General features: G+C 44.2%; 2 protein-coding genes across 3 annotated transcripts; one reads left to right on the top strand and one right to left on the bottom strand.

The window, feature by feature from the left end:
* Positions 1 to 19,790: 19,790 nt before the first annotated feature.
* YIPF6 (Yip1 domain family member 6) lies at positions 19,791 to 89,268 on the bottom strand. Its single transcript, XM_073558334.1, has 7 exons — positions 89,035 to 89,268; positions 72,994 to 73,122; positions 72,786 to 72,864; positions 63,473 to 63,515; positions 53,253 to 53,378; positions 22,979 to 23,136; positions 19,791 to 22,136 (listed from the first exon to the last, which is right to left on the bottom strand). The coding sequence occupies exons 1-7, from the start codon at positions 89,077 to 89,079 to the stop codon at positions 22,012 to 22,014; spliced, it is 705 nt and encodes a 234-aa protein (XP_073414435.1). The 5' UTR covers positions 89,080 to 89,268; the 3' UTR covers positions 19,791 to 22,011.
* Positions 89,269 to 127,621: 38,353 nt separating this feature from the next.
* On the top strand, positions 127,622 to 135,214 carry LOC141067470 (uncharacterized). Of its 2 annotated transcripts, XM_073558060.1 has the most exons (4): positions 127,622 to 127,867; positions 133,566 to 133,837; positions 134,131 to 134,359; positions 134,834 to 135,214. In XM_073558060.1, the coding sequence occupies exons 2-4, from the start codon at positions 133,617 to 133,619 to the stop codon at positions 135,053 to 135,055; spliced, it is 672 nt and encodes a 223-aa protein (XP_073414161.1). In that variant the 5' UTR covers positions 127,622 to 127,867; positions 133,566 to 133,616; the 3' UTR covers positions 135,056 to 135,214. The 2 variants fall into 2 exon arrangements, with proteins under 2 accessions (XP_073414161.1, XP_073414160.1); XM_073558059.1 differs by lacking the exon at positions 127,622 to 127,867 and having other exon boundaries at positions 133,241 to 133,837.
* The last annotated feature ends 8,965 nt before the right edge of the window (positions 135,215 to 144,179 follow it).

Consider the following 144,179-nt stretch of genomic DNA (forward strand, 5'->3'; position numbering starts at 1 on the left):
CATTTTTTTTATTTTCCCAAGGGTAACAGGAGAAATTGGACCCCAAAAGTTGTTGTCCAATTTGTCCTGAGTACGCTGACACCCCATATGTGGGAGAAAACTACTGTATGGGCACACGTCGGGGCTCGGAAGGGAAGTATTGACGTTTTGGAGTGCAGACTTTGATGGAATGGTCTGCGGGTGTCATGTTGCCTTTGGAGAGCCCCTAATGTACCTAAACAGAGGAAACCCCCCACAAATGACCCCATTTTGAAAACTAGACCCCCTAAGGAACTTATCTAGATGTGTGGTGAGAACTTTGAACCCCCAAGGGCTTCACAGAAGTATATAATGCCCAGGCATGAAAATAAAAAAATCGTATTTTTTCCACAAACATGATCAATTAGTCTCCAATTTTTTTATTTTCCCAAGGGTAACAGGAGAAATTGGACCCCAAAAGTTGTTGTCCAATTTGTCCTGAGTACGCTGATACCTCATATGTGGGAGAAAACTACTGTATGGGCACACGTCGGGGCTCGGAAGGGAAGTAGTGACGTTTTGGAATGCAGACTTTGATGGATTGGTATGCGGGTGTCATGTGCGTTTGGAGAGCCCCTGATGTACCTAAACTATTGAAACTCCCCACAAGTGACCCCATTTTGGAAACTAGACCCCCCACGGAACTTATCTAGATGTGTGGTGAGCACTTTGAACCCCCAAGTGATTCACAGAAGTTTATAATGCCTGGGCGTGAAAATATAAAAATCATTTTTTTCCACAAAAATGATATTTTTGCCCCCAATTTTTTATTTTCCTAAGGGTAACAGGAGAAATTGTACCCCAAAAGTTGTTTTGCAATTTGTCCTGAGTATGCTGATACCCTATATGTGGGGGTAAAACACTGTTTGGGCGCATGGCAGAGCTTGGAATGGAAGGGGCACCATTTGACTTTTTCAACGCAGAATTGGCTGGAATTGAGATCAGATACCATGTTGCATTTGGAGATGTTGATGTGCCCAAACAGTGGAAACCCCCAATTATAACTCCAACCCTAACCCCAACACACCCCTAACCCTAATCTGAGCGCTAACCCTAGCCCTAACCCTAATGGGAAAATGGAAATAAATACTTTTTTTTAATTTTATTATTTTTCCCTAACTAAGGGGGTGATAACGGGGGGTTTGATTTACTATTTATGGCGGTTTTTATGTTTGGCGGCTGTCGCACGCTAAAAGACGCTTTTTATTGTAAAAATAGTTTTTGCATCACCACATATTGAGAGCTATAATTTTTCCGTATTTTGATCCACCGAGTCATGTGAGGTCTTATTCTTTGCGGGACGAGTTGACGTTTTTATCGGTACCATTTTTGGGCACGTGAGATTTTTTGATCGCTTTTTATTCCGATTTTTGGGACGCAGAATGAACAAAAAACAGCGCTTCATGAATTTCTTTTGGGGGGGTACGTTTACACCGTTCCGCGTGCGGTAAAATTGATAAAGCGGTTTTATTCTTCGCGTCAGTACGGTTACAGCGATACCTCATTTAGGTTTTTTTTTTATGTTTTGTCGTTTTTTTGCAATGAAAACAATTTTATATAAAAAATAATTATTTTTGCATCGCTTTATTCTGCGAGCTATAACTTTTTTATTTTTTTGCGGATGATGCTGTATGGCAGCTCGTTTTTTGCGGGACAAGATGACATTTTTAGCGGTACCATGGATATTTATATGCGTCTTTTTGATCGCGTGTTATTGCACTTTTTGTTTGGTGGTATGATAATAAATCATTATTTTTTGCTTCGTTTTTTATTTTTATTTTTTAAGGGGTTCGCTAAAGGGGTTAACTAATGGGACAGTTTTATAGGGTGGGTCGCTACGGACATGGCGATACCAAATATGTGTACTTTTATTGTTTTGGTTTTTTTTATTTTCAAAAAATGAATTTATTGGGGAATATTTTTTTTTTTTTTTACTAATTTATTTAGCGATTTTTTTAAAATTATTTTTACACTTTTTTTTTTTTTTATTTTACTTTATTACATAGTCCCAGGTGGGACATCACTGTCCTGTGACAGATCGCTGATCTGTCACATCACAGATCACTGTGACAGATCAGCAATCTGTCACAGGCAGTTCTGCAGACTTCCTCATGCCTGCGCTTTGCAGGCAGTGAGGAAGTCAGCTCCCTACAGGCCCCCGTCGCCATCTTGGATCCGGGGGCCTGTAGGGAAAGAACCCCCGGCAGCAGCGCTGCACATTGCGCTGCCGTGGGGGGCTCGGGGAAGCACGGAGGGAGCCCCCTCCCTGCCGATGCTTCCCTTTAACTCCCGATACACCGCGATCGTGTTTGATCGCAGTGTACAAGGGGTTAACGTGTCGGGGGTGGTCCGTGACCGCCCCTGACACATTGTGCCGGGTGTCAGCTGTGATAATCAGCTGACACCCGGCCGCGATCAGCGGCGCTCACCACGTGGGCGCCGCTGATCGCATTAGACGTACTATCCCGTCCTTGGGCATTAAGTCCCAGGGCACATGGACGGGATAGTCTAATGGCAGAAAGGGGTTAAATAAAACACAACACACTTTTCATATTTTTATTGCACGCCCCCAGATTCAAGCGACGCCCTCGTCTCCCGTAATAATGTAAAAAAATAAACAAACCGTATACTCACTGTCCGACGCAGTGCAATTAATAACGAGGGTCTCACGACTATCTCCTCGATAGAACAGTGACATCAGGTGATGTCACTGCTCTATGTGCCTCCCAGTGATGAAGTGACAAGAGACAATGCCTCCTGCAGTCCATCACAGAGGTTAGACCTGAGTTCAGAGTCTCACTTTACAGTAATGCTGCGTGAGAATTAGGGTTAGGGTTACAGGACCTCTTTCACAGCAGCGGAGGGTTACACAGCTAATCCTCCTGTTATTTCATTGCTGAAGCCCCTGGAGAGCGGTCACATCAGCTGATGTGGCAGCTCTCCACGGGAGATCGTGGGACACTCGTTATTAATTGGACTACGGCAGAAAGGTGAGTATAGGTTGGTTTATTTTATATTTTTTTTTACAGGAGATCAATGGCTTCGGGGAATTAGGTGTGTGCAGTGAGTATGTACTCTATGTTATGTGTTTTATGTTATATGTTCTGTATGTTAAATGTTCTGTGTGTTATATGTTCTGTATGTGTTTTTTTTTTACATGTAACACATTAGCTTGATGATAGGACTACTTCTGTCCCATCATTGGCTAATGTGTCACTCACTGACAGGGTAGCAGACTTGTAGTCCCATCGGACGATGCCTGCTTACACACCCACAGCCCCGCACAAACCAGCAGACAGCCCACACAGCCAGCAGAGCCCCCCTCGCAGACAGCCCGCACACAGCCCCCTCGCCCGCACACACACAGCCCCCTGACACACAGCCCCCCGCCCGCAGACAGCCCCGTCACTCTGGATAGGAGTCAAACGCTGCAGAGTGACGGTGCTGCCTGTGACGTGCGGTGCAGCACCGCCCACAGCCCAGTCACTCAGGTTGAGTGAGAGCAATGTGCAGAGACTGAGGCACACCTGCTGATGATGTCACATCAATTTCCAGCGTCAGGAAATTGACGTGACATCAGCGGATATGAGCGGCAGCTGCAGCCTGGGGGTCACGTGACCCGGACTCAGCTGCCTGCATAGCGCCACTCACAGGAAGAATTGGCAGTGCAAGGTAATGACAAAAATCATTAGGGGCCACGGGGGGATATAATGGGGGGTTAATAAAAAGTAGTGGACAACCCCTTTAACCCCTCCCCTCCCTCCATATGCAGTAACCCAACAAACCATAACAGTTCTCCCGTTGAATTTTTCCCTCTCTTACCTGAGACTGGGTACTTCAACGTCTAGCTACCCTAAAAATGTTACCTCTGAACCACTATCTATCTACAACTCCTCCACACCTCCTCCGCATATGCATATAGACATTATTATTACAATCAGTCCCTCCATAGTTCAAATCAATTATTATTTCTGCGTCCCAAAAATAGGAATAAAAAGCGATCAAAAAATGTCACGTGCCCGAAAATGGTACCAATAAAAACGTCAACTCGTCCCGCAAAAAATAAGACCTCACATGACTCAGTGGGTCAAAATACGGAAAAATTATAGCTCTCAAAATGTGGTGATGCAAAAACTATTTTACAATAAAAAGCGTCTTTTAGCGTGTGACAGCTGCCAAAAATAAAAACCGCCATAAATAGTAAATCAAACCCCCCGTTATCACCCCCTTAGTTAGGGAAAAATAATAAAACTAAAAAAAAAGTATTTATCTCCATTTTCCCGTTAGGGTAAGGCTGTGTGCACACGCTGCGGATTAGGTGCGGATTCATCCGCGCGGATTTTGTAAAATCCGCAGGTGAAACCGCAGGTCAAAAGACCTGCGGTTTTACCTGCAGATTGCTCTGCGGTTTTGTCCTGCGGTTTTTCATCTCCTCAATAGAGGAGATGGCAAACCGCAGGAGAATCCGCAGAAAGAATTGACATGTCAATTCTTTCTGCGGATTGAAAACCGCAGATAATCCGCGCGGAAAATTCCGCACCGTCTGCACTGCGGTTTTTGATTCCCATAGGGAATCATGGTACTGGGGTCCGCAGCAGCCAAAACCGCTGCGGAACCGCAGCAAAATCCGCAGCGTGTGCACACAGCCTTAGGGTTAGGGCTAGGGTTAGGGCTAGGGTTAGGGCTAGGGTTAGGGTTAGGGCTAGGGCTCAGATTAGGGTTAGGGGTGTGTTGGGGTTAGGGTTGGAGTTATAATTGGGGGTTTCCACTGTTTGGGCACATCAGGGGCTCTCCAAATGCAACATGGCATCTGATCTCAATTCCAGCCAATTCTGAGTTGAAAAAGTCAAATGGTGCTCCTTCCCTTCCAAGCTCTGCCATGCGCCCAAACAGTGTTTTACCCCCACATGTAGGGTATCAGCCTACTCAGGACAAATTGCAAAACAATTTTTGGGGTCCAATTTCTCCTGTTACCCTTAGGAAAATAAAAAATTGGGGGCAAAAATATCATTTTTGTGGAAAAAAATGATTTTTTTATTTTCACGTCCGAGTGTTATAAACTTCTGTGAAGCACTTGGGGGTTCAAAGTGCTCATCACACATCTAGATAAGTTCCGTGGGGGGTCTAGTGTCCAAAATGGGGTCACTTGTGGGGAGTTTCAATAGTTTAGGTACATCAGGGGCTCTCCAAACGCACATGACACCCGCAGACCATTCCATCAAAGTCTGCATTCCAAAACGTCACTGCTTCCCTTCCGAGCCCCGACGTGTGTCCATACAGTAGGTTTCTCCCACATATGGGGTGTCAGCGTACTCAGGCCAAATTGGACAACAACTTTTGGGGTCCAATTTCTCCTGTTACCCTTGGGAAAATGAAAAAATTGGGGACTAATTGATCATGTTTCTGGAAAAAATACGATTTTTTTATTTTCATGCCCTGGCATTATAAACCTCTGTGAAGCCCTTGGGGGTTCAAAGTGCTCACCTCACATCTAGATAAGTTCCTTAGTGGGTCTAGTTTTCAAAATGGGGTCATTTGTGGGGGGTTTCCACTGTTTAGGTACATTAGGGGCTCTCCAAAGGCAACATGACACCCGCAGACCATTCCATCAAAGTCTGCATTCCAAAACGTCACTACTTCCCTTCCGAGCCCCGACGTGTGCCCATACAGTAGTTTTCACCCACATATGGGGTATCAGCATACTCAGGACAAATTGGACAACAACTTTTGGGGTCCAATTTCTCCTGTTACCCTTGGGAAAATAAAAAAATGGTGACTAAAAGATCATGTTTGTGGAAAAAATACGAATTTTTTTATTTTCACGCCCGGGCATTATAAACTTCTGTGAAGCACTGGGGGGGTCAAAGTGCTCACCACACATCTAGATAAGTTCCTTAGGGGGTCTAGTTTCCAAAATGGTGTCATTTGTGGGGGGTTTCCACTGTTTTGGTACATCAGGAGTTTTCCAAACGCGACATGGTGTCCGATCTCAATTCCAGCCAAAAACGTCAAGTGGCGCTGCTTCCCTTCCGAGCTCTGTCATGCGCCCAAATAGTGGTTTACCCCCACATGTGGGGTATCAGCGTACTCAGAACAAATTGCACAATAACTTTTACGGTCCTGTTACCCTTGGAAAAATAAGAATTGAGGGTGAAAAGATCATTTTTGTGGAAAAAATATGATTTTTTAATTGTATGGCTTTATGTTATAAACTTCTGTGAAGCCCATGGGGGTTCAAAGTTCTCATCACACATCTAGATAAGTTCCTTAGGGGGTCTAGTTTCCAAAATGGTGTCATTTGTGGGGGATTTCCACTGTTTTGGTACATCAGGGGTTTTCCAAACGCGACATGGTGTCCGATCTCAATTCCAGCCAAAAACGTCAAATGGCATTGCTTCCCTTCCGAGCTCTGCCATGCGCCCAAATAGTGGTTTACCCCCACATGTGGGGTATCAGCATACTCAGGACAAATTGCACAATAACTTTTAGGGTCCTGTTACCCTTGGGAAAATAAAAATTGGGGTGAAAAGATCATTTTTGTGGAAAAAATATGACTTTTTAATTGTACCGCTGTACGTTATAAACTTCTGTAAAGCCCTTGTGGGTTCAAAGTTCTCACCACATATCTAGATAAGTTCCTTGGGGGGTCTAGTTTCCAAAATGGGGTCACTTGTAGGGGGTTTCCACTGTTTAGGTACATCAGGGACTCTCCAAACGTGACATGGCGTCCGATCTGAATTCCAGCCAATTTTGCATTGAAAAAGTCAAACGGCGCTCCTTCCCTTCTGAGCTCTGCCATGCGCCGAAACAGTCGTTCCCCCCCACAAATCAGGTATCAGCGTACTCAGGACAAATTGCACAATAACTTTTGCAGTCCAATTTCTCCTGTTACCCTTGGTAAAATAAAAAAAATTGAACCTGAAGTATTTTTTTTGTGAAAAAAAGTTAGATGTTCATTTCTTTTTAAATATTCAAAAAAATTCCTGTGACGCACCTAATGGGTTAATAAACTTCTTGAATGTGGTTTTGAGCACCTTAAGGGGTTCAGTTTTTAGAATGGTGTCACTTTTGGGTATTTTCTATCATATAGACCCCTCAAAGTGGCTTCAAATGTGATGTGGTCCTAAAAATAAAATGGTGTTGTAAAAATGAGAAATCGCTGGTCAACTTTTAACCCTTATAACTTCCTAACAAAAAAAAATTTTGGTTCCAAAATTGTGCTGATGTAAAGTAAACATGTGGGAAATGTTACTTATCAAGTTTTTTGTGTGCCGTATCTCTGTGATTTAAGGGCATAAAAATTCAAAGTTGGAAAATTGCGAAATTTTCAAAATTTTTGCCAAATTTCCATTTTTTTCACAAATAAACGCAAGTTATTTGAATGAAATTTTACCACTAACATGAAGTACAATATGTCACGAGAAAACAATGTCAGAATCACCGGGATCAATGGAAGCGTTCCAGAGTTATGACCTCATAAAGGTACAGTGGTCAGAATTGTAAAAATTGGCCCGGTCATGAACGTGCAAACCACCCTTGGGGGTGAAGGGGTTAATATGCAGGAACCAGAAACCTCCATATAACAGCACCATCTTTTAGTTTCTTCTTGTCAAAAAACAACATGACACAGTGTGGCATTTCACTCCGCTCACTTCCCTCTGTCATTATCTGCCTGGAGCCGCTTGTTTAAGTCAATCCATTTCATGGTCTCCTCCGGTGTTTGGAAAAAATGCACTGTTCGCAGGGCCACAACCCTGAGCTTTGCTGGCTATAAGGCAGAGTAAGCCAAAGCCAAGTCTCTCAGTCTTTTCTTCACTGCAGAATATTGCATCCTCTGCTTTTGCACCTCGGCTGAGTAATCAGGATAAATGGAAATCTTTTGGCCATTAAAGCACAGATTGTTGGCCATTCTTGCTTTCCTTAATATAATATCTCTGCCTCTATAATTAAGAATCCTAGCAAGGATAGTACAGGGGGATCCCAGTGGGAGGGGTCCCATGGGAAAGCGGTGCGCTCTCTCCACCGCAAATAGTTTGGTCAGGTTATTGGTGCCAATTTTAGTGCAGAGCCAGTCCTCAATAAATGCTGTAGGATCGGTCCCTTCCACCTTCTCGGGGATGCCCACTAATCTCACATTATTCCGCCTTGAGCAGTTTTCCAAGTCATTTTTATCAGCCAGGGCAGCACTTCTCTGCAAACATTGAGTGTGAGACATCTGCATTTTAGAAAGTTGGTCTTCTAGCACACTCACTCTCTCCACCACTGCCCCCACCCTGGCATCAGCTTTATTTACGGCTGCCTTCATGCTAGACATTTCTTCTTTAACTCCATCAAATCTCTTTGTAAGGGTTGTTAGTGCAGTCTTACAAAATGTAACCAAGTCATATACTGTACATCCTTCAATGTGGGCTCTCCTATAACAGTGTCCTCTATGTCTTCCAGCTCCACACTCTCCTTTTCCTGCCGTTCATCATCACCCATTAACCCCTCCTGTATCGAATCAATCTCTGAGTCTTCTTTCACCTTCTCCTCGGTCTCCCCATCTCCCCCTTCAGACATCACTTTTTCTGTTCCTTCCACCCTCGCAAACTTCTCCAATTTGGCTATCTCGAGTTTCCATGCAAAGGAGGCATTTTCTGCATCTGCCTTCTCAGCTGTCTCCACGCTCTCGGCGCCATATTCAGCCCGGCTCCCAGCTCCTGTCTTCGCATCCTACTGCTGTCTCCTTCCCATGACCTCTGGTCACCACAGCACTGCGTGTTGGGGGTCTGCCTCCACTCCCCACCACCACAGATCGTTATCAGCATTCCAGAGGGACTTTGAACAGGATAAATGAAGGTATGCAGATGAGAGGTCACAGGAGCCTTTCGCGCACATCGAGTGCTAGACCACGCCCCCCTTCTCCAGACCTTAATGGAAAAAGTTCTGCAAGATTATGAACTCAAAAAAGAACAGGTTCTTGCTATTGTAACTGATAATGCTTCAAACAGAAGTACAATTAAACTAATGAATGAGAATAATGAAGGTGAACAGCAGCTAGAACATTTCACAAACAGTATGTTGGAGATGGAAGGCCACAGTCCTGTTCCCATAATGGAGGAACAGTTATTACTAAATGGTATTGTTCAGAGTTTAGACAGTAGTCCACCAAAGTGTCTTGGAACAACTCTGCATTAAGATGTCAGTTCAGGAGAGGACTGTCAGATCATCTTAAGGACACTCTGGCTCTCCATCCGCCACCCAGCTCCTTGGAGGAGGCCATGACAACTTTGTTGTGGGGATGGTTACACACCCACTTCAGCTTTTGAGGACAGTGGGTCATCCATGAACTTCATTGACTCGAGCCTGGAGTCAGAGTAAGATAGGTACAGTAAGGCCCCTGCTGTTCTCTATTTACACCTTTGGCCTGGGACAGCTCATAGAATCTCATGGCTTTCAGTATCATCTTTACGCTGATGACACACAGATCTACATCTCTGGACCAGATATCACCTCCCTACTAAACAGAATCCCTCAATGTCTGTCCACTATTTCATCCTTCTTCTCCGCTAGATTTCTGAAACTCAACATGGACAAAACAGAATTCATCATCTTTCCCCCATCTCACGTGACCCCCCCTACGAACCTATCAATTACAGTAAATGACTGCCCACTCTCCCCAGTCCCACAAGCTCGCTGCCTCGGAGTAATCCTTGATGCTGATCTCTCCTTCAAACCACATATCCAAGCCCTTTCCACTTCCTGCCGACTTCAACTCAAAAATATTTCACGAATCCGTTCATTCCTCACCCAAGAATCTGCAAAAACCCTAGTCCATGCCCTCATCATCTCTCGCCTTGACTACTGCAACCTCATGCTCTGTGGCCTCCCCTCAAACACTCTCGCACCCCTCCAATCTATTCTAAACTCTGCTGCCCGACTAATCCACCTGTCCCCCTGCTATTCCCCAGCTTCTCCCCTCTGTCAATCCCTTCACTGGCTCCCAATTGCCCAGACTCCATTACAAAACCCTAACCATGACATACAAAGCCTTCCACAACCTGTCTCCTCCATACATCTGTGACCTCGTCTCCCGGTACTTTCCCGCACGCAACCTCCGATCCTCACAAGATCTCCTTCTCTACTCCCCTCTTATCTCCTCTTCCCACAATCGCATACAAGATTTCTCTCGCGCATCACCTCTACCACAACATATCAGACTCTCACCTACCATCGAAACCTTCAAAAAGAGCCTGAAGACCCACCTCTTCCGACAAGCCTACAACCTGCAGTAACCACCGATCGACCAAACCGCTGCACGACCAGCTCTACCCTCGCCTACTGTATTATCACCCATCCCTTGAAGATTGTGAGCCCTCGCGGGCAGGGTCCTCTCTCCTCCTGTACCAGTTATGACTTGTATTGTTTAAGATTATTGTACTTGTTTTTATGTATACTCCTCCTTACATGTAAAGCGCCATGGAATAAATGGCGCTATAACAATAAATAATAATAATAATAATAATAATAAGGCTTGAAACCCCAATCCATATCATTGCCATTAATAAGACAACGCTGGCTAAAAATATTGTTAAGCTGGTCTCCGAGGTGTTTCTCCTCAAGGTGGGTTCCTTGCATAAGGAACGAATTTCATGTTATGTTCTGGATAATCTTCCAGCAGGACTGGTGTTTGGATTGTGTGTCTATGTGAACTGCATATAATCCTACCCTGGTACAATCTCTGCTACAATCCCCGCTTGCTGCCATCTAGTACAACCTTTCCTTTGATGGTATATAACAGTGCCTCTGAATGTTTGCTAAATTCATTTGTTGCATTGAACTCAATACTTACTGCTGTATATCCATGTTGGGGCCAGTAGATGTTATCAGGTGTAACTAGCATATGGATGTTGCCAGGCCCTGTGCCTTTGATTGTATAACCACCCCTGATGTGCTAGGCAATGTATCCAAAATCAGTTCCCACAATCCCTCTCACCTGAGCCTCTACTCAGTCCTATATATTTAAGTCAGGCACGTGTCTCCCAGCAGCATAAGTATCACTGCAGAAAAAGTATCGTGACAATGCAGTTATTACTACGGCAGTTAGTCATGGCAGGCGTCAGGACCCTACACTATACACCTGTCTCTTTTGGGTATGTCTGCTGAGTAAGCACTTTTTATTACTTGGATCAAGCTTTTCTATTAACCCTCCTACTCCTTCACCATTATTATTATTTATATAGCACCATTGATTCCATGGTGCTGTACATGAGAAGGGGTTACATACAAATTACAGATATCACTTACAGTAAACAATCTAACAATGACAGACTGATACAGAGGCGAGAGAGGACCCTGCCCTTTCGGGCTTACATGCTACTGAATGGTGGGGAAGGAGACAGTAGGTTGGTGGGTTGCAGCAGTTTCGGTGTTGGTTGAGGTGAGATCACCTGTAGTAGTGAGAGAGAAGGAGGTAGCAGGGTCATTGCAGGCTGTAGGCTTTCTTGAAGAGGTGGGTTTTCAGGTTCCGTCTGAAGGATCCAAATGTGGTTGATAGTTGGACTTGTTGGGGCAAAGAATTCCAGAGAATAGGAGCTTTTCGGGATAAGTCTTGGAGGCGGTTGGGTGAGGAGAGAATAAGTGTGGAGGAGAGGAGGTCTTGGGAGGACCGGAGATTACGTGAGGGAAGGTATCGGGAGATTAGTTCAGAGACATATGGGGGAGATAGGTTATAGATGGCCTTGTAGGAGGAGTAGCGAGGAGAGAGATGAATTAGTCGGGCGGCAGAGTTAAGGATGGAATGGAGAGGTGCGAGGGTGTTAGCAGGGAGACCACAGAAAAGGATGTTGCAGTAGTCGAGGTGGGAAATGATGGCATGCACAAGCATTTTAGTAGACTGAGTGTTGAGGAAAGGACGGATTCTGGAAATATTTTTGAGCTGGAGGCGACAGGAGGTAGAAAGAGCTTGGATGTGCGGTTTGAAGGACAGGGCAGAGTCAAAGGTTACTCCGAGGCAGCGGACTTCCAGTACTGAGGAAAGTGTGATGTCATTAATTTTTATAGCTAGGTCGGGTAAGGAAGATCTGAGAGATGGAGGAAAGATGATTAGGTCAGATTTGTCCACATTGAGCTTGAGGAAGCAAGAGAAGGAGGATATGGCTGATAGACACTCTGGGATTCTGGACAGCAGAGAGGTGACGTCTGGGCCAGAGAGGTAGATCTGGGTGTCATCAGCATAAAGGTGGTAGTGGAATCCGTGGGACTTTATGAGTTGCCCCAGACCAAGTGTATAGATTGAGAAGAGTAGGGGTCCTAAAACAGAGCCTTGGGGGACTCCAACAGAGAGAGGATGGGATGAGGAGGTGGTGTGGGAGTGGGAGACGCTGAATGTGCGATTGGAAAGGTATGAGGAGATCCAAGATAGGGAAAGGCCTTTGATGCCAAAGGAGGAGAGGATCTGTAGTAGGAAGCAGTGGTTAACTGTGTCGAACGCAGAGGACAGGTCTAGAAGGAGTATAGAGTATTGTCCATTTGATTTGGCTGTAAGTAGGTCGTTAGTAATTTTGGTCAGGGTTGTCTCAGTGGAGTGATGGGGGCAGAAACCAGATTACATATGCCCTCAGTGTTTGCTCCTTTAATCCTCACTCTCCTTCGCTATCCCCAAACCCCAGCACCCTCTAACCAAATAATCATCTCGCCTTCCCTCTTTCCTCCCCACCTGACCACTTCTGCTGACCTGCTCCTCAACCTCAAATCTGTCCTAATTAAACATAAAACAAGCTGCCCACTCTCCTCCTCCCACCTGCTCTCCCTATCTCTGCTTCTCCTCACTGCTGGCAACATATCTCCCAATCCTGGACCCCCACAGCTCATACCCATTACTACCCCTTCCTACCACTCCGTCTAATAAGAACTACCGCAGTCTTTCCAGCTTAAAACCCGTGCCATTGACACCCAACCCCCTGCTCCCTCTCTCTGGAGCACTTTGGAATGCCTGCTCCATCTGCCATAAGCTTCATGTGATTCATGACCTCTTTCTCGCAATCTTGCCTTTCTGGGCCTCACAGAAACCTGGCTGACACCCTCTGAGACCACCTCCCCTGCTGCGCTGTTACGGCGGCCTCCACTTCACCCACTCTTCACCCTGGCAACAGACACGGTGGAGGAGTGGGTCTTCTTTCTTCCAACTGCACCTTTAACCCAATCCCACCTCTTCACTCCTTAATCCTCCCCTCTTTTTAAGTCTACTCTGTCCGCATCTACTCTCCCTCCAACCTCCAAGTGGCTGTCAAATACCGACCTCCAGGCCCAACCACTGCCTTCATTGACCAATTCTCTACCTGGCTTCTTCACTTTCTTTCAACTGACATCCCCACTATCATCATGGGCGACTTCAACATCCCCACTGATACCCTTCAGTTAGCAGTTTCCAAACTCCTGTCCCTTACTTCATCCTTTGGACTTACTCAGTGGTCCTCCTCAGCCACCCACAGACGGACACACATTAGACCTGGTCTTTACCCGCCTCTGCTCTCTTTCTAACTTTACCACCTCCCCTCTCTCTGACCACCATCTACTCACTTTCTTATCCCTGTCCTCTCCTGGCACCCATGTCCAGCAACATGCGCACCCCCGCAGAAACCTTGCACACCTAGACACCCACGCGCTCTCTGACTCTGTTCTACCACTGGCATCCATATCCTCACTCCAAAACACAGACAGTGCCACTGCTTTCTACAATGCCACTCTCACATCAGCTATTGACATAGTCACCCCTCTCATCCATGGCAGAATGCGACGTACCAACAGACAACCCTGGCTCAATAGCACCACTAAAAAGCTGCGGCAAGTGTCCAGGTCTGCAGAGCGGCGTTGGAAGAAAACAAATTCGCAAGATGACTTCACTACATTCAAACAGGCAACACTCGCTTTCAAATCTGCCCTCACCTCTGCTAAACAGGCCTACTTCACAACCCTCATATGTTCTCTATCCTACAATCCCAGTTATTCAAAACTTAACTCCCTCCTATGCCCCCTCCAACCTCCCTCATCCCTGCTGAGGACTTTGCCATACACTTCAAAAATAAGATCGACCAAACAAGGCAAGTCTTCAATGTTCAACCACCACAACCCCTTTGTACAACAGACCAATGCCCAACCCCATAACCTCCCTCTCCAACATCACTGAAGAGGAGCTTAATCGCCTCTTCTCTAAATCGCATCTCACAACCTGTGCACTTGACCCCATCCCACCTCCTTCCCAACCTCACCACCACACTTATCCAAACCCTAACCCACCTCTTCAACCTATCGCTAACGTCCGGTACCTTCCCTTCTGCTTTTAAACATGCCAATCACGCCTATCCTTAAAAAGCCAACGGCTATGTCCAGCTATCGCCCAATATCACTGCTCCCATTCGCTTCCAAACTCCTGGAGCTGCACATCCACGCTGAAATTTCCTCCCACCTCTCATCTAACTTGGTCTTTGACAATCTACAATCTGGCTTCCGCCCCATCACTCCACTGAGACAGCCCTGACTAAAATTACTCACGACCTACTTACAGCCAAAGCAAACGGACAATATACTCTTCCTTCTAGAGCTGTCCTCTGCATTCGACACAGTTGACCACTGCTTCCTACTACAGATCCTCTCCTCCTTTGGCATCAAAGACCTCGCCCTATCCTGGATCTCCTCATTTTCAAACCGCGCATTCAGCGTCTCCCACTCTACCTCCTCATCCCACCCTCTCTGTTGGGAGTCCCCCAAGGCTCTGTTCTAGGACCCCTACTCTTCTCAATTTATACCCTTAGCCTGGGTCAACTCAAAGTCCCATGGATTCCAGTACCACCTTTATGCTGGTGACACTCAGATCTACCTCTCTGGCCCAGACGTCACCTCTCTGCTGTCCAGAATCCCGGAGTGTCTATCAGCCATATCCTCCTTCTCCTCTCGCTTCCTCAAGCTTTGTGGACAAATCTGAACTCCTCATCTTTCCTCCATCTCACAGATAGGTCAGGTAAGGAAGATCTATCACAATTAATGACATCACGCTTTCCCCAGTACCGGAAGTCCACTGCCTCGGAGTAACCCTTGATTCTGCCCTGTCCTTCAAACCGCACATCCAAGCTCTTTCTACCTCCTGTCGCCTCCAGCTCAAAAATATTTCCAGAATCAGTCCTTTCCTCAACCCTCAATCTACTAAAATGCTTGTGCACGCCCTCATCTTCCACCTCGATTACTGCAACATCATTTTCTGTGGTCTCCCAGCTAACACCCTCGCACCTCTCCAGTCCATCCAGTTATCTCTCTCCTCGCTACTCCTCCGCTTCTCCCCTCTGCAAATCTCTTCACTGGCTTCCATTCCCTCAGCGTATCCAGTTCAAATTACTAATACTGACCTACAAGGCCATCTATAACCTGTCTCCTCCATATGTCTCTGAACTAATCTCCCGATACCTTCCCTCACATAATATTCGGTCATCCCAAGACCTCCTCTCCTCCACACTTAATCGTTCCTCACCCAACCGCCTCCAAAACTTCTCCTGAATAGCCCCCATCCTCTGGAATTCTTTGCCCCAACATTTCCGACTATCAACATTCGGATCCTTCAGACGGAACCTGAAAACCCACCTCTTCAAGAAAACCTACAGCCTGCAATGACCCCACTACCTCCTCACCACTACTGGAGATATCACCTCAACCAACAACGGAACCGCTGCAACCCACCAACCTACTGTCTCCTTCCCCATCATCATGTAGCATTGAAGCCTGAAAGGGCAGGGTCCTCTCTCTTTATCAGTCTGTCATTGTAAATTTGTTTACTCCAAGTGATATCTGTAATTTGTATGTAACCCCTTCTCATGTGCAGCACCATGGAATCAATGGTGCTATATAAATAATAATAATGGTGAAGGAGGATTAATAGAAAAGCTGGATCCATGTAATAAAAAATGCTTACTCAGCAGACATACCCAAAAGAGACAGGTGTATAGTGTGGGGTCCTGACTCCTGCCATGACTAACTGCCGTAGTAATAACTGCATCTTCACAATACTTTTTCTGCAGTGATACTTATGCTGCAGGGAGACACGTGCCTGACTTAAATATATAGGACTGAGAAGAGGCTCAGGTGAGAGGGATTGTGGGAACTGATTTTGGATACATTGCCTAGCACATCAGGGGTGGTTATACAATCAAAGGCACAGGGCCTGGCAACATCCATATGCTAGTTACACCTGATAACATCTACTGGCCCCAACATGGATATACAGCAGTAAGTATTGAGTTCAATGCAACAAATGAATTTAGCAAACATTCAGAGGCAGTTACATACCATTAAAGGAAAGGTTGCAAATAATAATTCCCCTGGTTACAGTTGCACAATCCTGTTATTGACTGGGAATCTTGGGATATTGTGAAATGGGGTCCTAATTTTTCAAATGGTTGTCTTTCTGCTGTACTGGTGTCGTCCGTTAATCTGGATGGTATTCCGGAGTACCTGAAAGATTTTGAGGACGTGTTTTCCAAAAAGGAGGCTGAGGTCTTGCCACATCGCCCTATGATTGTACTATTAATCTTATTCCAGGTGCTAAATTGCCCAAGGCCCATTTGCACAATCTTTCCGGCCCGGAACGCACCGCTATGAAAAATTATATCACAGAAAGTATACACAAAGATCACATCAGTCCCTCTGTCTCTCCTGTGGCTGCTGGATTCTTTTTTGTCAAAAAGAAAGATGGTGGTTTACACCCTTGCCTCAATTTTCGGGAACTAAATAACATTACATGAGAAATACCTTCTCCCGCTTATTCCAGATCTTTACAACCAATTATTTGGGGGTACGCAGTTTTCCAAGTTGAATCTCAGGGGAGCGTATAATCTTATCAGTATACGGGAGGGGGATGAGTGGAAAACTGCATTTCTCACCTCTGAGGGCTTTTTTGAAAATTTAGTCATGCCTTTGGTCTTACAAACGCACCTGCAGTCTTTCAAAAATTGATTCGTTTTTTCTGACTTCATTGGGCGCTTTATGGTGGTATATCTAGATGACATTCTTGTATTTTCATCTGACAAAAAAATCTCACATGGGTCATTTACATGCAGTTCTCCATAGGTTATGGGAGAACTGTTCGCTAACCCTGAGAAGTGTTCATTTTGTGTCCAAGAACTGTCCTCTCTGAGGTTCATCCTGTCTGCCAATGGGTTTCACATGGATTCTGGAAAGGAACAGGCCATTGTTGATTGGGTGCAACCCAGAGACCTCAAGGGTATCGGAAATTTATTGGTTTTCTCAGGTGGTGAAGCCTCTCTGATCTCCCTCGTAAGGAGGCTGATCTTAAAAACTGTTGAAGCCCTTTCTACATTGAAAAAAGCTTCATGTCTGCTCCTGTACTGGTCCAGCCCGATCTGTCTGAACCATTAATTGTAGAGGTGGACGCATTGGAGGTGGGAGTGGGGGTGGTGCTGTCTAAGGGACCCGTCACTTTGACTAACTTAAGACCTTATGCCTTTTTCTCCAAGAAATATTCTCCTGCGGAGAGAAATTACCATGTCGGTAATCGAGTTATTGGTCATAAAGTTGGCTTTTGAAGAATGGAGGCAATTTGTGGAGGGGGCTGTTCATCGGATCACGGTGATTACGGACCACAAGAACCTGTCTTACATTGAGTCTGCTAAACATTTGACTCCTAGACAGGGGAGGTTGTTGCTTTTTTCACGTTTCCATTTTTCTATCACTTTTCAGCCTGGTTCCAAGCATGTCAAGGCCGATGCCTTATCTCACAGCTTGGATCCGATATCACCTCCTGAACCTCCTTCCTCCATTCTTCAGCACAGGGTGGTTGTGGCTGGGGTGCCCTCCGAAATGGAACTTGAAATTCATAAGGTTCAGTCTCTTGCTCCTCCATCATTGCCGGATAACCAGCTCTTCGTCCCAGTTCAATATCGGTTGAGGGTGCTCCAGGAGTTCCACGAATCTGCTCTCAAGAGTCTTGGCCACCCAGAGAGCTATTGCTAGACTGTTTTGGTCGTCCTCCATTGCCGTGTTTGTGGCTGCTTGTGATACGTGTGCTCATGCTAAAGTCTTCCATTACCGTCCAGCCGGGAATTCGTGCCATTGCCAATTCCTGATAGACCTTGGACTCATTTGTCCATGGATTTTATCACTGATTTTCCATTGAAAGGAGAGCAGTGGTCTGGGTGGTGGTTGACAGATTGAGCAAACAGGCGTATTTTGTTTGGCAGGACTACCTAACGCAGTAACATTATCTAAATTGTTTGAGCACGTTGTGCGGTTGCTTGGTGTGCCTCTAAATTTGGTGTTTAGTTGCAAATCGTGCCTTCATTTTGGAGGGCGTTTTACAAGATTGGTTATTTGCTTGACCTCCTCTGCCTACCATCTCGAGAACAGCGGTCAGACGGAGAGGACCAGTCACTAGAACAGATTTTGCGGTGTCTTGCCACGTCCCAGCAGGATGATTGGTGTTCCTTACTGCCCGTGGCCGAGTTCACATTTAATAATCGGGTTAATCAGCTCACTGACACCTGTTTTTCGCCCCCATTTTGGTGAATTTTCCAGGTTGGGTTCGAGTGCCATGGGGCTGATATGTCGAACAGTTGGGGGAGGTTTGGAGGGAGAACCAGAAGAACATTGGGGTAGCTCAGGGCAAACATTTTCCTGATAAGCGACGATCTGTAGGATCTAAGTTTCTGGTGGGAGATAAAGTGTGGTTGTCTACCAAGAACATAAGTCTGAAACTTCCCTACTTCCCTCCGTTAAGCTGGGTCCCAAGTTTATTGGTCCTTACGAGATCATTGAGGATGTCAACCCAGTAGCCTTTCGTTTAAGCTTATCTAAGTCGCTTCGTATCCCCAATGTGTTCCATAAGTCTCTTCTCAAACTGTTTACACCGTCTCCGCTTCCTGTTTCTGTGGAAGGACAAACTAAGTATGAGGTTGAACGTATTGACTCTCGGATGGTTCGCAGTACGCTTCAGTACTTGGTACATTGGAGGGGGTTATGGTCCCGAGGATCGATCTTGGGTCCTGGCGCGATCAGTCCATGCTGATCGGTTGGGTCTTTTCATGCACATTATTCTGGGAAACCTGGGGGTCCGGTGCTCCCCCCCTTGAGAGGGTACTGTCATGATCCAGTCCGGGTTTTGATCTTCTCTCCTTTCCCAGTCTGGTCATGTCAGGGGTTAACCTTCTCTGCTTCGTTCCTGTGTCAGGGTCTGCTATATCTCTGTGCTGCATCCTGCAGGCAGTGCCAGTTAAATTTGCTGCCTACGGCGTGTGTGGCTGGGCTCTGGTGAACCACTGAATTGTCCTGCTCCATTTAGCTAACCCTACTTGTGTCTGTGCACCCTCTCCTTCCCGTCCCGACTCTGTGTGTCCCTCTGTGTTTTGATTCCCCTGTACTCGACTCGTCTTTGGCTCTGACCTGATTCTGTCTCTTCCTTCTGATACCTCTGCTACTGACCGGCACTGACCTTTTGGCGCTCCTCTGACTCTGTGTTTGGAATTCCCCTTTGTACTACGTAACTCTCTGGTATCGACCCGGTTTTCTGACAACTCTGCTGCCACCTGGTGGTAGCCTCGCTGGAGTGCTGCTGGTCTGCTCTGAGCAGGATTTCAGCTCACTCTCCACTCTGCTGCCATCTAGTGGAATTTGCATTACTCTGCATCTACCTGCAGTGCACAGCTATTATGTGACACACCTATTTAGGAGGACATTATCTCTTACCTTCATTCTCTATTATCTTTTCTTTGTAATTTCAAAACAAACACACATTATTGTATTAAAAAAGTTTAATAAATTATAAATATAGATTGCATTATACCATTTAATTTAAAACAAATCATATTTAAAGAAATTCACAGCCGACCACTCTCCAAATGCGCTAACACCCTAAGAAAGAAATATGCCCAGTAGTAACTGAATATACTCAATAGGCCCTGTATGGGAGGAGCAAGCAATAGTGATGAGCGACTGATAACGTGTTATCCCGGCATGCTTGGGTGCTAACAAGAGTGTCTTCAGCATACTCGTATAATAATAAACACCAATCTCTGCATGTGTTGTGGCTGTCAAACAGCTGCTAGACTCAAACATATTATTCGAGCATGCCGAAATCACTCAGCACCCGAGCATGCTGTCATAACACCTTATTCCAGTACGTTTGCTCATCAGAAAGCAATGCAGACCTTTTAAAAGCACAGATTCTTCTATGAATTGTTATTCATCTTTGCCTTCATTCTGCCTGTGCTCCATATGTACAAGACCCCTATATAAAGTGTAGATACAGCCAGATATAAAGCTAGACAGACATGAAACCAGCTCTTGTGCAGCCCTCTACTGGTTTGTTCAGATTATTACATGGCCTTCCTGTATCTAAACACTTCAGTCTCATTGGGAGTTTCAGTAGTTGTGAACTTTGCTCTGAAGCCTCATCTGGTGATCCCAGCATAGTGTCTAAAGCAATAAAGACAGTTTTCATTTATAGGATATACTCAATTGTCCTTTTTTGTGCAAAAATTTAACTGTCTTTTCACAATCCTATGATTTTTGCTCTGCACAGGAAATGTGTAAGGCGACAATGCACACGTTTATGATTTTACACCTGTTAAAATTGGACCGTGTGTCATATGTTTTGTTAAATATGGATGAGAAAAAAAATTCATTTAACAAACTGAAGCAGGTAGGCTGATTTTTTATTTTTATTTTATCCATTGAAACTTAAAGGAGTCTTCCTACGAACAAAGTACATTTTAATCAACAGATATAGGAATAATAAGTTCCACAATTGGATGTCTTAAAAAGAAGTACTTCCCGTGTGGAGATAATCTTGTAATTGTACAATGTACAGTGTAATAGCTGTGTCTCACCATGCACAGCTGCTCCAGTTCATGGTCAGCACATACCACAGCTTCTGCCTAGGTGATGAAAGCATGTCACCTATAATTAAGTATACAAAAAAAACAGCAGGGGGGGGCTTGGTGCACCTACTTTTTTTTTTTTCAGGTAACACATTTCCCTGCCCAGTTTTTCACAGAAGTGACCACTGTGACTCCGACTTAATTTATGATGTGTGCACAAGACTGATGACAGAGCAGAAACATTTACTCCAGTGACAGAACAGACAGGGAAATGCATTCCCTCAAACAGCTGTGAGCCTCTGCTGTTTTGTCTGCATTCTCACTTACCATAAGAAGCTATGCTTTCACCTAGGCTAGGATCAGTGGGATGTGCCAATCAAGAACTGGAGCAGCCATTACACAGCAGGGGCATATTTATAAGATTAACTCAGCACATGAACATTTTTTAATCACATCCAATTCTGGAACTAATTTTTATTCCAAGATCTATCAATTAAAATGTGCTTTGTTTGTGGAACAACTCTTGTAATGGATCAGTTAAAAACATGAAATACAGATGGCACTCTTAAGTACAAAGTACATCTTCTATTTTATAGGGATCCTTGTAGACTTTAATTGCAAGTCCTGTTCTGATCAGTTTTGTGGATCAGAACTGGCAGAGTGTCATGAATTAGAGACACCGATATATTTAAAAATATATATTAAAAAAAGCAAAAAAATACAAATGTATACAATGAATGTGTGAAGACATCAGATAATAACAAAGGTCTAGAACTGGACCGCATATGGTGAAGTGTAATGAATTTTTATATTACAGGTATCTTAGTAAAAGCTTCCAGTACAGCAGAAAAAAAATGCAAATTGCTACAGATCTGGGCTTCTGAATCCTTATATAATGAAGTACATCCTACTAGAATGCAGATGGGCAGTACTGAAAATAATAGATTTCTATAGATCTAGTACAGGGCTAGATACAAAATAAACCAATCCAAAAGGTCCTTGGACTTCAGCACAAACCAGTGGGTTTTTTCACCTTTCTTTTCAGTTTTGGTGGCAATTTAGAGACCTTCATTTTACCAACACAGTCCCATTTTTCAAGCCTATTAAGTCTTTCTAAAGAACTAACTCATCGGAACTAATGGGGAGGAGGGTTGAAGGTTAAGATCATCCAGCTGATGACAAAATAGAACAGAAATATGGGATAGACGGCCAAGGCTCTCCGGTTGGGTGGCTGACTGTCTGCTAGAAAGGCAGTTGAGGCTGCAAAAAAAAAAAATAATCTCAAGTTGGAGGGTTTACATTTTATTTAGTTGAGCATGCATTAAACACAGAGGGTTAGAAATTCAGAAAGCAGCATTAAAAGACAGCACATGAATCATAGGATCACATTTCATGTTTTCTACAACTTGCTTGTCAGCTTTGCCGTGTAGACTAGAACATTGGTAAACAGAAGGCTAACAGCTCTGTTCATCTGGATGCCTATAAAAAGGTAGGATATCCATAACATACACCGTTTGGTACCTCGGGAAGGCGCTGTACTCTCTCACTAACTGGATACTGCAATAGTCAGTGAGATTTCACTGACTAGGAGTTCTCAATAATTGCTGGCACCATGAAGCACCCATCCTGCTGCCCTGTCTATATATACATAGGGGGCTTCCTGCATGAGTCATCAGGAAAAGTGTAAAAAAAAATAAAACTTCTACAACAATATTCATTAACAAATGGTGTGTGGTCCTGTAAATATGTGACATGAGATTAAAACTCTTCTACCTGTAAAAGATGTTTATAATAAATTCTGTTTTTGCAGCCTTTTATAGCCCCCATTATGTAGTGAGAGTAAACAGCCGCAGAAACGCTGCCTATGTAAACCCTGCAATAACCTCATTACAGAGTACTCCCCTGCATGGCAAAGTTGTAGGGTCTAAGGCACGGACACGGACTTATATCACAATAGGACATTAAAAAAAAATATGGCAAATCATCCGCCACATTAACCCTAACTTTTACCCCAGCTGACCTGTTGATTGAAAAGTGACAAGACAGTGCAGCTCATTTTATAATTTAAAATAATGTGATGGGGAAAAGATACAAAAACTTACCAAAAGTAGACCAGGCAAACATGGCAGCCACTATGACTAGCCGCATGATGAAAGCAGTCACGCTCATACTGGCCAAGAGCAGCAGCCTACATACCAACATGGCCACTGTAAGGGGCAGGATGCAATATCCCAACACACACAGACTCTGGAAGAAAGAACTAAACGAGACAGGAGACAATACTGTAACAATGCGTAATACCAATAAGCCCACCTGTCTAACATTGCACAGGTCTCCCTTGTGCAGCACACCCTACTTGCTATCTGGAGGCCACGTCTGCATCTCGAACTCCGTTATGTCCCCCAAACCAATCATGAGCCATTTTTAGAGTGTGACAGGCCGTATCCTACCATTTTGGAGATCACCTAACCGACCCAGTCATTATCTCTTCACAAATCATTTACAGAGGTTAGCCACTCTTGGACCATTTTTATTTTCATACATACATTTTGGGCTAAAAATTATTTTTGGAATTGGGATTTATTACAAATCTCTGCTTCCCACAACACACAGCTTTAATGTGATCTGCAGCCATAAATCAGCTGAGAGGAGCTCAGACAAAGTCAAATATGGGTATGTGCACACAGTTTTTAGGTGCTGCAGATTTCTCCCCGCGGATTTTGTAAAATCCACAGGTAAATTCCAGGTCAAAAGACCTGCGGTTTTGCCCTACGGTTTATCACCTCTACAATGGAGGAGATGGTAAACCGCAGCGGAATCCGCAGAAAGGTGACATGTCATTTCTTTCTGCGGATTTGAAACTGCAGCAAAACCGCGCGGAAAATTCAGCAGCATGTGCACAGCGGTTTCCATTTTACATAGAGTAAAATGGTACTGTACAACACAGCAGATTCTGCTGCGCACCCGCAGGGCCAGAAACGCTGCGGATCCGCAGCAAAATCCGCACCGTGTGCACATACCCTAAAAGAGCTCCATACTTTCCAGACCTGCCCAACAGCATCATCGAATAGAAAAGCAGCTCTCCTGCGTCAGGTACACACGTGGTCAAAATCGTTGGTACCCTTCGTTTATTGAGAAAAAAAACACAATGGTCACAGAAATAACTTGAATCTAACAAAAGTAATAAATCAAAAATCTATGAAAGAACACATGAAAGTCAGACATTGCTTTTCAACCATGCTCCCTGGACAGAAATGATGGTACCCATGAAAATGTAATAATAAACTTTATTTCTATAGCGCTGACATATTCCGCAGCACTTTACATTTCAGAGGGGACTTGTACAGACAATAGACATTACAGCATAACAATAATCACATAGATCATAACAGATACCAAGAGGAATGAGGGCCCTGCTCGCAAGCTTACAATCTATGAGGAAAAAAGGGAGACACGAAAGGTGTGTGGTAACAGTTGCCCTGATTGTATGGACCAGCCATAATGTTAAGTGTGTAACAGTACAGATGCAGAGGGCTAATGGATGCATAAAGCATGTGGTAACATGATGCGGGGAACCTGGTTATGGTAAAAACTTTTGGCTGTGCCACATAGGGATAGATTAGGTTAATGTGTTGAGGCAGTAGGCCAGTCTGAATAAATGCGTTTTCAGGGCACGCTTAAAATTGTGGGGATTGGGGACTAATCGTATTGACCTGGGAAGTGCATTCCAAAGAATTGGTGCAGCACGTGTATAGTCTTGGAGACGGGAGTGGGAGGTTCTGATTATTGAGGATGCTAACATCAGGTCATCAGCAGAATGGAGGTCGCGGGTAGGATGGTATACTGAAACAAGGGAGGAGATGTAGGGTGGTGCTGAGCCATGAAGAGCTTTGTGGGTGAGGGTAATAAGTTTGTACTGGATTCTGGAGTGGATGGGTAGCCAGTGTAATGACTGGCACAAGGCAGAGGCATCAGTGTAACGATTGGCGAGGAATATGATCCTGGCAGCAGCATTCAAGATTGGAGGGGGGAGAGTTTGGTAAGAGGGAGACCGATTAGAAGAGAGTTACAATAGTCGAGACGAGAATGAATAAGAGAAACAGTAAGAGTGTTTGTGGAGTCAAAAGTAAGAAAAGGTCGAATTCTAGAAATGTTTTTGAGGTGCAGATAACAAGAGGGAGCCAGTGATCGTATGTGGGGGACAAAGGAAAACTCGGAGTCAAGTATGACCCCAAGACAGCGGGCATGTTGCTGGGGAGTAATAGTGGAACCACACACGGAAATGGCAATGTCGGGTATAGGTACATTAGTAGCGGGAGAAAACACAAGGAGTTCAGTCTTTGACAGGTTCAGTTTCAGATATAGTGAGGACATGATGTACAGCGTTTAGACAATCGCCGGTGTTTTCTAGAAAGGCTGGCGTGATGTGACAAAAGGGATATGTTAAATCAAAGTGTGCCCACTATTTAGCATCACAGGTGTCTACAATCTTGGAATCAGTGAGTTGGCCTGTATAGAGGGCTACAGATACTTACTGTGCTGCCTGCTGACATGGTGTGTATCACACTCAACAAAGACCAGAGGAAGCAAAGACTTGTCTCAGGAGATTAGAAAGAAAGTTATAGATAAACATGTTAAAAATCAAAGTTATAAGGCCATCTCCAAGCAGCTTTATGTTCCTGTGATAACTGTTGCACATATTATTCAGAAATTTAAGATCCATGGGACTGTAGCTAACCTCCCTGGACGTGGCTGCAGGAGGAAAATTGATGACAAATCAAAAAGACGGATAATACGAATGGTAACAAAAGAGCCCAGAAAAACTTCTAAACAGATTAAAGGTGAACTTCAAGCTCAAGGAACGTCAGTGTCAGATGTCACCATCCGTCGATGTATGAGTTAAAATGAACTTCATGGAAGACGACCAAGGAGGACACCATTACTGAAAAAAAAATCATAAAAAAGCCAGACCGCAATTTGCTAAACTACATGTTGACAAGCCACAAAGCTTCTGGAAGTATTTCCTATGGACAGATGAGACAAAAATGTAACATTTTGGTAAGGCATATCAGCTCTATGTTCACAGACAGAAAAATGAAGCATATCAAGAAAAGCACACTATCCCTCCTGTGAAACATGGAGGAGGCTCTTATGTTCTGGGGCTGCTTTGCTGCATCTGGCACAGGGGGTCTAGAATCTGTGCAGTGTACAATGAAATCTCAAGACGATCAAGGAATTCTAGAGAGAAATGTGCTGCCCAGTGTCAGAAAGCTTGGCCTCAGTTGCAGGTCATGGGTCCTGCAACAGGATAATGACCCAAAACACACAGCTAAAAACACCCTATAATGGCTAAGAGGAAAACACTGGACTATTCTGAAGTGGCCTTCTATGAGCCCTGACCTAAATCCTATTGAGCATCTTCGGAAAGAGCTGAAACATGCTGTGTGGAAAAGGCAACCTTCAAACACAAGACAACCGGAACAGTTTGCTCTTGAGGAGTGGGCCAATATACCTGTTGAGAAATCTCATTGACAGTTACAGAAACCATTTGATTGCAGCGAATGCCTCAAAAGGTTGTGCAACAAAATATTAAGTTAAGGGTACCATCATTTCTGTCCTGGCCTATTTCATGATTTTTTTTTTTTTTTAAATTCTGTGGAAGCATAGTTGAAAAGCAGTGCCTGAGTTTCATTCGCATAGATTTTTGATTATTACTTTTGTCAGATTCGAGTTATTTCTGTCACCATTGTGGGTTTTTCTGTCATTAAACGAGGGACACGAAAAATTTTGACCACGTGTGTATGTTACTATTGGGGGAGTTGGTGGAGGTCTGGTCACTGCTCCTTCACAAGTGGCCATTGTATGGACAGGAGAGATGGTCCGTGTGTGAGGGAAGTGGCCATCTTCGGACTGAGAATCTATCAGTGAGCTTGCTCTGATAAGTTTAAGGAAAGTATGGAGCCCTCTTATCTGCAAAAAATTTTTTTAGCCCAAAATTCATGCATTTCAGTAAAAAACATAAATAGAACCCAAAAGGTGGCCAACGCCTTTTACCCCTTTATGAAGAAGCCAATTTTGACATTGATGACCAGGCTAAATTTCACAACTCTGACCTCTGTCACTTTATGAGGTTATAGCTCTGGAATGCTTCAACGAATGCCACTGATTCTGAGACTGTTTCTTCCTGACATTGTACTTCAGTACTGATAGTGGTAATATTTATTCACTATTACTTGAGTTTATGTGTGAAAACAAATGACAATTTTGCAAAAAATGTTGAAGATTTTGCAGTTTTTAAACTTTTAATTTTTGTGCCCTTAAATCATAGATATGCCACACAGAATTCATAGTTCATAGATGACATTTCTCACAAGTCTATTTTACATCAGCACAGTTTTGGAAAGATTTTTTTTTTTTTTTTGGAAGGAAAAACAGAGAACCAAGAGTCCACGCTACTTGAAGGTAACCTGTCAGGAGAATTGTGCACAGTAATTGTGTCAGATCGGCGCCGTTATACGATTACAATGATACCTAGTGATGAAATCCATCCATTAGTGGTTGTTTAACCCCTTAGCGTAAAAGCCAATTTGCAGCTTAATGACCAGGCCAATTTTTACAATTCTGACCACTGCCAGTTTATGAGGTTATAACTCTGGAATGCATTAATGTATCCCACTGATTCTGAGAATGTTTTTTCGTGACATATTGTACTTCATGTTAGTGGTAAAATTTCTTCGCTATGACTTGCATTTATTTATGGAAAAAAATATGGAGAAAATGTTTCAAATTTTGCAATTATCAAACTTTTAATTTTTATGCCCTTAAATTAGCAAGATATATCACACAAAATACTTAATAAAAAACATTTCCCACATGTCTACTTTACATGAGCACAATTTTGTAAACAAAGTTTTTTTTGTTAGGAAGTTATAAGGGTTAAAAGTTGACCAGAGATTTCTCATTTTTACAACAAAATTTACAAAACCATTTATTTTTTAAGGGATCACATCTAAAGTGACTCTGTGGCGTGTACACGACAGAAAATACCCAAAAGCGACACCATTCTAAAAACTGCACCCTTCAAGGTGCTCAAAACCACATTCAAGAAGTTTATTAACCCTTTACGTGCTTCACAGGACCTGAAACGATGTGGAAGGATAAAACTTACATTTAACTTTTGTTTTACAAACATTTTACTTCAGAACCAATCTTTTTTATTTTCACAAGTGTAAAAAGAGAAAATGAACCACAATGTGCAATTTTTCTTGAATACGCCGATACCCCATATGTGGGGGTAAACCACTCTTTGGGCGCACGGCAGAGCTTGGAAGGGATGGAGCGCCGTTTGACTTTTTCAATGCAGAATTGGCTGGAATTGAGATCGGACGCCATGTCGCGTTTGGAGAGCCCCTGATGTGCCTAAACAGTGGAAAGTAACACCCCACAAGTGATACTATTTTGGAAACTAGACCTCTTGAGGAACTTATTTAGATGTGTGGTGAGCAGTTTGAACCCCCAGGTTTTCCACAAAAATGATTTTTTAGCCCACAATCTTTTATTTTCACAAGAGTAACAGGAGAAATTGGACCATAAAAGTTGTTGTACAGTTTGTCCTGAGTAGGCCGATACCCCATATGTGGGGTGAACCACTGTTCGGGTGCATGGCAGAGCTCGGAAGGGAAGGAGCGCTGTTTTTGAATGCAGACTTTGTTTGATGGAATGGTCTGCAGGCGTCATGCTGCATTTGCAGAGCCCCTGATGTGCCCAAACAGAGGAAACCCCCACAAGTGGCCCCATTTTCTAAACTAAACCCCCCCCCCCAAGGAACTTATCTAGATGTGTGGTGAGCATTTTGAAACACAAAGTGCTTCACAGAAGTTTATAACAGAGCTGTGAAAATCATTTTTTTAGCCAGCAATTTTTTATTTTCACAAGGATAACAGTAGAAATTGGACCTCAAAAGTTGTTGTCCAATTAGTCCTGAGTACCCTGGTACCCCATATGTGGGAGGGACCACTGTTTGGGTGCATGGGAGAGCTCAGAAGGGAAGTAGTGACGTTTTGAAATGCAGACTTTGATGGAATGGTCAGTTGGTGTCATGTTACGTTTGCAGAGACCCTGATGTGCCTAAACAGTAGAAACCCCCCCACAAGTGACACCATTTTGGAAACTAGTCCCCACCCCCCCCCCCAAGGAACTTATCTAGATGTGCAGTGAGCATTTTTCAACCCCCAAGTGCTTCACCGAAGTTTATAATGCCCGGGCGTGATTTTTCCTCAAAAATGATTTTTTTTAGCCCGCAATTTTTTTTATTTTCCCCAAGGGTAACAGAGGAAATTAGACCACCAAAGTTTTTGTGCAATTTGTCCTGAGTACACTGATACCCCATATGTGGGGGGAACCACTGTTAGAGCTCAGAAGCATTTTTGAACACAAAATTGGCTGGAATCAACGGTGGCGCAATGTCGTGCTTGGAGACCCCCTGATGTACCTAAACAGTGTAAACCCCCCAATTCTAACTCCAACCCTAACACAGCCCTATCCCTGACCCTAACACCCCAACCCGTCCGTAACCATAATCCCAACCCTAACCCTGATGGGGTGATCGCCGGGGCAGGGAAGGGGAGATCGCTGGGGCAGGGAGGGGGTGAACACCGGGGCGGGGCAGGATAGCACAGAGACGAGCACATATCGGTGAGCAGCGGCGGCAGATCGCGGTCGGGGGGTGGTGATGGCGGCGGGGTCATCAGCAGCGGCAGCAGGTACCAGTGGGAGGGCATCTATAGTTGACACCGCCCCTCCACATCTGATTGGAGGGATAGCGTCACATGGACGCTAGCTCCAATCAGATCTGTGGGCGGTGACACAGAGGTCACCTAGCTCCAGCCATCGGCTGGATTGTAATATTTCACCAAGTTTCATTGGTGAAATATTACAATTGCTCTGATTGGCTGTTGAAAGTGAAACAGCCAATCAGAGCGATCGTAGTCATGGGAGGCAAAGCCACCCCCACTTGGGGTCAAGTATAGGTCCCCCTGTACCTGCGGGTCAGGTGACATTTCAGTTACTCCGGTCACCCGACCGCAGGAATGTGATCCTGCCATGACGCCACATAAGCGGCGCAGCTCGGAGTGACACCGACTTTAATGACGCTTATGTGGCGTCACGTCAGGAAGGGGTTAAAAGGAGTATCGGCGGTCGTTAAGGGGTTAATCTCTATTTTCCGTTTTTAGTTAATGATATGCTCGTGTGCGGGGCGGCCTGTAGTGGGTCTTCATGTAGTACTCCGCTTACATATGCACCTGTATGGCTTACGACTGGTCACTGATCCCTCACTGACCTGCCCCCTATTTTACATACTGCATATCTAATTGTTTGGGGAAAAAAAAATACATTCATCATGCAGGTGCCTGCGCTGCATTTTGATCTATCATATTAATATTTTCATTTGATTTTGTCATAAATTTCTTGAGGGAAAAAAAAAAAATGGTACCGGCGGCTGCACATGCACAGCAGCATCATTCAGAACCCGGTAAATGCTACTGCACAGACCCCGCCATTTTTCTACAGGAAATAAAATTTGCCTCCATGTAGATGGTGCTGACTGTCTCCTGTGCAGTAGCATCTATCGCATTCCGAATGATTTTACTGTGCAAGCGCCATTTTGAAATTCTGTTTTTTTTTCCAAGAAATTTATATGACAAATGAAAAACATGATTTTGGGTACTCACCGTAAAATCTGTTTCTCGGAGCCTTCACTGGGGGACACAGGAAACCATGGGTGTTTATTGCTGCTGCCACTATGCAAAAAAAAGTTAGCAACTCCCCAGCAGTATATACCCACCAACCGGCAGAAAGCTAATCAGTTAGTGAGAAAGCAGTAGGAGAAGCAGAAAACATAACAGAACAAACTTAACAGAAAAGAAGTCTGATACAACAATAAACAATAAACAAGGGCGAATGCTGTGTCCTTCAATGAAGGCTCAGAGAAACAGATTTTACGCTGAGAACCCAAAATCTTGTTTTCTCTCTCGCTTCATCGGGGGATACAGGAAACCATGGGACGTCCAAAGCAGTCCCAAGGGTGGGAAGAACTATAGTACCCTCAGGTCAGAGCTCAGGTCACTGCAGCTTGCAGGACCTTTTCCAAGGTTTGCATCTGATGAAGCATGGGTGTGAACCTTGCAGAACTTGGTGAAAGTATGAATTTAGGCCCATGTAGCATCTTTGCAGAGCTGCGAGGCCAACGCCTGATGCACTGCCCAAGAGGCCCCCCACCGAGCGCGTAGGGTGTGCCGTAATCCTCAGTGGACGTACCCTACCTCGTAGAGGGTAAGCTTCCAGAACGGTGGAGCTGATCCATCGAGCAATGGTAGAACAGGTTGCACGAAGGTCCCTTTGTGAACCCTCTGGGATAATGAACAGAAAATCTGAGTGCTGGAAAGGTTCAGTCCTGAACAGATAAACACGTAGAGGTCTTACCAGATCCAGATTGTGCAAAGACCGCTCTCGGGGGTGAGACGGAGACGGACAAAAAGATGGAAGCACAATGTCCTCATTCAGATGAAAACCGGAAACCACCTTGGGAAGAAAGGATTGAACCAAACGTAGGACCACCTTGTCCTGGTGAAAAATCATGTAACGTGAACGACAAGAGACCCGTCTAATTGAAGTGATAGCGACCAAGACAGCAACTTTCCAGGAAAGGAATGTGAAAGAGATCTCACGCAGTGGTTCAAACGGAGACTACTGTAATACGTCGAGTACCAAATTAAGATCCCAGGGATCCACTGGAGGCTGGTAGGGGGGAACGGAGTGAGCCACTTCCTGGATGAAAGTTTTGAACTGTCAGCGAACGGCCAATTTCCTTTGGAATAGTACTGACAGAGCCAAAACCTGTCCCTTAATAGTACTAAGGGACAGTCCAGACTCCATACCAGACTGTAGAAAGCAGGGCTGTGGAGTTGAAGTCGTTGAGTCGGTATAAAATGGACCCTCACAAAACAATGTGTCTGAATGTCATATTTTGAAACCCATTGACTTTGCTGGGATGCCCAGAGTCACTGCATATTACTGCAAAAAACGGATCTGCAAAAACGCTGTGTGTGAATCATGGCCGTAGCCCCCCCCCCACTAGAAGCAGGGGCACGCACCTATCAAAACTCACTTGTTTGCTGCAGTGCTCCCGTCCTGCACCGGCTCCAGACTGCAGGGGGCAATCTCCCCTCCTCTGTCCTGTCTTCTGCCGGCTTCACCAGAGAGAGGAGGGGTGCCTGCCCTGCACAGGATCCGATTCCTGGGCCCCAAGCTGGAGAAAGTGAAAGTACTACTGGCTCATCTCTGGCACAGGAAGGTAACTAATGCTAATATTGTAGGTGATTATTATGTGCTCTCTGTAAAAAGATCTTAAAAAGACTCTCAAAAGACGCTTCATGTTTCTTAAAATGGATGCCTGCACACGTCACAGAGTGACCTATTTTGCCATCAATAAGGAGCATCTAATACCATATGCAAACAGTATTTTATTGAATATATTCATAAGTTATAAAAAGATATTTATTCATTATTATTTATATAAAAAAAATTTTTAATTAAAAATGTGAAGGACACAAGACATAAGGTCCGACACAGTTACTATAATTACAGATCAGGGAGACAACCTTATAATATCTTCACATATACCAATGGTACCAGACATATAGAGTCATTTATGCCACTTTAGATATACATATATATATATCTACAGTCATGGCCAAAAGTTTTGAGAATGACACAAATATTATATTTTCACATGATCTGCTGCCCTCTGGTTTTTATGTGTTTGTCAGATGTTTTTATCACATACAGAAATATAATTGCAACAATATTATGAGTAACAAAAGGTTATATTGACAGTTAGAATGAGTTAATGCAGCAAGTCAATATTTGCAGTGTTGACCCTTCTTCTTCAGGACCTCTGCAATTCTCCCTGGCATGCTCTCAATCAACTTCTGGATCAAATCCTGACTGATAGCAGTCCATTCTTGCAAAATCAATGCTTTTATTTTGTCTGAATTTGAAGGTTTTTGTTTGTCCACCCGTCTCTTGATGATTGACCACAAGTTGTGGGATTAAGATCTGGGGAGTTTCCAGGCCATGGTCCCAAAATCTCTATGTTTTGTTCCCTGAGCCATTTAGTTATCACCTTTGCTTTATGGCAAGGTGCTCCATCATGTTGAAAAAGGCATTGTTGATCGCCAAACTGCTCTTGGGACGGTTGGGAGAAGTTGCTCTCGGAAGACATTCTGGTACCATTCTTTATTCATGGCTGTGTTTTTAGGCAAGACTGAGAGAGAGCCCATTCCCTTGGCTGAGAAGCAACCCCACACATGAATGGTTTCAGGATGCTTGACAGTTGGCATGAGACAAGACTGGTGGTAGCGCTCACCTCGTCTTCTCCGAATAAGCCGTTTTCCAGATGTCCCAAACAATCGAAAAGGGGATTCATAAGAGAAAATGACTTTACCCCAGTCCTCAGCAGTCCACTCCCTGTACCTCTTGCAGAATATCAGTCTGTCCATGATGTTTTTTCTGGAGAGAAGTGGCTTCTTTGCTGCCCTCCTTGAGACCAGGCCTTGCTCCAAGAGTCTCCGCCTCACAGTGCGTGCAGATGCACTCACACCTGCCTGCTGCCATTCCTGAGCAAGCTCTGCACTGCTGGTAGCCCGATCCCGCAGCTGAAACACTTAAGAGATGGTCCTGGCGCTTGCTGGTCTTTCTTGGGCGCCCTGGAGCCTTTTTGGCAACAAGGGAACCTCTCTCCTTGAAGTTCTTGATGATGCGATAGATTGTTGACTGAGGTGCAATCTTTCTAGCTGCGATACTCTTCCCTGTTAGGCCATTTTTGTGCAGTGCAATGATGACTGCACGTGTTTCTTTAGAGATAACATGGTTAACAGAAGAGAAACAATGATGCCAAGCACCAGCCTCCTTTTAAAGTGTCCAGTGGTGTCATTCTTACTTAATCATGACAGATTGATCTCCAGCCCTGTCCTCATCAACACCCACACCTGTGTTAATGGAGAATTCACTGAAACGATGTTAGCTGGTCCTTTTAAGGCAGGGCTGCAATGATGTTGAAATGTGTTTTGGGGGATAAAGTTAATTTTCTAGGCAAATATTGACTTTGCAAGTAATTGCTGTTAAGCTGATCACTCTTTATAACATTCTGGAGTATATGCAAATTGCCATTAGAAAAAATGAAGCAGTAGACTTTGTAAAAATTAATATTTGTGTCATTCTCTAAACTTTTGGCCATGACTGTATATTTGAGCGACTTTGGTCGGATCGGGTTTCATGAAACAAAATTTGTTTCAGTTGAAACTGGTCCGACTAGGGCAAAAAAAGTCGGAGTTTCGTCCGAAACCCGACCCCAGTGCAAGTCAATGGGGAATAAAAGTCGGCATTGAGTGGATGAATGCTTAGCCCTATTCCTCCCATTCTGTATATGCTTTTTTCATTTTTATTGCCCAGATGTAGTACTTTGCATTTTTCCCTGTTAAAAACCATTCTGTTAGTTGCTGCCCACTGCTCCAGTTTATTTATATCTTTTTGAATCTTCTCTCTCTCTTCTCTAGTATTAGCTATCCCTCCTAGCTTTGTGTCATCAGCAAATTTAATCAGTTTACCCTCAATTCCTTCATCTAAATCATTGATAAAGATGTTGAACAATACAGGGCCCAGGACAGAGCCCTGTGGTACCCCACTTGAGACATTCTTCCAACTGGATGTGCAGCCATTTACGACCACTCTTTGGGTCCGATCACTAAGCCAGTTATGAATCCACCTAACAGTTGCCTTGTCCATTCCATACTTAGTCATTTTTTCAATAAGGATTGTGTGAGATACTTTGTCAAATGCTTTGCTGAAGTCAAGATATACTATATCTACAGCATTTCCCTGGCCCACGTAATCAGTGATTATCATGGAAGAAAATTAAGTTAGTCTGACATGACTTATTAGTTACAAACCCATGCTGACTCTGTTTAATCACTTCATTCTTATCCAGGTACTGACATACATGTTGTTTAATAATTTGTTCAAAGATCTTTCCTGGTATAGAAGTCAGACTCACCAGCCTATAGTCGCCTGGGTCCACCTTCTTTTTTGAAGATAGGAATAACATTTGCTCTTCTCCAGTCTTCTGGGACTTCTCCTGTTCTCCACAAATTTTCAAAGATTCTTCTGCTATCTCCTTTAGTACTCTGGGGTGTAATTCATCTGGACCTGGAGACTTGAATTCATTTAGGTTAGCTAAGTGTTTCCTCACTATATTTCTGTTTATAGTTATCCTGGATTCTTCTATTCCCTTAATAGGACAGTGAAGAATAGTTGATGTAACATTTCCTCATTTACTCTTCCCTGTTAGGCCATTTTTGTGCAGTGCAATGATGACTGCACGTGTTTCTTTAGAGATAACCATGGTTAACAGAAGAGAAACAATCATGCCAAGCACCAGCCTCCTTTTAAAGTGTCCAGTGGTGTCATTCTTACTTAATCATGACAGATTGATCTCCAGCCCTGTCCTCATCAACACCCACACCTGTGTTAATGGAGAATTCACTGAAACGATGTTAGCTGGTCCTTTTAAGGCAGGGCTGAAATGATGTTGAAATGTGTTTTGGGGGATAAAGTTCATTTTCTAGGCAAATATTGACTTTGCAAGTAATTGCTGTTAAGCTGATCACTCTTTATAACATTCTGGAGTATATGCAAATTGCCATTAGAAAAAATGAAGCAGTAGACTTTGTAAAAATATGTGTCATTCTCAAAACTTTTGGCCATGACTGTACATATAGCATATGCCAAACTAGCATCCACACACAATCTATTTGAACAATCTGAATAGTATAAAAGGTCTCACCCGAAAATATCTGTGTAACCGGTCACACCAAGCAGCCCCAACGCGTGTTTCGCCTGGGCTTCCTCAGTATAGTATAGTAACTGTGTCGGACCTTATGTCCTTCACATTTTTAATTAATTTTTTTTTATATAAATAATGAATAAAAATCTTTTTATAACTTATGAATATATTCAATAAAATACTATTTGCATATGGTATTAGATGCTCATTCTTTCTTTTTTGCTTACAAGTTTTATTGGAGTATACCTTTAATTATTTTTATCACCTAGTTTTAACTCCTTTTTCTGGGATATTTTTTTTAATTATTTTGCCATCAATGTTCGATAAGTTTGTGACAACAAAGAAATTGTTGCCAAGACACTGGCAGTAAAAGATACTAAAGCTCATCACAGCAGCCAGTTTCTCCAGGCCTTAGTGGAAAAAGTTCTGCAAGATTACGAACTCAAAAAAGAACAGGTTCTTGCTATTGTAACGAACAATGCTTCAAACATGATAAGTACAATTAAACTGATGAATGAGAGTAATGAACAACAGCTAGAAGAATATTTAGGATTCAGTATGTTTGAGATGGAAGGCCACAGTGCTGTTCATGTAACTGAGGAACAAACAGATATTGCAACAGAAGAACAGCAAAATTATACTTTAGAAATAGATCTTTCAAAACACTTTCCTATTCATCACATGCGCTGTGTTGTGCACACGCTGCAGCTGGAAATAAGAGATAGTCTGCAAGAGGGACATGCTGGAAATCTTATTGGAAAAGTGAGGAAATTGGTTATAGCCCCCAGAACCCCTAAAATTGATTCCATCTTGAAGAAACATGCTGGGAAAGGGGCAACTGTCGATCAAGCCACTCGTTGGGGCAGCACTTAATGTTTGAACGATTGCTTGAACTAAAACCGTTTCTTATAGATATGGCGAACCCTCAGGTAACCCCAAAAGAAGGTCAATGGACACAGGTGGCTGAATTGAAGGAATTGCTTAATCACCCATTTACCGTGACTAAAAAATTACAAGCTGAGGATTTAACTCCTGGCATTTTCATAAGGGAGAGGAAGAACTTGCTATTTTGCCTGTCGCAAAGAGGAGGTTTAATCTCAGATGGCATTTCTGCTTCAATGAAATGAAGCGAGACACAGCTATTGGAAAATAAAATTTTTCTGGCAGCTGTTTATGTGGACCCAAGTCATCGTATACTGCTTGATGATCAACAGCTTACTAAAGGAAAAGAAGCTCTGACTGAGGCAGCAGTTAGGATGAGTGGCCTACAGGAGAATTGCCAGGTGCAAGGACTTGGGTCCTGACAGTGCTACTGCTGCCTTATCTTCATCCTCAGCAGATGAGGAGTTTGACTTTGACAAGTATTTGGATGACATGGAGCAGGCAAAGCGTTGCCGCGAGGAAAAAGATTTCACTCCATCTCCTATAGCAAGCAGATTGACCATATTTCAGCAAAATGTTTCACTTGCTCTCAAAGAAATAGAAAAATTCAACCGTTCATCAAAACTGACTGTGCATGAGGCAATTCCTTTATACCCGGAAATTGCTAGATGCTGCTGCACATGTGGTTACAGCTTTGCCTCCAACCCAAGTTAGTGTAGAGAGGTTGTTCTCTAGCCTTAAAATTATTAGGTCAGATTTGAGGTCGTCTATGAAGGAGGATCTGATGGAGGCAATTCTATTTCTTAGAACAAATTCATAGACTGCACAAATGTTAGTATGATTTGTTGAAAACTGTTTTTTGCCACTCACATAGTTTATTACATAGTATATAAATAAATATACAGTATATATATATATATATATATACACACACACACACACACACACACACACACACACAGTGGCATGTAAGAGCTTGGGCACCCCTGGTCAAAATTACTGTTATTGTGACCAGTTATGCAAGTTGAAGATGGAATGATCTCTAAAAGGGCTAAAGTTAAAGATGACACATTTTCTCTGTATTTTAGGCCAAAAAATTATATATTGTCATTTAAAAAATTACAATAAGGAAAATAGGCCAATGCAAAAGTTTGGGCACCCTGTATAGTTAGTACCTAGTAGCACTCCCTTTTAAAAATATCACAGCTTGTAAACGCTTTTAGTAGCCAGCCAAGAGTCTTTCAATTCTTGTTTGATGGATTTTCATCTATTCCTCCTTGGCAAATTCTTCCATTTCTGTGAGATTCCTGGGTCGTCTTGCATGCACTGCTATTTTGAGGGCTAGCCACAGATTTTCAATGATGATCGAATCGGGGGACTGTGAGGGCCATTAAAAAACCTTTAGCTATCGCCTTTTGAGGTAGTCTATTGTGGATTTTGATGTGTGTGATCATTATCCATTTGTAGAAGCCATCCTGTTTTCAAATTCAGCTTTTTTTACACATGGTGCTATGTTTGCATCAAGAATTTGTTGAAATTTCATTGAATCCATTCTTCCCTCTACCTGTGAAATGTTCCCTGTGCCATTGTCTGCAACACAACTCCAAAGCATGATTGATCCATCCCCATGCTTAATGGTTGGAGAGATGTTCTTTTCCTGAAATTCTATGCAATTTTTTCTCTGCACATACCTTTGATCATCGCGACCAAAGAGTTTTATTTTAACTTCAACGATTCACAGGACTTGTTTCTAAAATGCATTGGGCTAACGATTCACAGGACTTGTTTCTAAAATGCATTGGGCTTGTTTAGATGTTCTTTTGCATACCTCTGATACTGAATTTTATGGTGAGGGTGCAGGAGAGGTTTTCTTCTGATGACTCTTCCATGAAGGCCATATTTGATAAGGTGTCTCTGAACAGTAGAACAATTACCACAACTCCAGAATCTGCTAAATCTTTCTGAAGGTCTTTTGCAGTCAAGTGGGGGTTCTGATATGCCTTTCTTGCAATCCTACAAGCATCTCTCTCTGAAATTTTGCTTGGCCTTCCAGACCTTATCTTGACCTCCACTGTTCCTGTAAACTGCTATTTCTGAATTACATATTGAACTGAGGAAAGGACAACTTGAAAACGCTTTGCTATCTTCTTATAGCCTTCTCCTGCTTTGTGGGCCTCCACCATTTTCAGAGTGCTAGGCAGCTGCTTAAAAGAACCCATGGTGGCTGTTTTCTCGCACATAGTTAGAGGAGGCTATGTGTTTCTAAACCTGTGGAATCTGCATCAGCTGGCCTTTCCTAACATTGAGGGTGAACAAGCCATAACCCTTACAGGCTAATTAAGGTCTGAAACCTTGGTCAAAGTTATCTGAGCACACAAATCTCCAAAGGTGCCCAAACTTTAGCATCGGACCATTTCTCTTTTTGTAATTGTTAAAATGTTAAAAAATTACAATGTGTATTACTTTTTAGCCTAAAATACAAAACAAATGTGTCATCTTTAACTTTAGGCCTTTTAGAGATCATTTTATCTTCAACTTGCTTAACTGTTCACAATAACAGTAATTTTGACCAGGGGTGTCTAAACTTTTGCATGCCTGTGTGTGTGTGTGTGTGTGTGTGTGTGTGTGTGTGTGTGTGTGTGTGTGTGTGTGTGTGTGTGTGTTATATATATATATATATATCAAAAAAAGGGCAGCACTACCAAAATTAAATAGTTGGTGCAAAACCTATTCAGCAGTGTCCAAACAGCCAAATTAACAAAAGTAAAAAAAATAGGCAGCACTCAAATTAAATGTGAAAAAAAAGTGGATACTTTACTGATCCTCAAGTGACAACGTTTCAACGGTGACCCGTCTTGATAAAGACGGGTCACCGTTGAAACGTTGCCACTTGAGGATCAGTAAAGTATCCACTTTTTTTTCACATTTAATTTGAGTGCTGCCTATTTTTTTACTTTTGTGTGTATATATATATATATATATATATATATATATATATATATATATATATATATATATATATATATATATATATACACACACACACACATATATATATATATATATATATATACACACACACATATACACACATACACACACACACGTAATTGATATTACACAGTGTATTACATATTTACAATTTTTTCTATTCTAAAGTTGTATTCCAATAAATATATATTATTTGTTCTAAATATCTTGATTATTGTATCATAAAAATGATTAAGTGTCGATGTTCACATTGTACTACAATAAATTTTTCACTTAAATATAAGCAATGTATGTGGGAGTCGGAGTTGTAGAGTCAGAGTAAGGGAAATTGAGGAGTCGGAGTCGCAGGTTTGGCTTACCGACCCCACAGCCCTGGTAGAAAGGACAAGATGGATGGGAGATGAAATCCCATTGGGGTGGTTTGATGAGCTTCACACCAGCGGAAGTATGCTTTTCCATGTTCGGTGGTAAATCCGGGAAGACGAAGGCTTCCTTGCTTTGATCATAGTTTAGATGACCTGATCAGAGAAACCAGCTGATTTCAAAACTGCAGATTCAACAGCCATGCCGTTAAATTGAGCAACTGAGAACTCTGGTGGAACAGGGGCCCCTGCGACAAAAGGTTCGGGCGATCCGGATGTCTCCATGGCGTGTCCACTAGAAGGTTGACCAACTTGGCGTACCAGGATCTTCTTCTAGAATGTTGATGGGGAGGGAAGAGTCCTGAGCTGACCACCGACCCTCGTCAAGTCTTGGAATACTGCTCCCCAGCAGAGAAGGCTGGCATCCGTTGTTACTATCTCCAGCGAAAAGGAAGGAAGGACCTCCCGAGATGAATCGACTGAGAACGCGCCCACCATATCAGGGACTTATCTGCGGTGGGATCGAGACCACCCAATCCAGGGAGCGGATTGAAGGGAGTGGGGAGAGAAGCCTCTGAGAGACCATACTCCACGCATGAGTGCTAGGGATTTTTCCTTGGGTAGGAAGACCTTTGCTTGGGCGGTGTCGAAGAGCATTCCCAAAAACACAAGACGCTGGACCGGGATCAGAGAGGACTTCGCGGTGCTGACAATCCAACCCAGCCGAGCGAGAGCGTCCAGGGTGATCTGCAGACTTTCCTGACATTCTGCGGTGGTTGCGGCCTTGATGAGGATGTCGTCTAAATCGGGAATGACTAGGATGCCCCTGCTGCGTAGAATGGCCATCACTGTCGCCGTCACTTTGGTAAAAACTCTGGGGGCGGTGGCTAATCTGAGCGGCAGTGCCGTGAACTGGAAGTGAAGCCCCTGAATGGAGAAACGAAAGAATCACTGGTGCGGGTGAAAGATGGGAATGTGCAGGTAGGCATCTTGAATGTCCCGCGTGACCAATCTGGTCCGCCAGATCTTCTAGGTCGTCGGCCGGGGCCCCGGAGACGATACATTGGCGGAGATGCTTCGCCCAGGCGGAGACCGCATTGGCCACCCAAGTAGCGGCGAAGGACGGAAAGAGGTAAGAACCAGCAGCCTCAAAGGCGGATTTAGCCAGATACTCAATGTGTCTGTCAGAGGGTTCCTTTATATAGGAACTGTCAGACAGAGGAAGGAATGTCTTTGTGGCCAGCGGGGAGATCGGAGGGTCCACCGAAGGAGACGCTGCCCACTTGTTAAGCAGGTCAGGCTGAAAAAGATACAGGATGCTCATGCGTTTTCTTTCTGGAAACGCTTGTCTGGATGCTGCCATTCCACCAAGAGGGGCCTGTTGAACTCGTCGTGGTTGGCAAAGACACGGGAGAGGCGCTTTGTTTTCCTAAAAGACACAGTCTGTTCAGAAGGAGAGAACTCAGAGTCTTTGATGTTAAGAGTCTTATTAATAGAGACAATCAAACAATCCACCATGTCACGCAGTTTTGAGACCTGTGCAGAGTCCAGATCAGAATCTGACTCAGAACGAGGGTCTGACTAGCGGCTTTGGAGCGTCTGATGGAGGGGATAGAGAGGAAGCTGGTGCCCTGGAAGGCAGTGATGGAGATGATTAGCTGGACGGTGAGGCAATGAGTCCACGATTTTTTGAAGATCTGGACTTCATACGAGGGGAATCCCTTTGGGTATGCGAGGGGTTAATATCCGACGCATCAGAGGGGGGTAGCTGAGACCCGCTAGCAGGAGCAGAATTAGGAAGCCATTCCAAAACCGAGACCAAAGTGTGAGATACTTTGGTTAAGTCAGCTACCGACTGAGATAGAGATGACACCCACTCAGGAGAGGGCGCACTGTCGTGGCGAGAAGTGGAAGGCTCCTAGGAAGACATATTAGATGGTCTGCAATTAAGGCAGAGGGATGAGGACTGACCAGAGGGTAACTTCTTGTTACAGGAGGAACATGCAAAGTATACTACAATGGGAGGAGGATGGGATTGAGGCTCCCTAAGGATAGACATAGAGGGAGAGAAAAGCTATGGGAGATCTGCCAGGGATGAGAGCCGACCCCCGAGTGACAGATCTTACAGACCTGGATCCTGGCCGGGAGCAATTCGTTATGAAGAGCAGCAGAGTGCCAGACAGGGAGCTGCTGCTGTGAGGCTGCAGAACGGTGAGAGGAGACGCCGACCGGGAGATGTTGCTGTGAGGCTGCAGAATGGTGAGGAGATGGCGCTGCTTCGTGGGCGGGCCTGTTGAGCGCGCAGAATTCCGATTCAGAATTTGAGCTCGATTGAGGGAGGGAGGGGGGATCTGGAGGAAGCGCGCAGAGATGCCAGGCTGAAAAAAAAAAAAAAAAAAAAAAGGCGTGCAGCTCTGCAGGGCCAATGAAGAGAAAGCTGTGCTGATAGGCTGGGAAGGGTGGGGGGGCCAGGCGGAGTGTCAGCGTCAGAGATTGGCCGGCTGGCGGAAGGCATGGCCTCTCTCTTTAGTAGGCCCAAATTAAAGCGGGGGCTAAAGTAGAGATGGGAGGCCGCAGGGGGAAGCGCTGCAAATTGCCGGAGGAGCCAAAGATGGGACCGGAAGGTGGCGATATAAAAAGGATATCCCATGTGGATGTTCTCCCCCCTCTGGTCATGACCTCCAGAATGTATAAAAATATAATATATAGAGAGATTTTTTTTTTTTTTTTAAATTAAAGGAGCCCCCCTGCTGCCGCATTCATACCTGTCCAGAAGATCCCGTATCTCTCTTCGAAGAAGTGGCGCTGGAAGACAAATCTGTATGTAGACTTCGGGGACACTGGGCGTCTCTGGTAGCCGTCTGGTAAGGATTCCATCTTTCTCCCCTGAGCGACTGGCTGTGCAGGGCGGGCAGTGTAGGGGGATAGCGGCAAGGACCAGTCCGCATCTTCTTTCTTCCTCCCCTGAGCGACCGGCTATGGAGGGCAGGCATCGTATGGGGGTAGTGGCCAGTAACTGTCTGCCTCTTCGGTCTTGCGGATGCCCCAAACACACTTGGAAGTGTTAGGAGGAATGGGGTCCTGCGAAACGGTACAGTAGTGACGCATTCCCACATTGTGCTCCCAGTCTCTAGGGGGGAGAGTGGAGTGACCCATTACATTCCGTCGCCCAAATCACAAGCTGTATCTGAAAAATAGACATCACTAATAAAAAAACAACAAAGTCTAAAGGTAGATACGGGTCTGAGAGCAGCCCGTGTCCACCTCCTACTGACCCTAAACTAAAACTGATGAGCTTTTTGCCAGTTGGTGGGTATATACTGCTGGAGAGGAGCTAACTTTTTTTGCATATTGTCAACCTCCTAGTGGCAGCAGCATACACCCATGGTTTCCTGTGTCCCCAAATATGGATAGATTTCATATCATGCTACAGAGGAGGCAGGCGCCTGCAAGATGAATGTAATTTTTTTTCCAAACAATAAAATACAGTATGTAAAATAGGGGGCAGGTCACTGAGGGATCGATGACCTGTCAGCAGGCTGCACTATGAATAGCTAAGCAGAGCAACCACATGAAGACGCCCCCACAGGCCGTCCCGGGACACGGGCATATCATTAATTCAAAACTGCAAATAAAGATTACACAACAACCACAAGACGGATTTCATCACCAGGTATCATTGTAATCAGTATAATGGTATCAACCTAACACTGTGGGTTATTGTGCACAATTCCTGCTGACAGGTTCCCTTTAAAGATAGAAAGTATATATTTTATTGAAAAGCATTTAATTAAAAAAAAAAGAATGGGCAGAATACAAAACAGAAACCCAGGTGAACAGGGATGGGAACACTGTCAGTATAGAAAATAACCAACGGATTTTTTTTTTTTACATAACACACCTTATTCATTGAACACAAAACCACATTTGCATAAAAAGAATATATATATATATATATATATATATATATATATATATATATATATGGCTTGGAAAAAATCTGAAAGGGACATCCCTATATAGTGTGACTGTCTATTGCCTCATGTCCCAACACCGGTCAGTAAAGTAACTGATCAGTGTGTGTGGGGGTCATATGGGAAGTGGCCAGGGTCAGTTTGTATATTGCCGAGTGGCCAAGTCAAGCAATTTCCCATATATCATACCATGGATTTAATACAGGTTAAGTGTGTTGTGCACAGCATTATAGGTAAATACATGTAGTCTCCTATGTGCTATAAGGTGCCATCACAGATTAGGTAGTGGTTGAGGTCGCGGCAGTACACCAGCCCAGTCACCAGTTCAGATCTACAATCTGTTGGAATATTGTCTGGTTTAGCACTAGTGTTGATAAGGTGTTATCCAAGCATGCTCTGGTGCTAACCGAGTATCTTTGGCACGCTCAAATACAATGTTTGAGTTGACGTGTCTGCATGTCTCGCAGCTGTCACCTGTTTCTTAGGCAGCCCCAAAACATGCAACCACGGCGATTTGAACATAGTATTAGAGCAAGTCGAAGATATCCAAGCATGCTTGTGTAACACCTTATCCCAGCACATTCGCTCAACACTATTTAGCACTCGTTCTCCTGGTTTTAGCTGGTTTTGGCTTAAGAAATCTTCTCTTTTGTTTTCCATCCTCTTTATATGCAACGCTGTTCGTATCAAAAGATGTTCTGCAATCTGAAAAATCTCTTTTGCTACCACCAGAGAGTGGGATCTTGTGCCCCCTTGATGCAGGCTACTGCAGTCCAATTGTCTGACAGAATGCGAACATGATGCCCTGCAGGGATGATAGGAATTTTGCTAGAGCATATTTTACTGCCAGCAGCTTTATGTTCGATGAATATCTATTTGTTTCTTGATCAGATGCCCTAGACCACAGAATCCCTCAAATGCGCTCTCCATCTATCCTCCGAGCTCGCATCTGTCATTATTATACTTTGATCTGATAAAATCACGGGACCCCTAACGACAGATTCCTTACTTCCAGCACCACAATAGGGAATTGATAGTCACAGGAGAAAGCGTCATCTTTTACTCTAGAGCCTCAGTCCTTTTCGCCACCCAGAATGTCTTGCTGTAATTGTCTGGACTGCTAAAATACAAGAGGTCATAGTCCGTAGTAGTGACATCACTCTTCTGAGAGTCATGGTAGGCTTGGTTACTGCTACCTTGACCATTTTTTCTTCCAGATGTAGACAAGTCTGATTTACAGAGTCCAAAATAAGACCGAACTCTCAGTAGCTCCAGTTTTTTTTAGGTTTAGAAGTCAATCCAGCCTGGCCAGGATGGTCTTGAATCCTATCAGCTGACAAGAGCATTGTTCTGTTCCTGGAGATGTGCTGTTACTTCCCATATGTATTTCATAAATACCCTTGGAGCCATGAACAGGCCAAAGGGTAAAGTCCCCGTCTCACATAGCGAGATCGCTGTTGCGTCACCGATTTTGCATCACCGATCTCGCCTGCGATCTCGCTACGTGTGACACAAAGCGGCAATCGGGCCCCTGCTGCGATGTCGCTGATCGTGCTCGAATGTCCTGGGTCATTTTTTGATCGCTGGTGTCCTGCTGGCCAGCATGCATCGCTGTGTTTGATAGGGACAACGACGAACGACCTCATTACTACAGGTCTGAGAGAAAGGGTCCCACGACCGTTGTATCGTTCCGTATCGTTGCTGCGTCGCTGGTGAGATCTGACTGTTTGACATCTCACCAGCGACCACATAGCGACGCACCAGCGATCCCTACCAGGTCATATCATTGTCGAGATCGCTGGTGCGTCGCCAAGTGTGACAGTACCCTAAGGCTCTGAACTGGAAATACCCAACTTCCTACTTTATAGTCAAGGCCACCCTCAGAATCTTCTGATCTTCCACATGGATTGGGACATGGTAATAAGTGTCCTTTAGGTTCAGCACACAAGTAACAACCTAGGAACAGCATCTTTACGGCCAATTATATGGACACCAGGAATCAGTTTAACCCCTTCACGACCCAGCCTATATTGACCTTAATGACCTGGCCATTTTTTGCAATTCTCACCAGTGTCCCTTTATGAGGTAATATAAAGAATGGAATTTGCTTCAGTCAACACCCCTGATCAAGGTGACGCCGTGCGCAGGAGGATTATGGATCGCAACCGAGACTGGTGAGCTGACCTCCCTTCATTTTCCCTATCCTTCTATAATTATATTTATGAGGTAATAACTCAGGAGAGCTTATAATAATAATAATCTTTATTTTTATATAGCTAACATATTCCGCAGCGCTTTTAAGTCTGCACACACAATCATTACTGTCCCCGATGGGGCTCACAATCTAAATTCCCTATCAGTATGTCTTTGGAACGTGGGAGGAAACCAGAGTACCCGGAGGAAACCCACGCAAACACGGGGAGAACATACAAACTCCTTGCAGATGTTGTCCTTGGTGGGATTCGAACCCAGGACTCCAGCGCTGCAAGGCTGCAGTGCTAATCACTGAGCCACCGTGCTGCCAAAGGCTTCAACGGATCCTAGCGATTCCGAGAATGTTTTTCGTGACATATTGGGCTTCATGTTAGTGGTAAATTTAGGTTGATAATTTTTGCGTTTGTGAAAAAAAAAAAAAAATCGGATTTACAAATTTTGAATTTTTATTCTGTTAAACCAGGGAGTTATGTGTCACAAAATAGTTAATAAATAACATTTCCCACATGTCTACTTTACATCAGCACAATTTTGGGGAAAAAAAAAAAAAAATTTGGTTAGGAAGTTATAAGGGTTCAAAGTTTTAGCAATTTCTCATTTTTCCAGCAAAGTTTACAAAACCATTTTTTTAGTGACCACATCACATTTGAAGTCCCTTTGAGGGGTCTACATGACAGAAAAGACCCAAAAGTGAAACCATTCCAAAAACTGCACCCCTCAAGCTACTCTAAACTACATTCAAGAAGATTATTAACCCTTCAGGTGCTTCACAGGAACTAAAGCAACGTGGAAGGAAAAAAAATGGACATTTTAATTTTTCCAACAAAAATTCTTTTAGCCTCAATTTTTTCACTTTCACATGGGCAACAGGATAAAATGGATCCTAAAATTTGTTGGGCAATTTATCCTGAGTACACCGATAACTCATAAACCATTGTTTGGACGCACGGCAGGGTTCGGATGGAGGAAAGTAGCGCCATTTGACTTTTTGAATGAAAAACTAGCTCCAATCGTTAGCGGACACCATGTCGCGTATGGAGAGCCGTGTGCCTAAACATTGGAGCTCCCCCACAAGTGACCCCATTTTGGAAACTAGACCCCTCCCCCCCAAGGAACTTATCTAGACATGTGGTGAGCACTTTGAACCCCCAAGTGCTTCACAGAAGTTTATAACGCAGAGCCGTGAAAATAAATCATTTTTTTTCCCTCAAAAATGATCTTTTAGCCCGCAATTTTTTATTTTCCCAAGGGTAACAGGAGAAATTAGACCCCCAAATTTGTTGTGCAATTTGTCCTTATGCTGACGCCCCATATGTGGGGGGGACCACTATTTGGTAGCACAGCAGAGCTCCAAAGCACCACTTGACTTTTTGAACACAAAATTGGCTGGAATCAATGGTGGCGCCATGTCACGTTTGGAGACCCCCTGATGCACCTAAACAGTGGAAACCCCCCAATTCTAACTCCAACCCTAACACAGCCCTATCCCCGACCCTAACCCCAACACACCCCTAACCCTAATCCCTAAGGAGGGGGCTGTCAGGTGCAGGGGGGGCAGGAGGGGGCTGTCAGGCACAAGGGGTGAAGGAGAGGGCTGTCAGGCACGGGGGGCAGGAGGGGGCAGAGGAGATGCAGGAGCCTGCAGCAGCAGGGGGGGGGTGATCACCGGGGCATGGAGAGGGTGAACACTGGGGCAGGGCGGTGGAATCGGATGGCGGGGGGGGAGCAGAGGGGAACATGCCAAAGGGGAGCATACCGGATGGCAGCGGGGTGATCAGCAGCAGCGGCGTCATTGGCGGCAACATCAGCGGCACGGACCTCGCTCTTCAGCTTCCACGGACGGGATGAGGCTGGAGAGCGAGGGTAGCCATTGTTCACTCCGTCTCTCCACATCTGATTGGAGGGATAGCGTCACATGGACGCTAGCTCCAATCAGATCTGGGGGAGGTGACACAGAGGTCACCCCTAGCACCAGCCAAAGGCCAATGATACTGTAGCATCGGCCATGGCTGGATTGTAATATTTCACCAAGTTTCATTGGTGAAATATTACGATTGACTTTCACTTTCAACAGTCTTCATAGCGATCGTAGCCACGGGGGGGGGCAAAGCCACCTCCCTGGGGTCAACTACAGGTCCTCCTGTATCCAGTCACCCGACCCGCAGGAACGAGATCCTGCCATGAGGCATATGTTGCGTCACAGGTCGGGAAGGCACGGGTTTTCATGACGCATATGCTGCGTCACAGAAAGAAAGGGGGGGGGGGGGGGGGGGGGAGAATAAAATCCTCTCCGTTTCTCCACTGGTACCTCCCATCAGGACCTGTTTCTGTCTGCACTAGGCTTAAAATTTCTGAATCCAGGGCTAACTACTCCCAGCAAGAACCCCTGGGAGATGTTACCCTGAAGGTCTGCCTGGGAACAGCCCTGAATTCCAGTCTAAAGCCTGCCTCCACTATCCCAAGGAACCAGGCACTGTACACTGCTCAAAAAAATAAAGGGAACACTCAAATAACACACATCCTAGATCTGAATGAATGCATGAATGAAATAGTCTCATTGAATACTTTATTCTGTACAAAGCTGAATGTGCTGACAACAAAATCACACAAAAATCATCAATGGAAATCAAATTTATTAACCAATGGAGGCATGGATTTGGAGTCACACACAAAATTAAAGTGGAATGTAATGTCCTTAAAACAAGTCAAAATGAGGCTCAGTATTGTGTGTGGCCTCCACATGCCTGTATGACCTCCCTACAATGCTTGGGCATGCTCCTGAAGAGGCGGCGGATGGTCTCATGAGGGATCTCCTCCCAGACCTGGACTAAAGCATCCGCCAACTCCTGGACAACTGTGGTGCAACGCGACGTTGGTGGATGGAGCGAGACATGATGTCCCAGATGTGCTCAATCGGATTCTGGTCTGGGGAACGGGCGGGCCAGTCCATAACTTCAATGCCTTCATCTTGCAGGAACTGCTGACACACTCCAGCCACATGAGGTCTGGCATTGTCCTGCATTAGGAGGAACCCAGGGCCAACGGCACCAGCATATGGTCTCACAAGGGGTCTGAGGATCTCATCTCGGTACCTAATGGCAGTCAGGATACCTCTGGAGAGCACCTGGAGGGCTGGACGGCCCTCCAAAGAAATGCCACCCGACATCATTACTGACCCACTGCCAAACCGGTGATGCTGAAGGATGTTGCAGGAAGCAGATCGCTCTCCACAGCGTCTCTAGACTGTCACGTGCTCAGTGTGAACCTGCTTTCATCTGTGAAGAACACAGGGCGCCAGTGGCGAATTTGCCAATCCTGGTGTTCTGTGGCAAATGCCAAGCGTACTACACGGTGTTGGGCTGTGAGCTCAACCCCCATCTATGGACATCGGGTCCTCAGACCATCCTCATGGAGTCTGTTTCTAACCGTTTGTGCAGACACATGCACATTTCTGGCCTGCTGGAGGTCATTTTGCAGGGCTCTGGAAGTGCTCCTCCTGTTCCTCCTTGCACAAAGGCGGATGTAGCGGTCCTGCTGCTGGCTTGTTGCCCTCCTACGGCCCCCTCCACGTCTCCTGGCCTATCCCCTGGTAGCGCCTCCAGCCTCTGGACACTACACTGACAGACACTGCAAACCTTGCTACAGCTCGCATTGATGTGCCATCCTGGATGAGCTGCACTACCTGAGCCACTTGTGTGGGTTGTAGAGTCCGTCTCATGCTACCACGAGTGTGAAAGCACAACCAACATTCAAAAGTGACCAAAACATCAGCCAGAAAGCATTGGTACTGAGATGTGGTCTGTGGTCCCCACCTGCAGAGCCACTCCTTTATTGAGGGTGTCTTGATAATTGCCAATAATTTCCATCTGTTGTCTATTCCATTTGCACAACAGCATGTGAAATTGATTGTCAGTGTTGCTTCCTAAGTGGGACAGTTTGATTTCACAAAAGTTTCACTTACTTGGGGTTAAATTCTGTTAAGTGTTCCTTTTATTTTTTCCCCAGGAAGGAAGCAGGAAAGCCTGCCCCTACCTGTGGAAACCTGTCACTGGGAAGGTTTTCTTGGCTCTGAGGAAGGGCCTCCAAAATATGAAACCTTTAATTTTCAATTTGACTACCCTTCCATTTCCCCTGGTCTCCAGGATGTCTACCCCAGTTGTATCTCCTCTTCTGAAAGGACCTCCAATATACTGGAATCAACACGCTAAGAAATCCTCTCTTTTCAGCTCCTGCCTTGTTTAAAATATCGTCCAGAGCTTGTCCACATAGATAATCTCCATTACATGGAATTGAGCAGTTTAGTCTTGGGTAGAACATCTCCTGGCCAGCTTTTAAACCATAGGTGCGCTATGGGTGGCATTAGTGAGAGGCATGCTCACAGAGCCTGGCTGCACCTTGCATTAACAGAAAGATTGGCCAGAATCTTCTCTCTGGGGACATTATCTGGGAGTCTTTAAGAGTGCTCAAATCCTCAAAGGGCAAAGTAGACTTCCTGGATTATTTCACCACCGCCACATATATTTTAGGGATTTTATTCAAAATGGCAGATTTGATTTAATCAAAGGGGTATTTTAGCTCTTTTAGATCGAGGGTAGCGGACCTTTTTTCTCTGTTTTTTTTTTTTCATTCCCTTTTAATAAGCATCATAATCTTCTCATTAATGGGAAACGAGAGTATTTTTTTTTTGTTTCAGTCCACTGATCATGATGATTCGGACTGATCTGGTTATTCTCGTATCTAAGACTCATATATACTCATAGTCACCCTTATGGCTATAACTAACATATCCGTGTCTTCTACGGGAAGACAAGGTCTACCCCCCCGTATCACTATCAGAGAATGAGGAAGAGAAGGCCGATTCATCTTTATCTTCAGATATTACAGTCACATCTGATTTAGTCACCTGTTGCCTACATTTTTTCTTCCTTTTACCCCCTTCCTTTTGAATAAGTGACTTAGTGGAATCCTTGACATCTACCTTAGTCACAGATTTTAAATCCGTGGCAAAGTTGGGAGATTCCTCACAGATAGATTTCTGAATGCAACCTGGGCAAAGTCTTTTCTGGAATGTGATTGGTAACTTGTCCCTGCACAGTGCGCACTATTTTTGAGTTTGGCTCTACACGTCTTAGGCCTTTCCTAGTAAAAATACAGGATGCCAACTTAAACGTCACTAGCGCACAACCCAGGCAGCAGAGTCTCCTGCACGCCAAATCCTGCGCGCCCCGTACATAAGTGCATACGCAGGCAAGGGACAACGTGTTGGTTGGAGACATTTGAAAAATATCTCCACCTGCACACCACCCAGTCTCTGGGACCGGCTGTGGCAATTCCATACCCACCAGTAAGTCCCCCGACAGGCACAAGCCAGATCTGGGTAAGTCCATTCTTCAGTACCCTCCTTCACTCCAGGTTCCCTCAAAAACAGGAAACCAAAACTAATGTGGACGAGGGGTACCGCAAATATATTCAGTAGGTTTTCTGTCCTTAATGGAAGGTCTCATCTCCAACAAAGGCTTTTGTACAAAGTATTAAAATACATTTAAGTAAACGTGTTCAATACTTTTTACCTGCGTCATTGCTCATTATTAACCCCTTAGTGACTGGGCAAAATTTTTGAAATCTAACCAGTGTCACTTGATGTAATAACTCTGGAATGCTTCAACATATCTCATTGATTTGGAAATCGTTTTTTTTGTGACACTTTGTACTTTATGATAATGGTAAATTTATGTTGATATTTTCTGCGCTTATTTACCGTATATACTCGTGTATAAGCAGAGTTTTTTAGCACATACAACAGCGCCCCTCAACACATTCAAAATTGTTTTCAGGTAGTTTATTAACCCTTCAGGCGCTTTTCAGGAATTAATGCAATGTGGCATAACAGGAATGAAGAAATATATTTTTACAATCAAAATTCTGATACTTCTGAACATGGCAAACATCAGGACCACAAGATCAAGATCTCAGGGTGCCTATGGGGTTACAGAAGGAGCTCTCACAGTCTGTTAACCATCTAGATGCTGTATTCATTATTGACAGTAGCATTTAAGGGGTTAAATAACTATAGTCAGTACCAACACTAATCATGGCTGATGCAGCAAGTTGTCAGCTATTGTGTGCAGCTGATAGCTATAGGATTGTCAATCCTAGGGGGATGCTAGCCTCATATTGTAGGTCAGTAAAAAGACATTGGGGGTCATTAAGGGGTTAAACAATTTATCAACATCTGCTGTTTGATTTCTTTGCCTGTGTGAATTGGATGGGTTGTTGACATCTGGTGAGTATTTTACATCAATAGCACCAGCAAAAATATATTTACTTAGGAAATTGGTGATGTGTTTAATTCTTATTTCGCCTGCTGAGTATATCTAAAATACAATAATTTTTTTTACTTTATTTTTTGGTCCCCCTAGAGGACTTGAAATTGCGATGGCTTGATTGCTCATGCTATACTGCAATAATACAGTAAGGAGCAAAATTACAGTTTTCCAATGAACCCCAGCCTGTGGCCAAGATTCCCAGGAGGATTAAGATGGTGGTTACAGGGGTCTTGGCCTCCATACTAGAATATCAGTTCTCCACAGACAAAGCAGAGGGTCGACTTGAGCCACTACACACGTAGTCGTGCACCTGCAATGGCATTATTTTTAATGCTGCTGTCAGAATGTTAGTGGTTAAACTGAAGTGAACAGAACAAGCGCCAACTGCGGTAGTTACTGGCAGATGCCGGCCATATAACACAGCTGGCATCTACCTGGTATGAAGCAGGCACAGCTCCTTTATACTCTCATTAGCACCCTTGATGAAAATGTACATCACAGGTCATTAAGGAGTTATTTAGGTATTTTATTACTTTTGGTGGCTTAGTAATTTAGAATTCAGTTGTACTAAGTCACTAGCATTCATTTACAGCTTGTGAAATTTTTACCACTTTCATACTTCCACAAGATTTAAACCAGCTATACTTTTGATTTTTGCATTATTCAATGTATAGGCAATAAGCGGGGGGAAAAACAAACAAACCCTCCATTCATTATGTACATACATGGTTCCACCAAGAAGCTTAGAATTCAGTGTGATGACGACAGCCCCGAACCAGATGATTACGAACACTTCTGCAAACTGGGGCCCTCCATCATCTTCACTGTTTGATTGTCCGCCTTGTAGCATTCTATCATAGGATAAAGAAACAAATATATAGAGATGGTCTACAAAAGAGCTGGCAGAGAAATTTACTATTACGAATTTGGCACAAAAAATGGAGACAAATTAGAGCTCTTGCAGAATAGAAATTAGCATTGCCTGCATCAACTCCATGCTCAGCTGATATCTTTAAAGAAGTTGTCCACTACTTGTCATACCCCTCACTTGGCCCACATAATATAATAAAGCTTATACTCACCTCCCGTGCTAGCGCCGTCTCCCGTTGACACGTGACCCCGGCACCCAATCATCGCTTGTGTCATTGTCCCCGCAATCTGCCGAACTGAGCAGGAAGAAAAAAAGTCAGGGATCAGCTGCAGCCTGGAGTTCCTCTTCATGTTCGATTTGTCCAAACAGGGGGACAGTGACACCAGCTCTGATTGGGCATCCTTTGGTAGTGCTCTACAGGCTGATCATTTCATCACTATTTCTGCTTAAGACTACAAAAAAGGAGCAAGGAAGCTGCACATTTCATCCTTAGCAGCGCAAAGAGTGAAACTCACAAGTATATCTCTAGCATACACCGACATGCAGCAAATCTGAAACCTGCAGCACCTGTTAATTTACATTGCTGATATATTTTGAAGAAAGTGCATGAGTTTTTTTTTTTTTTTTTTTTTAAATCTTTCCTAATACTGTAAAAAGCAGCTGATTTTCTGCAATTTAATAGGCTTTAATGGGAACCAAGCCTTCAGGCTAGTGAAACAGTACAAGCTAGAGGCTCTGCTCTAGCAACTCAATGCCAATCACATTGATCAGTGGATAGGAAATCGGAGTATTCTGATGTGTTTGAAGTTATAGGTCCTACATTATATTCTTAGTCCACTACCATCAGTGACCAGAGTAACACTATATAATTGTGAGGAGTCCTAGGGTTTTCTCTTTGTTTTCATTTTCCATGTAGATCAACGTAATGTGAATAAGAAGTCAGAGCGCAGAACGAGGAGAGGACAGATGAACATCAAGGACTAAAGGACAGAGCGCAGGACAAGGAGAGGTCAGACGAACATAAAGGACAGAGCGTAGAACAAGGAGAGGGAACATAAAGTACAGAGTGTAGGACAAGGAGGGGACAAACATCAAGGACTAAAGGACAGAGTGCAGGACAAGTAGGGGACAGACGAACATCAAGGACAGAGCGCACGAACATAAAAAGACAGAATGTAGGACAAGGAGAGGACAGACGAACATCAAGGATTAAAGGACTGCGCTCAGGACAATGCGAGGACAGGTGAAAATCGTGGACTAAAGGACAGAGTGCAGGACAAGTAGGGGACAGACGAACATCAAGGACAGAGCGCACGAACATAAAAAGACAGAATGTAGGACAAGGAGCGGACAGACGAACATCAAGGATTAAAGGACTGCGCTCAGGACAATGCGAAGACAGGTGAAAATCGTGGACTAAAGGATAGAGTGCTGGACAAGGAGAGGACAGATGAAAATCAAGGACTAAAGGACAGAGTGCAGGACAAGGAGGACAGACGAACATAAAGGATTAAAGGACAGAGTAAAAGGACAAGAAGCAGATGAACATCAGCCTGCATGTACAGACAAAGAAACAAAATGAACCAGAACAAGGAGCTACCAGAAAGCAGATGACCGATTGTCATCGTTGGCAACCACTGCTTAGTATGGTTTCTTTGGCAATTAACTCTTTGTGCACCAGGATGGCGGAATTCCGTGTGTGGATATACACCAGACATAAGCGATGGGAAGAAGCTTAATTTTCTTATTGTTCATTTTCAGATTGCAGATTGCTCTTGATAAGTTCAAGCAACCTATAGTCAGCAATACAGGTAGGTGTACAAGCAACAGTGTCAGGTGTGGCTTTACACCAATATGGTGCCACAAGTACTGAGGCCTACAGAAACTAATATACTGGCACAGACAATGACCAAAACTTGGTTGATGTTTGCTCTTTCTGCATTAGCACTGTGCCCATTTCTTATTGTAGTGTGTCTCCCATGGGTTACAAATGCACAACATATAAAATCATATTCTACTGCTTTTAGCAAACCAGGCAAAACCAAGCTATGCAACCGAGGAACAGGGAGAACATTAAGTGGGATATGGATATTTTATCACAGGGGACATCAAGTTACAGAGATCTATCTTGGTGGAAGAGCTATAGTTGTGTGATTTCCTATTCTTTTGCATGTTTGCCACACTTAAATGTATCAGATTACCAAGCAAATGTAAATATTAGACAATGATAACACAAGTAATCACAAAATGCATTTTTTTAAATTAAGGTCTTAATTAGTAAGGGACAAAAAAATCCACACCTACAGGGGCTTGTGTGAAAAAGTGATTGCCCCCTAAATCTAATAACTGGTTGGGCCACCCTTAGCTGCAACAACTTCAATCAAACATATGCGATAACTGACAATGAGTCTTTTACAACTCGGTGGAGGAATTTTAGCCGACTCACCTTTGCAGAATTAACCCCTTCACTACCTGTGCATGTTAACTCCCGGGCCAATTTTTACAATTCTGACCACTGTCCCTTTATGAGGTTATAACTCTGAAACGCTTCAATGGATCCCGGTGATTCTGACACTGTTTTCTCGTGACATATTGTACTTCATGTTAGTGGTAAAATTTCATTCAAATAACTTGCGTTTATTTGTGAAAAAAATGGAAATTTGGCGAAAATTTTTAAAATTTCGCAATTTTCCAACTTTGAATTTTTATGCCCTTAAATCACAGAGATACGGCACACAAAAAACTTAATAAATAACTTTTCCCACATCTTTACTTTACATCAGTACAATTTTGGAACCCAAATTTTTTTTTGTTAGGAAGTTATAAGGGTTAAAAGTTGACCAGCGATTTCTCATTTTTGCAACACCATTTTACTTTTACGGACCACATCACATTTGAAGCCACTTTGAGGGGTCTATATGATAGAAAATACCCCCAAAGTGACACCATTCTAAAAACTGCACCCCTTAAGGTGCTCAAAACCACATTCAAGAAGTGTATTAACCCTTCAGGTGTGTCACAGGAATTTTTTTGAATATTTAAAAAAAAATGAACATAATTTTTCACAAAAAAATACTTCAGATTCAATTTTTTTTATTTTACCAAGGGTAACAGGAGAAATTGGAAAGTTATTGTGCAATTTGTCCTGAGTACGCTGATACCTGATATGTGGGGGGAACCTCTGTTTCGGCGCATGGCAGAGCTCAGAAGGGAAGGAGCGCCGTTTGACTTTTTCAATGCAAAATTGGCTGGAATTCAGATCGAACGCCATGTCACGTTTGGAGAGCCCCTGATGTACCTAAACAGTGGAAACTCCCCACAAGTGACCCCATTTTGGAAACTAGACCCCCCCCAAGGAACTTATCTAGATATGTGGTGAGAACTTTGAACCCACAAGGGCTTCACAGAAGTTTATAAAGTACGGCGGTACAATGAAAAAAAAAAAAAATCATATTTTTTCCACAAAAATGATCTCTTCACCCCCAATTTTTATTTTCCCAAGGGTAACAGGACCCTAAATGTTATTGTACAATTTGTCCTGAGTAAGCTGATACCCAATATGTGGGTGTAAATGACTATTAGGGCGCATGGCAGAGCTCAGAAGGGAAGCATCGCCATTTGACTTTTTTGGCTGGAAATGAGATCGGACACCATGTCGCGATTGGAAAACCCGATGTACCAAAACAGTGGAAACCCCCCACAAATGACACCATTTGGAAACTAGACCCTCCAAGGAACTTATCTAGATGTGTGGTGAGAACTTTGAACCCCCAAGGGCTTCACAGAAGTTTATAACGTACAGCCGTACAATTAAAAAAATCATATTTTTTCCACAAAAATGATCTTTTCACCCTCAATTTTTATTTTCCCAAGGGTAACAGGACCCTAAAAGTTATTGTGCAATTTGTCCTGAGTACGCTGATACTCCACATGTGGGGGTAAACCTCTATTTGGGCGCATGGCAGAGCTCGGAAGGTAAGCAGCACCATTTGACGTTTTTTGCTGGAATTGAGATCCGACACCATGTCGCGTTTGGATAGCCCCTGATGTACCAAAACAGTGAAAACCCCCCACAAATGACACCATTTTGAAACTAGACCCCCCCCAAGGAACTTATCTAGATGTGTGGTGAGCACTTTGAACCCCCCAGTGCTTCACAGAAGTTTATAATGCCCGGGAATGGGGGGGGAGAAGAGAAAAAAAAAAAAAAAATCCGCATTTTTTCCCACAAACATGATCTTTTAGTCAGCAATTTTTTCATTTTACCAAGGGTACCAGGAGAAATTGGACCCCAAAAGTTGTTGTCCAAATTGTCCTGAGTACTCTGATACCCCATATGTGGGAGAAAACTACTGTATGGGCGTACGTCAGGGCTCGGAAGGGAAGTAGTGACGTTTTGGAATGCAGACTTTGATGGCATGCTCTGCGGGTGTCATGTTGCCTTTGGAGAGCCCCTGATGTACCTAAACAGTGGAAACCCCCCACAAATGACACCATTTTGGAAACTAGACCCCCTAAGGAACTTATCTAGATGTGTGGTGAGCACTTTGAACCCCCAAGGGCTTCACAGAAGTTTATAATCCCCGTGCATGAAAATAAAAAAATCGTATTTTTTCCACAAACATGATCTTTTAGTCATCAATTTTTTTATTTTCCCAAGGGTACCAGGAGAAATTGGACCCCAAAAGTTGTTGCCCAATTTGTCCTGAGTACGCTGATACCCCATGTGTGGGAGAAAACTACTGTATGGGTACACGTCGGGGCTCGGAAGGGAAGTAGTGACGTTTTGGAATGCAGACTTTGATGGAATGGTCTGCGGGTGTCATGTTGCTTTTGGAGAGCCCCTGATGTGCCCAAACAGTGGAAACCCCCCAATTCTAACTCCAACCCTAACCCAAACACACCCCTAACCCTAATCTCAGCCCTAACTCTAGCCCTAGCCCTAACACTAACCCTAATGGGAAAATGGAAATACATTTTTTTAATTTTATTGTTTGCCCCTAATTAAGGGGGTGATAACGGGGGGTTTGATTTACTATTTATGGCGGTTTTTATTTTTGGCAGCTGTCACACGCTAAAAGACGCTTTTTATTGTAAAAATAGTTTTTACATCACCACATATTGAGAGCTATAATTTTTCAGTATTCTGACCCACCGAGTCATGTGAGGTCTTATTTTTTTTGCTGGACGAGTTGACGTTTTTATTGGTACCATTTTCGGGCACGTGACATCTTTTGATCGCTTTTTATTCCGATTTTTTGGGATGCAAAATGAACAAAAACCAGCATTTCATGAATTTCTTTTGGGGGTGCGTTTACACCGTTCCGCGTGTGGTAAAATTGATAAAGCGGTTTTATTCTTCAGGTCAGTACGGTTACAGCAATACATCATTTAGTCTTTTTTTATGTTTTGGCGCTTTTATGCAATGAAAACAATTTTATATAAAAAATAATTATTTTTGCATCGCTTTATTCTGCGAGCTATAACTTAATTTTTTTTCTGATGATGCTGTATGGCAGCTCGTTTTTTGCGGGACAAGATGACGTTTTCAGCGGTACCATGGATATTTATATGCGTCTTTTTGATCGCGCGTTATTTCACTTTTTGTTCGGCGGTATGATAATAAATCATTTTTTGCTTCGTTTTTTATTTTTTAAGGGGTTCGCTAAAGGGGTTAACTAATAGGACAGTTTTATAGGGCGGGTCGTTACGGACGTGGCGATACCAAATATGTGTACTTCTATTGTTTTTTTTTTATTTCCAAAAAATGAGTTTATTTATTAGGGAAGATTTTTTTTTTTTTTTTTTTAATTTATTTAGCGATTTTTAAAAAATTATTTTTACAATTTTTTTTTTTTTTTTTAACTTTATTACATTGTCCCAGGGGGGCATAACTGTCCTGTGACAGATCGCTGATCTGTAACATCACAGATCACTGTGACAGATCAGCGATCTGTCACAGGCAGTGTGCAGGTTTCCTCCTTGCCTGCGCTTTGTAGGCACTGAGGAAGTCAGCTCCCTGCAGGCCCCTGAAGGTCCCCGTCGCCATCTTGGAACATTGCGCTGCTGTGGGGGGCTCAGGGAAGCATGGAGGGAGCCCCCTCCCTGCCGATGCTTCCCTTTAACCCCTGGTACACCGCGATCGTGTTTGATCGCGGTGTTCAAGGGGTTAACGTATCGGGGGAGGTCCGTGACCGCCCCTGACACATTGTGCCGGGTGTCTGCTGTGATAATCAGCTGACACCGGGCCATGATCAGCAGCGCTCACCACATGAGCGCCGCTGATCGCACTAGACGTACTATTCCATCCTTGGGACTTAGGTCCCAGGTCACATGGACGGAATAGTACGTCCATTGTAGGAAAGGGGTTAATGTAATTTAGCCACATTGGAGGGTTTCCGAATATGAACTGCCTCTTTAAAAGGTCATACCACAGCATCTCAATCGGATTAAGGTCAGAACTTTGGCTAGGCCACTCCAAAGGCTTAATTTCGCTTTTCTTAAGCCATTCAAAGGTGGACTTGCTTTAGTGTTTTGGATCATTGTCCTGCTGCATAACCCTAGTGCGCTTCAGCTTGAGTTCACAAACAGATGGCCGGAGATTCTCCTTCAGGATTTTTTGGTAGACAGCAGACTTCATGGTTCCATTTACCACAGCAAGTGTTCCAGGTCCTGAAGCAGCAAAACAGCCCCAGACTATCACACTACCATCACTATATTTTACTGTTGATGTATGATGTTCTTTTTCTGAATCACTGTGTCACTTCTACGCCAGATGTAATGGGACAAACACCTTCCAAAAAGTTAAACTTTTGTCTCATCAGTCCACAGAGTATTCTCTCAAAAGTCTTGTGGATCATCAAGATGTTTTCTGGCATAACTGAAATGAGCCTTTATGTTCTTATTGCTCAGTAGTAGGTTTTTGTCTTGGAACTCTGCCATGCAGGCCACTTTTGCCCAGTCTCTTTCTTATGTTGGAGTCAAACACTGACCTTAACTGAGGCAAGTGAGGCCTGCAGTTCTTTGGATCTTGTTGCGGGGTCTTTCGTGACCTCTTGGATGAGTGTTAACTGTGCTCTTCGGGTAATTTTGGTCGGCCAGCCTCTCATGGGAAGGTTCATCACTGTTCCATGTTTTTGCAATTTGTGGATAATGGCTCTCACTGTAGTTCGCTGGAGTCCCAAAGCTTGAGAACTGGCTTTATAACCTTTTCTAGACTGATAGATCTCAGGCATGGTGGCTCAGTGGTTAGCACTGCAGCCTTGCAGCGCTGGGGTCCTGGGTTCAAATCCCACCAAGGAAATCTGCAAGGTGTTTGCATGTTCTCGCTGTGTTTGCGTGGGTTTCCTCCCGTGCATTCCAAAGACATACTAAAAGGGAATTTAGATTGCAAGCCCCATCGCGGACAATGCCAATGTCTGTAAAGCACTGTGGAATTAATGTAGCTATATAAATGAGTAAAATAAAAATAAATTACTTTATTGCAAAAAATTTTTTGATCGGGACATGATGTCTAGGTTTTGAGGATCTTATGATTTATTCCACTTAGTCAGGCAGGTCCTGTTTAAGTGATTGCTTGACTGAGAACAGATGTGGCAGTAATCAGGCCTGAGTGTGGCTAGGGAATTTGAACACTGCTTCCCAAAGATGTAATAAACAGCCAATTTATGTTTGGGGGTGGGGGCAATCCCTTTTTCACACAGGGCTCTGGAGGTTTGTATTTCTTTATCTCCTTAATAAAGACCTTCATTTAAAAACTGCATTCTGTGATCACTTGTGTTATCTTTGTCTAATATTTAAATTTGTTTTGTGATCTGAAACTTTTAAGTGTGACAAAAGAATAGGAAATCAGGAAGGGGGCAGACACTTTCACAAAACTGTATATATACACCATATATACTCGTGTATAAGCTGAGTTTTTCAGCACTTTTTTGTGCTGAAAACACCCCCCCTCGGCTTATACACTAGTCAATTGCTCAGAAAGCCGGATGGTGAGCGGCTAAAGAGAAATTAATATTAATTTCTCTTATAGTAGCGTACAGTGACAGGCGCCAGCATCCAGAAGACATCCTATTTACCCACCAGCGTGCCCTTGCAGAGTCTCGGTGGTCCCGGCGTCTTTACAGCATCTCCATGGTTTGGGCTTCCAGCAGCTCTTCCGATGCAATCACGCGACGCCGCTCATTAAGGTAATGAATATGCACGCGTTTCCATAGGCATGGAGCGCATATTCATTAACTTAATGAGCGGTGCCACGTGATGGTGCCAGAAGAGCTGCTGGAAGCCGGAACAATGGAGATGCTACGAAGGCACTGGGACCACCAAGCCGCTGCGAGGGCACAATGATGGGTGAGTAGGACAGGGGATAAGGAGCCATGCATACCAGGACAGGATGGGGGAGCCATGCATAGCAGGACAGGGACCGGGGAGTCATGCATAGCAGGACAAGGACCATGCATCCATCCTTTTGGAAGTGCATTGAGCAGGACTTCTTTAAATCTTCCTCCTTGCGAGTGTGAACAAGCTTGAGTGTGACCAGAGCGTAAGTGCGAACAGTGGTGTGTGACTTGTGATTCAGTGACTTTCGATTCAGGGAGTTTCCAAGGGAGGAATTACTGAATTGCTATTTATATTTTATTAATACTTTGCATTAGTTTTTATTTAACTTTTCTGTCGTGTGCAATCCACATTAGGAAATGTGCTCCATTATTGACAATGCGATCCAGTGCACTTCTTGCTACATGTGGGCAATCCTTGAACAGCAGGTCGAGGGTGCATACTGCTGTGCAAGATGTGAGCATGTTGTGCATTTGGAAGCCCAGGTACTGGATTTAAATATGCAGCTGGCAACACTGAGATCCACAGACGTGGGGGGTATGTTTATATGTAAAATCATCCTTAAAACCCATCCTGCATGATAATATATGTGAATCTAATGAAAACGTAGAGTCCCTGTAGGTGGGGATAAGGGGAGGGGGGGGGGGGGGAATAATAAATTATTGATAGGGGTTTGTTATAAGTCTCCAAAAATGATGGAAGCAACAGAGAAAATCCTCGTAAAGCAAATGGATGAAGCAGCAACTCAAGGAGAAGTCATTATTATGGGGGACTTCAACTACCATGAAATACATTGGGGAACCGAAACCTGCAGTTCCAGCAAGGGTAATAGGTTTTTGACAACTATGAGAGACAATTACCTTTCACAACTGGTTCAGGACCCAACGAGGGCGGCACTGCTAGACCTAATATTAACCAACAGGCCAGACAGCATATTAAATGTAATGGTTAGGGGTCACTTGGGTAATGGTGATCACAAATTAATAAGTTTTCATGTATCCTTTAATAACATGTGTAGTAGAGGGGTTACAAGGACACTAAACTTCAGGAAGGCAAATTTCCAACGGATGAGAGATGATCTTGGGACAATTACCATGACAGGGACCGGGTACCCATGCATACCAGGACAGCGATGGGAGAGCTACGCATACCAAGACAGGGACGGGGGGGGGGGGGGGGGAGCAATGCATACCAGGACAGGGATGAGAGGACAATGCATACCTGGCTAATACTCCAGTCTATAAGGTTACCCAGTTTTCCGTGGCAAAATTAAGTGCCTCGGTCTATACTCTGCACTTTTTGCAATGATTTTTTCCCTATCGTTCATTTGCTTTCCAAATGCAGAATGAAGCAATATTCTAAATGCTAATGTGGAGTGTAACATCTCTACATGGCAGGATCAGCGGGCATTAAGGCATCACAAATTAAGAAACGTCAGCATCATTTTCATGACTAGTATTATAGGTTATATTGTAGCAGGTTATATTTTATTGCATCTATCAGTTTTACCTTTCCCCGCTGGTAATAGACATTTGCATACTGAGAGTTTGTGATATTTTTCTGACAGATTAGAGCTGATACACTCTATTAACCTGCATATAAGGGGTTAATCAGGTTAAAAAGTCAGTAAATTATCCCCTATTCTATTAAAAATAATATAGAAGCTGAACCACAAAAAAAAAAATCAATTTACAGTAAGGCATATCCAAAAATGAAATAACTAAAGCAAGTACTTACAATGCAAGTGAGACACAAAGAACAAGAGGACCCCATAAATCCCCTAAGGAAAAAGCAGATTGCACAGGCATTAGAAGCAGGTGTAGGCTGCAATGACATATTTGCTAAACCAAAACAGAGAATATTTTCAGACATGATAACAACTGTGCCGTATATCTGAAAAGGACTTGTAAAAATCTATTTGCGCTTAAAGGGAAGGTACCGCGCTTAATTAATAAATCAATGTAATGTAGCATAACATGCTGTTATAACCAAGTTTTGCATTTGAAACATTTTGTGTGTAATAGGAGTTTAAAGAAGGCACTGGGGGCTGACATCTTGGCTTCACAGTAGCAGCACAACACTTTCAGTGTCATAATACAGCATGGTCACAGGAGATTAACAGATGGACGCTGACCCTAGATGTCACTGCTGCGAACTGGGCACGCCTCTCTAGGCTGCACAATTCACATTAGTGGGAGTGTTCTGCTGCCATTTTCATGGAGCCCTTGGCATACTACATACGTCTCTCCCATCAGTCTCCATATGTATCTCTCAGCCAGATTACATGTATCTCTCACCCCCTCCACAATGTCTGGCTATTCACTGCAGATCTGCAGCTCCAGATCTTATCTTACTGAGAGATTAATCACAGCTCCTGGGGACAGCTCCTGCTCCAATAATGCTGCTCCATACACACCAGATGTCCTCCAGTCCATGATGCTGCTGAGTCCACTGTCTTCTGCTCCTCTGTAAACTAGCTGCGCTTCCGATGCAGTAACTGTTGGTGATAGCAGATCACAGGGCAGTCACCCAAAAAATGGCTCTGCCCTGTAATGCTACTCTTCATTCTGCCCCAGGAGTACTAGAACACCCAAAAGGGGAGGGAAATGGTGATGTCAGCAGTTACTTCCCCAATTTTCCAGTTAACAGTAAAGCTGGTAAGTCTTACTATAGCTGCTTGAGGTCTAAAACAGAAAACATTCCCCCTGGTGGTAATTCTATATATTTTTAAAAAAATATAATATTTTTCACATAGAAATGTTTGTAAACAGTGCAAACATTGCAATAATACATTTTAATTACTATTCCAAGCTTAATTTCACAAAAAAACAAACTACAAGAAAACTGGTGGCACCTTCCCTTTAACCCCTTTACCCCCCAAGGGTGGTTTGCATGTTAATGACCAGGCCAATTTTTACAATTCTGACCACTGTCCCTTTATGAGGTAATAACTCTGGAACGCTTCCATGGATCCTGGTGATTGTTGTCTTGTGACATATTGTACTTCATGTTAGTGGTAAAATTTCATTGATAAACTTGCGTTTGTGAAAAAAACGGAAATTTGGCGAAAATTTTGAAAATTTCGCAATTTTCCAACTTTGAATTTTTATGCCCTTAAATCACAGATATGGCACATACAAAACTTTAGTAACATTTCCCACATGTTTACTTTACATCAGCACAATTTTGGAACCAAATTTTTTTTTGTTAGGAAGTTATAAGGGTTAAAAGTTAACCAGCAATTTCTCATTTTTACAACACCATTTTTTTTTTAAGGGACCACCTCACACTTGAAGTCACTTTGAGGGGTCTATATGATAGAAAATACTCAAAAGTGACACCATTCTAAAAACTGCAAGATCGTTTTCTCATGATATATTGTACTTCATGTTAGTGATAATATTTCTTTGATATGACGCGTTCATTTGTGGAAAAAAATGGAAACTTGGCGAAAATTTTGCAATTTTCCAACTTTGAATTTTCATGTCCTCAAAACAGAGAAATATGTCACACAAAATAGTTAATAAATAACATTTTCCACATGTCTACTTTACATCAACACAATTTTGGAACCAATTTTTTTTTTTGTCAGGAAGTTATAAGGGTTAAAAGTTAAACAGCGATTTCTCATTTTTACAACACCATTTTTTCTTTAGGGACCACAACACATTTGAAGCCACTTTGAGTGGTCTATATGATAGAAAACACACAAAAGTGACATCATTCTAAAAACTGCACCTCTCAAGGTGCTCAAAACCACGTTCAAGAAGTTTATTAACCCCTTCAGGTGCTTCACAGGAACTGTTGGAATGTTTAAAAAAAAAAAAAAAATGAACATTTAACTTTTTTTTTTTTACAAAACATCTACTTCAGATCTAATTTGCTTTATTTTACCAAGGTTAACAGGAGAAATTGGACCCCAAAAGTTGTTGAACAATTTGTCCTCAGTACGCCGATACCCCATATATGCAGATAAACCACTGTTTGAGCGCATGACAGAGCTAGGAAGGGAAGGAGCGCCGTTTGACTTTTCAATGCAAAATTGGTTAGAATTGAGATCGGATGCCATGTCGCGTTTGGAGAGCCCCTGATGTGCCTAAACTGTGGAAACCCCCGACAAGTGGCACCATTTTGGAGAGTAGACCTAAGGAACTTATCTAGATGTGTGGTGAGCACTTTGAACCCCCAAGTGCTTCACAGAAGTTTATAATGTACACCCGTAAAAATAAAAAAAAAAAATCTTTTTTTTTTTTTTTTCACAAAATTTTTTTTTATTTTCCCAAGGGTATCAGGAGAAATTGGACCCCAAAAGTTGTTGTGCAATTTGTCCTGAGTATGCCGATACCCCATATATGGGGGTAGACCACTGTTTGGGTGCATGGCAGAGCATGGAAGGAAAGGAGCACCGTTTGACTTTTTCAACGCAGAATTGGCTGGAACTGAGGTCAGACATATGTCTGATTTGGAGAGCCCCTGATGTGCCTAAACAGTGGAAATCCCCAATTCTAACTCCAACCCTAACCCCAACACACCCCTAACCCTTACATTAGCCCCAACCCTAAGCCTAACTTTAGCCCCAACCCTGACTAACCACAACGGGAAAATGGAAATACATTTTTTAATTTTATTATTTTTCCCTAACTAAGCGGGTGATAACGGGGGGTTTGATTTACTAATTATAGCAGGTTTTTATGTTTGGCAGCTGTCACACGCTAAAAGACACTTTTTATTGCAAAAAAAAAACGTTTTTTGCCTCACCACATTTTGAGAGCTATAATTTTTCCGTATTTTGATCCACAGAGTCGTGTGAGGTCTTATTTTTGCGGGACGAGTTGACGTTTTTATTGGTACCATTTTCGGGCACATGACATTTTTTGATCGCTTTTTATTCCGATTTTTGAGAGGCAGAATGAACAAAAACCAGCATTTCATGAATTTCTTTAGGGGGGGGGGGGGGGGGGTTGGGGGCGCTTATACTGTTCCGCATGTGGTAAAATTGATAAAGCAGTTTTATTCTTCGGGTAAGTACGATGACAGCGATACCTCATTTATAAAAAAAAATTTATGTTTTGGCGCTTTCAAACAATAAAAGTTATTTCATATAAAAAATTATTTTTGCATAACTTTATTCTGAGAGCTATAACTTATTTTTTTCTCTGATGACGCTGTATGGCAACTCGCTTTTTGCGGGACAAGATGAAGTTTTCAGCGGTACTACGATTTTTTATATCAGTCTTTTTGATCGCGTGTTATTCCACTTTTTGTTCGGCGGTATGATAAAGCATCGTTGTATTGCCTTGTTTTTTTTGTTTTTTTAATGTTGTTCACTGAAGTGGTTAACTAGTGGGACAGTTTTATAGGTCGGGTCGTTACGGACGCGGCGATACTAAACGTGTACTTTTATTGTTTAGATTGTCATGACGACATCGGATCTCCATGGCAGCCATCGGGACCCCGCGTCATGCCGCGGGGTCTCCGATCCAAAGGCAGATGGGCTGTCAGTCTCTCTGCCAGCTTTGAAAAGCTGTGATCATGTTTGATCGCAGTGTTCCGGGGGTTAAAGTGCCGGGGTGTCAGCTGTGAGAATCAGCTGACACCAGGCCGCGCTCACACGGGGAGCACGGCTGACTGCTTATGATGTACTATTCCATCCATGGGAATTAAGTCCTAGGGCACATGGATGGAATAGTACGTCCAATGTCAGAGAGGGGTTAAACAACCCTTGGAGATGAATGGCGAGAAATTTCTAAAACAAACCTCACAAACCTATGACTTTACTCTTAGATTTAATTTATAATGCCATTCTTCTAAGAGTTTTCTGAAGCTTACTGGTTGCACGAAAGCAATCGAAAGTCGCTTAGCCTAGCCTAACTCAGTGATTGGCTGCAGTGGTCATGTTACTGTTGTTGTATTTTTAATGCTGCAGCCAATAAAAAACTGAAGTAGCATTGAAATTGCAGTGCTCTGAGGTGGGTGAGAAAAGCCTTTTATATTTACAGTGGGGGAAGTCTACAGAAAACAAAAACCTGGAAAATCCCTTAAATCCTTGGCGTCATATGTCAAACTGAAAATTATACTGAAAATACGTCAACTTCAATAAGCTGTATATGTTACATGTCTTAAAGGCAGAAAACAAGATTTAGGACATTTTCTGACTTTGCATTTAATAAATGTGTAAAGATATTCTGGGCCACGGGCTGTCTCACACCCTTTTCTCACATTTTCATAAGTGGAACAAGAAGTACAATGTTAGCAACTTTAAGTTCAGACAAGACATGCCATAACTTGTGATTTAGTAACACCACAAATCTGGCACAAGCCAAATTATAAATCCCCACCCAAAATGTACACACTACAGAACTAACCCAGACATTGTATGTGGAATGTGTCTGTGCCATGTCTCCCCTGGAGTATTAACACTAGTGGCTTAACCTCAGGATAGGCCCTCATTATGTAATAGGTGGAACTGTGTAAACAGGTTTACAGGACTCTAGTACAGTGACCCTGTCATTAGTACATGTCCTTCGAACCTCCTCCTACTGGCTGCCATCTTAATTTAACCCCTTAGTGACAGAGCCAATTTGCAGCTTAATGACCAGGCCAATTTTTACAATTCTGACCACTGTCGTTTTAGGAGGTTATAACTCTGGAACGCTTTAACCCCTTTACTCCCAAGGATGGTTTTCCCGTTAATGACCGGGCCAATTTTTACAACTCTGACCACTGTCCCTTATCTACTATATAATCGTCTAATTCTGTCTGTCTGTCACCGAAATCCCGGACGCGACCGATCGGCGACAGGCGCAGTGCGGCCGCGAATTGGTGCGGCATTCGAACGACGCACGCCACCGCTACCGTCCGGAGATCTGCGGCGCTAGCCGCTGGGCTCCCGACGGTTGCTGCAGGTCATCTCCTGCTGCATGGAGGTCAGCGGCAACGCAGCTGGGAGATGACCGGAGCAGCGTTCAATGTGCGGATGGTACCCAGGGTCTGGAGGAGCGCCGCTGATCACGTGTGACGTACTATTCCGTCCATGGGACTTAGGTCCCAGGTCACATGGAGGGAACAGTACGTCCAATGTAAGGAAGGGGTTAACGGATCCCGCTGATTGAGAGTTTTTTCGTGACATATTGTACTTCATGCGTGCGCGCTGTGGTTCCCTCCACGTCCGAAGGTTGTCGGCATCTCCCCGTTGTCATGGTGAGTGGTCACATGATTTTGGCGTCACCGTGCACATGATGCCAACGCCGCCTGGCATCCTAGGTTACTATGGCTGCGTCCACATCACCACAAGGGGACGCGGTGCTGGGCGACACCGGAAATTCAGTGAGAGGATATGACGTCTCTTGTTTAGACGTCTCCATGACAGCAACCACCATGTTGAATAGGTGTACGATGATGCCCTTGATATTATTGGCCTGATAGAATACGGTCCGTTCATGCGACCTTTCATCGGTGGACTATGCCTTTTCATACCCCACCTTTCTTGCTTCCCATCACCCCTTGAGAAAGGCCACTTCGCCGAAACGGACGTCAGAGTGGGCACATCGGGTGGATCTCTATAGCAGCTGGAGCAGGTAATAATATTATGCATTATATTTGATATATGTCTTTCTTTGATGCCTGCTCTTTGATTTTCTATTGGGGATGATGCAATTTAATTAAAAGCTGCTACATGTCAGCTAGTATTTAAATGATGTTAACATATATCCCTCTCTGCTTTCCACCCCAAGTGTGCCCTATCTTTTCCATGTGCAATTTGGTCTTTTGACTTCTGTCCCACTGTCATCCAAATGTCCTGATAATTTTAATATATTATTTTTTGTACTTCTAATTGAATTGTTTGGGATTTTTTGATCACATATTTTTCTTGTGTGTATCCAATATTGCTAGAGATTATCCTAATATGTCCGCATGAGAAGCCATTATGTTAAATCATATAGTGTTAATCAAATAATATATTGTATTTTGAATGAGTAATCTTTTCATGAAGTTATGATATTGTACTTCATGTTAGAGGTAAAATTTCTTCGAAATGACTTGCGTTTATTAAGGAAAAAAAGCGGAAATATGACAAAAAAAATTTAAATTTTGCAATTTTCAAACTTAATTTTTTATGCCCTTAAATCAGAGAGATAGGTCACACAAAATACTTAAAATAACATTTCCCACATGTCTACTTTACATCAGCACAATTTTGGAATCAATTTTTTTTTTTTATAAGGGTTAAAAGTTGACCAGTGATTTCTCATTTTTAAAACAAAATTTACAAAACCATTTTTTTTTAGCGACCACCTCACATTTGAAGTCACTTTGAGGGGTGTACATGACACAAAGTACCCAAAAGTGACACCATTCTAAAAACTGCATCCCCTCAAGGTGCGCAAAACCACATTCAAGAAGTTTATTATCCCTTTACATGCTTCACAGGAACTGAAGCAATGTGGAAAGAAAAAAAATGAACATTTAACTTTTTTTTTTTTTTACAAACATTTTACTTCAGAACCAATTGTTTTATTTTCACAAGTGTAAAAAGAGAAAATGAACCACAAAATTGTTGTGCAAGTTCTCTTGAACAAGACGATACCCCTTACGTGGGGGTAAACCACTGCTTGGGCGCACGGCAAAGCTTGGAAGGAAAGGAGCGCAGTTTGACTTTTTCAATTGGCTGGAATTGAGATCGGACACCATGTTGCGTTTGCAGAGCCCCTGATGTGCCTAAACAGTAAAAACTCCCAACAAGTGACACCATTTTGGAAGCTAGACCCCTTAAGGAACTTATCTAGATGTGTGGTGAGCACTTTGAACCCCCAAGTGCTTCACAGAAGTTTATAACAGAGCCGTGAAAATAAAAAATCATTTTTTTCCAGAAAAATTATCTTTTCACCCCAAAATTTTTACTTTCACAAGGGTAACAGGAAAAATTGGACCACAAAAGATGTTGTACAATTTGTCCTGAGTGCGCTGATACCCAATATGTGGGGGGGAACAACTGTTTGGGCGCACAGCAGGGCTCAGAAGCATCGTTTGACTTTTTGAACGCAAAATTGGCTGAAATCAATGGTGGCGCCATGTCGCGTTTGGAGACCCCCTGATGTACTTAAACAGTGGAAACCCCCCAATTATAACTCCAACCCAAACCTCAATACACCCCTAATCCCAACCCTAACCCCAACACACCCCTAACCCTATTCCCAACCCTAACCACAACCCTAAGCCCCAACACACCCCTATCCCTAATCCTAACCATAACCCTAATCATTATCCAAATCCCAACACACCCCTAACCATAACCCCAACCCTAAGGCTATGTGCAGATGTTCGGAAATGCTGCGGAAATTTCCGCAACTCCCGCCGTGGGTAAAATGCATGCGGAATTCGCATGCGTTTTCCCGCTAAACACAAGCGTTTTGCAAGCGTATTTAGCTTGCAAAATGCTTGCGCTTTCCAAGCGATTTCAAGCATCGCTTTGAAAGGTGATTAACAGGTTGGTCACACTTGTCAAGCAAAGTGCTTGACAAGTGTGACCAACTTTTTACTATTGATGCTGCCTATGCGGTATCAATAGTAAAAGATACGATGTTAAAAATAAAAAAAATGGTTATTATCACCTTCCGACGGCCCCTGATCTCCTCAGCTGTGCTCCCAGCATCTTCCGGTCCAAGTGATGCTTTGCGCAAAGGACCTTTGTGACGTCACGCTCGCGAGAGCGCAACTTTATCTCAGGTGATTCGCGCAAAGCATCACTGGGACAAGAAGATGCTGGCAGCATGGTGAGGCTCCGGGGGCGAGTATATCCCGATTTTTTATTTTAATTCTATTTTTTACAGGATTATGGTACCCAGGGCAAGGAGAAGAGTCTCCTCTCCTCCAGACCCTGGGTACCATCCGCACATGAAGCACTCACTTTACGCATGGTGGGCATAGCCACATGCGTAAAGTGAGTGTTTCAATGCAATTCTATGGATGGGGAATCGCCGCGATTCCGCACAAAGAATGAACATGCTGTGTATTTTTCCGCTATGCGATTCCTCAGCGGAAAAATCCGCAGCATTAGCACAGCAATGCGGAATCCCATAGGAAAAACGCTGCGAAAACACTAAAAAAATGCAACGTATGCACAAAGCCTAACCCTAATTCCAGCCCAACTCACTTTAGCCTAACTAACTGGAAAATAGAAATAAATATATTTTCTTTATTTTTCCCTAAATAAGGGGTTGATAAAGGGGGGGGGTTTGTTTACTATTTTTTTTAATTTTGATCAATGTGATAGGGTCCATCACAGTGACCAAAATGAACCAATAGGAATAGTCTCCTATTGCTGCTGGGTGCCAGCCATCAGATCTCGGCGGGCGCACTGCGCATGCGCCCACCGTTTTCTTACCGGAAGAAGACGCCGGCGGACGTGGGGGGGAGAAGGACTCAGGGACTGATGTGCTGATCACATCAGAGGAGAGAGAAATTAAATGGCAAATCGGACTTTTTTTTTTGTGGTCGCCATTATACAATTAATAACGGCGATCGCAATCCGGGGGTCAGTAAAAAAAAAAAAAAAAAAAACAACCTGAACCATGTTCTCTGCCGGAGGTAGCCGAGACCCCAGAGAAAATCTGACTCTGGGGGGGGGGGGGGGGGCGCTATACGCTTTTTCCACAGCGCTGTGAATTCACGGCTCTGTGTTTAAGTACCCTTAACTGCCGCCGTTGAAGGGTTGATAGGCACACTGCAACATCATGTGCGCACTGCACAAAAACTATAATGTCGTGACGGCCCTACTAAACAGTAGCTAGGAAGAGTCACAGGGCTCCTGGCAGGTAGCCACGGACTAATGACATGGCCACTGGATCAGGGTCCTGCACATTGTTTTGCTCAACTCTAATATGAATGCATTACGGATTTTGTTTAATTCCGGGGTATACTTCCTTTTACCATACACAGAAGCTCCTTTTCAAAACAGATAAAGACTCCAGATGGGAAACTGAATTTTACAAAACTTGACAAACGTTTGCTTCACAGAAACAAACGTCCAATAATTAATCAGGATACTCACAGTCCCTCAGAAGGGCATTACTCTTTTTAGGGTACATAACATGAAAAAACTTCTGCCCAACAGCTTTTAGATCTCGCATCTGAAAATAAAGTAAAACATTTGTGATCAACAATAAGTGGTCTATTTCTGAACGTTAGAAAAGACAAAATGACGATAAAAAGCTGCACATCCGATGTATCTCTAGTTATGTACTAGATGTAACACTTACAATGGTGTCTCTGACTGGTTCGTCCAATGTAGAAAAATCCTCTTCTTGTGACTGTGAGGCCATAGGAACCGTGATCTCCCCCTCTACCGGAATATCCCCCGATATGGAAACATCTGATAACCCTGCAAACTGGAGAAGGCAATTATGGAAGAAGAATGAGAACTTTATAGAATGAGAACTTTCTTTTTAGAGAAAGACTTTAATCTAGATGCAAAGTACTCTCGTTTTCACGTCTCACATTCACAAAGCAAAAGTATGAGGAAAAAAATGCACAGCCCAAAAGCTATTAAATGAATAATTTGATATTACTGAGTCGCTTCCTTTTGCCTCTTCATTGAGTGTTACAATAAATTCATCCTAATAAAGTGAAGCAGTAAAACGAGACAAGTCTTCTGCACCGTGGGAAGTGCAGCCTGATTTTCATCTGAACTTCAGCAACTGCAAAAGTGCCAATTTTTCATCATGTATTAATAAAATGGAGAAGACTTCACTAGAAATAAAATTCTAAAAAGAAACGCTTATTAAAACAAACTTTTTTTCACAGTAGATGCAAGAACAAAGCCTGAAGAGGGAGATGGGCACTTGTGGTTTCATAGTTTCTTCGACTTCCATAGCCACAGGAATGTAGGTGAACAACTGATGGCAACATTCCCAGCATGTCTACACTCTTCAATGTACAATCTCCTGGTCATTTGACAATAATCATTTGCTAAGATCTTGGAGCATAATAAAAAACCAAGTGACTGACAAGCCACACATCCATCACTGCCGGAGCAGGCGCCAGAAGGGAGGACATGCAGCACAAGTGCCATGTGGTTGGCTGCAGTGACCTGGAGACTGTACATGGAGGGCAGCAGAGTCACCAACCATCCCTTCTGGGCTATCGGAACTGCCAGACAGATGCTCCATTTCATTTGGCCTTACAAGCCGATCATGGCTGACTGTGTAGGACACTACATGACTGCGGCGAGTCACTATACCTTAATAACAGACTGATAGCCGGACAACAAACAGATGCTATATTGCAAAGTTTGATAATGCGGGTTCTTTGCCCACAGCACTTTTTAGGCTATGCGCATGTGTTGCCTTTTTCAGCCAAATTCCAACTGAAAAACAACTAAATAACTGCCAAAAAGATGGATTTTTGGTTCTTATCGTAAAATCTCTTTCTTGGAGCCTTCATTGGGGGACACAGATTACCATGGGTGTATGCTGCTGCTGCTAGGAGGCTGACACTATGCAAAAAACAAGAAAATTGACTCCTCCCCGGCAGTATACACCCACCGACAGATACCAAGTACCTCAGTTGGTGAGAAAGCAGTAGGAGAAGCCACGGAACTATAAACATATGTACCAACCCAACAAGGGACTCAAGGACCCAACACGGTACAACTTAGACAGGGAGGGTGCTGTGTCCCCCAATGAAGGCTCCAAGAAAGAGATTTTACGGTAAGAACCAAAAATCCATCTTTCTTTATCGCCTTATTGGGGGACACAGATTACCATGGGACGTTCCAAAGCAGTCCCAAGGGCGGGAACAGCAATAAGGAACGAAAGAACAGGAAGGGCTTAGGTCGGCCGATGCGCCGCCGCCGCCTGCAGGACCTTCCTACCAACGACTGCATCAGACGAAGCCTGGGTATGAACCCTGTAGAACCTCGCAAACGTATGCAAGAACGACCAGGTCGCGGCCCTGCAAATTTGCAGAGCCGAAGCCTGGTGTCGAACGACCCACGAAGCTGCCACCGCCCGGGAGGAGTGAGTTCTCACTCCCGGAGGCGGCCGTTTTTCCTGAAGACGGTATGCTTCCAGAATAGTAGAATGAATCCAGCGAGCGATCGTGGATTTGGATGCCGGAAGCCCTTTCCGGTGACCGGAGATGACCAGCAATGAATGGGATTGACGAAGTGAAGCAGTCCTAGCGAGATAAACACGCAAGGCTCTAACAACGTCCAGTTTGTGGAGTGACTTCTCAAGAGGGTGAGAAGGAACAGGACAAAATGATGGAAGAACGATATCCTCGTTGATGTGGAAGGAGGATACCACCTTTGGAAGAAAGGAAGGAACGGGCCTGAGGACGACTTTATCCTGATGGAGTACCAGCTAAGGAGAACGACATGACAGGGCCGCTAATTCAGAAACTCTTCTGATGGATGTTATGACAATCAGAAAGGTTACCTTCCATGAAAGAAAAGACAAAGGAATGTCCTGGATGGGCTCAAACGGCGTTTTTTTTTTTTTTTTTTTTTTGGAGAGCGCTAGGAACGAGATTTAGATCCCACGGTTCTATCGGTGAATGATGAGGAGGGGCCACATGAGCGACTCCTTGGAGAAATGTCTTAACCTGCGGTAAAGAAGCGAGCTTCCTTTGAAAAAGGATAAACAAAGCGGAAACCTGGCCCTGGAGGGTACTGATTGACAGACTGCAATCTAAGCCAGGCTGGAGAAACCCAGTATGGACGGAATGGATAAGGACATTGGACAGGCTTTTATCGTCGCACCAACGGAAAAAGGCCTTCCAATGCCTATGGTAGATGTGGGAAGAGGATGGTTTCCTGGCTTTGACCATCATCTGAAACATCTGGTTGGAAGAAAACCTGATTCTCTTAAGGTTGCGACCTCAACGGCCATGCCGTTAAATTCAGAAATCGAGAAGTCTCGTGGTAAAGGGGGCCTTGCGAGAGAAGATCCGGACGGTCTGGAAGCCTCCAGGGGACGTCCGCGAGCATGTTCACCAGGTCCGCATACCAAGGCCTTCTTGGCCAGTCTGGAGCCACAAGAAACACTGGCACGCCTTCCGATTTTATCTTCTTGACCACTCTTGGGATCAAGGCAAGAGGTGGAAACAGATAAGGGAGTTGGACCTGGGACCACGGAATAACTAGGGCGTCGCAAGCGACGGCTAGAGGGTCCCTGGACCTGGCTACGAAACGCAGAACCTTGTGGTTCATCCGAGATGCCATGCGGTCGACATCCGGATAACCCCAGCGCTGGAATATCTGATCGAAGACTGTGGAATGGAGAGACCATTCGCCTAACGCTAGGCTTTGGGGACTCAGAAAGTCGGCTGCCCAGTTTTCCACCCCTGGAATTAGAACAGCGGAGATTGCTGGAACGTACTGTTCTGCCCAGCGCAGTATCTTGGCCACTTCTGACATCACTTGGATGCTGCGCGTGCCGCCATGCTGGTTTATGTACTCCACAGCCATGGCGTTGTCCGACTGAATGCGGACCGGCTTGCCGACGAGAAGAGGTTGCCAGCGAAGAAGGGCCAGGAAGATTGCTCTGATTTCGAGAAGATTGATAGGGAGCAGAGCTTCCTGTGGAATCCAGCGTCCTTGGGCCGTTCTCTGATGGAAAACCGCTCCCCAACCTAGAAGGCTGGCATCGGTGGTAATGACTTGCCACTGGAGCGGGAGGAAGGACCTCCCCTGGAGGACTGACGTAGGCATTACCCACCAAGTCAGGGAATGCCTCACTCTGAGAGGGAGGAGAATGGGGCGGTCTAAGGACAACGTCGTCTTGTCCCAAGCTGAGAGGAGGGACAGCTGAAGGGGGCGAAGATGAAACTGTGCAAAAGGCACTGCCTCCATGGAAGCCACCATCTTCCCGAGAACTTTCATGCAGAGCCGAAGGGGAATGGGCTTCGGCCGTTTGAGAGCTCGAATTTCTTTGGACAGAGACGCAAATTTTTCCCTCGGAAGAAACACCCAGGCCTGATTCGTGTCGAATTCCATGCCTAGGAAGGTCAGACCCTGAGTGGGTCTGAGAATAGACTTTTCTTTGTTGACTAACCATCCGAGACGGCCGAGGGTATCCAGGGTTATGTGAAGACTCAGGAGACAGTCTTGACGGGACGAGCCTTTGAACAAGAGATCGTCCAGATAAGGGATGATGAGAATCCCCCTGGATCGAAGGATGGCCATGACCGTCACCATCACCTTCGTGAAAACACGGGGAGTAGAGGCTAGGCCGAAGGGAAGAGCCGTGAATGGATAGTGATTTTCCTGAATCGCAAACCGAAGATATTTCTGATGTTGCAAACAAACAGGGATGTGAAGATAAGCATCCCGTATGTCCACAGAGCAGAGGGAGGAATTCTCCGGGTTCCATTAAGGCCATCACTGATCGAAGAGACTCCATTTTGAAGTGGAGAATCTTCACATGGCGATTGAGCAACTTGAGGTCCAGGATTGGTCGAAGGGTCCCGTCTTTTTTCAGTACTACGAAAAAATTTGAGTAGAACCCTGAAAACCGTTCGTCTGAGGGAACGGGGACAATCACTCCGGCGGAAAGAAGGGAGGAGACGGCTTGAAAGAATCCTGGAACGTGGGACCGCTGTCTTGGAGGTTGAGACAGAAAAAAACGTCTGTTTGGCTGGGAGCAAATTCGATCTTGTATCCGGATGCAATGATTTCCCTAACCCAAGCATCGTCGACAACAGACAGCCAAGCGTCCGCGAAAAAGGAAAGTCTGCCTCCCACCCTGGAAAAACTTCCAGGTGGGGGTGACCCGTCACCTGGAGGAGAACCCTGCTGGGTAGATTTTTCTGTGGACGAGAAGGCAGAAAAGGGCCTAAACGGCCGGAAACCCTTTCTGTTAAAAAAGCGTTTTGGCCGAGACTGAGGGAGAGAAGTGCTCTTACCACCAGTGGCATCCAAAATTATTTGATCTAGCTGGGCTCCAAAGAGCCGAGAACCAAGGAAAGGCAGATTGGTAAGCGACTTTTTGGAGGTGGTACCTGCATTCCATGACTTTAGCCAAAAGGACTCGGCGTACGGCTACTATGTTGCCGTTAGCCCTTGCTACGCACCCAGCCGCATCCAAGGAGGCGGCTAAGAGGAATTTACCCGCATGATTTATTTGATCTGCTAGATCTGTCAGCTCGTCCTGGAGAGCTGCCGCTAAGATGCCTCTGCGAAGAGTTTTTGCCCAAGCTAAAATGACTTTTGCCACCCAGGAGGAAGCGAAAATAGGATAGAGAGAGGCGCCGGATGCCTCAAAAATAGACTTAGCCAGAGATTCTATCTGCCTGTCTGTTGGATCCTTAAGCGATGCCCCGTCCGGAAGGGATAGAACCGTCTTAGAGGCTATACGAGAGACGGGAGGATCCACCTCGGGGGCTTTGGTCCATTTTGTGAGCAGATCTACAGCAAAGGGATACAGGACATCTAAGTACCTGCAGCCTGAAAAGCGTTGTTCAGGGTGCTCCCAATGTTTGGTTAGAGTAGGATTGAACTCCTTGTGGTTTGGAAGGGTTCGGGATGGAGGCCTCGCTCGTTTAAATGGAACAGAACATTCCTGAGGAGGAGGTTCCTCCTGCTTAATTTCCAAGGTTTGGAAGAGGGCAGAAAGAAGACTATCGACCATATTCCGCGTTTTAGATATATTATCTGCTTCTGAACTAGATCCCGATTGGGGATCGTCGTCAGACCTAGGGTCGTCCTCTGAAGACGGAGAAGGACACCTGGGAGAAGCCGACGGGCCTAGCGAAACTGGAAGACGAGTCAGACAGAACATGCTTCCTAGAAATCCTACTCGGCCTGTCCCTGTGAAGGTCGCGGTCAGGTGCGGACGACTCACCCTGAGAGGCGGTCGGTGCACAGGTGGCTGTAGATAGCTGAGGCTAACGTTCTAGGACCTAGACCAGGGACTGAGAGACTTTAGTCAGATCGGAGACCGACTGGAACATTGCAACGGCCCACTCTGGGAGAGGGGAAGTGCCCTCATCCAGGGAATCAGTGTGCTCCTGAGAGGCCGACATAGCTGAAGGGCTGCAGGACAGGCAGAGGGGAGACGACTGACCTGACGCCCACTTCCTTTTACAGCGTGCACAAGCGTAGTGGATAACGGTGGGCTTGAAAGATAGCGCCGCTGAAGGGTTAAACATAGGTATGTTGAGCACTATGGCTGCACTAAAGGCTGCACTAAATAGAAGGGCAGAGACAATTTTTCCATTAAGCGCCGAGCCTACCGAAGTTCTGACGAGCTGGACCCTGACGCGTCCCCAATCAGCGCAGGAAGCCAGTGAAATTGCAGGAGGAAGCTGACTGTGATCTCGGTGGATGGCACTTGGCGTCGTGACGAGACTAGGCAATGGCAGAGGAGGGGCACGGTAAAAATGGAGATTGACGTCCTTAAAAAGAAAGTAGTGCTGTGATTGGTGTGAAATGGGCGCGAGAAAAAGCGCGCCCAGAGTGGAAATTCACGCCCAGAGAAAAGGGGAGCGCGCTCCGAACAGGGAGGAGGGAGCGCGCTGAAAGGGAAAGTGAAACCATGTCTCCCTCCCCGCCGAGCTCTTATACTGATGCCCGCGGCGCCGATAATAAAAGGTGAGCCTGCGTTGAACCGCTGCTTACAAGGAGCCTGTGTCCTAGTAGACCTTGTGTGCCTCTCTCCCTGATCCTAGTATAACCGGAGCGCGGCTGCGATGTGATGCGCGCGGCTGCAGTGGGGGAGTAGAGGCGGGAAATTCAAAGTTTGAAACCACTGCTTGTGAAGACATACGGGGCTAAAGGGATCGTTGGGGTCTTACCTGACGTCCCTGAAGAGGATGACCGCAGGGGCATGCATAGCAGACAGGCCGCTGGGAGAGGTCCTCTTACCCGTGTCACCTAGAAGACGGCGTCCTTTTGTTGGGAGCGATGGCGACTACCGTCTTCCTCTCAGCCCTGTCCTAGGAAAGGGATGAGGAGTTGTTTTGGCAAGGACCGGCCACCTGTCGTCCGCCCATAGCAATGAATGGTGATATGGAAAAAGTCCTGCCTGCGGTACTGAGAGTTGCGATGTGGGCGACACCACACTGCTCGCTCAGCCGCATGATATGGGAAAGCAGGGTGAACATTTACCCCCTGTTTCCCGATGTAGAATCTGGAAAATAAATGGGAAAAGATTAATACACACACACAAAAACCTAAAAGAAAATGGTTAGATGCGGATCTGGGGAGATCCCGGTCCGCCTCCTACAGACACTAAGCACAAACTGAGGTACTTGGTATCTGTCGGTGGGTGTATACTGCCGGGGAGGAGTCAATTTTCTTGTTTTTCGCATAGTGTCAGCCTCCTAGCAGCAGCAGCATACACCCATGGTAATCTGTGTCCCCCAATAAGGCGATAAAGAAATAATGAACGTATTGCACAGCAATGTCAAAACGCCTTGCTGTGCACAGGTTTCATCTTTTTTAACATATTTTACCCGCTTCACGTTTTGAAAGTCATGAAGTGGCTAAAAGAAGTGACCTGATCATTTTTCAGGCAGTCTCCGCTTGATAGCAGCCGCTATCTGACACCGGGTACAAGCCATGTCCAGCCCTCGGACATCTCTATGGCACCGGGCACACAGCACGTCCACTCCTCGGACATCTGTGTTGACTTCGGTCACATGGCACATCCAGCCCTCGGACATCTCCGTTACACAGGGTACAAGGCACGTCCAGCCCTCGGAAATCATTCCTCAACCACGAAAACACTAGTGTATGCTCTTATCTCCCGCCTCGACTACTGCAACCTCCTACTCTCTGGCCTCCCTTCTAGCACCGCTCCAGTCATAGAATCGTAGAGTTGGAAGGGGCCTCCTGGGCCATCTGGTCCAACCCCCTGCTCAAAGCAAGATTCGCTAAATCATCCCAGACAGATGTCTGTCCAGCCTCTGTTTGAAGACTTCTATTGAAGGAGAACGCACCACTTCTCGTGGCAGCCTGTTCCACTCATTGATCACTCTGTCAAAGTTTTTTCTAATATCTAATCTGTGTCTCCTCCCATTCAGTTTCATCCCATTGCTTCTAGTCTTTCCTTGTGCAAATTAGAATAAAGATGATCCTTCTACAATGTGACAGCCCTTGAGTTATTTGTAGACAGCTATTAAGTCTCCTCTCAGTCTTCTCTTTTGCAAGCTAAACATTCCCAAATCCTGCAACCTTTCCTCATAAGACAGGGTTTGCAGACCGGTCACCATTCTGGTCGCTGTTTTTTGAACTTGCTCCAGTTTGTTGATGTCTTTTTTAAAATGTGGTGCCAAAAACTGGACACAGTATTCCAGATGAGTTCTGACCAAAGAGCAGTAGAGGGCAATAATGACTTCACGTGATCTAGACTGTATGCTTCTGTTAATACATCCTAGAATTGTATTTGCCTTTTTTGCTGCTACATCACACTGTTGACTCATATTCAGTCTGTGATCTATTAGTATACCCAAGTCTTTTTCACATGTGCTGTTGCTTAGCCCTATTCCTCCCATTCTGTTCATTTTAATTGCCCAGATGTAGTATTTTGCATTTTTCCCTGTTAAACACCATTCTGTGTTAGTTGCTGTCCACTGCTCCAGTTTATATCTTTTTGAATCCTCTCTCTCTCCTCTAGTATTAGCTATCCCTCCTAGCTTTGTGTCATCAGCAAATTTAATCAGTTTACCCTCAATTCCTTCATCTAAATCGTTGATAAAGATGTTGAACAATACCGGGCCCAGGACAGAGCCCTGTGGTACCCTCCTTGAGACATTCTTCCGACTGGATGTGCAGCCATTTACGACCACTCTTTGGGTCCGATCACTAAGCCAGTTATGAATCCACCTAACAGTTGCCTTGTCCATTCCATACCTAGTCATTTTTTCAATGAGGATTGTGTGAGATACTTTGTCAAATGCTTTGCTGAAGTCAAGATATACTATATCTACAGCATTTCCCTGATCCACCCAATCAGTGATTCCATCATAGAAGGAAATTAAGTCCATCCTACACTCTGCTGCCCGACCAATCCACCTGTCTCCCCGCTATTCTCCAGCCTCCCCCGGCTTCCTATTACCCAGAGGCTCCAATTCAAAACCCTAACCATGACATACAAAGACATCCACAACCTGTCTCCTCCATACATCTGTGACATGGTCTCTAGATACCTACCCGCATGCAACCTTCGATCATCGCAAGATCTCCTTCTCTACTCCCCCTTATCTCTTCTTCCCACAACTGCATACGAGACTTTTCCCGTGCTTCCCCCATACTCTGGAACTCTCTGCCGCAACACATCAGACTCTCACCATCAACGGAAACCTTCAAGAAGAACATGAAGACCCACCTGTTCCGACAAGCCTACAGCCTGCAATAATCCTCGGTCTACTGAACCACCGCACAACCCGCTCTACCCTCTCCTACTGTATCCTCATCCATCCCTGTAGACTGTGAGCCCTCGCGGGCAGGGTCCCCTCTCCTTATGTACTTGAGTGTCCCTTGTCTTACACGTTTATTATACTTGTCTATATTTCCCCTTTTCACATGTAACGCGCCATGGAATAAATGGCGCTATATAATGCATAATAATCTGTGACACAGGGGCGTGGCTATGCAGCGGTGAGAGAAGGACGCACGCTGCAGGAGCTCCCATTAATCCTGTGAATATCCTGCGCTTACCGCCTGTATTGAGCACAGGACCTGGCAGCGCTTGGTGGCCGCCGGTGTCGGGACCCCCTGGGAGCTCAGAGGAGAGACGCTAGACGGCTCCGGGGAGCGGGAGCCCTGGAAGACAGGGGTAGACAGCAGGGCCTGTGGGGAGCGGCGGCCATCTTGGACGAGTGCACTATCAGAGGGAGCGCGGCGTCTAGTTTCCAGCGTTGCGGGGGCAGCGTCTCATATACTGCAGGATTCAAGAGGAGTGCGGTGAGTGCCCTGGAAAATGGGCCCTGCATGATTCCCTCTTTTGTGATCTGAACTGCTGGCCTGCTAGTGTCACTATACTGCTCCCCCTCCCATTGCTGCTGTCTCTGAGGGTGGATGTTTCTCCCCCCCTCCCATAGGAGCTTTGGTGACATTCTGCCTTTATCCATACGGTTTCTGCTCCCAGGCTGCAATTAATAAGGTTGGCCCCTACTGTGCATATATAACTATAATGGGAAGACTTCTGGATTGTATAACTTCAGCTATACCGGGGTATTTCACGACTCCCAATCATGAACCGATCTAAAGGATCAACGGCAGCAGAAAATTTGAAGGAGTTTGTCAGACCCGACCCTGCTGAGAGTGCACGTACCCTAAGAAATGCCCCCTCGCAATCTCAGCGTAAAAATCGTCCCTCAGGGAATGGAGAGGAGATTGAACAGGAAGAAATTACCCTTAAACAGGCGTCTGAGCAGCTAATGCAAGCTATCTCCATCACTAGGACATCCCTGATGGGAGAAAATAGAGGATGTCTACACTGAGGTGGGGAGACTCCGTCACGACATGCAGGGCATAAGAGGGCGCATCACGGAGGTGGAGGCGAGAGTCTCCCAGGTGGAAGACACCATTACGCCAATGGAGGCTAAGTTAACTAAAAGTAGCGGGATCTACGAACGCCTGGAGGCAAAAGGCAGACGACCTAGAAAACAGAATGCGGCGAAATATGGAAGTCTTGCTATTTGTGTGGTGTCTCTAAGTTCTACATAGGCGTCGATGCGCAACATATCCAGATAAGTGGAGATGGGTACTGATTTAATATGCATGACATGGAATGTGAGGGGTATCAAGACCCCCCGAAAAGGTTAAAGTTTTTTCACAAATCAGGCACTATCGCCCTCATGTTGTGGCTCTGGTCGAGACACACTTGACCAGAGATACGGCTCGGACTGTACAGAAACCGTGGGTTCAGTGGTCTATACACGCATTTCACACCAGCTACTCCAGAGGGGTCTCATTAGTAATACACAAGGATGTTAGATGGGAGGTCTGGGAGGCCCGGAGAGACTCGGAGGGGCGTTTCATATTTGTGTATGCACTGATTAACTCTAGGAAGTATGTCATTCTGTGTGTTTATAATCACCCTCCAGCTGGTACGTCAATTCTGCAGAAAGCATTGAGTTTTGCTTTGAATTACCCAGACGCGGATGTCATTTGTATGGGAGACTTTAATTTGGTGATGAATAATTGCCTAGACAGATTGAGACTGGATGGTGGGACACCGTTGGCAGTCACATCCCAATTATCACAGTTTATAGAGGGTAGTGGATGGTTAGACCTATGGAGAACACGTCACCCAGAAACAAGGGAATATACGTGCCATTCCTCCACTAGACGTTCCTTATCCCATATAGATCACATTTTTGGATCTAGTGGTCTGGCACTATGGGTGGATAGTATTGAACATGGAAGCAGAGGGATTTCAGATCATAGCCCAATCATCCTCAAACTCAGGTATGGCCCACCAAGTGATAGGATAACATGGAAATTAAATCCTTTCTGGCTGAAATTGATTAGGTCACCTGACAGAACAATTGACCAGTTACATGTTTTCGTGTCCTCTCACCCTGAACGTTAATTTATTTTGGGACGCCCTTAAGGCGTACTTGAGGGGCTGCCTATCTTCCACGATCTCTTACATCAAACGGGTGACGTCGGGGGAGGATGACGAAATAGAGCAACGACTGAAAGTCAGAGGCCGCTTACGTATCTGATCAAACTAGTGGTAATAGAGTGGAGTGGTTGACGGCCCAAAGATTATATACTCAACATATAGACTCCAAGTCCAAACGTAAATTATTCTTTACTCGCCAATCCTACTTTGAACTAGGGAACCAGTCTAGTAAATTTCTGGCATATTTGGTGCGGCAGCACAATACAACTAACACAATATTACAGATCCGCAGCTCAGATGGTGCAGTGGTATCTTCGACGGAAGAAATAATGGGATGTTTCCATGATTATTATAGCTCACTATACAGTTCGAAAAGCGACATTGGTAGCCAGGGGTGTCTAGACTATCAGATATAACGTTTCCCACATTTAGGGTATGTGCACACGCTGCGGATTCCGCTGCGGACCCTCAGCAGTTTCAGCTGCGGTGTACAGTACCATTCAAATGAATGGTAAAAAAAAAACCGCTGTGTAGACGTTGCGGAAAAATCCGCGCGGATTTGCTGCAGTTTTGAAACCGCAGAAAGAATTGACATGTCAATTCTTTCTGCGGAATCCGCAGCGGGTTCCTATCTCCACCATTGTGGAGATGGTGAACCCGCAGGAAAAAACCGCAGCCAAAACCACAGATAATCCGCAGGTCTTTTGACCTGCGGTTTATCTGCGTTTTTTGCAAAATCCGTGCGGATTAATCCGCAGCGGATTCCGCAGCGTCTGCACACACCCCAAGTGCTTCTCAGCGAGCCTTTATAGACGCTGAGTTCACTCTGGAAGAGATAGAAGATGTCATGAGGGATATGGCCTCCGGGAAAGCCCCTGGGCCGGATGGGTTTCCTAATGAGCTGTACAGGAAATACCGGGAGATTTTAGTGCCACTTTTGTTGTCGGTGTTCCAGGGGATTTGGGGGGGGGCCCATGCCGGAGTCCTTCTATGAAGCTAATATAATAGTGCTTAAGAAAGAAGGGAAGGACCCTCTGGACTGTGGATCTTATCGCCCCATATCTTTAGTAAATGTGGACTACAAAATTTTTACGAAGATCTTGGCAACTAGGCTAAATTCAATTATTTTGGAACTTGTACATCCTGACCAGTCTGGCTTTATGCCTGGGAAAAACACCTCCATTAATATTAGGTTCAATTGGTGGTTCAATATAGCTCCCTGATACCGGACAATAGATGGGCATTGGCGTCGTTGGATGCGGCCAAGGCCTTTGTCTCCCTTGAGTGGCCTTTCCTCCACACATGCTTTCAGAAATACGGTTTTGGAGATAGATTTTTAAAATGGGTTAGTACGTTATATATGAAACCTAAAGCCCGTGTCATTGTAAATAGCTCCGTTTCCGAGTCCTTTTCTTTGCACAGGGGGACTTGTCAGGGGTGTCCCCTTTCCCCGGCCCTCTTTGCTCTTGCAATAGAGGCTTTGGCAATTGGCATGAGAACTTCTCCTAATATTATGGGTATAGAGATAGCAGGTCGGACGGACACCATAGGCCTATATGCTGATGACATGGTAATATTTATGGATATGGCGGAGGAGACACTGACGGAGGTGATTGCTACTATAAATAAATTCAGTAGATATTCCGGCCTGTATATAAACTGGGAGAAGTCTGCTCTGATGCCTCTTTCTCATGCTCCGATGCCGAGACTTGGGACTCTCTCCCCGTTGCCTATTGTATCACATTTTAAATATCTAGGTGTTCATATTTCTCAATCTAGCACACTTGATCTGCAACTTAATGTATGTCCGTTACTAGAGAAGGTTAAATTTACAATTTGGAGCAAACTCCAGCTGTCTGTGGCTGGACGCATTAATCTAATTAAAATGATACTACTCCCTAAGATCAGCTATTTTCTCCAACATAGTGCTGTGGTAGTGCCTAAATCTTTTTTCACTAATTTGAATTCCCAGATTACGTCTTTCATATGGGGGAAAACCAGGCCAAAACTTGAGCTATCCACCCTACAAAGGCCAAAAAAAGGGGGGGGGGGGGCAGCGCTACCGGATTTTTTTTTTTATATTATCTGGCGGGACAGGCAAGAGCTATAAATAAGTGGATGCCTGGTAATTGTCTTCCTAATTCTGAGAGTTATCTGCTTCATGCCGCACGTGCCGATTGCCCGCTGGGGTTCTTGGAGATGGAAAAATTAAAAGTTCCACGTCTGCTGCCCATGCTTCATCTGGCAAGACTAGTGTGGAGACAGATTAAGAGGGTGGTTGGATTTAGTGATATCATAGCTGGAATGCCCTTATGGAATAATAGTTATTTTCCGACATTGCTTGCCCACCCATCTGCCAAATTCTGGCCTCAGTACAATGTCTCTACGATAGGGAATATATATGAATGTGGGACACTATTATCTTTTGAACAACTGCAAGTTAAGTGCAATGTCCCGAGGTCACAATTCTTCCGATATTTGCAATTAAGATCAGCCTTTCAATCGCATATGAGAAATATCGGTATGAATAATGCTATTTCGTCTCTACCCTTGATAGGCATTCTTAAATCACAGGGTCCCATCTCCTCTCTGAAGACACACATGCTATCGGTGGGGACGGAATCTGCCATATGCTTGGTTAGGGGGAAATGGGAAAGGCTCATCCCTGATACACAGGGAGAGGAGTGGGAGGAAATTCTGGAGTCACCAACTAAGGTATCTCCGTCAATTAACAATAGAATGATACAACTTTATATCATAAACCAATCATATTTGACTCCGACTCGAATTTTTAAGATGGGCCGTGTCTGAGTGTCTGAGATGCCATGCATCCGAGGCAGATTTCACATGATTTGGCAATGTCCAATTATAGTACACTACTGGAAAGAGGCAACGTCATTATTAACCTTCCTGGCACAGATTCCTGTTCCCCTTGAGCCATTGGTTTGTCTGTTTGGGGTGTGGGATGATGAGACATGGGGACATTATACGGGGATTTTCTTACGGGAGACATTGTTTGTGGCACGGAAGGTGCTAGCACTGTGGTGGATGGGGGGTTCGGATCCCTCCCTTAGGACCTGGATAGAATTGGTGAACTCAATTATACCATATCAACGCACGCTGTACCAAAACAGAGGGTGCCCGGGAAAATTTGAGAAGATATGGGAGAGGTGGAACTCCTCTCACCTCACGTTGTAGGATGGAGATATCGCACGATAAGAGTTAACTATATGGACATAGGCTGCAAATAGTTGTTTTGTAGTAGTAGTAGTTGTAATGTTTTAGAAGTTGGCAGGCTTTGTTATTTGAATAAAAATACATAGACTAATGTAAGGCAATTGACAGTATGTTTTATTCTATGCACAGTTGGTATACATACGCTGTTTGACATTGATGCTCTGTGATATGTATGTGTTACATGATATTTTCATTGCTGTCAGTTTGCATATTGTATATCCTGCCTTTGGTTCAACAAACGAATTTAAAAAAAAAAAAAAAAAAAATGTGACACCGGGTACACGGCACGTCCAGTCCTCAAACACCTCCGTTACACAGCACGCCCAGCCCTCAAACAGCTCCGTTACACAGCACGCCCAGCCCTCGGACATCTCTGTGACACCGGGTACACGGCACGCCCAGCCCTCGGACATCTCTGTGACACCGGGTACACGGCACGCCCAGCCCTCGGACATCTCTGTGACACCGGGTACACGGCACGCCCAGCCCTCGGACATCTCTGTGACACCGGGTACACGGCACGCCCAGCCCTCGGACATCTCTGTGACACCGGGTACACGGCACGCCCAGCCCTCGGACATCTCTGTGACACCGGGTACACGGCACGCCCAGCCCTCGGACATCTCTGTGACACCGGGTACACGGCACGCCCAGCCCTCGGACATCTCTGTGACACCGGGTACACGGCACGCCCAGCCCTCGGACATCTCTGCGACACCGGGTACACGGCACGCCCAGCCCTCGGACATCTCTGCGACACCGGGTACACGGCACGTCCAGCCCTCGGACATCTCTGCGACACCGGGTACACGGCACGCCCAGCCCTCAGACATCTCTGCGACACCGGGTACACGGCACGCCCAGCCCTCAGACATCTCTGCGACACCGGGTACACGGCACGCCCAGCCCTCAGACATCTCTGCGACACCGGGTACACGGCACGCCCAGCCCTCAGACATCTCTGCGACACCGGGTACACGGCACGCCCAGCCCTCAGACATCTCTGCGACACCGGGTACACGGCACGCCCAGCCCTCAGACATCTCTGCGACACCGGGTACACGGCACGCCCAGCCCTCAGACATCTCTGCGACACCGGGTACACGGCACGTCCAGCCCGCAGACATCTCTGTGACACCGGGTACACGGCACATCCAGCCCTCAGACATCTCTGTGACACCGGGTACACGGCACATCTAGTCCACTACATCTCTGTGACACCGGGTACATGTCATCTGTATGAGGGGTCCTGCGGAGAACCCGATACCAGCACCACATGGGCAGCGCTGACCCTCACCAGTCACCCAAGCCCCGGACCTTCTCTGCCGGGCACAATACCTGGCTGGTGCCAGAGCGGCTAGTGAGACCCTCACCCTGGGAGTGACAGCGCCCCCACTAAGGACCGGACGAGCAGCGCCGCCCGCATCACATATACACGCGCCAGACGCGGCCTCAGCCATCCCGGGCCCCGGCAGCCAGGAAGCTCACCAGCTGTCTGCTCCCGTTCTCCTGCTTCTCTTCTGTGTCCGCCATGTTTTCTCTGCCGTTCTTCCCAATCTGGTACTACGTGGAGTCAGGAGAGACGTCATCAGACGCAGCCCCATCCGGCTTCCGCTGCCGGCGCGGGGGCTACGTCATCGGGACGTGTCATGTGTCTTGTCATTTGTCATGCGGCTGACGTCACCATGCCTGCAAAGTGCGGGCGGCACGGGATCGGTGTCTCCACTGTGACGGGAAAGCGCGGGAACAGTACGGGGTCACGAAGAGTGGGAGCAGCAGTGCACGTCCTGCTGGGGGCGCTGCACCCTGGGGGAAGTGTTATTCTTCCAGCTTGTCCTATAGTCTGCTCTTCATCCTCCACAGGTCCGGTGCTGCCTGACTGGCTGCAGCCACACATCACTGCTGCAGCCTGTCACTGAGGCTACTGAGCCAGGGATTAGTGGAAGCGGTTACTTTTAGTGTAGTAATGACATAATGGCTGCAGCCTGTAATCAGAGCTGAGGCCGCAGCAGAGAGGCGGCACCGACCTATAAAAATAAAATGGAGGCCAATGTAAAGCTTGCAGTGCAGAGGAATGCTACACCATATCTCCAGCAGTGGTATATCGGCATCCTGTCTGATGATGGGGGTCTCAGAAGGCAGTAGATTACAGACATCCTATCATTGTGGGGCAGGCGCAGCATTCTTGGGCACCGCCTGCATGGTGTAGGCCCTGATGGCATGCATGTGAGGCCTCACCAGGTTGGCACTACGGCTGGACAAGAGGCGACCACAGCATGGCAGTCGCTGCAGAGAACACATCCCTAGTCCTGTGCCCACAGAGGACCAGCCTGGGCGTCAGACCACAGCAGCGCAGAACGGTTTACTCAACTGTACACTATGTCCTAGACTGGCATCAGTGGCTGGACGAGTGATTACCAGAACCATTGTAGAAAGGGATGGGCTCCGATAGGAATCAGGAGATGGGATTTTCACTGGACTCTTGTCTACTGGACATTGCCGCCTCTACTTGGCAGGTTCCTGAGACTAAGACAGTCACTGGCCATAGAAGCCGTGATACACAACATGTCCTAGAATAGGACCTGGTTGGGAACAGGGTTCACTCCATTCATCAGGGCCGTCTAAGACTTCTGAATATGTATTGGGTTTCATTAGGAGCTAGCTGTGAACAGGTGTGACTCCCTACTTACATAGGGCTGCCAGCCATGAGAAAAACAGGTGAAGCTGAGAACTGTTATTATGTGTATAGTATTATAGCGTTATAACGCCATTTATTCCATGGCGCTTTACATGTTAGGGGTATACATAATAAAAACAAGTACAGTAATCTTAAACAATACAAGTCACGACTCACAGGGTGAGAGAGAACCCTGCCCGCGAGGGCTCACAGTATACATGGGATGGGTGAGGTTAGATGAGCAGTTTGGTGGATCAGTGGTTACTGCAGGTTGTAGGCTTGAAGAGGTAGGTCTTTAGGTTCCTTTTGAAGGTTTCCATGGTAGGCGAGAGTCTGATACGTTGGGGTAGAGAGTTCCAGAGTAGGGGGATGTGCGGGAGAAGTCTTGTATGCGATTGTGGGAAGAGAAAATAAGATGGGAGTAGAGAAGGAGATCTTGTGAGGATTGGCGGTTGCGTTCAGGTAAGTACCGGGAGACGAGGTCACAGATGTATGGAGGACTCAGGTTGTGAATGGCTTTGTATTCCATGGTTAGGGTTTTGAACTTGAGTCTCTGTGTAATGAGGAGCCAATGAACGGATTGACAGAAGGGAGAAGAACAGTATGACGTTAGTCACAACCCAGTCAGCGAAGTCAGACGTTCCGGGATCAATACCAAAAGAGCAGGTCACATGCCAGCATCAGAATACCAGAGAAACTGTGGCTAAGCAAAGGGGCAATAACAAACGGGTAGTCTGAACACAGTCCAAAGGTCAGCAGCAGAATATCAGATGCAAAGTGGCAATAACAGGTAGTCAGAACACTTTCCAAAGGTAAGCAGCAGCAGATCAGAACTTACAACACAGGAAACAGGTGAACACACACCAGGGAGCACAAGCTTTTGACTGGCAGTGATCTGGGCCAGACAGCTCACCTAAATAGCAGGGCAATTACCAAGAACAGGGAGCACCTTAGGAAATCTCTGTACCGTTCAGTCTCAGATAGATCAACCAACCTGTTAATCAAAGCACCGACAGCTCTGCACGCCCCAGCACAGGATAGGATGACAGAGCTGTCCATCACAGAATCCCAGACACTGTGAGCAGAGGAATCGGGATAGGGAGGCCACAGAGCAGGAGATTGCAGTAGTCAAGGAGGGAAATGTACTACTGTTTTTGCAAATTGTTGGTTAAGGAATGTGCGGATCTGGGAAATATTTTTGAGTTGGAGTCGGCAGGAAGGGGAAATGGCTTGGATGTGTAGTTTGAAAGAGAAATCAGAGTCAAGAATTACCCTGAGGCAACGAGTTTGTGGGACTGGGGAGAGTGGGCAGTCATTGACTTTGATGGATAGGTCTGTTGGAGAGAGGGTTGAGTGAGATGGGGGAAAGATGATGAATTCTGCCTTATTCATGTTAAGTATATCTATTACAAATGAACAAATCTATTCTCAGGGCCCTGTTCTGGCAGCCTTGTCAGTAGTCTGTGGCCACTGGATGGGAGCCCTGTTAGCCACCTCTTACCTGCTGGCATCTCTACTGCTTTTGTTGTGTAGGCCAGACACAGCATGATCATTGCACTTCCTGTCAGGCTGACTGATCATAAAAATGCAGAAAGACGGAAGTTCACAATGCTCCTGGATGGACCATTGACCTAGCTGCTGGACCCGGGACCTTTGAATCAATCCGCTCAACTCATACCTGTGCCTCTGACTTCCATACGTAGCACACAGCTAAAATAGTAAAGTTACTGCATGCTGCCTCAGAGACTCTTTCCCAGAAGCAATGGAGAGACACAAAGAGCAGACAATTAGCTGTTGTGCCTCATGTGCACGAGGCCTAACAGTACATCATCAGGCAGCTCGTCACTTAGAAGAATGGACTCTGAACACCTGGATGCATCATGGCAAATTCTCTGCCCAACCATGTTGTAGGTACACTACCATTCAAAAGATTAGGGTCACTTAGATATGTCCTAATTTTTTAAAGAAAAGCACATTGTTTTCCAATGAAGCTAATATTAAATGATTCAGAAATACACTCTATACATTGCTAATGTGGTAAATGACTATTCTATAGGTGTATAGAGCTCCATTTCCAACAACCATCACTCCAGTGTTCTTATGGTACTTTGTGTTTGCTAACTGTGTAAGAAGGCTAATGGATGGTTAGAATACCCTTGAAAATCCTTGTGCAAGTATGTTAACACAGCTGAAAACAGTTTGGCTGATTAGAGAAGCTATAAACCTGACCTTCCTTTGAGCTAGTTGAGAATCTGGAGCATTACATTTGTTGGTTCCATTAAACTCTCAAAATGGCCAGAAAAAAAGAACTTTTATGTGAAACTTGACAGTCTATTCTTGTTCTAAGAAATTAAGGCTATTCCATGCGAGAAATTGCCAAGAAACTGAAGATTTCCTACAACAGTGTGTACTACTCCCTTCAGAGGAGAGCACAAAGACGCTCTAACCAGAGTAGAAAGAGAAGTGGGAGGCCCCGCTGCACAACTGAGCAACAAGTCAAGGACATTAGAGTCTGTAGTTTGAGAAATTGACGCCTCACAGGTCCTCAACTGGCAGCTTCATTAAATAGTACACGCAAAACTCCAGTGTCAATGTCTACAGTGAAGAGGCGACTCCAGGATGCTGGCCTTCAGGGCAGAGTGGCAAAGAAAAAGCCATATCTGAGACTGGCTAATAAAAGGAAAAGATTAATATGGGCAAGTGAACATAGACATTGGACAGAGGAAGATTGGAAAAAAGTGTTATGGACAGACAAATCCAAGGTTGAGGTGTTTGGATCACACAGAAGAACATTTGTGAGACACAGAACAACTGAAAAGATGCTGTAAGAGTGCATGATGCCATCTGTCAAGCATAGTGGAGGTAATGTGATGGCCTGGGGTTGTTTTGGTGCTGGTAAAGTGGGAGATTTATACAAGGTAAAAGGGATTTTGAATAAGGAAGGCTATCACTCCATTTTGCAACGCCATACCATACCGTATGGACAGCGCTTGATTGTAGCCAATTTCATCCTACAACAGGACAATGACCCAAAGCACACCTCCAAATTATGCAAGAACTATTTAGGGAAGAAGCAGGCAGCTGGTATTCTATCTGTAATGGAGTGGCCAGCGCAGTCACCAGATCTCAACCCCATTGAGCTGTTGTGGGAGCAGCATGACCGTATGGTATGCAAAAAGTGCCCATCAAGCCAAACCAACTTGTGGGAGGGGCTTCTGGAAGCATGGGGTGAAATTTCTCCAGATTACCTCAGCAAATTAACTGCTAGAATGCGAAAGGTGTGCAATGCTGTAATTGCTGAAAAGGGAGCATTCTTTGACAAAAGCAAAGTTTGAAGGCGAAAATTATTATTTCAAATAAAAATCTTTTTTTCGAACCTTGTCAATGTCTGGACTAGATTTTAAATTCATTTGGCAACTCATTTGATTAATAAAAGTAGGAGTTTTCATGGAAAAGACAAAATTGGGTGACCCCAAACTTTTGAACGGTAGGGTACATTAAGCTATAGCTATACATATTGTGCTGCCTTATTAATGTATGCTCCCTGGTGTTATGTGGCACTTTGGTGTCTCACCCTTTGATTTGTTCCTCCTTGGTAGTCAATTGTTTTTAAAAAAAATTATTTATAAAGATTTGTTACATTTCATCTTAGATGCTCCTTCTTCCTATTTCTTTTTTTGGGTTATATGTTCATGTGGAAGAGCGTTCACTGATAGACCGTTTTTCTTTTTTTTTTTTTTTTTTGGATACTCTTCACGAATCGGTTACGCTGGACGATTGGCATGACACCTTTGTGTGCGCCTCCCCACAAATCCTACTCTAGTTCCTGCTGGCGAATGCCGCCACACTATGAATTTGAAAATGGCTGCCGCTGGATTATCACTGCTGCACAGGCGCGCCCGCTGTTCTTCGTATGCGTGTGGGGCTCCGCCCATGTTGGATGCCGGATCACATGGGCCCGCGTCATTCCGGCCGCGTCATGGATGTGAGGCTCCATTTGCTGCGAGACATGCGGGGGGCATGCCCGCGGCGCTTCCGGTTGGCGCATATAAATATATGCATGAAGTGCTCTATACCTATGCCCCCTGAGGAAGGAGCGTAAGGCTCCAAAACACGCGTTGGGGACTGCCCGGTCATCTGAGGGTTCCACTGAGGTAATGTTGGCTTGGGGTTTTTAACCCCTTTTGGGTGGGTGATAGTGAAGTCCCCCGGAGGGAATGATTACTTTCCTCCCATTTGCAATGTGAGCTCATAGACTATGGCTTGAACATATTGCACCAGCGCATGATAGCTTGAAAGGCATTATAGTGGGGCATTATAGGTCTCTGACTATATATGGATTATAGGTAATAGATATTTGCCTTCATAGCTGTGATCTTCTTTGGAGGTGGTGTAGGCTGTCCTGGTGTCGTACTGTTGTACACTTTTGATAATTGCCATTTATGTTCTATTAATGTGTTAACACATTGTATGCCTCTGGATAGATTTGTATATCTCTACTACATCCCTTGTATGGCTGGGGTCAGTCCAGCACGTCTTAAGCACTGCTGCACTTTAGTTTGCAATTTGCACATGTCCCCCTATTGTCCAATTCTGTCCTTTTCTAATAAAGATGTTATAATTTGATGATACAGGATCTTTTGGTCGTAATTTTTGTGGTTTCCACACTCACGTTCAATGTATAGTAGCAACTGATCCATGATTGTCCAACACTTGAGCACCGGTGTGATATCACTTTACATATAGGATGCTTCTGTATACCTTGGCTATTGTATTTGGCTATGAATTTACAGTTAGACTGTATTGGTACATAGACATACAGTACCAACCAAAAGTTATGCTTTTTTTTTTAAGTGTGATTACTTCTGTCTGGTTGTTGTGATGCCATTTTCCTGGTGATAAATTGAAAGTGCATGAAGTTGTCATCATGTAAGACCTTAATTTTAACCAAAATTCTTTAAAATATACAGTTGAAACCAGAAGTTTGCATACACTATATAAAAAGACACATCTGCATGTTTTTCGCAATATCTGACAAGAAATCAGAATAATCCTTTTCCGTTTTAGGTCAATTAGGATTACCATAATTATTAATATTTGCCAAATGCCAGAATAATGATAGAGAAAATGTTTTAAGCCAGGGGTGAACAGAATTAAGTATGCTGACACCCCCCTATATATCTTTGAACCCAAGTACAGTGCCTTCTGAATATCGTATGAACCCCCCACAGCCCCTTATATACAGTATACCCATATACAGCATGAGCCTCGCACAGCATCACCATATACAGCATGAGCCCAAGTTCCCATATGCAGCATTGTCCCCACAGTCTCTCCACATACTGCATGAGCCCCACACAGCCTCCCCATGTACAGCATGAGCCCACGCAGCCTCCCCATGTACAGCATGAGCCCGACACAGCCTCCCCATATACAGCATAAGGCCCACACATTGTTCCCATATACAGCATGAGCCCCACACAGCGTTCCCATATACAGCATGAGCCCCACACTGCGTTCCCATATACAGCATGAGCCCCACAGTCTCTCCACATACTGAATGAGGCCCCACACAGCCTCCCCATGTACAGCATGAGCCCACGCAGCCTCCCCATGTACAGCATGAGCCCAACACAGCCTCCCCATATACAGCATAAGGCCCACACATTGTTCCCATATACAGCATGAGCCCCACACAGCGTTCCCATATACAGCATGAGCCCCACAGTCTCTCCACATACTGAATGAGGCCCCACACAGCCTCCCCATATGCTGAATGAGCCCTACACAGCCTCCCTATATATTGCATGAGCCCTACATAGCCTTCCCATATACCGCATGAGGCCCCCATAGCCTCCCCATGTGCAGCATGTCACCCCCATAGCCTCCCCATGGGCAGCATGATACCCCCATAGGCTTCCCGTGTGCAGCATGACACCCCCATAGCCTCACCATGTGCAGCATGATAACCACATAGCCTCCCCATGTGCAGCATGTCACCACCATAGCATCCCCATGTTCTGCACGACAGCTCCATAGCCTCCCCATGTGCAGCATGTCATCCCCATAGCATCCTCATGTGCAGCATGTTACCCCCATAGCATCCCCATGTTCTGCACGACAGCCCCATAGAATCCCCATGTGCTGCATGTCACCCCATAGAATCCCCATGTGCAGCATGTCACCCCCATAACCTCCCCATGTGCAGCATGATACCCCCATAGGCTTCCTGTGTGCAGCATGTCACCCCCATAGCCTCCTCATGTGCAGCATGATACCCCCATAGGCTTCCCGTGTGCAGCATGACACCCCCATAGCCTCACCATGTGCAGCATGATAACCACATAGCCTCCCCATGTGCAGCATGTCACCACCATAGCATCCCCATGTTCTGCACGACAGCTCTATAGCCTCCCAATGTGCTTCATGTCACCCTCATAGAATCCCCATGTGCTGCCTGTCACCCCCATAGAATCCCCATGTGCTGCCTGTCACCCCCATAGAATCCCCATGTGCTGTACGTCACACCCATAGAATCCCCATGTGCTGTACGTCACACCCATAGAATCCCCATGTGCTGTACGTCACACCCATAGAATCCCCATGTGCTGTCTATCACCCCCATAGAATCCCCATGTGCTGCATGTCACCCCCATAGAATCCCCATGTGAAGCATGTCACCTCCATAGAATCCCCATGTGCTGCATGTCACCCCATAGAATCCCTATTTGCTGTCTACACCCCCATAGAATCACATATTCACCTCGGTCCCACTCCCTGGCGCTCTGCTCCTCTCTCTGCCTCCGGTGCGCTAACTTTCCAGCGGTACACAGCTAGCTCGAGATGATGTCATCGTGTCAGCTGTTTCACACGCTGATTGGTGGAGGAAGTGGCCGGAGGCCCCTCCTCCACCAATGCTGACAGCGCCTAGGGAGAAAACAGAGAGCCAGCGGGCAGGCATGGTGCGGCCCACGGACCTCTGGTTTCCAGCCCCATGGCTGTCTCGGTCCGCGGGCCAGACAGAAACAGGCAGAGGGCTGGATGTGGCCCTTTGTCCACACTTTGCCCAGGCCTGTTTTAAGGCATTTTTACTACTTACTGCAAAGTGAAAAGTTTTACATACATTTCATTAGTATGTGGTACCATTGCCCTTAAACTGAATGACTTGGGTCAAATGTTTGGTATATCCTTCCACAAGTTTCTCACAATAGTTGGTCGGAATTTGGGCCCATTGCTCCTGACAATACTGGTGTAACTGATCCAGGTCTGTAGGTCGCTTTGCTCGCACCGGCCTTTTCAGCTTTGCCCATAAATTTTCAATAGGATTGAGATCAGGGCTTTGTGATGTTCGCTCCAAAACATTGACTTTATTATCCTGAAGCCTTTGTTACCATTTGGCAGTATGCTCCAGATCATTTCACAGTTGGGATGGCGTTCTTAGACTTCCAAGCTTCTCCCTTTTTTCTCCAAAGGTAACAATGGTCATTATGGCCAAAAAGTTAAATTTTAGTTTCATCAGACCACAAGACATGTCTCCAAAAATTAAGGTCTTTGTTCCTGTTTACATTTCCAAACATTAATCTAGATTTTTTTCTGTTTCTTTTCGAGTAATGGCTTGATCACAACTGCTACTGGTGTTCCCGGGACGTTGTCCGCATTCAAAACACCATTTGTGGTAGTTCAACTCATATGGCAGTACACGGAGGTAGAAAACAGGAACACTGTCTCTTTAAATCTTTGCTAGGTTTATTATGTGGCGGCATAAACCATCAAGAAGGGGAAAGTAAACACAGCCCTTCAGGCAAAACAGGAAAACAAGAACGCAAAACTCTGTATTGCAGTCCATACGTATGCGGGTAGCAGCCCACTCTGAAGCAACACAGGTTCAGTCTTTCTTCCACAAGACGCAAAACCACTGGAGATCCTGCTGAATAACAACTGCCTCTGGAGCCCAGATATTTAAGCCCCAGAGCACACCCTGGGGTGGAGATAAGGTGGACATCCCCCCACCCGCTCTATGGATGTCCACATGAAAGCCAGCCCGTTATGAAAATTAGCTTTACTCCTCACGGCACTTAGTGTGCTGGAGGAAAATACTCTGGGATTCACATCACTGAAGCCATTAAGCGCAGTGACACATCTCTCCCCTCCAGTACTTTACCAGTGACTTTGTCATAGTTGCACATAGGCCTTGATGTTAAAACATTTACATAAGCCATGTAGATGAAAGAAGAAAATAATGGATACCATCCTTTTGCTGTATGATCCCCTAAAGACTCCAGTAATAGTGAAACATGTTGGGGAGGCAGCTGTTATGTGTTTTAGATAGCAAGGAGTTGTATCGGTCCTAACAGGTAGTGAGTGCTGGTCCATGGCCTCACAGTGCAGGAGACATAGGAATGAATCTATAGGCTTGAAAGTTAGAGCAAAATCAATATAAAGGAGGGAATATGAGATTAGTCATTCCACAGTAGCAAATCTTAAGCCTACTGAAGGAAAAAAGATCAACAATATATTAAATTAATAGATTATGAGAATAATTTCCACTAATATCACACTAAAAAGTGGATGTAATAAAATTAGATACATCTAGCAGTTGTGGATCTTGAATCTCGGACTGTGATGTACAAAAACATTTATAGATCCATAAAATGATAGGTATATTGATTCTCCTCATTACTTCTCAAGACAAGTAGAAATCCCTATAGTGCCCAATACAAACATTGTGGTTTTGTAAATGCACTTACTGTATGTACTCAAGTATAATCCAAGTTTTTTGGCACTTTTTTTGTGCTGAAAACGGCTTATACTCGAGTTAATAGTTTCTCCCAGTTTTTCATTGCAAAATTAGGTGCCTCGGCTTACACTTGGGTCAGCTTATACACGAGTACAGTATATACGGTATATTAACCCCTTCCTGACATCAGACGTACTATCCCGTCCAAGGGACCCGGGCCCCTATGCCCATGGACGGGATAGTACGTCTAGCGCGATCAGCGGCGCCCACGTGGAGAGCGCCGCTAATCGCGGCCGGGTGTCAGCTGATTATCACAGCTGACACCCGGCACTATGTGTCAGGGGCGGTCACGGACCGCCCCCGACACGTTAACCCCTTGCACACCGCGATCAAACATGATCGCGGTGTACCGGAAGTTAAAGGGAAGCATCGGCAGGGAGGGGGCTCCCTCCGTGCTTCCCTGAGCCCCCCACGGCAGCGCAATGTGCAGCGCTGCTGCGGGGGACTACTTTCCTCCAGGCCCCCGGATCCAAGATGGCGACGGGGGCCTTCGGGGGCCTGGAGGAAGCTGGCTTCCTCAGTGCCTGCAAAGCGCAGGCATGAGGAAGCCTTGTGTACTGCCTGTGACAGATTGCTGATCTGTCACAGTGATCTGTGATGTGACAGATCAGCGATCTGTCACAGGACAGTGATGTCCCACCTGGGACTATGTAATAAAGTAAAAAAAAAATTAAAAAAAAGTGTAAAAATAATTTTAAAAAAATCGCCAAATAAATTAGTAAAAAAAAAAAAAATATTCCCCAATAAATTCATTTTTTGAAAATAAAAAAAACCCAAAACAATAATAGTACACATATTAGGTATCGCCGCGTCCGTAACGACCCGCCCTATAAAACTGTCCCATTAGTTAACCCCTTTAGAGAACCCCTTAAAAAATAAAAATAAAAAACGAAGCAAAAAATAATGATTTATTATCATACCGCCAAACAAAAAGTGTAATAACGCGCGATCAAAAAGACGCATATAAATATCCATGGTACCGCTGAAAACGTCATCTTGTCCCGCAAAAAACGAGCTGCCACACAGCATCATCAGCGAAAAAATAAAAAAGTTATAGCTCGCAGAATAAAGCGATGCAAAAATAATTATTTTTTATATAAAATAGTTTTCATTGCATAAAACCGACAAAACATAAAAAAAGACCTAAATGAGGTATCGCTGTAACCGTACTGACCCGAAGAATAAAACCGCAATATCAATTTTACCGCACGCGGAACGGTGTAAACGCACTCCCCCAAAAGAAATTCATGAAACGCTGGTTTTTGTTCATTCTGCGTCACAAAAATCGGAATAAAAAGCAATCAAAAAATGTCACGTGCCCGAAAATGGTACCAATAAAAACGTCAACTCGTCCCGCAAAAAATAAGACCTCACATGACTCGGTGGGTCAAAATACGGAAAAATTATAGCTCTCAATATGTGGTGATGCAAAAACTATTTTTACAATAAAAAGCGTCTTTTAGCGTGCGACAGCTGCCAAAAATAAAAACCGCCATAAATAGTAAATCAAACCCCCCGTTATCACCCCCTTAGTTAGGGAAAAATAATAAAATTAAAAAAATGTATTTATTTCCATTTTTCCATTAGGGCTAGGGTTAGGGCTAGGGTTAGGGTTAGGGTTAGGGCTAGGGTTAGGGTTAGGGCTAGGGTTAGGGCTAGGGTTAGGGCTTGGGTTAGGGCTGAGATTAGGGTTAGGGGTGTGTTGGGGTTCGGATTGGAGTTAGAATTGGGGGTTTCCACTGTTTGGGCACATCAGGGGCTCTCCAAATGCAACATTGCGTCTGATCTCAATTCCAGCCAATTCTGAGTTGAAAAAGTCATATGGTGCTCCTTCCCTTCCAAGCTCTGCCATGCGCCCAAACAGTGTTTTACCCCCACATGTAGGGTATCAGCCTACGCAGGACAAATTGCAAAACAATTTTTGGGGTCCAATTTCTCCTGTTACCCTTAGGAAAATAAAAAATTGGGGACAAAAATATCATTTTTGTGGAAAAAAATGATTTTTTTATTTTCACGTCCGAGCGTTATAAACTTCTGTGAAGCACTTGGGGGTTCAAAGTGCTCACCACACATCTAGATAAGTTCCGTGGGGGGGTCTAGTGTCCAAAATGGGGTCACTTGTTGGGAGTTTCAATAGTTTAGGTACATCAGGGGCTCTCCAAACGCACATGACACCCGCAGACCATTCCATCAAAGTCTGCATTCCAAAATGGCACTGCTTCCCTTCCGAGCCCCGACGTGTGTCCATACAGTAGTTTTCTCCCACATATGGGGTGTCAGCATACTCAGGACAAATTGGTCAACAACTTTTGCGGTCCAATTTCTCCTGTTACCCTTGGGAACATGAAAAAATTGGGGACTAATTGATCATGTTTGTGGAAAAAATACGATTTTTTTATTTTCATGCCCGGGCATTATAAACTTCTGTGAAGCCCTTGGGGGTTCAGAGTGCTCACCACACATCTAGATAAGTTCCTTAGGGGTTCTCGTTTCCAAAATGGGGTCATTTGTGGGTGTTTCCACTGTTTAGGTACATTAGGGGCTCTCCAAAGGCAACATGACACCCGCAGACCATTCCATCAAAGTCTGCATTCCAAAACATCACTACTTCCCTTCCGAGCCCTGACGTGTGTCCATACAGTAGTTTTCTCCCACATATGGGGTGTCAGCGTACTCAGGACAAATTGGACAACAACTTTTGGGGTTCAATTTCTCCTGTTACCCTTGGGAAAATAAAAAAATTGGGGACTAATTGATCATGTTTGTGGAAAAAATACAATTTTTTTATTTTCATGCCCTGGCATTATAAACTTCTGTGAAGCCCTTGGGGGTTCAAAGTGCTCACCTCACATCTAGATAAGTTCCTTAGGGGGTCTAGTTTTCAAAATGGTGTCATTTGTGGGGGGTTTCCACTGTTTAGGTACATTAGGGGCTCTCCAAAGGCAACATGACACCCGCAGACCATTCCATCAATGTCTGCATTCCAAAACGTCACTACTTCCCTTCCGATCCCCGACGTGTTCCCATACAGTAGTTTTCTCCCACATATGGGGTATCAGCATACTCAGGACAAATTGGACAACAACTTTTGGGGTCCTATTTCTCCTATTACCCTTGGGAAAATAAAAAAAATGGTGACTAAAAGATCATGTTTGTGGAAAAAATACGAATTTTTTATTTTCACGCCCGGGCGTTATAAACTTCTGTGAAGCACTGGGGGGTTCAAAGTGCTCACCACACATCTAGATAAGTTCCTTGGGGGGTCTAGTTTCCAAAATGGTGTCATTTGTGGGGGGTTTCCACTGTTTAGGTACATCAGGGGTTTTCCAATCACGACATGGTGTCCGATCTCAATTCCAGCCAAAAACGTCAAATGGCGCTGCTTCCCTTCCGAGCTCTGCCATGTGCCCAAATAGTGGTTTACCCCCACATGTGGGGTATCAGCGTACTCAGGACAAATTGCACAATAACTTTTAGGGTGCTGTTACCCTTGGAAAAATAAGAATTGAGGGTGAAAAGATCTTTTTTGTGGAAAAAATATGATTTTTTAATTGTACGGCTTTATGTTATAAACTTCTGTGAAGCCCTTGGGGGTTCAAAGTTCTCACCACACATCTAGATAAGTTCCTTAGGGGGTCTAGTTTCCAAAATGGTGTCATTTGTGGGGGGTTTCCACTGTTTAGGTACATCAGGGGTTTTCCAATCGCGACATGGTGTCCGATCTCAATTCCAGCCAAAAACGTCAAATGGCGTTGCTTCCCTTCCGAGCTCTGCCATGCGCCCAAATAGTGGTTTACCCCCACATGTGGGGTATCAGCGTACTCAGGACAAATTGCACAATAACTTTTAGGGTGCTGTTACCCTTGGGAAAATAAAAATTGGGGTGAAAAGATCATTTTTGTGGAAAAAATATGATTTTTTAATTGTACCGCTGTACGTTATAAACTTCTGTAAAGCCCTTGTGGGTTCAAAGTTCTCACCACATATCTAGATAAGTTCCTTGGGGGGTCTAGTTTCCAAAATGGGGTCACTTGTAGGGGGTTTCCACTGTTTAGGTACATCAGGGACTCTCCAAACGTGACATGGCGTCCGATCTGAATTCCAGCCAATTTTGCATTGAAAAAGTCAAATGGCGCTCCTTCCATTCTGAGCTCTGCCATGCGCCGAAACAGTCGTTCCCCCCCACAAATCAGGTATCAGCGTACTCAGGACAAATTGCACAATAACTTTTGCAGTCCAATTTCTCCTGTTACCCTTGGTAAAATAAATAATAAGCTTCTTGAATGTGGTTTTGAGCACCTTAAGGGGTGCAGTTTTTAGAATTGTGTCACTTTTGGGTATTTTCTATCATATAGACCCCTCAAAGTGGCTTCAAATGTGATGTGGTCCTAAAAATAAAATGGTGTTGTAAAAATGAGAAATCGCTGGTCAACTTTTAACCCTTATAACTTCCTAACAAAAAAAAATTTTGGTTCCAAAATTGTGCTGATGTAAAGTAAACATGTGGGAAATGTTAGTTATCAAGTTTTTTGTGTGCCGTATCTCTGTGATTTAAGGGCATAAAAATTCAAAGTTGGAAAATTGCGAAATGTTCAAAATTTTTGCCAAATTTCCGTTTTTTTCACAAATAAACGCAAGTTATTTGAATGAAATTTTACCACTAACATGAAGTACAATATGTCACGAGAAAACAATGTCAGAATCACCGGGATCCATGGAAGCGTTCCAGAGTTATAACCTCATAAAGGGACAGTGGTCAGAATTGTAAAAATTGGCCCGGTCATGAACGTGCAAACCACCCTTGGGGGTGAAGGGGTTAAACTATGAAATAAATGTTAATTTTTAGTTACTCACAGAATCTTTAGTTAGGGTCTATTTGCCATTGGCAATCTATAAATAAGTATTTAATACCCTATGCTGATTCTTTATGAACAGGTGAAGATGCGATCCTTTGCTGAGCGCAAAGGATGGAGCGGTATCTTGTGGGGAGAGGTTTTCTTTCCGCCACTACAGAAGCAGAGCGAGAGATGACATTCTTCACCATCTGGCAGCATGGATAAGGACCACAAACTCTCCTTGTTTTTCAAATTGACAATGACAATTTTATAACAATCAGAGAATAATATATTCAAAAACATTCAAATACATGATCTATATTATATATAGGCTATATATAAGGCTCACACTTGGAGCCGAAACATCGCCATTTTGGGCTATTAAATAGCACTTTTTCGCCTTTAAAACTGGTATGCTGCCTCCATTTTTTTTGTCTTCTATTTTGGAGGTTTGGTGTTTGCCTGGGGGGCACGGAAACATTGCTGTTGCCTGTTGCCTCTGCTTCTTTTTCACTTTATTTGTCTATATATTGTGAGGTAGCGCTGTCATTCAAGTAGGGGATACTCGCTCAGCAACCACAAAATCAGATCCGGCACAGGTTTTCTTAAAGCATAACACAGTCCATGCGGTTTATTCCACCTTCATAAACCCATAGAAGCAACATAAACAGCATTACAGCATAGCTTCCATTATAGCTTCACTCTGATTAAGCCTGTGGTCACACACAGGTTACTCAATGTCCATACTCAGGCTCTTCAGCCTCATCATTATCTCACCCACGTCAGGGTTTCCTCATGGCTGTTGCTCCACGCTGCAGACATCCACTCTCTCCTCTGGGACACTCAGACGCTGGCAGCCATTACACCAAGCCACACCACAGGCTGTTAGCCAGGAGACAACTCTCCTCACGGTACCTTCCGCTCTGGACCAACCAGGTCCCTGCATTCACCTCTTGTGACTCACCATGGCCACATTATATCGTTCATAACCATGCCCACTGGGTCACATGACTCTGACCTCATCACAGGTCCTTCAGGCATTTTCACACTCTTTACAACAGTGCTTTAAACACCCCCCCTAGGAGACTTCTCCCTTACACGTTAAAGCAACACCTCAGCAATATCATTGCTGATCAACACATATACCATAGTCTCCATCCCAAAGCCACCCACTTTGAGATACATAACGGCCATTCAGTATTCTGCCATTCATCCTTTCTCCTGGGACATCCACACAGCGCCCCCTAGCGGACTCAGTGGTTACCACACCACTATATATATATATATATATATATACTAGATTATGGCCCGATGCTATCGCATCGGGAGGATGCGATAGCATCACACCTCTTGCCATGTTATCCCTCAACACACACACTCCTCTCACCTTTCACCATCTCCACTCACTCTTTCACTCCACATACGACCCCTTCTCTCACTCCGTCTCTCATACTCACGCCGTCATCGCCGCTGCTCCACGATCCCCGACATCTTCCGCCGGCGCCATCCTGGATCCAGACGTTGTCCACGCCGGCGACATGTTCTTGCGGCGACGCCATCTTGAGTATCGTGAAATCCCGCGATACTCAAGATGGCGTCGCCGGAAGAACATGTCGCCGGCGTGGACGACGTCGGGATCCAAAATGGCGTTGGCAAAATCTCGCAAGTTTTCGCCGACGCCATTTTGGATCCCGACGTCGTCCTCGCCGGCGACATGTTCTTGCGGCGACGCCATCTTGACTATCGCGGGATTTCGCCGATCCAAAATGGCGTCGCCGCAAGAACATGTCGCCGGCCTGGAGGACGTCTGGATCCAGGATGGCGCCGGCGGAAGAAGATGTCGGGGATCGTGGATCAGCGGCGATGACGGCGTGAGTATGAGAGACGGAGTGAGAGAAAGGGTCGTATGTGGAGTGAAAGAGTGAGTGGAGATGGTGAAAGGTGAGAGGAGTGTGTGTGTTGAGGGTTAACATGGAAAGAGGTGTGCGGTGACATCACCGGTTACAACTGGACGGAAGTTGTTACAACCGGAAGCTGCTTAGGGCATTTATTATTATAGTATATATATATATATATAGATATAGATATATATAGATATATATACAGTACATGTATATCATTATCCAGGAAATTATGAAATTATGAAGTACATGAGATTATATAACAATGAGACTTGGAGAGACAAGGATTTAGAGGGGAACACTCGTACTTGATATATTCCTTATAAGAAACCATGATAATTATCCTGAGGAAAATGAAGGAATTTGAATTTGATGTTGAGTGTACAAGATCTTAGAATAATGAGAACCTTAGTGAGAAATACTCATATGTTGGATTTGCAGGCCATAGTCCTGATTGAGGCCGTTATTGCCCCCCGATGGGGATGAATGACCTGTTCGATCACCTGGAATCTTAATTGGATGATGGAGAGTCTAGCAGAATTAAAGTGCTGCAGTATTGGTAAGGACAAGTTCTTGCATCTTAGTGTGGAATTGTGTTTGGAAATGCGGTCTCATATTCTGGGTGGTTTCCCCAATGTACAAGAAACTTCATGGACATTTGATAAGATATACCACCTGAGTGGAATCACACGTGAAAAAAAATCACCTGATACTGTTTGATTGTGTAGGGGTGGTACATTTTACTGCCTTTCAAGACATCATTGCATCGGTGATAGGGTAAAGTCCCATATTTGGATGGAGACAAAAAACATTGTCAAGTGACATTAACGGAAGTGTTACAGTGCTGCAGCACAGGACTAGGGTAGGAGGGGGTAAAACTGACCCTGCACTGCAACTAGGCTGATACCCTACAATGGAGTGGGCGACTCATTCCTTGTGAATAGACCCACCGACGATCCTAGGTTAACCTCAAGCGAAGATCTATAGATAGGGGGAAGGGGGTCCCTGAAAGATCTAAGGACTGGGTGCAAAAACGGGTCACCTCCTAATAGAAAACAAAGAGAAGGCTGCAGAAACAAAATGAAAATAGAAACTAAGACTAGCAGAGCCAGAGGTCCCAGAACTGCACAAATTAAACATACAGGCAAAGCAAAGCAAGGCTCCAAGCCAGACTTCAAGTGGATTAACACTGTTGACCAGCAAGGAATGGGAGACAGGTGCAGGATAATAAAGGGTGATACAATCACCTGACCCAAGACAAACCCAACACCAGGGGAAAAAGACCAGCAGCCAGAACACTACAAGAAAATGGCGGATAGTCAAAAACTGAACAGATTCTAACAGGAAGGGCCAATGTCTACTCTAACCAGTTTGTCCTTTACATTGAATGGTCATCCGAAACAAGAAAGAAGAGGAACTTGAAATTCCTGGATGTTGGGATAACCTGTCTGGAGAATATTCCAAAAATCTCCTAACTGTTTTGTGTAATCTGTTCACGTATGGATGAAAGGTAAGTACGAACTTAATACGATCCAGGATTTTATTACACAGGGATGGAGTGGTTTCAAGACATTGTTTAAGAATCCTAGGTGGTAACCTCCATCACTAGACTTTTAATCCCATACAAATGACTTTGGCAGATTGTGTCATTAGAAACTATTCATTTCACTCTTTGAAACTGGGACATGGGTAATGATTTCTTCATAGGAAGAGGATGCAGGCTATCAGGCAGAAAGTTATTTTGGTCCATATCCTCCTTCACATATAAATCATTGAATACATTGCCAAACTGATCCTTCAGAACATAGGTTTCCAAGAAATTAATATGATGTTGGTCGCTATGTATGGTAAATTCCAATCCTGGCCACGCTGTGTTCAAGAATAGATATAACTAGCAGAGGGAATCAAGTGAGCCTCCTCCATATGCAAAGAATGTCATATATGTAAAGTATCCAGACTAATGAGTGTTTCTTAAACAGATAGGATAAAGGATTTTCTCCTGAAAGGATGCCATATAAAAATCTGCATATGGGGGGCTACATTCGAACCCATCGCTGTCCCTTGTGTCTTCAAATAGGAAGTAATTTCCAGCAAGTAGCAATGTGAATAAAGGCCCTTTTACATTTAGCGATGCACCAGCGATCCGACCAGCGATCCGACCCGGTCAGGATTGCTGGTGCATCGCTAAATGATCGCTAGTGAGCTTTCATACAGAAAGATCTCACAGCGATGCAGCAGTGACGCAGCGCACGATACTTACCTTTCACACACAGCGATCCTGACGTCCTCCCGCCCGCCTCCACGCGTCGCTCGTCTCACACAGCAGGAATCCCCAGCAGGAAGCAGATGACGAGAAATGGAGCTGCGCGATCAGCGATGGACAGCGGGAGAGCCGGTCAGAGGTAAGTATCACACATCGCGATATCGCTAGCAATATCGCTATAACGTCACAAAACCAGTGACGTTTCAGCGATATTGCTAGCGATATCGCTATGTGTAAAACCCCCTTAAGTCTGTGCACAATGAGGTGTCCAAGGGATCCTGCTGAGATGCTGTCAATAGGCTTCCTACTACTTTGATACCCTTATCTTGAGTAGTGCATGTGTAGAGCCTGTTTATATCAAACGATGCCCAAATTGCATTACTATTAATTTGTTGTAGGTCTGAGATTATGTCAATAAATGCGCCCATGTCCAGTAGAAAAGATCTAGTCCCCTTAATCAATGGAGTCAAAATTTTTTCTAAAAAAATTGGGAGAGGTGACATTAGTGAATAAGTTGTTGCAACAATGGGGCGGCTGGGAGATTTATTCAATCTTTTATGATTCTTAGGTATAGTTTATAGCACTGACGTTTTGAGATTCTTTTTAAAAAGGTAGTCAAATGTTTTATTATCAATAGTCTTGGTGACCAAATGTCATTCAAGGACTGTAAATCCTATTGGTTAACTCATAAGTGGGGTCATGTGTCAATCGTCTGTAGTCGGTTGTATAGCTAAATTGTGGTTCCCTGAAAAATGCCCACAGGAAAAATTTTCACAGGAAAATTGCCCACAGGAAAAATGCCCATACAGAAAATTGCCCACATGGAAAATTGCCCACATACAAAATTGCTCACATGGAAAATTTCCCACATGGAAAATTGCCAATTGCAGCATCACAAAGTTTAAGATCTATGATTTTTGAGGTGCAAGGTGAGGATGTTCACATGATATGTGATTAACTTGTGATTTACAGTTGGTCTAGTGCAAAACTGCAAAAATGAAAATCTGTGTTTGCAGCAGTCCGTCATTATCAGCGATAGATAGATATAGTCTGCTCTCTTCTCTTACTGATTCTGCCTTAGTCCTCCCACCAGCCCAAAACAGCAGCACATGCACAACCAGCAGCAATGTGATCCAGAGGCGCTATTACTGCTATCAGTACTCACAAAAGTATCACTGTATTATCTGTGGAGTTACATGGGACTGCAGGTCACATCTAATACATTATCATCTCAGTAAGAGCCCACCAAAACTAGGGTGCTGTTGACTGAGATAGTTGGTCCTGGAAGCCCAGAAGGCACAGCAGAAAGGTGAAATTCTGCCACTTGTACCACCTTGTGTTCTTGCTGAGAATGTATGTTTTTGCAGTGGTGTAACTGGAGTCCAATGGGCCCCAGTGCGAAATTTGGACCTGCCCCCCCACACACACATTGGCCAGATGTATGAGCCCCTGGATTGTTCTAAATTCTATAAAGACTTATAAATTACCCCCTTCATTATGTAGGAAAATGTCTCCCATCCTGGTATATATGCCCATTATCCTGGTGAATATGTCCGCATCCTGATATACAGTATATGCCCCAATGCTGGTATATATGGTCCCCATCCTGGTATGTATGGTCCACACGGTCTCCATCCTGGTATATATGTCCACTTCCTGGTATATAAGTCCCCATCCTGGTTTACATGGTCCCCAATCTTAGCGTACGTGTCCCCGTTCTGCCCCTAATGCATACGGTAATTAAAAACAAAAACATTCTACTCACCTTTCCTCTGCTCCCACGTCGCCCAGTGTCTTTTGTAGCCACCGCACAACCCGGCAGCTGACATCGGAGTGTGTGCCATTGTCATGCACCGCTCCCTGTGGCTGCACCTCCAACGTCAGCTCACAGCCACATCGCAGTATCGCAGTGCAGGGACCCGACGGGTCTCTGCAACATGATGCATGCCATCTGGATCTGCGTCTTCAGTGAGGACGCAGATCCAGCAGAAGCAGGCACCTGTACCCCCGTGCCTGCTCGTAGCCTTGATCCCTGTGAGCACAGTCATTGCACCTCTGTGTTTTTTTCTGTTTGTGAACAAATAACCTTACCAATTATTATTATTATTATTATTTATTGTTATAGCGCCATTTATTCCATGGCGCTTTACATGTGAGGAGGGGTATACATAAAAACAAGTACAATAATCTTAAACAATACAAGTCATAACTGGTACAGGAGGAGAGAGGACCCTGCCCGCGAGGGCTCACAATCTTCAAGGGATGGGTGATAATACAGTAGGCGAGGGTAGAGCTGGTCGTGCAGCGGTTTGGTCGATCGGTGGTTACTGCAGGTTATAGGCTTGTCGGAAGAGGTGGGTCTTCAGGCTCTTTTTGAAGGTTTCGATGGTAGGTGAGAGTCTGATATGTTGTGGTAGAGAGTTCCAGAGTAGGGGTGATGCGCGAGAGAAATCTTGTATGCGATTGTGGGAAGAGGAGATAAGAGGGGAGTAGAGAAGGAGATCTTGTGAGGATCGGAGGTTGCGTGCAGGAAAGTACCGGGAGACGAGGTCACAGATGTATGGAGGAGACAAGTTGTGGATGGCTTTGTATGTCATGGTTAGGGTTTTGTAATGGAGTCTCTGGGCAATTGGGAGCCAGTGAAGGGATTGACAGAGGGGAGAAGCTGGGGAATAGCGGGGGGACAGGTGGATTAGTCGGGCAGCAGAGTTTAGAATAGATTGGAGGGGTGCGAGAGTGTTTGAGGGGAGGCCGCAGAGCATGAGGTTGCAGTAGTCAAGGCGAGAGATGATGAGGGCATGGACTAGGGTTTTTGCAGATTCTTGGGTGAGGAATGAACGGATGCGTGAAATATTTTTGAGTTGAAGTCGGCAGGAAGTGGAAAGGGTTTGGATATGTGGTTTGAAGGAGAGATCAGCGTCAAGGATTACTCCGAGGCAGCGAGCTTGTGGGACTGGGGAGAGTGGGCAGTCATTTACTGTAATTGATAGGTTCGTAGGGGGGGTCACGTGAGATGGGGGAAAGATGATGAATTCTGTTTTGTCCATGTTGAGTTTCAGATATCTAGTGGAGAAGAAGGATGAAATAGTGGACAGACATTGAGGGATTCTGGTTAGTAGGGAGGTGATATCTGGTCCAGAGATGTAGATCTGTGTGTCATCAGCATAAAGATGATACTGAAAGCCATGAGATTCTATGAGCTGTCCCAGGCCAAAGGTGTAAATAGAGAACAGCAGGGGCCCTAGGACTGAACCTTGTGGGACTCCGACAGATAGGGGGCGAGGTGAGGAGGTGGTGTGTGAGTGGGAGACGCTGAATGTCCGGTCTGTTAGGTATGATGAGATCCAGGAGAGGGCCAAGTCTGTGATGCCGAGGGATGAGAGGGTCTGTAATAATAATACGGAATGGTCCACTGTGTCAAAGGCAGCCGACAGGTCCAGGAGGAGGAGGACAGAGTAGTGTCGCTTGCTCTTGGCAGTTAAGAGGTCATTGGTGACCTTAGTAAGGGCAGTTTCAGTGGAGTGGTGTGACCGGAAGCCAGATTGTAAGCGGTCGAAGAGGGAGCAAGAAGAGAGATGGGAGGACAGTTCAAGGTAGACGTGTTGTTCCAGTAGCTTGGAGGCGTATGGGAGAAGTGATATAGGGCGATAGCTAGATACAGAGGATGGGTCAAGAGAGGGCTTTTTGAGGATAGGTGTGATGGAGGCATGTGTAAAGCTTGATGGGAAAACACCAGTTGTTAGTGATAGGTTGAAGAGATGGGTGAGGGTTGGGATGAAGACTGTGGTGAGGTTTGGGATGAAGTGGGATGGGATCGGGTCGAGTGCACAGGTGGTGAGATGTGATCTTGAGAGCCAATGTGTGTTCCCCTCACCCTGTGTTGTCTGAGTGGTGTTCTACCCATGGGGATCGAGTGCGGGCGTTCAGTGGGATGAGCCCTGTTTTTTTCGGGCTCTCGAAAGACAGCCAGGCCAGCAGACAAGAGCCCCCACTGACCGGTGTGCCTTCATATTGATGTCACTGACCAGCAGAGGACCCGGAAGTGCTATAGCAGCGCCGCTCTCCTATTGATTTCAGTGGCAGTGAATCTGGCGCCTGCACTTCCTTCTCTGTCCACTTATGACTACCAAGAGTAAGAGTGAACAGATCCTATGTAGTTGTGCATCATACACATATACTGCTGGTGTAGGCAGGCATAGAATGAAAGAAAATGCAGAATGGGTTTGACTAAGGGTCTCTAGGCTCATACACACTACACTGAGAGTGGAATTATTTTTAGCACAGTGGACTGACAACTCATAAGAACAGAATCTGTCCTCTGGGACTAGGTATGAGTGACCCGAACCTGCAGAACCCGGAGAAGTAAACTGGGCCCAGAGACCTGTGGTGAAATCCATTCTGCATTTTCCTTGCTTCCTATGTTGTGCTGTATTATATTTTTTCAATGGAGCCCATGGAAGTCACCGGGCTTTCCTTGTTGACATTATTTCACACGTTCCTTCCAGCGCTTCCCCATCCCCATTGTTTCCAATTGGCAATCCTGTCATTCCTTTTGGTACAACCCCAGTGAACATTGGCTTTCCTGCTGTGCCAGCCAGTTGTGTTTTAGCTACTTAAAAGATGTACTGTAACAGAGCTGTCCCCATATTTTTTAATTTCTTTTCAATAAAAGTGTATTTTGAGTTCATCTAAAGTATTCCAGCCAGAGGAACAACAAAGTTATGATTTACTTGGGGTTTGAATATCTTGCATTTCATACTATCAGTGCAGTGGTGACTTGGAGATGCCGACAGCATCGCTGTTCAGAGTGCCATTCAGTTCTCAAAACAAAAGATGGCAACGTGATTCAATAACCAACAGAGTATTATCATGACTCCTGCCCTCAAAAAGCCGAAGCAAATGTGCTGCAGAGCATCTCACCTAGAATTCTATATTATTCTCCTGCCTGCAGAGCATCTCACCTAGAATTCTATATTATTCTCCTGCCTGCAGAGCATCTCACCTAGAATTCTATATCATTCTCCTGGCTGCAGAGCATCTCACCTAGAATTCTACATTATTATTCTCCTGCCCTGCAGAGCATCCCACCTAGAATTCTATATTATTCTCCTGCCCTGCAGAGCATCTCACCTATACCTGTATACTATCCCCACTGTCCTGCAGAGTATCTCATCTATAATTCTATATTATTCTCCTGCCTGCAGAGCATCTCACGTAGAATTCTATATTATTCTCCTGCCTGCAGAGCATCTCACCTAGAAATCTATATTATTCTCCTGCCTGCAGGGCATCTCACCTAGAATTCTATATTATTCTCCTGCCTGCAGAGCATCTCACCTAGAAATCTATATTATTCTCCTGCCTGCAGAGCATCTCACCTAGAATTCTATATTATTCTCCTGCCTGCAGAGCATCTCACCTATACCTGTATACTATCCCCCTGTCCTGCAGAGCATCTCACCTAGAATTCTATATTATTCTCCTGCCTGCAGAGCATCTCACCTAGAATTCTATATTATTCTCCTGCCTGCAGAGCATCTCACCTAGAATTCTATATCATTCTCCTGGCTGCAGAGCATCTCACCTAGAATTCTATATCATTCTCCTGGCTGCAGAGCATCTCACCTAGAATTCTACATTATTATTCTCCTGCCCTGCAGAGCATCCCACCTAGAATTCTATATTATTCTCCTGCCCTGCAGAGCATCTCACCTATACCTGTATACTATCCCCACTGTCCTGCAGAGTATCTCATCTATAATTCTATATTATTCTCCTGCCTGCAGAGCATCTCACGTAGAATTCTATATTATTCTCCTGCCTGCAGAGCATCTCACGTAGAATTCTATATTATTCTCCTGCCTGCAGAGCATCTCACCTAGAAATCTATATTATTCTCCTGCCTGCAGGGCATCTCACCTAGAATTCTATATTATTCTCCTGCCTGCAGAGCATCTCACCTAGAATTCTATATTATTCTCCTGCCTGCAGAGCATCTCACCTAGAATTCTATATTATTCTCCTGCCTGCACAGCATCTCACCTAGAAATCTATATTATTCTCCTGCCTGCAGGGCATCTCACCTAGAATTCTATATTATTCTCCTGCCTGCAGAGCATCTCACCTAGAAATCTATATTATTCTCCTGCCTGCAGGGCATCTCACCTAGAATTCTATATTATTCTCCTGCCTGCAGAGCATCTCACCTAGAAATCTATATTATTCTCCTGCCTGCAGAGCATCTCACCTAGAATTCTATATTATTCTCCTGCCTGCAGAGCATCTCACCTATACCTGTATACTATCCCCCTGTCCTGCAGAGCATCTCACCTAGAATTCTATATTATTCTCCTGCCTGCAGAGCATCTCACCTAGAATTCTATATTATTCTCCTGCCTGCACAGCATCTCACCTAGAAATCTATATTATTCTCCTGCCTGCAGGGCATCTCACCTAGAATTCTATATTGTTCTCCTGCCTGCAGAGCATCTCACCTAGAAATCTATATTATTCTCCTGCCTGCAGGGCATCTCACCTAGAATTCTATATTATTCTCCTGCCTGCAGAGCATCTCACCTAGAAATCTATATTATTCTCCTGCCTGCAGAGCATCTCACCTAGAATTCTATATTATTCTCCTGCCTGCAGAGCATCTCACCTAGAATTCTATATCATTCTCCTGGCTGCAGAGCATCTCACCTAGAATTCTATATCATTCTCCTGCCCTGCAGAGCATCTCACCTAGAATTCTATCTTATTCTCCTGCCCTGCAGAGCATCTCACCTAGAATTCTATATCATTCTCCTGGCTGCAGAGCATCTCACCTAGAATTCTATATCATTCTCCTGCCCTGCAGAGCATCTCACCTAGAATTCTATCTTATTCTCCTGCCCTGCAGAGCATCTCTCCTATAACTGTATGCTATCCCCCTTTCCTGCAGAGCATTTAACCTAGAATTCTATATTATTCTCCTGCCTGCAGAGCATCTCACCTAGAATTCTATATTATTCTCCTGCCCTGCAGAGCATCTCACCTATACCTGTATACTACCCCCTGTCCTGCAGAGCATTTAACCTATAATTCTATACTATTCTCTGTCCTGCAAAGCATCTCACCTATACCTGTATAGTATCCCCCTGTCCTGCAGAGTATCTCACCTATAATTCTAGATTATTCTCATGCTCTGCAGAGCATCTCACGTATACCTGTATATTATCCCCCTGTCCTGCAGAGCATTTAACCTATAATTCTATACTATTCTCTGTCCTGCAGAGCATATCACCTATAATTCTAGATTATTCTTCTGCCCTGCAGAGCATCTCACGTATACTTGCATACTATCCCGCAGAGCATCTCACCTAGAATTCTATATTACTCTCCTGCCTTCAGAGCATCTCACCTAGAATTCTATATTATTCTCCTGCCTGCAGAGCATCTCACCTAGAATTCTATATTATTCTCCTGCCTGCAGAGCATCTCACCTAGAATTCTATATTATTCTCCTGCCTGCAGAGCATCCCACCTAGAATTTTATATTATTCTCCTGACCTGCAGAGCATCTCTCCTATACCTGTATGCTATCCCCCTTTCCTGCAGAGCATTTAACCTAGAATTCTATATTATTCTCCTGCCTGCAGAGCATCCCACCTAGAATTTTATATTATTCTCCTGACCTGCAGAGCATCTCTCCTATACCTGTATACTATCCCCCTGTCCTGCAGAGCATCTCACCTAGAATTCTATATTATTCTCCTGCCTGCAGAGCATCTCACCTAGAATTCTATATTATTCTCCTGCCTGCACAGCATCTCACCTAGAAATCTATATTATTCTCCTGCCTGCAGGGCATCTCACCTAGAATTCTATATTATTCTCCTGCCTGCAGAGCATCTCACCTAGAAATCTATATTATTCTCCTGCCTGCAGGGCATCTCACCTAGAATTCTATATTATTCTCCTGCCTGCAGAGCATCTCACCTAGAAATCTATATTATTCTCCTGCCTGCAGAGCATCTCACCTAGAATTCTATATTATTCTCCTGCCTGCAGAGCATCTCACCTAGAATTCTATATCATTCTCCTGGCTGCAGAGCATCTCACCTAGAATTCTATATCATTCTCCTGCCCTGCAGAGCATCTCACCTAGAATTCTATCTTATTCTCCTGCCCTGCAGAGCATCTCACCTAGAATTCTATATCATTCTCCTGGCTGCAGAGCATCTCACCTAGAATTCTATATCATTCTCCTGCCCTGCAGAGCATCTCACCTAGAATTCTATCTTATTCTCCTGCCCTGCAGAGCATCTCTCCTATAACTGTATGCTATCCCCCTTTCCTGCAGAGCATTTAACCTAGAATTCTATATTATTCTCCTGCCTGCAGAGCATCTCACCTAGAATTCTATATTATTCTCCTGCCCTGCAGAGCATCTCACCTATACCTGTATACTATCCCCCTGTCCTGCAGAGCATTTAACCTATAATTCTATACTATTCTCTGTCCTGCAAAGCATCTCACCTATACCTGTATAGTATCCCCCTGTCCTGCAGAGTATCTCACCTATAATTCTAGATTATTCTCATGCTCTGCAGAGCATCTCACGTATACCTGTATATTATCCCCCTGTCCTGCAGAGCATTTAACCTATAATTCTATACTATTCTCTGTCCTGCAGAGCATATCACCTATAATTCTAGATTATTCTTCTGCCCTGCAGAGCATCTCACGTATACTTGCATACTATCCCGCAGAGCATCTCACCTAGAATTCTATATTACTCTCCTGCCTTCAGAGCATCTCACCTAGAATTCTATATTATTCTCCTGCCTGCAGAGCATCTCACCTAGAATTCTATATTATTCTCCTGCCTGCAGAGCATCTCACCTAGAATTCTATATTATTCTCCTGCCTGCAGAGCATCCCACCTAGAATTTTATATTATTCTCCTGACCTGCAGAGCATCTCTCCTATACCTGTATGCTATCCCCCTTTCCTGCAGAGCATTTAACCTAGAATTCTATATTCTCCTGCCTGCAGAGCATCTCACCTAGAATTCTATATTATTCTCCTGCCCTGCAGAGCATCTCACCTAGAATTCTATCTTATTCTCCTGCCCTGCAGAGCATCTCTCCTATACCTGTATGCTATCCCCCTTTCCTGCAGAGCATTTAACCTAGAATTCTATATTATTCTCCTGCCTGCAGAGCATCTCACCTAGAATTCTATATTATTCTCCTGCCCTGCAGAGCATCTCACATATACCTGTATACTACCCCCTGTCCTGCAGAGCATTTAACCTATAATTCTATACTATTCTCTGTCCTGCAAAGCATCTCACCTATACCTGTATAGTATCCCCCTGTCCTGCAGAGTATCTCACCTATAATTCTAGATTATTCTCATGCTCTGCAGAGCATCTCACGTATACCTGTATATTATCCCCCTGTCCTGCAGAGCATTTAACCTATAGATCTATGCTACTCTCTGTCCTGCAGAGCATCTCACCTGTAACTCGCTACTGTTTTCCTGTGGGTATTTATGTCTGTGGGAAATTTTCACATATCATGTGAACATCCTCACCTTGCACCTCAAATATCATAGATCTGAAACTTTCTGATGCTGCAATTGGCAATTTTCTGTGTGGGCAATTTTCTGTGTGGGCAATTTTCCGTGTGGGCATTTTTCTGGTCACACTTAATTGTCTGTGAATCTCATCTAGATAACCTGTCTTATTCATGGACCCTCTCGTATCAGCAGGATTAATGATTAAATCTTTTCCTCCATTGGGGATAGTAGGGGCAGTCTATCAAGAAACATACAGTAAGTTTATTCTGGTTCTGTAGGCAGCCCTCTTCTATATCGGATCTTACAGTTAAATTCTTTATCTACAAACTTGATAAACGCTTCGAGTGTAGGAGCTCCAATAGGGGGAGACAAAAGTACTAATATCTTCGCAATGGAGATGAGAAACCAAAACATAAAGTCTATTTTATTCAGCTCTGCAGGAAAAATGTAATATGCTAAACCTGGTGAAAGCATACTATCATTAGAGAAATACTATACAATAAAATAGACGTGGATCTCACCTTGTCTGCTCATGGATCCATTTCCAACATTATTTTTTCAAGAGCATATGATGCTGTCAGCCTCCAGATGTATTATATTTGGGGAAAAAAAGCTGTAGCACATTCCAGAACTTGAAAAACTGTGACTGTGAAAAGCGCGTGCCAAAGTGTTTGTCACACAATGACATAAGTATGAACTAATGTGTTTGAAAAGCATTAGGTCCTGCTCCTCACAGCCACAGTTTGCCCTGTGCTTTTAATGCATTTATGATGAAAGATCAAACTTTTATTCAAATGTTGAAATGTGCTACAACCTTTTTTTCTGAAAGTATCAGTAGAAAAAACTTTGAGAAAACTAATTTTTTTTTTTTTTACTTTTTTGGTCTCTTTTCACATTTTTGTTGTCACCACTGTCAGTATAAAAAGCAATTATGACTTTACTAGCTTGGCCCGTGCAAAATTTTCGCGCATTGGTCGTCGGGGCGCAGGCAATTTCAGCAAAAGCAAGCTGGTCAAATGTAAATGTATTTCATGAGCTGATGAACACAGACAGGTATTTATATATGTAGATTGGTAATACAATAAATTGGTTTGATAAGTAGAGGCCAAAAAATGTCTTCCAGTTGAGGTGCCACCTGCAGGTCATTGTGTCTTTCTGCAGGTTTATGAAAACGAATGTTTAAACTGTAGTTAGTGATAAAATCATGGATGTGTGGTTTGTTTGGCTGTTTTCTTGTTGAAGGGAGCAAGTTTACCTTTCAGATGGTGTATCGTTTGTGTGTGGGGCGAAGTAATCACAGAAAAATCAGTGCATGTTTATAAATGTGTTGGCAGTGTGCTTTGGGGTACAGTGGTGCCACCTGCAGGTCATTTTTCCTTACTGCAGGTTTATGAAAATTAATGTTTAAACTGTATTTTGTGATCAAATCGTAGATGTGTGGTTTGATTGGCTATTTTCTTGCTGAAGGGGGCAAGTTTACCGTTCAAATGGTGTATCATTTGTGTGTGTGGGTGCAGTATGAACGGGGATACAAAGTAATCACCGAAAAAGAGTGTTTAGAAATATTGGAATACATTATCAAGATTGCAGTTTTCACATAAACCACTAGATGTCAGTCATTTACACAAATGAGCAAACATAAATTTCAGCTTTGGTCTTAAAGGGAACCTGACAGCTGATACAGTACGTGGTGCCTGATCCATCTGATAGCTGATACATGGATGGTGCCTGACCCATGGCAGTGTGCATCAGGCCCTGGCTATAAGATCTCAGCCAGGTATGTTTAAAATGCAGCAGAGTTTCAGAGTCTGGAAAAAACACACTTTAACCCCTTCACCCCTAAGCCTGTTTTCACCTTCCTGACTAGGCCATTTTTGTTTTTAATTCTGACCACTGTCACTTTATGAGGTCATAACTGTGGAATGCTTCAATGGATCCCACTGATTCTGAGATAGTTGTTTTCGTGACATATTGTACTTCATGATACTGGTAATATTTCTTTGATATGACTTGCGGAAAAATTGGAAGTTTGTCGGAAAATGTGAAATTTTTAAATTTTATGTCCTTAAATAAGTGCATCATGTCACACAAAATAGTTAATACATAACATTTCCCCCATGTCTACTTTACATCAGCACAATTTTTGAAAAATATTTTTTTTAGAACATTATAAGGATTTAAAGTTGACCAGCGATTTCTCATTTTAACAACAAAATTTACAAAAACATTTTTTTAGGGACCACCTCACATTTGAAGTGACTTTGAGGGGCTTATATGACAGAAAATACCAAAAAGTAGCACCATTAGAAAAACTGCACCCCTCAAGGTGCTCAAAACCACATTTAAGAAGTTTATTAACCCTTCAGGCACTTCACATGAATTAATAAGATGTGGAAGGAAAAAATAAACATTGATCTTTTCTTCCCCAAAATTTTCCTTTAGACCCAATTTATTTTACTTTCACAAGGGTATCAGGAGAAAATAGACCATAAAATGTGTTGTGCAATTTCTCCTGAGCACGCTGATACCCCATATGTGGGGGAAATCCACAGATTGGTGCATGGCAGGGCTCAGAAGGGAAGGAGCGCCGTTTGACATTTTGAATGCAAAATTTGCTGGAACAATTAGCGGACGCGATGTCGCGTTTGGAGAGCCCCTGATGTGCCTGAACAGTGTAAACCCCCTACAAGTGATACCATTTTGGAAACTAGACCCCTCAGGGAACTTATATAGATGTGTGGTGAGCACACTGAAACCCCAAGTGCTTCAGAGAAGTTTATAACATTGAGCCGTTAAAAAAAATCACATTTTTCGCACAAAATTTTTTTTTTTGCTCCAAATTTTGCATTTTCACAAGGGTAACAGGAGAAAATGGAACACAAAATTTGTTGTGTCATTTCTCCTGAGGATGCTGATACCCCATATGTGATTGAAAGCTACTTTTGAGTCACAGTGCAAAGCTCAGAACAGCAGAATCACCCATAAGTGACCCTATTTTACAAACTACACCTCTAAGTTAATTGATCTAGGGGTGCAGTGAATATATTGACACCACAGGTGTGTCACAGAATTTTATACTGAAGAAAAACTCATTTACATTTTTACCACCAAGATTGTGTGTTAGCCCCAAATTTTACATTTTTATACTTGGAAATTGGTAAAAATGGCAACAAAATTTGTCCCACAATTTCTGTTGAATGTAGAAATACCCTATATATAGCTCTACAGTACTGCTTAGCCTCATGGTCAGATTCGGGGTGGACAAAGTCCTATTTGCCTCCTGGAACGCAGATTTTCCTAGAATAGTTCCATATACAGAGCCCCAAAGTGCCAGAAAAGCAGAATCCCCCCTCAAGTGACCCCATTTTGGAAATATACCCCTTTCGGAATTTATCTACAGATGTAGTGACGATTTTGACTCCATGGGTTTTTTCCAGAAACAGGCAGTAAGGGATGCTGCTGAGTGAAAATTGCAAACTGCCATTGTAATGGTCAGTACGTTGTAGTGACCAGTACACTATGCCCAGCTCATGCTTCTGGAGACATGCACCTGTAAATTAGGCGGGCTCACATTACTACAGAAATGCCAAACATGTGAATGCTAAAGGTGGTTTATAAAAACTGGGGCTCAGAAGAAAGGGGGCATTGGGATTTGGGAGCGGAGAATTTGCGGAATTTCTTATGGCTGGAGAGGAGCCATTTAGCTTTTCCAGAGCCTTTGTAGTACCAGTAACATGGAAGCCCCCATTAACAGATGACAGATTTGAGTGGGGACTTGCTTTTTTTGTGGATTGAGTTGAAGCTTTTATTGGGAACATTTTACATAACGTTTGGGATCACGGTCATCCGGCGCTCAGCGCTGAGCACTTATTCTATGAAACCCCCGAGGGATCCATTCACTATAAGGCTATGTTCACTAGGGTTTTTGCTGCTTTTTTATGCTAATTTTCAGCTGCTTTTTACAGTACCATCAAAGTCTATGAGATTTCAGAAATCTCATGCACACTCATTGTTTTTTTTTGTCATCAGTATTTTGTGCTTTGCATGTTTTTTTACAGAGCATGTCACTTCTTTCAATTTTTTTTCAGCATTTTTTCAGAAGAAATCAAGATTTAGACACGAATTTTTCATGAAATCCCCTTGAGAAAGCAAGATTTAACCCCTTCACTACTAAGGGTGGTTTGCACGTTAACTACCGGGCCAATTTTTACAATTCTGACCACTGTCCCTTTATGAGGTCATAACTCTGGAACGCTTCCATGGATCCCAGTGATTCTGACATTGTTTTCTCGTGACATATTGTACTTCATGTTAGTGGTAAAATTTCATTCATATAACTTGCGTTTATTTGTGAGAAAAACGGAAATTTGGCGAAAATTTTGAAAATTCTGCAATTTTCCAACTTTGAATTTTTATGCCCTTAAATCACAGAGATATGGCACACAAAAAAGTTAATAAGTAACATTTCCCACATGTTTACTTTACATCAGCACAATTTTGGAACCAAAATTTTTATTTGTTAGTAAGATATAAGGGTTAAAAGTTGACCAGCGATGTCTCATTTTTGCAACACCATTTTATTTTTACGGACCACATCACATTTGAAGCCACTTTGAGGGGTCTATATGATAGAAAATACCCAAAAGTTACACCATTCTAAAAACTGCACCACTTAAGGTGCTTAAAACCGCATTCAAGGAGTTTATTAACCCTTCAGGTGTGTCACAGGAATTTTTTGACTATTTAAAAAAAATTAACATTTAACTTTTTTTCACAAAAAAAATTACTTCATGTTCAATTTTTTTTATTTTACCAAGTGTAACAGGAGAAATTGGACTGCAAAAATTATTGTGCAATTTGTCCTGAGCACGCTGATACCTGATATGTGGGGGGAACCACTGTTTCGGCGCATGGCAGAGCTCAGAAGGGAAGGAGCACCGTTTGACTTTTTCAATGCAAAATTGGCTGGAATTCTGATCGGACGCCATGTCGCATTTGGAGAGCCCCTGATGTACCTAAACAGTGGAAACCCCCCACATTTTTGAAACTAGACCCCCTAAGGAACTTATCTAGATATGTGGTGAGAACTTTGAACCCACAAGGGCTTCACAGAAGTTTATAATGTACAGCGGTACAATTAAAAAATCATATTTTTTCCACAAAATGATCTTTTCACCCCCAATTTTTATTTTCCCAAGGGTAGCAGGACCCTAAAAGTTATTGTGCAATTTGTCCTGAGTACGCTGATACCCCATATGTGGGTGTAAATGACTATTTGGGCACATGGCAGAGCTCGGAAGGCAAGCAGCGCCATTTGACTTTTTTGGCTGGAATTGAGATCGGACACCATGTCGCGTTTGGAAAGCCCCTGATGTACCAAAACAGTGGAAACCCCCCACAATTGACACCATTTTGGAAACTAGACCCCCCAAGGAACTTATCTAGATGTGTGGTGAGAACTTTGAACCCCCAAGTGCTTCACAGAAGTTTATAACGCCCAGGCGTTAAAATAAAAAAAAATTTTTTTCCCACAAAAATGATATTTTTGCCCCAAAATTTTTATTTTCCTAAGGGGAACAGGAGAAATAGGACCCCAAAAGTTGTTTTGCAAATTGTCCTGAGTAGGCTGATACCCCATATGAGGGGGTAAAACACTGTTTGGGCGCATGGCAGAGCTTGGAAGGGAAGGAGCGCCATTTGACTTTTTCAACGCAGAATTGGCTGGAATTGAGATCAGACGCCATGTTGCGTTTGGAGAGCACCTGATGTGCGCAAATAGTGGAAACCCCCAATTCTAACCCTAACCCTAACCCTAGCCCTAACCCTAGCCCTAACCCTAACCCTAACCCTAACCCTAGCCCTAACCCTAGCCCTAACCCTAACCCTAACCCTAGCCCTAACCCTAATGGGAAAATGGAAATAAATACATTTTTTAATTTTATTATTTTTCCCGAACTAAGGGGGTGATAACGGGGGGTTTGATTTACTATTTATGGCGGTTTTTATATTTGGCAGCTGTCGCACGCTAAAGGACGCTTTTTATTGTAAAAATAGTTTTTGCATCACCACATATTGAGAGCTATAATTTTTCCACATTTTGACTCACCGAGTCATGTGAGGTCTTATTTTTTGCAGGACGAGTTGACGCTTTTATTGGTATCATGTTCGGGCATGTGACATTTTTTGATCGCTTTTTATTTCGTTTTTTGGGACGCAGAATTTACAAAAACCAGCGTTTCATGAATTTCTTTTGGGTGGTGCGTTTACGCCGTTCTGGGTGCGGTAAAATTTATAAGGCGGTTTTATTCTTCGGGTCAGTACGGTTACAGCGATACCTCATTTAGGTCGTTTTTTTATGTTTTGGCGCTTTTATGCAATGAAAACAATTTTATATAAAAAATAATTATTTTTGCATCGCTTTATTCTGCGAGCTATAACTTTTTTATTTTTTCGCTGATGATGCTGTATGGCAGCTCGTTTTTTGCAGGACAAGATGACGTTTTCAGCAGTACCATGGACATTTATATGCGTCTTTTTGATCGCACGTTATTGCACTTTTGGTTCGGCGGTATGATAATAAATCATTATTTTTTGCTTCGTTTTTTATTTTTATTTTTTAAGGGGTTCGCTTAAGGGGTTAACTAATGGGACAGTTTTATAGGGCGGGTCGTTACGGACGCGGCAATACCAAATATGTGTACTTTTATTGTTTTGGTTTTTTTTATTTCCAAAAAATGAATTTATTGGGGAATATTTTTTTTTTTTAATTTATTTAGCGATTTTTTAAAATTATTTTTACACTTTTTTTTAATTTATTTTTTACTTTATTACAATGTCCCAGGGGGGACATAACTGTCCTGTGACAGATCGCTGATCTGTCACATCACAGATCACTGTGACAGATCAGCGATCTGTCACAGGCACTGCACAGGCTTCCTCATGCCTGCGCTTTGCAGGCACTGAGGAAGCCAGCTTCCTGCAGGCCCCCGGAGGTCCCCGTCGCCATATTGGATCCGGGGACCTGCAGGAAAGGAGCCCCCCGCAGCAGCGCTGCAGATTGCGCTGCTGTGGGGGGGCTCAGGGAAGCACGGAGGGAGCCCCCTCCCTGCTGATGCTTCCCTTTAAACCCCGGTACACCGCGATCGTGTTTGATCGCGGTGTGCAAGGGGTTAACGTGTCGGGGGCGGTCCGTGACCGCCCCTGACACATTGTGCCGGGTGTCAGCTATGATAATTAGCTGACACTCGGCCGCGATCAGCGGCGCTCACCACGTGGGCGCCGCTGATCGCGATGACGTAATATTCCGTCCATGGTAATTAGGTCCATGGTCACATGGACGGAATATTACGTCAATTGTATGTAAGGGGTTAAACACAAAACACACATCGGGGACTTTTCCATTTGTATTTTATGACAACCTAAGTGCTGTTTGGATTTTCGGGTAAGGTGCGCCCTTATAAATTTGTTATATGCTAATTGTGTCCACTAGGTTTTCAGATACTAGATAATACAGGCTGATTAGGGCTGCACCCACCTATGTTCAAACACTTGTATTCTACTATCTGCTGATTTGATATACTCATGGTTGCTGTATGTTTTCTTGTCTTTTCTATACACCTTTTTTAAAAAAATGTTAAAACTTTATAAGTAAAAATCTACTATTTAAACCATTTATATTACATATTCTCCAGTCACTGTGTCTTTTTGGAGTGGTTTCCTTCTATGCGATCTACCACATTAAGTTTTGTGCTGTATCTCACATTTAATATGTGACTGGGCAGTTTTTTGGTAATAATTACATGGCCATCTAGGATTAAGCTCAATTTAAGACCGCCATAGGCAGATGGGTACAGAAGTGATCTGACAGGATGGGTGTATTTCTCCACCAGGTGATTGACAAGTCTCTATGTACATGCAAGGGAGAGACTTGTCAATCACCTATGGCAGTGCTGGGAAGAGCTGATCTGATCTTGAAAGTATACATCAAATTGCAGTCAGGTTGCAATGTTCACAGTTTGGCCAGCATGAATTTTCTGCCAAGTTCCTTTTTAAAGGTTGTATATTGAGTTTTAGGATATCTTTTTTTCCATATAGTAATAGTTATCTTGACTTTGCTAGTGTCCACTGGATTAAATCAGAGACTTATCAATGACAAGAGATATTGTACAAATAACGCAGATTATTCTGAACAGAGAAACACAGAGACACAGATTTCTGGAAAATGGATATCTTAGAAGAGTAGTTGAGGAAACCCCCAAAAGCATAGAGCCTCTGTCACGACACCGCTGTCAGGTGACCTGGAACAGGGGCTCCTTCCCTGTCCCTAACAATAGGGGGCGCCCTAGCTCTCCCTATTCCCCAGGATACTTCTGAAAGTGAAGATGCTGGGGCCTCAACCCTTGCCTTATCTCCTGAGTTAGCCCTCAGTCTGTTCTCTTCCTCCACCCAGTGAAGAGGGGCGCTATAGTGCACCGCAGTGCACCAACCCGACAAACAAAGCAACACAGACAAAGGTTATCAGAAAACTCCAGGCATACAAAATATTCACTCACATATAACAGAGGAATGCATCGGGGCATGGAGGTAGGGGAAGAAACCAAAATAGAGGATAGGGAATTACCACACATACAAGCCAAGCAACAGTTACAAATAACTCCTCTAACTCTCCTCATAAGAACTCCTATCCCTCCATTACACATGTAGCAAATGCTATCTCTGACAGGGATTTGCATCAGAGCCCAGATTATAAAGGGAAGGGAGTGGCTAACTGAGCTCAGCTGCAAGCATAGAGATTTCCAACATGCCCCTGTTCTGTCAAAAGGAATAAACATAAACACCATTTAAAATTAAGGAGAAGTGCTTTTTCTCAGCGCCAGAATAGGAGCAATCAGACGCTGCGGTCTTCTGGCTCAACACTGTCGCGGTAACCCTGTGACAGCCTCTATCACAAACAGTCTTGAACAAAAAAATTTAAAACAAATGCAGACAGATGGAACCAATAATATTACAACTTGTAATGTCAAAAAGTCAATTACAAACACATAACAGACATGCTTGTCAAATTTTATCCCAATGATCCATTGCTCAGAGACCTGATTCCAAAGATCATCAGAACTATTGGTTGGTCATCGTGATATCTGACCATCAGTTTACTATGTATCTACTATAACCACCGAGCAGTGTAACTCCTAAGGAAAAACTGTGACGTGGCGCCATCAATCACATTACATGGCGCACAGTCATGTTGTGCCTATACTCGCACAATACAGGACTCCTATATCTACCTATCTATATTTATGGCACACATTCCTGCTTTATTTTTTAACCGTAACGCTATGTGCACACTGAGTTTTTGGAGTATTTTTTCACCTAGTCCACTACAAAAATCACCTGCAAAATTGCTTAACAAAGACTTGAAAGGCTTTCCCTATCCATTTCAACTGTAAAACCATTTTGCTGTTTATATCTTCAGTGTTTTGTGCATTTTTTTCTGCTTTAGGTTTTGAAGAACGCCTGTTGAAAGACTAGAAAGCGCATATCACTTGTCTGATGGGAAACGCTACCAATTAGGAACTGTTCACTCAGAAGGCTGCAAACGGTGAGTCAGTAAAAAAAAAACTACAAAACATTCCAAAAAGTGTAAAATTGCTGCAGTAAAAGCAAAACTCCTCCAAAACTCCACAAAGAAAAAAGGTTTCCAGAAGAGTTTTCCGCTAGAAAATTTATTAGCGACCACCTCAAAATGTCAGTGCTTTGATTGACATCTCGGTTGATCTAGCTGAGAATAGGAGGAACAGAGATTTCCCCAGGTGCTCCCTGTTCTTAGTAATTGCTCTGGTATTTAAGTGAGCTGTCTGCCCCAGATCACTGCCTGTCAAAAGTTTATGCTCTCTGGTATGTGTTTTCCTGATTGCTGTGCTGTGAGATCTGATCTACTGCTGCCTGACCCTTGGACTGTGTTCTGCAATTGCCTCTTTTTTATCTACTATTTCTCTGGTATTCTGACCCTCAGAGTGTGACCTGACTTAAAGCCCCCATTACACACTGCGATATCGCTAGCAATATCACTGTAAAGTCACCGATTTTGTGACGTAGCAGCGATATTGCTAGCGATATCGCTGCATGTGATACTTACCTCCGACCGGCTCCCCCGCTGGTTATCGCTGATCGCGCGAGAAGCTCCTGGATCATTTCTCGTCGGTCACTTCCTGCGGCGCTTCCTGCTGTGACAACGAGCGGTGCGTGGACGCGGGCGGGAGGACGCAGGATCGCCGCGTCTGACAGGTAAGTAGCGATCCCCGTCCCCAGCGATGTCGCTGGTGAGATCTGCCTGTGTGGCAGCTCACTAGCGACCACCTAGCGATGCACCAACGATCCTGACCGCGTCATATCGCTGGTCGGGATCGCTGGTGAGTCGCTAGGTGTAACGGTACCCTAAGTCTTTGTCTCACCCCTTAGTTTACTACATGCTCTGTTAGTACTGACCCCGGAAACGTCTGACTGTCCGTAAGTCACATTGGAGCACTTTGTTGTTCTTACCTTAATTTGTTTTAAGATCTTTGTCTTTTTTTAGCTCTAATCTTTCTGAAGTGTCTGATGGGGTACCTTTCCTTGCCTCTCTGATGACCCAGGACCATTAGGGCAGATATACAGGTGCTTCTCACTAAATTAGAATATCATTAAAAAGTTAATTTATTTCAGTTCTTCAATACAGCAAGTGAAACTCATACATTATATAGAGTCATTACAAACAGAGTGATCTATTTCACGATATCAACTTGTCAGGATCGCTGGTGTGTCGCTACATGATCGCTGGTGAGATGTCAAACAGGCAGCTTCACCAACGATCAGCCTGCTGCAGCTACGTTAGTTACCAGCGCGCTGATGCAGGGAGCTGGTAACTAAGGTACACATCGGGTTTCTAAGCGGCGCACGTCACTTAGAAACCCAATGTGTACCTTGGTTACCAGCTCCCTGCATCAGCGTGCTGGTAGCTAAGGTACACATCGGGTTTCTAAGCACCACGTGCTGCTTAGAAACCCAACATTTACCTTGGTTACCAGCGCGCTGATCGCTGGTCGTTGCTCTCCCGCCTGCCACACGCAGCGATGCGTGCTGGCCAGCGGGAGACCAACGACCCAAAAAAAGTCCTGACCTTTCAGGAACGATCAGTGATAACCAGCAGGGGGGCCGGTCGCTGATAGCTGTCACACACAGCGATCTCGCTGGTGAGATCGCTGTTGCGTCACAAAACTTGTGACTCAGTAGCGATCTCGCTAGCGAGATCGCTATGTGTGACTGGGGCTTTAGTCTGTTTCAGTAGGTTCCACAATCATGGGGAAGACCCCTGACTTGGCAGATGTCCAGATGGCAGTTATTGACACACTCCACAAGTAGGGTAAGCCACAAAAGGTCATTGCTAAAGAAACTGGCTGTTCACATACAGTTTTTCTGTTTTTGCAGCTTAAGGATGGCTTGTTTCCTTCACAGCAAAACCTTCCACATGCAACCACCACACCTCAAATCTGCTCCAGGCCTTTTATCTGCTTAATTGAGAATGACATTACGAAGGGATAGCCCACACCTGTCCATGAGATAGCCTTGGAGTCAATTGTCCAATTAATTTTGGTCCCTTTAAAAACAGGGTGGCACATGTTAAGAAGCTGAAACTCCTAAACCCTTCATCCAATTTTAATGTGGATACCCTCAAATTAAAACTGAAAGTCTGAACTTCAACTGCATCTGAATTGTTGTGTTTAAAATTCATTGTGGTAATGTCTAGAACCAAAATTAGAAAAATGTTGTCTCTGTCCAAATATATATGGACCTAACTGTAGTGCTGTGTCCAAGCATATTAATGGAAAGTTGACTGGAAGGAAAAATTGTAGTAGAAAAAGATGCACAAGCAACCGGGATAACGGCAGCCTCGAAAGGATTGTTAAGAAAAGGCCATTCAAAAATGTGGGGGAGATTCATGAGGAGTGGACTGCTGTAGGAGTCATTGCCACCACACACAGACGTATAGAGGACATGGGCTACAAGTGTCGCATTCCTTGTGTCAAGCCACTCATGACCAATAGACAACACCAGAAGCGTCTTACCTGGGCCAAGGAGAAAAATAACTGGACTGTTGCTCTGTGGTCCAAGGTGTTGCTTTCAGATGAAAGTAAATTTTGCATTTCATTTGGAAATCAAGGTCCCAGAGTCTGGAGGAAGAGTGGAGAGGCACACAATCCAAGCTGCTTGAAGTCTAGTGTAAAGTTTCTGTCATGGTTAGGACATGGTTAATGTTCTGTTCTCACAGGATTAGCTTTTGCTGGCCTCTCTTTGGATCTGGGAGGGGTATTTATACTCACTCCAGACTAGCATTCTCTGTCAGCTCTACTGTTATTCTGGCTTTGTGTCTGACTGACCCCCCTGGTGTGCGTGTATTCTGCATTGCTTGTTTGATTCCCATGTATGACCCGGCCTGTTCCCTCACTCTGTACTCCATCTCTCGTTTTGGTACTATTGTCTTCTCCGGTTCTGACCTCCTGGCTTGGCTATTGTTACTCCGTTGCAGTTTGTCCCTATTGTACCGTCCATTGCCCGTTCTCGTTTTCTGATCTATTGCTACATCCTGACTATTCGCTCTGTCTAACCCTTTGGTACTGTCCTGCTATCTCATGCTTTGACCCGGCTTGATCTGGTTTCTGTCTCTGTCTATGCCCCTTGGTAACATTGACCTGTAGTTACCTTTCTAGGAGTTTCCCTGCAGCTCCTAGCTCTGTGGAGCCACGCCCCCAGCAGTCACGTGCTTCAGGTCCTGGAGCATGCATCGTCACCGCTGCTGCCCACTCCACAGGTATCTTTGAGCACTGTTTTTGTACTCAGAACACGCGCACTGGCTCAGTGAGCAAGTGCAATGCGGTGTTCCTGACAGTTTCCACAATCAGTGATGGTTTGGGGAGCCATGACATCAGCTGGTGTAAGTCCACTGTGTTTTATCAAGACCAAAGTCAGCGCAGCCGTCTACCAGGAAATTTTAGAGCACTTTATGCTTCCCTCTGGCGACAATCTTTCTGGAGATGGAAATGTCATTTTCCAGCAGGACTTGGCACCTGTCCACACTGCCAAAAGTACCAATACCTGGTCTAAAAACAGCAGTATCACGGTGCTTGATTGGCCTCAAACTCGCCTGACCTTAACCCCATAAAGTATTGTCAAGAGGAAGAGGAGAGACACCAGACTCAACAATGCAGATGAGCTGAAGGCTGCCATTAAAGCAACCTCAGCAGTGCCACAGGCTGATCGCCTCCATGCCACGCAGCATTGATGCAGTGATTGATGCAAAAGGAGCCCCGACCAAGTATTGCGTGCATTTACTCAATATACATTTAAGTAGGCCAGCATTTCGGATTTTAAAATCATTTTTCAAGCTGGTGTTATAAAGTATTCTAATTTACTGAGATAATAACTTTTGGGTTTTCATTGGCTGTAAGCCATAATCATTAACATTAACAGAAATAAACACTTGAAATAGATCACTTTTTTGTAATGACTCTATATAATATATGAGTTTCACTTTTTGTATTGAAGAACTGAATAAATTAACTTTTTGATGATATTCTAATTTTGTGAGAAGCACCTGTGTGTGCAGATTGAGCTTTCAGAAGTATTCAGGAAAATGGCGCCTGCGGCTGCGCATGCGTAGATTGCTTAGTGCCACTTTACTGAAACCCACTAGTGGTCCTAGCCGTGGATAGCAGTTGCACAGATTGAGCTCCATGAAGTCTTCAGGAAAATGGCGCCGTTGGCTGCGCATGCAAGATTGCTCAGTGCCACCGGTGCCATTTTACTGAAGCCCACTATTAGTCCTAGCCGTGGATAGCGCTTGCACAGATTGAGCTCTTGGAACTTTTCAGGAAAATGGCGCCGGCGACTTTGCATGAGTAGATTGCTCAGTGCAATTGGTGCCATTTTACTGAAGCCCACTATTAGTCCTAGCGTGTCTACCGCTTGCACAGATTGAGCTCTTGGAAGTTTTCAGGTAAATGGCGCCGGCAACTTTGCACGCATATATTGCTCAGTGCCACCGTTGCCATTTTACTGAAGCCCACTGTTAGGTCTAGCGTGTATAGCGCTTGCACAGATTGAGCTCCCAAAAGTCTTCAGGAAAATGGCGCTGGCGGCTGCACATGCGTAGATTGCTCAGTGCCATTTTACTGAAGTCAATTATGAGTCCTAGCTGTGGGTAGTGCTTGCACAGATTAAGCTCTTGGAAGACTTCAGGAAAATGCTGAGGATAGTTGAGAATGAAGAATGCAGAGGTGCTCCATAGTGTGAATAGTAAATTGGAAAAAAGAATGAATAGAAGGAAAACTTGACCACAACCCTGAAAAGTGCCGATAGTATGGAGTGTCACATCCTCTGGCTGCAGCTCCACCCCATATCTACAGTTAGATGAACATGTGGTTTAATACAAGCACTGCCCATCAAATGAAAGTGCGTAGTCCAGTCCACAAGGTGGAATTAATTAGTTGTTTTTAATTGGAATTGATCCAAGTCCTCTTTACCAGGTAACAGGAAAAACTTCTGACCTAAAATACTGGTTAAATTCTAGGATAAAAACAAAATGAGCAAATGCCCTGTTAGTAGCATAGAGATCTGTATTCACTCAGATGCGGTTGAGGTAGGCACAGGAAGAGGTATTGCTGAAATGTCAAGGCAAGTTTATTTAAACTGCAATAACCGCTCAGGATAGCAAAACAAAGAACAGTCTTTTCCGGCACAAAGTGAAAACACAAAGTAAAAAGTCCATAAAACATATGGACCACCAGGTCCACCCGCTCAGGATAGTGTCCGGTTCTTTAGGCCTTAGCACAGACAAACACACAGGAGATCCACACATCTCCAGGTTCAGACACTGAATGAGACACTCGGCCTCCATTTTACTAGCCAAACCACATCCCTGGGGTAGGGATATGTGATCTGTCATTCCCACCCATCTCTTATGACCGCTAGTAAAACCCGACCCAGGAATGGCCTGATAACCCTCTCAGCACTATATGTGCTGGAGCATGCTTTCGCGCTCACATCACCACAGCTAATAACCGCAATGACACATATCTCCCCTCAAGGACCCGTCTGGCTGCCATCTTACAGTAGGTAATGAATAAATAAGCCAGACAATAAGCTGGTAAATTTCCAAAGTGTAAGAGCGCTTTAGCACTGTGGCTATTCCATAGACAAAATCCAAGAAAAATAAATGAGCATATACTCTACAGCCAGTAAGTAAATATATAATTATAGTACATGTAAATAACATAAGTACTTAGTTAACACTATTTTGATGAAAAAAGCATAAAAGTTATTCAACCACGACAAGGTGTACCCATCGGGACGGTCCTATCCTGTGTCTAGTATTAAAATCTTACCATGCATCAACCGATGTCAATGTGAATAAGGGCAGAACAGGACAGGGGCCTGACTGAGACACCCATCCATGGAAAGCTATACAGATGACTTAGCTCAGGAAGGAAGGCCATGTCCCTATTTGTACAAAGCACAAGAGATCAAAGCAAAACAAAAAAACCTGAGCAGGACCATAAGACCGGAGTCAGACGCAACGTATGAAACATCAGTTCGATTCTCTCACCCGAGAATCGCAGCAATGTTCTCCGTATGGTGATCCGTATGTAATCCATTTGAAACGCGATGATGTGATTTCCTCACATCTAAGTATCCGTGTGGCATCCATATGGCAACATAACGCCGGGATTTTGTCACACACTTGCAAAATGAACATATTGTGGATCCATGGCCTGAAATTAATTCTAAAATAATCATGAACCCTATTTACTGGCCCCACAAGTCTCATCCTTCTAGCTTTGCATTACAGTCCTTGCTGGTGTTTTGCTATTGCTGCTTTGTGTGCAACATGTCATATCGGCTTACCATCAACACTATTGAGCGGATTTGTTTACACTGGGTTTTGTCCCAGCGTTTTAGAGAACCTTACCCAGTGATTGTGGATCCAAGGAGGCGGAGACGAATGTGGGTACATCCGCTTTTGAGGCGACGGTTGACTAAAGGCCATTTCCACCGTCTGTATGCTTCACTACGCAGTCATCCTGACAAGTTCTACCAGTATTGTCTGATGAGCATGCCCACATTTGACATTCTGCTGAAGACTGTGTGCCCTGGGATCACCTACAAGGACACCGTGATGCGCAAGTCTACTTCGGCCGAGGAGGACCTTTTACTTACTTTACGGTATGTAAAAAACCTCTATGTTGCGCGTGTTTTTTATGTGGTTATTTGCTAAATACACTGTTCCCTTCGTTTTGTGTGAAAGGTTTGGTCCCTTTTTTAAAAATTTTTGTAAAACATTTTGCCTTTCACATTCCTTGTTGTTTGTAATTGAAATATGTTCCCTAAGCATTGTATACTGATGCCACTTGTTGAGCCTGGGCTTAGTTTGTCCCTAAATTTTATGTTGTCCTAAACTAGTACGATGATGCATGAATATGTTCTAATCTAATTTTTTCTCTGTTTGTTTCTTCTAGATTCCTATCCACTGCGCTGTCCTATGCGGCACTGCATTTTGAGTTTTTAATAGGCAAATCCACCATCTCAGGCATTGTCCGTTCTACATGCTCCGAAATTTGGTCCCGGCTGCATCAATCAGTAATACCTGAGCCCAAAAAGCAAGACTGGCTGCGGATAGCCCGTGGCTTTGAGGAGACGTGCCAGTTTCCGAACTGCATTGGATCCCTGCATGGGAAGCACATCCATGTACGTAAGCCGCCGAACTCAGGCTCCCAATATTATAATTACAAAGTTTATGTTACACCCGGTCGCCGTCCTGGCTCTGCGCCCCAGTCTGCCGCTGCCTCCCGTTCAGGCAACTCACCTCATGCCTTGCACGCTGTCCCTGTGCAGCAGCAGGCTCCCTATGTGTCCCATGCTGCTTCTCAGCGTTCTGCTTCCTCCCCCTCCTCCAGCTCCTGGTGTCCGGCCAGCAGGTCTCTAAGCAAAGCTATTAGAGCATGCGCGCGTTCCCCTGGCTTCTTAAAGGGATAGCGTGCATTTTTCAAAATCTGGTAATTATCCAATGGCAGCGCACTGGCTGCTATTTCTGGCCTCTCCTCCATAGGGAGAGCGCCGGAGCAGCGAGTATCAACCATTGCTATATTCGATTCTGTTGCTTACCTGTCTGCACTGCTTTTGCAGTCACTGTGCATTCTCTCATGCTATCTGTCTCCACAGATTACCAGTATCCTGATAACTCTGGCTATCTCTGCAATCATCTGTGCAAAAGCCATCCCGTTACGCCAACAGCCATCTGAGTCCGAGGACTGTGACAAGGTTACTGGAGCCTGCTATCTAGCAACTACCCGGATCCAGGACCCGCCTCATTACGGACTCTGCTATTGTTTCTGTTATCCCTTTTGGTGCCGCTGGGACAGCTGCCACGTGTCCGGGGTCTAACTGGAGGTAATACCTGTGTCCTCCGGGTATTCCATTCTGGTCCTGTCTGAGGGACTTTACTACGGGTACCCGGGGCTCACTAGTTACGCCCCATTCGGAGCCCCCCGGACCGAGGTCCCGAGGTTCCACTTTAAAAATAAAAAACGAACGTGAACTTCACCATCTCTGCCTCCGCTTCCATTCGTTACAGTATATTTTTGTGTAGTGCTGTTGGCCTTGGTTGACAGCGCATAAAGGTTTATCATTGTAGATTTTGGGGCCTATGAAAGAACGGAAGACTCCAGAGTCTTCAATTCTTCAATAATGGGTCGGCGGATGTGCAATAATGAGTTGGACCTCCCACCCCCACGTCAGCTACCAGGGTCTACTCTGGAAGTGGTGCCTTATGTGATGGTTGCTGATGAGGCGTTTCAATTATACCGGAACGTCATGAGGCCCTATCTACGTAGAACCCTGGACCACTGGCAAAGAAAATTTAATTTCTGCCTATCCCACGCACGATGACTGGTGAAGTGTGCGTTTGGCATTTTCTGTGCCAAATGGCGGGTTCTGCCGTCAGCCATTCAACTAAATGAAGGAAATGTGAATGAGGTTGTAAAAGCGTGTGTAGTACTTCACAACTTCACCAGAACTCATGACTGTACTGCAAATGATCTTGATGATGTTGTGGATGGAAATAATATAATGAAAACCTGGCACTCAACTTAAATGCTTAAATGGAACAGTTTATTTGTAGTACCAAACAAAATGTTTCGGTCAGTGCAGACCTTCATCAGATGGAAATAATGTCATGGCTACTACACATGTCCATCAGCCCTCTAGACTTAAAGTGTGGTATGTGTTTACTAATTATTTTGTTTCACCGGAGGTGAAAACAATATACTCTATGGCAAGACAATGCAGTGTCTATGTTATGATTTATTTTGGTTGTGTGTAAAATAAAATTATGTTAATGTTTGAAGTGTGTGATGTGTTGTGCTAATAATGTGAAAAGACTGATATGAAACACATTATCTATATAGTGTAAACACAGCAAAACACACACATTGAAGTAACTTAGTCTACTTAGAAAATGTTTTGAAAAAAAAAAAACATGTTAACATCATATGGCATATAGGAACACTATTACATGGAGAACAGGAGAAGTCCCAGAAGACTGGAGAAGAGCAAATGTTGTTCCTATCTTCAAAAAGGGGAAGAAGGTGGACCCAGGCAACTATAGGCCGGTGAGTCTGACTTCAATACCAGGAAAGATCTTTGAACAAATTATTAAACAACATGTATGTCAGTACCTGGATAAGAATGAAGTGATTAAACAGAGTCAGCATGGGTTTGTAACTAATAAGTCATGTCAGACTAACTTAATTTCCTTCTATGACGGAATCACTGATTGGGTGGATCAAGGAAATGCTGTAGATATAGTATATCTTGACTTCAGCAAAGCATTTGACAAAGTATCTCATACAATCCTTATTGAAAAAATGACTAAGTATGGAATGGACAAGGCAACTGTTAGGTGGATTCATAACTGGCTTAGTGATCGGACCCAAAGAGTGGTCGTAAATGGCTGCACATCCAGTTGGAAGAATGTCTCAAGTGGGGTGCCACAGGGCTCTGTCCTGGGCCCTGTATTGTTCAACATCTTTATCAACGATTTAGATGAAGGAATTGAGGGTAAACTGATAAAATTTGCTGATGACACAAAGCTAGGAGGCATAGCTAATACTAGAGAAGAGAGAGAGAGGATTCAAAAAGATATAAACAAACTGGAGAAGTGGGCAGCAACTAACAGAATGGTTTTTAACAGGGAAAAATGCAAATTACTACATCTGGGCAATAAAAATGAAAAAAGCATATACAGAATGGGAGGAATAGGGCTAAGCAACAGCACATGTGAAAAAGACTTGGGTATACTAATAGATCACAGACTGAATATGAGTCAACAGTGTGATGCAGCAGCAAAAAAGGCAAATGCAATTCTAGGATGTATTAACAGAAGCATACAGTCTAGATCACGTGAAGTCATTATTTCCCTCTACTCCTCTTTGGTCAGACCTCATCTGGAATATTGTGTCCAGTTTTGGGCACCACATTTTAAAAAAGACATCAACAAACTGGAGCAAGTTCAGAAAAGAGCGATCAGAATGGTGACCGGTCTGCAAACCCTGTCTTATGAGGAAAGGTTGCAGGATTTGGGAATGTTTAGTTTGCAAAAGAGAAGACTGAGAGGAGACTTAATAGCTGTCTACAAATATCTAAAGGGCTGTCACATTGTAGAAGGATCATCTTTATTCTCATTTGCACAAGGAAAGACTAGAAGCAATGGGATGAAACTGAATGGGAGGAGACACAGATTAGATATTAGAAAAAACTTTTTGACAGTTAGAGTGATCAATGAGTGGAACAGGCTGCCACGAGAAGTGGTGAGTTCTCCTTCAATGGAAGTCTTCAAACAGAGGCTGGACAGACATCTGACTGGGATGATTTAGCGAATCCTGCTTTGAGCAGGGGGTTGGACCAGATGACACAGGAGGTCCCTTCCAACTCTACGATTCTATGATTCTATGATTCTATGGCCTCCAACAAGTTTGAACCAATATCAAAATTTAACTGATGACACTTACATTTACAAATTATGGTATGTAGGTGGAGGAGATGGCGGGAGGGCAGCCTAAGTGGTTTGGATACTTTGTATGGCTATTTGACTGTGACCCTGAGTGCTGGCTGAGGCAGAGCAAGGAAGGGACCTGTTGTGTAACATGGTGGTACTGAGTACTTGTGTATGGATTGACATAATCCTGGGTATGGGCAGGGCCCATTTTTGTATACCACCCAGAATGGTCATGTTGAGCATATCCATGTAGTGACCTCTCCTACACTGGGTATGTTCAAGTGGCCAAATTGGTGAGGTACAGCTGTAGCCATAAAATTCCCATGTTTTGACCTGTGTTGGATTGGCTCTTCATGTGGCTCTGGTGAAGGACTCTGTGTGGGAGGGGATTCACTGACTGATGTTGCTTGCTCCTTGGGTATTCCAGGCATTTGGAGTTGGTTTTCTCTCAACAGTTGCCAACTTTCAAGGTATGCCAAGACCAAAGTTGGGTTATTGGGTGGTGTGCATGCATCGATTACAATTTGGAGTGCACCTCTCGTCCCCAGCCTCACTTCACCGGGAATTGTGCGCAGATAGCTCGCAAGACTCCGTGCATAGGCCTCCTCACCGTCATCATTGGCAGTGCGTGACAGGTAGTCCAATACCCCAGTTTCCACTTGTCGTTTTGTACCGGTGGTGGCAAGCGCCCTCCTGCGCCGGGCACGGTTTGGGATTACTGCAGGCTGTGGTGACGTATCAAGAGGTGTTGGGCTGCTACTGTGCCCATGGTCTTCCTCTTCTTGAGTTGTCTCTTGTCCTGCAGGTGGTGGTGGTTGGTTACTTGTTGATGGTTGTGAAGATGGTCCAGCCACTTCTTCACCTTCACCAACATCATGGTCGACTTGAAACTCAGAGTCTGATGCAGTCTCCTGCTCAGTAAGGTTTGATTCAGTTCTGTTTCTCAGCACAAAAAATAACAAGAAAAACATAATATTATTGTACAGTAAGGCCACATGTTAAATGTGTGGGGATGCATGCACTTACGGAGGGAGATCCAGAAGAGGAGCCAGAAAATGTAAGCGATCATAGTAATATATATTTCCGCTTCTTTGTGCCCTCTACCTCACTCCTGGCTCAATGCTGCCGCTCATGGCGGAACTGGTCACGGCAGCTGCGCCACTGTCTAGTGACATCAGTGACTGCAAAGTAACACAAGAAATTTTTTACATTTGGATCACAGTGTTTGCATAGGCAAATGTAGGTTACAAGCTAATGGGGCATGCTACTTGACAAGTGTAAAGTGTGAAACAGGCAGGATAGTAAACACAACATTACTTATGATGATGTTTTGTTCATTTGTTGCTTCATTTAATCTATTTAAATGTAGATTATTTTATGATTGTACTTACTCATTTCCTGCTGCACCTCAGGTGTACTTTCATCATAAGTGGTAAAGATTTGCCTACAAATCCGCTTCCATGCTGCATCCTTGCGAACACGGTCTGAATAATGGGTGTCACGTAGATCCCAAAGTTCTGGCCTCTCCTGCACCAGAACGATCAAAAGCTCAACATTAATGTGTCTTGCCATCTTGTTGGAGGCGTGGTGGTCGCTTTTTCTAGAGCTTGCCAGGGTAATTACTGTAGCATGCCAAAACTTCCTGAATAATGGCTGAGGCAGTTTCCTGTCACCTGGCAAATGCTTGCGTATTTCTCACAAGTCACATTGGTGATCTGTATGGTGTGCAATTTTTTTTCTCGCACACAGACTTGCATTGGCATGACTCCACCTACATACGCTGGAAATCTCAGCATGCTGCAATTCCACACGTACAATACGGCCGAGAAAAAAAAACGGTGATGGGAGCTGCCCCATAGATTAATACTGGTCCGAGTGATATGTGATGTTTTATCGCATAGCACTCGTCCATATTCATCGCTAGTTTGATGCTGACCTAATCCGGTATATCTGTAAAGTATAAGAGCACATTCACACTGTGGTCATTTCACAGACAAAACCCCAAAACTTTGAAAATTGAGACTTGCTTGTTATAATTAGCAGTACCTTGTGGCTCACAATCAGACAACACTCACTTGCTCTGTGCTGCGACACATCGCAGTGTTAGACCATGCAACATTTACCACAATTTTTGTAATTTAGGAGCATAACAGTTAAATGCTATTGAACTGTGCATTTTTGGTAAAAATTTTTGCCTATAGGCTTCTATGGGAAGCTTGAAAATATCCATGTAAAAAAACACAATAGAATTTTAAGGCCCCTTTTATGCCCTTAAAAATGCATTCAAACATAATGTGACAAATCTGCACCAAGAATGTAATAAAAATGGGAAAAAATGCATAAAAAATGCAATAATCAGAGCACACTTGTATCACATACTTTGGTGCAGACAACTGCAGAAAAAATGCTGCGTTTTCAGACTTTGGACGATGAGTGAAGTAATATCTAATAAGATGGGGGCTAGCTGAAGTACATGGATTATAGGTTGATGTTGGATCCTATATAAAATGTTTCAAAATGTTAAAGAAACATTAATAATGGTTGAAAAATATATTAAAAAAAACATGTAATATTATGTGTTATGAGTTACTGAGTTCTTTCATCATTTAGGTAAAATCCTCTCCTCTCAGCTAAATACTTTGAAATGGACTCATGTTTCTCCATTCCCCACAGTCTTGTAATAGATGCTGTGGAATCTAGTGATTTTTTTTATATAATTCTCTATTTTTGCTCCTTGTGGGACTCCAAGGTCAGCAGATCCTCAGACACAGAGTCCCCAGACAACAGATGGAGCCTCACCCAGAACACAACTGGAGACGGCACATTACAAAAATACCAGGTGCAGTAGAAATGTTGGGAATGTGCTCCCTTCCAGGTTAGAGGAATATATAGAGGAGAAGAGATTGATAATTTGTTGGATCTAATCTCTAATATTGAAAAGAAAGTAAAAAACTGTTTCCTTCATTTTCTAATTCCTGAAATTATTCCTCACGAGTATTCACGTATTCCTCACGAGACAGGGTAAGGATGATCTTCTTACTCTTCTTTATTATTCTTCACTTCACATATTATCAGCGGACAGCACATCGTGTAGTCTTATCCGCCCAACGCAGCATTGCTATGTTGGATATTTTTGCTATCCATTAAGAATGATCAGCCATGGTTAATCCTCATATATAGTTTTATAGGACTAGAACTATATTGTTTCTTAAAACTTATTTATTTGTAATGAGATTTTCAGTAGCTTGCTCATTGGAGGGGATGTTATATAAAAGTAAGCTCTGTGCCAGGACCAAATATATCGACAGTGTGTCTTTATGTAACAGGAAGGAATTAAATCAACCACAAAGTATTTATAGCACCATCGCGTCAAGCTTTGGACTCACTGTGATCATTGCATTTTATTATTCAGTGGACAACATGCAATGTAACATGAAGTCAATCAAAAGACCCAAATTTAATACCTAATAAAACAAGAAAGCCATACTTAAGTATGTATGGACACTTTTTAGCAGCCTTCAGCTTGAGCCATGGTGGCTTGAGAGATGAATGGTCTGTAAGAAGATTGACAAGCAAGCCCAGATAGGTCCACTAGGGTTTTCTTTGCCATTATCTTGACAGTATCAAGCCATCGGGTTGCTAGTCTTCCGCTTCGCCTTGTTCCTTCTATTTTTCAGACCATGATGTCCTTCTCCAGTGATTGCTCTCTTCGTATGATGTTTCCAAACTAGGCAAGTCGTAGCTAGGTCATCTTTGCTTCAGGTGACATGTCTGGCTTGATTTGTTCCAAGATTGATTTGATTTTTCTTCTTGCCATCCATGGTATTGATAACATCTTTCTCCAGCACCTTATTTCAAAGGCATCAATTCTTCTTCTGGCTTGTTAATTTATCATCCAGGTTTCGCATCCATGTGTTACCACAGAAAAGACAAAACTATGTACGAGCCACGTCTTTGTCGCCAGTTAAATGTTCCTCGATTTGAAGACTTTGTCCAGTGATTTGATTGCTGATTTGCCCATTGCTGTTCTCCTGATGACCTCTGCTGTCGTCTCTGGATGATAAGTTATCATCAATTTGAGTAGGTTTAAGTCCTTTACATCTTCAAATTCGTCACCATCCATCTCAAATGTGTCCCGGTCGTACCTGGCAGTAGTCAATGTCTTTTTTCTTCTTTATGTTGAGTAGCAGTCCTATGTGTAAGCTTTCCATCTTGACAGTCCGTAAGAAGTCTTTCATTCTATCTACGCTTGTTACTATCAATGTTGTATCGTCTGTGTATTTAAGATAATTGATGATTCGTCCAGCAATTTTGATTCTTTCTAAAAACCAAAAAGTACAGTAATAAAAAAAATATGTAAGCAAGGTAACCAGCATGAAACTGTTTGGCCACGTGTACCTCTTGAGTATTTAGTGAGTCTTTTACCTCAGTATTTGTAAGCCAAAACCAGGAGTGGTTGATAAATGCAGAAGCGACGTGTTTCTATTATATTTTACCTCTGATTGTTTAACTTCTGGTTTTGGCTTACACATACTAAGGTAAAAAATCTTACCAAATATTCAACGTGTGCACGTGGCCTTAGGTCACTTCATATGCAGCAGATTCACGATGGATTTTTTTTTGCTGCAAATATTCTGACAAATTTTACCACATTACCAAATGAGTGGACAAATCCTCAGGCTTCTCCCTGTGAACCTGCTCCATACACACACTTCTGACTTGCATTGTACAAGTACGGTGCACGTTGTTAAAGGGCTAATGGATCAGTGCAGAAGGGGTTAAACAGTTGGATGGTCAGAACGAAGTCCAAGGTCAGGCGGCAAAAGATCAAGATTACAGAACTCAAGGCACAGGAAGCACAAAAACTTACTTGTTGAATGTATGTCTGGCAGAGGTCTGGGGGAAGCATCTCAGCTAAGTAGCATGGCAATCACCAGAGATAATGAACACTTGGAGACAGATGATGCGTCTCTGTCTCAGATGGATAGTCGAGCTGTCAACTCTCAATCGACACACTGACATCTCAGCACGCCCCTGTACCGGACTGAACGGCCAAGCTGTCAGTAACTGCATCCCAGACACACGGACAGGTGAAACTGTGACAATACCCCCTCTTATAGGGAGGCCATCGGACCCAGGCCTCCCAGGAAATTTTAGATGGAAGTCCCTGACTAACCGATCGACCAGTGGATGAGGTGCTGGAGGGAATTACGGACCCTCCGAGAATCCACAACCAAACCTCATACTCCAGGCCACCGTCTACTGAAGGCGGAGGAGGCGGGGATGATGAAGGCAATGCAGAAGAGACATACCCCTTTAATAGGGATTTATGGAGTACTTTCGGGATGCTAAGGGATGGAGGAAGCTTTAATCTAAATGCCACAGGATTGACCACCTCTAGGATCTCATATGGACCAATAAACTTTGGACCCAACTTCGCCGACAGCACTTCCAGTTTAAAGTTCCTAGACGACAATCAAACCTTATTCCCAATCTTAAAAACAGGACCCACTGAACGTATTCTATCGGCCTTTCGATTTTGCCAAATCTGAACATTCCAAATATTCTTCTGAAACTTCCTCAAAACATTCCCAAGTCTCTATACCTCCACCCCAGGGCATTCAGAACTAATTCTAGAAAATTCACCAAAATGATGAAAACCATAATAACAGAAGAACGGTGAGGTTCCGGTAGATTGATATACTTGACTGTTAAAAGCAAACTCAGCGATAGGTAAAAACGAAGATCAGTCCTCCTGTCAAGCTGACACAAAGCACCTTAAAATTTGTTCCAAAAGTTGATTTGTCCACCTCAGTCTAACCATTGGTTTCAGGGTGATAAGCAGATGAAAATGACACATCAATCCCTAGCTTACTGCAAAAAGCCCTCCAAAATTTAGAGACAAATTGTACTCCCCTATCAGACACAATGTTCAGAGGGATCCCATGTAACCTTACAATATGAGAAATAACCTGGAAAGTATCTCTGAATTAGGTAATCCTGAAAAAGGAACAAAATGATCTTGTGTGCTGAATCGATCAAGTACCACCTAGATAGCAGTTTTCCCATCAGAGGCAAATCTGTAATGAGATGCTTGGACAAATGAGTCCATGGTCTTTCTGCAATTGGCATTGGAGCCAATTGCCCAGCCGGCCGGCCATGACTCACTTTGGCGCATGCGCAGACTTTACAAGCAGATACAAAACCTTTAATATCATTATGCATTGACGGCAACCAAAAAACGTCTAGCAACGGATTTCCATGTAGCATTAATGCCAGGATGACCACATAAAACGGAATCATGAAGTTCCTGTTGCAGCTGTAATCGTAGGTACACAGGCACAAATAATTTGGACCCAGGGAAAGCGGAAGGAGCCAACGACTGGACTTTACAAATCTCCTCTTCTAATTCCGAAGTTACCATAGACATCACAATTCCCTGAGGAATAATGGAGGATGGAGGTTCTGGAGGAGAACTGAAATCTAGACTACGAGATAATGCATCAGCTTTCA

This window comes from Dendrobates tinctorius, unplaced genomic scaffold (genome assembly GCF_039654945.1).
Source record: "Dendrobates tinctorius isolate UK_male_01 unplaced genomic scaffold, ASM3965494v1 ptg000013l, whole genome shotgun sequence".
NCBI classification, from domain to species: Eukaryota; Metazoa; Chordata; class Amphibia; order Anura; family Dendrobatidae; genus Dendrobates; species Dendrobates tinctorius.

Bases quoted from the DNA above. Each gene is read 5' to 3' on its own strand.
- LOC141067470 (XM_073558059.1), top strand. From the start codon at position 133,410: ATGAACCCTATTTACTGGCCCCACAAGTCTCATCCTTCTAGCTTTGCA. The intron at 133,838-134,130 runs GTATGTAAAAAA...TGTTTCTTCTAG, and splicing joins GACCTTTTACTTACTTTACG to ATTCCTATCCACTGCGCTGT. The intron at 134,360-134,833 runs GTACGTAAGCCG...CTGTCTCCACAG, and splicing joins TGCATGGGAAGCACATCCAT to ATTACCAGTATCCTGATAAC.
- YIPF6 (XM_073558334.1), bottom strand. From the start codon at position 89,079: ATGGCGGACACAGAAGAGAAGCAGGAGAACGGGAGCAGACAGCTG. The intron at 73,123-89,034 runs GTGAGCTTCCTG...TGCCTTCTCCAG, and splicing joins AGAACGGGAGCAGACAGCTG to TTTGCAGGGTTATCAGATGT. The intron at 72,865-72,993 runs GTAAGTGTTACA...CTTTATTTTCAG, and splicing joins AACCAGTCAGAGACACCATT to ATGCGAGATCTAAAAGCTGT.